Source organism: Panthera tigris, chromosome B1 (genome assembly GCF_018350195.1).
Source record: "Panthera tigris isolate Pti1 chromosome B1, P.tigris_Pti1_mat1.1, whole genome shotgun sequence".
NCBI classification, from domain to species: Eukaryota; Metazoa; Chordata; class Mammalia; order Carnivora; family Felidae; genus Panthera; species Panthera tigris.
Window position 1 is genome coordinate 23,707,677 of NC_056663.1, and position 144,179 is coordinate 23,851,855.

Here is a 144,179-nt window from a genome sequence, read left to right on the forward strand (position 1 = left end):
TTAAAGTAAAACTCAAGCCATTTAACAGTTCTTTCTGATACAATATAGATTCCTCCCTAGTTCAAGAGTATTGCAAACAGTATAGAAGAAATAATTGAGAGAACCGTCTTATGCTGGAATAATAAAGCATAAGTAAAGCTGAAGTTACTAAATAAAGTTGGCACTTTAGACTTTTGACATCGTTGAAAAATATCAAAATGTTGTGAAGAGATGATTATTAGTGAGTGGTGTTTTCTCCAAATCGTGAAACAGGGACATGATTATTTATATGTTTAAAATGCTGTGTGACATTGGTAATTTATAGTGATCATAGGTAAGGAAGGTCATGAGCACTTATGAACATAGTTTATAATCTCTCTTTCCTGAGACTCAGTATTGGATCCCTGATAAACTATAGCAATATTTATCAAGATTTATGAAAAATTCCCAAAATTATGGAGGTCACATAGAAGCTAGTAGCTAATTATTCACAACCTAGCATAAATACTGTTGCAATAGAATTCCATTTCTTCTGAAAAGAGAAACATATTTGTTACTTTTGGGGGGCTATATTAATTTCTATGGCTGCTTTAACAAATTGCCACTCTTTTGTGGTTTAAAACAATATAAAGTTACTGTTCAGAGGTTTGATGGGGCTCTCCCTGGGTTAAATCCAAGCTGGTGGCAGGGTTGTTTAATTTCTGGAGGCTTCAGGAAAGAATCCATTTTCTTGCCTTTTCCCACTTCTGTAAGCCATCCACGTTCCTTGGCTTTTAGCCCCCTCCCTCCACACACCTCTCTGACCTTATTTCTGTAGTCCGTATCTTTCTCTGACCACACACGGGATAGGTTTCCCATGTTTATGGACCCCTGTGATTAGGTTAGGCCCATCTGGAAAATCCAGAAAAACCTATCTCAGGGTCCTTAACTCAGTCACATGTACATAGTCGGCTTTACCTTGCCATTATTCTGCCAATCATGTGGACTGTATGGAAGAATTACTTCGTTGTCTTTGGTCATTGGTTTAGCAGCTTTTGTTTGTGGTGTAGGTACTGTCTCTAATCACTGCCTAATCATATCCTCATTTTAAAACCACAGAATGATAGATTTGGAAGGGAGGCAAAGAGATCAACTAGTTCAAACTTCCCATTTTAAGGGTGAGATGAATAAAATTCACTAAAGAAAGAAAGTGATTCACAGGCATTAATTATGTTTCATTCAGGATTTTATTTTTTAGAGCAGTTTTTCTGCAAAATTGACCAGAAGATACACAGATTTCTCATATAGTACCTGCCCCCAACACACACATAGCTGCCCCCATTATCAATGTTACCTGCCAGAGTGGTTCACTTTTAGAGTTTAATGTTCTGTAGGTTTTCACAAAATATATAATTACATATATCCAAAATTAAAATATCATACAGATAGATTCATGACCCTAAGAATCCTCTGTCCTCCACCTGTTCATCTGTCTTCATCCCCAAACCCCAGGAACCACACACCTTTTTATTATCTTCATAGTTCTACCTTTACCAGAATGTCATATAACTGGAATCACACAGCAGGTAGCCTTTTGAAATTGGCTTCTTTCACTTAGTGGTATACATTTGTTTCCTCCATGTCTTTTCATGGCTTGGTAACCCATTTATTTTTAGCACTGAATAATATTCCATTATCTGGATGTATCACAGTTTATTTATTCACCTACTGTTTTAGTCTGTTCTGGCTGCTAGACTGTTCTCTATGTTCCAGAGACTAGGAAGCCTATAAACAACAAATTTATTTCTCACAGTCAGAAGGCTGGAAAGTCCAAGGTCAAGGCACAGGTGAAATCAGTGTCTGATGAGGATCTGTTTCTTGGTAAATAAATGGCTGGGATTTTTTTGTTTTTGTTTTTTATTTGTTTTTTTTTTTGCTGTTTGTTTTGTTTTGCTGTGTCTTCACATGGCAGAAGGGGCAAGAGACCTCACTGGGGCCTCTTCTATGAAAGCACTAATCCTATTCCTGAGGGTTCTGCCTTCATGACCTAATCATCTCCCAAACACCCCACCTCCTAGTACCATCACACTGGGGGTTAGATGTCAACATCGGAATGGTGAGAGGACACAACTTGCAGTCTTTAGGACCTATTGAAGAATATCTTGGCTGCTTCTAAGTTTTGGCAGTTAGGAATAAAGCTGCTATAAACATCTGCGTGCAGGCTTTTGTGTGGACATAAGTTTTCAGCTCCTTTGGGCAAACACCAAGGAGTGTGATTGCTGGATTGCACCCTAAGAGTATGTTTAGTTTTATATATAAAACAAAACAAAACAAAAAAAACAACCCTCCAAGTTGTCTTCTAAAGTGGCTGTGACATTTTACATTTCCATGAGCAGTGAATGAGAGTTCCTACTGCTCTATATTCTCAGCATTTGGTGGTGTTAGGGCATTACTTCTTTGATGGTGATGACTGGGTTTCCTAATTTGCTATAAAACTTAAAACTTTATCATAATTTTTGTTTTAGTGAGTTTCAAGGCAGTTTTATGTGGAAACAAGCCTTTCCGCCCCATGATTATTTTTCCTCAAGTGTCTAAAACCTAATAATATGTGTATATCAATAATAATTTGAATGATAGGGATGCCTGGATGGCTCAGTCAGTTAAATGTCTGACTTCAGCTCAGGTCATGATCTTGGGGTCTATGAGTTCAGGCCCCACATCGGGCTCTGTGCTGACAGCTCAGAGCCTGGAGCCTGCTTTGGATTCTGTCTCCCTCTTTCTCTGCCCTTTTCCTGCTCTTGCTATGTCTCTTTCTCTCTCAAAAAGAAATAAACATTTAAAAAGTTAAAAAAAAAAAAACTAAAAAATATTTTGAATGATAACCTGTTAAGAAAAAAACATTTAACTTTGTTTTTACAAAAATAAAAAAAAAAAGAGAACTTTGGCTTTTTCTAAAGAGTGGTATACATTTTTCATGGTTGCCAGGATTTCCAGGCTGCTGTTGTTAATGTTACAGAGTCCTTTTTTACACTTTGATCTCAAAGAAATCGGCTACCCAGAAGAAAGGCAATTTCCATGTCAATGCAGTGAGCTCACTTTTATTTACTTTGGTGCATCATGCTTTTGACTGAGAGAAACATCAAAGGGGAATATGAGGCATGTTATACCTTGTGCTCAGGAAATGCATCTCGAGGACGCATGTTACATTAATTGAAGTCCCAAGGTATGTTTGGGAATGCCGCCTAATAAAGGACAGGGCCTTGGGAAGGCATTGATACAATCTTTAAAGAATTCTGAAATTGCCTGGGAACTGTAAGATAAAACTTTTACCTAAATTCAGATGGCAATTAATTTGATATAGTTTCTGATGGAAAATATTACACTTATTTGGAATGTATATATTAATATTATTTGTTAATCTTTATCTTGAGAGCATTTTCACAAATTTTGCTTAGTTGGTGCACATTTCAAGAATATGTAATTCATAGAGCAAACGTTATTCTCATCATTTGATAGATGAGAAACCTGGGTGAAGTAGCTTGCCCAATCTCCCACTCCTTAACCACACTCCCACTTTCCTTCGTGGCTTAGTGTATGCATCTGAAGTAATATTAGCATAATAAATTAATATGAAGGAAATTATATGCACTCTGCATCCTCAGAATTGCCCTATTAGTTTCTTCTCTATACAAAATTAAGAATGAGAACATTATTTAAACAGAATTTTTTATAAAAGGCAAAATATTTTTTACAGGATTTTCGTGTGTGTGTGTGTGTGTGTGTGTGTGTGTGTGTGTTTTCATTACTTCCTAGATAAAGAGGAGATGAGCTTGGGAAAGAAAGCTGAGGGGGTGGAATTCAAAAATAGTTTCTTGTCTCAATACCACACATTCATACTATGATGATATATTGTACTGTTGGCATTTTTTTCTTTGAGTCAGAGAGAGTATGAAATGAATTGGTTTAAATAGAAGCCAAAGAGTCTGCAATAGATTCTAGGAGTATCATACTTATTATAAACATTTTGAGGGAAATTGTTGGAAGTAGGGGAAAGGGATTGGGGAGATCCAGAAAGCCATGCTAATTTGAGTACTCCTTGATCATAGGCCTTTAGGCACATTGACTAGATAATATTTTGAATCCTATTAGATGATTATTTGAAATGTGCACCATGTTTTATTAAAGAGGAACGGTCATGTAGCAGTATACTGTATCATGTAAGGTGATAATTTAAGGCATATGCATCACAACATGTTAAAACGACCTGAGGGAAAACCATCCTTATTTCTCTATTACATGAAGTGTTGCATTAAAGTTGCATGATTTTAAGAAGTAGAAATGTTAAGAATATAGACCCTGGTTTTCAGTAGCAGGACAAAAACATGCTTTATAAAATGGAATAGAATTGGTAGTTTAATAGTCTTTTTCTTCATCACAAACAATGAGGTAACTTAATATGCACTAATTTGGAAGGAATCAGTTCTTTAGCTCAGTGATTTATATAGATTTATCTCAAGAACTCTATTAGGATCACAGTAAGGAATTTTATTGTTAGCTTCTGTGTATTTTTGCTCATAAATGATATGTATACTTTCTATATTTATTCTTCCACTATGTTCCTTCATCCTTTTAATCCAATCAGACAACTGTTTAAAATAGTCACTGAAATAGTGACGGAAATAGTGAAAATAGTCACTGACTAAGTGCAGGAAAGGTTAGCAAAAGATGGTGAGGTTCATGTATGGACCCAAAAGTGAGAGCTAGATATTATGATGAAATCATGTTTGGCCAAAGAGTACCTTTCATTCTGGTATGCACGTCTACTAGTCAGTCATTTACCCCACTCGCAAGACTATGTCCTCTAATCTTACCAATTAATATCTTTTCTCACTTAAGGAAAAGGTCACTGTTGTAGGTGTTGCACACTCTTTAAGAAATTATGATGCCCTCTTTATATTTTGTAAAATTTCTGTTAAGGGTCTGCACGCTTTTCTAGGGAATTGATAAGAGCTTTAATTATTGAGATTATTAACTGTTTACTGTCTTGTCACAACTGTTTTCTCATCTGTTTGTTGGCCAGTTAATATTGTGTACCTATATACAAAGTTTTTAAAAAAATCTTGTAGTTTCCTCCACTTAAGTTTATAAACTTATATTCTTGATTAAAATTAGGACATTCTCAAACTTTTAGTTTTTAAAAATGGTAGATTTTTACATAATTATTTCAGTGATGTATGTATTTTCTGTTGTATTCAGCAGGAAACAAGGAGAAAAACTATTTTTTTCTTCAAATAGAATAGTAATACAGTATATATTGACTGTCTCTTGTTTTCTTCTAGTTTGTGATCCCTCTTTTGTCATGTACTAATTTAAATAAGTACAATGGCATGTCTGTAAAATTGTCTGTTTGTTTTTGGGGCCAGTATTATACTAATTTATTTATTTTTGTTTCTACATAGGACTAGATATTTAATAGGGTTAATGTTCTATACTAGTCAATTTTTTGCCTATTCTTCCAAATTCTAATATTTTACATATTACAAAATGATGTTGTGTGGCTGTGTACAAACATGCATACTTTTGTAGATTTTGCTGTTTTTTGATGGAATCTTGCTTCCATTTTAGTTTCTAAGTCAAGAATATCTTCACCAATAATCAAAGTAATGCAAAATAAAGGTGTACAAAATACATATATTTTGTTCTTTAAATTAGCATATCGAAAGATGCAAAATGACAGTGCCTGCAGAAAGCTTAAATTGTCACAGTGTCTTGGGGACAATAATTTATATAATTCCTGATGTACGATTATCTATGGAAAGAAAATGATGAGTCTAAATAAAGATTTATGCATGAGAATGTTCTATTTTAAATATAATCTCTATGCTGAGGACACCCAAATTTACATCTCTGGTCAGGACTTCTTTGAATTCCAGATTTGTACATTCAGCTGTCTAATTGACATCTTCACTTAGATACCTAACCTAAGGATATGGAAAGTGGACATGGCCTTGATCCTCAACCTGTCCTTCTAGCATTCTGTTCCATTTCTCGAAATGGCATCTTATTTCTTCCAGCTGCTCAAGCCAAAAATTGTGACATCATCCTTGACCCATTTTATTCTCTTATACCGCACATCTGATCTAATAAGTTCGGCAATTGATTCTCTTTTCCTTCATTGCAACACTGGCCCAAGTCCTTGTGCCCGTACTGCTTGTGTTACAGTCGCTTCCCAGTTGGCATTTCAGTATCTGACTTGTCCCTTTCAGTCTGTTTCAACCCAGAGGCCAGAGTTAACCTGTTAAACTAGTTGTATCTTGCTGTTGCTCTACTCAAAACATCCGGAGACTTCGAAACTCATTTAGAGTAGAAGGCAAGCAGTTTCATTGGTCTGAAAGGCCTAAAATTGATGACCTTTGGATTCTTTATCTATTTCCCTCCTCAGTCAGTGTGACTTAAACCCTGTTTCTGAGTGTTTTTTTGCTTACACTTTGTTCTGGAACAATCTTCCCCCTTCTCCAACCCCACCCCATTTCAGGATGATTTTATTCCCTCACTTCCTTGAGCTCTTTACTCAAATTTTTTCTCATGAGGCCTTTTCCGGCCACCTCAGCCTTAATGTGTGACCCCCCTGTACTTTTCTTTTCCACAGCTCTGTTGTATTTTTCTCCCTCGGTATTCATTATTACGTAATATAGCATATTATTGTATCGTATTTCTTTTTTGTCTCTTCTGCTAGTATGTAAGTTCTATGAGGGCAGGGAGTTTTGTCAGTTCTTCTCTGCTGTATTCCAGCATGTAAAACAGTACCTGGTACATGATAAGCCCTCAATAATTAGTTACAGAAATAGTGCAAAATTGTTGTGAAAAATTATAAATGGTTTTCAACAGACAGTGTTAAGCTGTGGGCATTCACGGGGTAGAATACTATGTGGTCAAAAAATTTGTAATGACAAAAGTAATACGCTGTACATGAAGTAAAAAGGCTAAGTACAAAATAATTTCTACGACACAAAGACCTCTATGGTTGAGGAAGACAGACTGGATGGAAGTGTGCTGCAATTCTAACATATTTTGACCTCAATTGTATGGGTGACGTTTGTTTTGTTTCTTTATATTTTTCTGTGCTTTCCAAATCTTCTACAGTGAGTTTACATTACTTCTTTCATCAGAAAAAAACAGCAACAACAAATCCCCCCCAAAATTCTGTAACTCTTTAAAAAAGATGATTATAACAAATACCGGGAATTGAGTTGGACTTGGGCGAAGTGTGTACCAATTCCTTCTTAGGATTGCTGCGCGTCTTCTGTGTGCCCAGCACCACGGAGAAGGTAAAGATGAAAAAGACCCTCTCCCGCTTTGAAGGCCTAATGTAAGGGAGCAAGGGCACATTGTGCCAACTACAAGGCATTGTAATGCAGGCTGTGAGAGAGGTTCAAGCAAGTGGCAGAGAGGGAGGGGACATGGTGATCCCATCTAGCTGAACTACTGAGAATGAGATCACTCATATTTTGAAAATTTTTCAATCAAAGAGGGGTCCAACCCAAGTAATTACACACTTTGCATGACAGCATATATTTGATGTGTCATACCCAATAATTATACTAAAGAGCCCTGACATTACAAGTAAAAGTGGTATTAGCACATAGGCATAACAAATAGATGGAGAATGTAATACACCATCCACAACTATACAAGCATTCGTTAACCCCACAACACCAAGTACCCATGACAAATCTAGCACTGTGCTGCGTGCTGAGGACATGATGCTGGGTTAAGACTACATATGTCCCTTTCTTCAAGGGGATAACTGAACCAATTTGGAAACATAGAAGCACATGAACATATTAAATAGAGAATGATAAATGGTACAAAGTGGACCTATGTAAGGAGATTTCAGTTATGAAAATCTATTGGAGCCACACTTAACTCTGCCTGGGATGGGATTTTCAGTGAAGGAGTCAGTGGAGCCTTCTCCAGAAAGGTCTGATGTTTGAGTGGCAAAGTACAATTACGAATTCACTAAGGTAGAGAAAAGTCCTGGCAGTGGGTGGAGAATGATGTAGACTTTGAGAAGAAAGTTTGTGCACAAGCAAGGTACAACTGAGAGAGAGTGAATGAACAAAGGAACCTGTGTATGTGTGGAACAATAGTGGCTTCAATGTGATTGAAACCAAGAGGACTAGAGGGCTTAAAGGAGGGGAGATAGGTAGGGAGAGCTAACTCTGGTGCTTTCTGTTAATATTAGATGTATTGCGATTTGGGGACCCTGTAACATAAAATACAATGTAAAGTGTGTACTAAAAATGAGGGGTGCCTGGGTAGCTCATTTGGTTAAGTGTCCAACTTTGGCTCAGGTCATGATCTTACAGCTCCTGAGTTCAAGCACTGCGTGGGGCTCTGTGCTGACAGCTCAGAGCCTGGAGCCTGCTTTGGCTTCTGCCCCTCCATCTGTCTGCCTGCTCCCTCTCTCTTGCTCAGGCTCGCTCCCTCTCAAAAATAAACATGTTAAAAAATTAAAAAAATATATGTACTAAAATGAATTCTTATGCTGTATGCTAAATGCCTAATTATTTTTTTATTATTTTTTTTATAAGTAAGTGAATTCTAAGTCTTTACATCTTTGGTATTAGGTACATTTAGGAGTTACCCATCATTTTTTTCTGCAAGCAGAGGAATCTTTAAAAATCATGAATATAATACTGTTTCTAATTTTGATTTAGGTTTACTTTGTAGGAAACTTTAATATATGCAAAATGTCTAGTCTAAAATAGACATCCAGTATATGTTAGTTATCATCCACCCACTAAGAAGGAAAATGTCTTAAATAAGAATAAAAATCCTATTTATTTATAGTTTATTACATAAAGAAAAAAAATCAGTTCATGTGCTTTATACTAACATAGAAATAATTATTGTGAATGCATTAATACAGATTGTGTAACATTGGTTCTTAACTCAACATCTATATAAACCTTACAATAGACTCAGGCCAATAAGGTACCTCAAAAACATGACAGGTTTGGAAAAAATTTTTGGCATTAAGGGAAGGATGTGCTTTGCATATATCCAGTGCAATGCATTCTAAATAAGACATTTATATTTAGAATTAATCAGAGTCTTAGAGAAACATAGTGATTGTTTATTCAGTCTGATGCTTCAAATTATCTCTTTCCATAGTCTTTGAGACTAATCTGTCAAATAATCATCAAGAGTAATTAGTTTATGCTAAACTCCCCATACGAAATTGAGGGATGACAAAACAAATGATTGGCTCCATTACAATTCAATATCCTATTACTTGATTGCTATTCTAAATATATAGTAAGTAAGGTATCAGTGTTTCCATCATTATACTTCTCCTAACCTTTCTTAAGATACATGCTTTGTCAATGCCTGTGACATTTGAAGATAGGGCAGAAACAGCAAAGACTACTATTAGTAAAAACTGAAACTAAAACCAGGATTCAAACAGGGGTAGCTATGAGGAATATGGCTGGACTTGAGGCCACGTCAAAACTGCAGTATAGACTGGTGGGAGCTGAAGTCTATAAACGGAGCCTGGGTAAGATTTCAGAAGACACAAGGCTACTAAAACTCGTAATCAAACAACCATTAATAACTAGCTTTGAAAGAGTACAGAGAGAAGAATGTGAAGTAGGAGAACATTATTGGATGTTGGACAAGGGAATTCCATTCTGGGCCTGTGTATCTCAATCAATCAGAGAAGAATTAGATGAGTAATTCTCATCTCCCTTTCTCTCACTTTCTCTGCCTCTCTTTCTCTCTCTTTGTCTCTCTCTAGCAGGGAAGCCCATTTAAAAATATTCTAGATATTTCACGAATGATACTTAATATGATCAAAGCACAAATTGGGGTGAGTTCGGAGTTTTACCTTCTCTGCAGCCTCTCACCCTGCCATGGCCACTCAAGAACCCCTTAACAGCCCAGGATTCCCAGGTGAGAAACATAGGAGGAGCTTCCTTCTGGTTCATACCTTGTGCTCTGTGATTTACACATAGGCCAACAATGAGACGAGGGAGGCTCATAGACTTCGTACTCCATGTCAGAACATGAAATACAGTTGACCCTTGAGCACCTTTGGTTTGAACTGTGCAGTTCCATTTACACATGATTTTTTTTTAAATAAAAGAGTACAATACTATAAATATATTTTATTATTTTCTTAACATTTTTTTCTACCTTTGCTGTAAGGATGCAGTATATAATACATATAATAATCAAAATATGTACTACTTGACTTTGTATCAGTAAGGCTGCCAGACAGCAGTAGGTATTCAAAGTTAAGTTTTTGGGGAATCAAAAGCTATACATGGATTTTTGATTGGGGTTGTGGGGGGCTCAAAGGTCAACTGTAGTTTGAAAGATAGTATCTAAAATGGGAAGGAGTTTACCTCTGAATTGGGAAATCAGAAATAAGGCCAAGAAGCTAGGTAAGCATTAATCTTTTTGTAATTTCTTTCCAAAAATGGTAAAAAAATAATTTTTTAAAAAAATTGAGTCGTGATCCCATTTATTTAAAATTATGTATAATTTACACAGATACAAAAGGAGATACAATCAATACAATTAGAACTACTGAAAAATTAAGAATCCATAATTATGATACACTTGCTGTCTGTCATCTATTCGGTTACATTCTGGGGGAAGAGATTTTATAAAGGTGGCCCTGACTCCAGGTGATGCTGACGCTGCAGTTGTGAAGGCAGGTAAGAAAGCAGAAAAAAACCAAACTAAGGGACTGGAGATACGTAACCTGAGAGTACAACTGAAGAAAGCCTTGGAAGGAGTGGTGCCATGTCTGGAACGAAATCGGTCTCATCCCAACAAGAGGGCTTAGGGAAAGAAGTACAGCTATTGGGCAATACTCAGAATAAACTGGAGTGGCAGAATTGCCCCTCTGAGCACTGGTTAATTGAGTCAAGGACTTAATCAGTATGTGTACAACAGACTGATGTGTTTTAATAGTATCTCCTCTCCACAGCAACGAAAAATGTGTTGGGGTGGTGTCTGATGTTACACCAGCAACGTTCATTTGATTATACAGAAGGGAGTGTGGAAAATAATTTTATAATAACCAGGTCTACAGCTGTCAGCATGGATAAATCCAATAGACACTTTGAAGGCAAAATAGACAAAAAACAAAATGGCCAACGCAATACTTTTTATATTTGCAATGTATAAAATTTGGAGACTATGGTGGATACTCACATGCTACCCAAATGTCCCCTCAAGGAACGACTTAGCTCTCCAGTTTCTGGGAATGTTGTGAGCAGATGGACCTCCAACTGTCGGTCCCTTTAGGGACTGTGTCAGCAGAAAGCCACTTGCCCAAGATGTCACTCCTAGTGACACACTGAGACTGGCCACTTGACCAATGCAGGACAACTCAGGGGCCATTACAAACTCCAGAGCTCCCGCTGAGGTTGGCTGAGGCTGACGTGGTGACGTGGCCTGTTTCACAGTTGTAGTCCTCCCTCTGCTTAAACTTGCTTCCTTCCACTCTTCCATGGGATTCCCCCACCTCGTCCATAAACATCCCACCTTTTAAATTCTGTCTTAGTCTGTTTCCTGGAGAATTCAACAAGTGACAGGGTGTATGGAGGAGAGAATGAAATTAGGAATAGAACAAAAGGAAATATAATGTCTATTTAAGGTAAATACAAATAAAAGACTGCATGCTAATTGATGATGATGCTATGCCACTAAATGATTATGATTAACCCATTTATAAAATAATCCATCTGTGAATGAAACAATATGTGCATAATATCATGAAGACTGTATTTTCATTCATTTTTTTAAAGTTGAAGGCACTATTCCATTAAATATAGTGAAACTGGGGTTCAAAGAGGGTAAATGATAATGTCAAGGTCACACACACTTAATAAATAATAGAACTTGAACTAAGACTCTGACTCCATATTTTGCGCTCTTACCTAAATTGGGAGATAATCCCACATTGATAGGTGGGGCAGGGATGTTATATAAGTGCAATTTAATGAAGTATTTGGAATCTAAGTACATCCACACATCTGAATCAGAATTTAGTGGTCAGCAGGGAGGGACATCGAATGTACACAGTACACTGGGCCCTTTGGGAACAGCTAAGGAAACTAGAAAGGTCATCAATGCAACAAGTAACTGTTAAAGCAGTAATGTGTGTGTGTATATAGATATATTGTATATATACTGACATAGCCTCTACCAGTATGTGATTTTTAAGAAACCTTTAGATCAGAGCAAACTGTTGTAATCAGGAAAGGTCTCCCCGAAGTGTGTTTCACGTTTTGGAATATGAAAGAGCGTATTAGCCAGTTATGCATATTTTGACATTGATCTTAACAGTTTTTTGTTTTCTAATTCTATGGTTAGTTTTTAAGTAATATATTCACTTTTAGCCATGAAATGCTTTAAAACTTTCATACAGGTGTAATTAAAAATATGTAATTAAAAATTATGTATTTGTGGAAATACATAAATGAATTGTAAGAATTCAGTCACCCTTCCATAGTACTGCTTGCACTAATGGATTCATATTAGCTGTCCAAACTATTTCTCCAAACTGTTTTCCCTTGCTCTGAGGTAGAAATCACATTCCTTTTCTCGTTACCGCTATTTTCTCCTTAAGCTCGGGTGATTTGTGTTTCATTGCCTTTGCCATTCTTTATTTAGTGCTTGCCTCTTGGACACCACGGGAATCATTCTCATTATAGACTCCGTTGCTCTGTTCCTCTTATAGATCTTGACATAAGCTGTTCTGAAAGTTATTCCATATGCATACATTTCTTAAGTCAACAGTATCCTTAACACTGCTGCATCATTTTGGAAGATATTAACATTCAACTTAAATACTGTATATAGGCCACTTCATTTCCTCCCCAGCCAGTCACACATCAGAGAATACAGGCCAAGGGCAAACTGTATCACAACCACTTTGTCTTTTATTCAAATAACTCCTATTTTCTTGTCATAGTTGTTAATTTTATTTTAACTTGAATAATCTATCTGCACAACGTGGAAAAATTAGAGGCATTTGTATAAAACATGGCAGGTTCTTAAAATAGAAAACTATTAGAAAGATTTTGAATAGTCAGTACCAATTTGTATCTTCGATGTTAGTACTAAAAACAGGGTGGGGGGTGGGGGGAGAAAGAAAAAGAGAATAGACTGTCTTACTTTGGCTTTCAAGTGAAAACCTGTGTCTGCCTCCAAAGGAAGGGCTTTAAAGTTTCTACTTCTCCAGGACTCTCACGGGAAGAGGGAAACGTATTCCACAACAGCTCATCTGCCTCACATGTGGAACCTCCAGGTTGTTCACTTAGAAAAGATTCTTAGCCCTGTCTGCCTTGTTTGATCGAATACAAACTCTGTCTCAGTACAGCCCATTCAGAATAGCACTAGTTTACCGAAGGTCCCTATTTCCGCATTTGCACTGGAAAATCAAAAAGTGTTTAAGTGTTAATAATAACTGAAAGAGGCCTAGAGATTCATCAGAACCATTCAAATGACCAGAATATCAATTTCTCATTATCATTTGTCCTATAAGAAATATATCAGTTGATTTTATAAGAAAAGAAATGCTTTGGAAGCTTGAATTGTGAAACTAATTTGGCCCTAAGAACTCAGATGGATTGGATCGCCTGGGTGGCTCAGTCGGTTAACCTTCTGATTTCAGCTCAGGTCATGATCTTGTGGTTTGTGAGTTCAAGCCCCGCATCCACCTCTGTGCTGACAGCTCAGAGCCTGGATCCTGCTTCTGATTCTGTGTCTCCCTCTCTCTCTCTCTGCCCTTCCCCTGCTCCCACTCTCTCTCCCAAAAATAAAAATTAAAAAAAAAAAAAAACTCAGCTGGATTAATTAAAATAGAATCTACACCTCTGTGTTTGACATTTGATGGCAAAAGAGAACATTCTCACAGATCAACATGATAGAAAACTAATATTTTTGTATCTTTAGAGTCTTAATTCTTTTATTTTAAAATGTTTTTGTAGATAATAAAGGCCAGAAATTTATTTTAAAAAATGGAATCTATGAAGGAATACAGATCAGATGCCTACTTGGAAATAAAGTCTAAGCAATTCTTAGGACTCAGAAGCAATTTGAATTTTCATAAGTGCTTAGATCATGTTAGCACATTAGATAATGGGTTTAGACACTAAAATGTAACTATAATATTATCTACTCAAATAGACCTAAATAAAGGCTCTCCAGTAGAACGGTAGGTCCACTGTCCATCTCTGGCCCCAGAGAAACATCAGTAGAACTTGTCGAGTGCTCTCTGCTTGGTCACAATTCTATTGTAGGGGAGAGAGTGTCTGTCTGGGGAGGTGCCTGAGGACAGTACATGTTAACAAACGTCATCTACTACCTCTTGTCTTTTCTTTGTTGAAAACATTCTCTTGCCTAACTCTTGATATTTCTTTTTCTCTTTCTCTTAATTCTTTTTCAGTTGGTTAGTTCAGAGCAAATAAGTTATTCAATATTTGTGTCAGTAACTTTACTGCTACGTTGTATAACTTTAAATTTTTTTTAAATGACCAGAAGGAATACTTTTTTTTTCTGACAGCTTTGCTAAGATGTATCTCTTTTCCTTCCTTCCTTTCTTTCTTTTTTTTTTTTTTGATATGTATTTCCTATACCATAAAATTCACTCATTTAAAGTATTCATTCAGTGGGTTTTGGTATATTTTACAAGTTGTGCCATTGTCACAAAAATCTAATTTATTTTCTCTTTCGATGGATTTGCTTGTTCTGGACATTTCCTATAAATGGATTAATACAATATTAATTGCATTTAATACAATTTTGCATTAAATTTTGTAACTGCCGTCTGTCACTCAACATAGTATTTTCAAAATTCATCTATGTTATAGCATGTATCAGTACTACATTTATTATTTTTTTTAAGTTTGTTTATTTATTTAGAGGCAGAGAAAGAGAGAGAGAGGGAGGGGGAGAGAGAAGCCCAAGCAGGCTCTGCAGTGTCAGCACAGAGCTCAAGCTCATGAACTGTGAGGTCATGACCTGAGTTGAAATCAAGAGTCAGACACTTAACCGACTGAGCCACCCAGGTGCCCCTTTTTGTGGCTCAATAATATTCCATTCTTTGGCCATATCACATTATGTATCTACTTATAAACTGATTAACATTTAAGTGGTTTCCACTTTTTCCTATTATCTGTAGCTGTACTATGAAATTCACGCACAGGTTTCTGTGTTGCCTCTGTTTTCTATTCCTTTAGAAATATATGTGTTGGATCATATGGTAACTCTATATTTAGTATTTTGAGGAACTGCTCTCCAAAGTGGCAGCATTTTACATTCCCACAAGCAGTTTATGAGGGTCCCGTTTTCTCTATATTCTCACCAACACTTCTTCCTCTTCTATCTTAGCCATTCTTGTAGGCATGATGTACTATCTTACTGTGCTTTTGACTTGCATTTCCCTAATGATTAATGATGTTAAGCATCACTGTATGTATTTGTTGAGTGTATATTTTCTTTGAAAAGTGTCTATTCAGTTCCTTTGTTCATTTTTTATTTTTTTAATTTTTTTTTTTAACGTTTATTTATTTTTGAGACAGAGACAGAGCATGAACAGGGGAGGGAAGAGAGAGAGGGAGACACAGAATCTGAAACAGGCTCCAGGCTCCGAGCTGTCAGCACAAAGCCCGACGCGGGGCTCGAACTCACGGACCGTGAGATCATGACCTGAGCCGAAGTCTGACGCTTAACCGATCAAGCCACCCAGGCGCCCCCCTTTGTTCATTTTTTAATGGGGTTATGTCCTTTTATTGTTGAGTGATAGAGTTCTTTATGTGTTTTGTATAATAATTCCTGGTCATATATATGATTAGCAAATAGTCTTATTCTACGGATTGCCTTTTCACTTTATTGGTGGTGTCCTTGACACGTAAACTTTTTTGTTTGATTTTATGAAGTTAATTTATCTGTTTTTATTTTATTACTTCTACCTTGTGTATCACAACTAAGAAATCATTGCCTAACCAAGATCACAAAAATTAATTGATATTTGTTCTTCTAGGAGTTATAATACAGTTTTAGCTCTTACAGTCTAGGATGCATTTGAATTAATTTTTTGTGTGTAGTGTGAGGTAGGACTTCAAATTCTTTTACATGTGGTTATCCAGCAAATACTGTTCTAGCAGCATTTCTTGAATGACTGCTTTTCCTTTTAAACTTTCCTGGCAGCCTCATCCAAATCAAGTGACTGTATATGTCAACTGACTATGCATGGATGGGTTTATTTCTCTGAAATATCATAATGTATTTATTACTGTAACTTTGCACTGAGTTTCAGAATTGAGAAATAGGAGTCGTCCAACTTTGTTCTTTTTCAGGAAGGTTTTGGCTATTTTGGTGTCATGTATTTTCATATGCATCTTAGATCAGCATGTAAATATCTGCTAAAAAAAGAAAAAAAAAACACTGGTATTCTGAAAGTGATCATGTTGACTTGGTAGGTCAATCTGGGGAGTATTGTCATCTTACCAATGTGAAGTCTTCTTTTGCGTTATCATGTTGTACATTTCTAGTTATTTGGTAACCTTTAATTTCTTTCAATTTTTGTAGTTTTCAGAGTATTGAAAGACTTGTACTTTCAGAAGTCTTATACTTCTTTCATAAACTTATTATGTATTTTATTCTTCCTATTATTATCAGTTAAGAATCTGTTTTTATATTTTACTTTCAGGTTGCTCATTGATGGTGTATAGGGAGTTTTTGATTTCTTCAAAGAACTAACTTCTGGTCTTACTGATTTTATCTGTTACTCTGCTCATTATTTCATTTATTTCTAATCTTAGGTATTTCCTTCCTTCTGTTTGCGTGGGTTAAGTTGGCATTATTTTCCTAGTTTCTCAAAATGGAAGATTAGGTCCCCACGTTTAAGATGTTGGTTGGAGCTTTCTCTTTCTCTTTCTTTTTTTTTTTTAAATTTTTTATGTTTTATTTATTTTTGAGAGAGAGACAGAGTGAGAGTGGGGGAGGGGCAGAGAAAGAGAAGATGACACAGAATCTGAAGCAGACTCCAGGCTCTGAGATGTCAGCACAGAGCCCAATGCGGGGCTTGAACTCGTGAACTGTGAGATCATGACTTGAGCCGAAGTCGGATGCTTCACTTACTGAGTCACCCAGACGCCCCTCTTCTTTTTAATGCAGGCATTTACAGTTATAAATTTCCCTCCATGCACAATTTTACCTGAACCCTGTAAGTTTTAGAATGTTGTGTTGTTGCCTTCATTTATCTCAAAGCATTTTTTTTTTCCCCTCTGTGATTTCTTCTTGGACTTAATGGTTATTGAGGAGTGTGCTGTTTTACTTCTGCATATTTGTGCATTCCACAGAGATCCAAGGGTTTGGACAAAGTATTAAGTGTGCCCTGGGGATGGGGCTTTTACCAGAGTTTCTAAGGTGGTTAGATGTCTCCACTGTCTGTAAATGCTGCCAGCTTTTGACTACCACACCACTGAGCTGAGAGGAGGAGATGAGAATAATCCCAAGTTAAAACAACAGAGATCTGCTGTCTTACTCAGGTTCAGTAGTTTCTTTTGAATAGATGATTTGGTTTATTTGTTCTGTGGCTTTTGTTAATTACTGGAGTTTGGAAATGGTTCATAGTAGTTGTTTTGCCCATATTTTTATTGTTTCAGAGAGGGAGATCATCAGGTTCCTCACTGCCATGTTGGAAGTCAGTTCCTCAGAATAACTCTTTTCATCTTCATGAAGAGTTTTGAGTCACAGTGGTGTTTCTTCCCATTTCAACCAAGTGAACCATGTTCCAGGGATGAAACAGTCTATTCAAGATCATGTGGCTTGATTATAACATAGAATTTAACCCAAGTCTTTTTCTCCTTTTTCCTAGTACTATATTCTTTCTACCATATCACAGTTGATTCACTTTATTACCAGTTACTTAAATCTTAGATGCCATGACCTGAAAGGGATCTCAGAGGAGACCAGCTTCTTTTATAGGGGAAGAAACTGCACTCAAAAGTGGTTAAGTGTCTTGCTCAAGATTTCATTGCTAGCCACCCTAACACACTGGCTTTGTACATTATGCCCCAATTGAATGGTTGGTTAATTAAGGTGCTTTTTAGGAGTCTAAGGGTCAATTATTACCTTCAAATCAGTTCTTTATTCTGATTTGAGCCTCAGAACAGCCCCACACATTTCATTTATCTAAAATGGTGATGCTCTATTTAGCCACATGGTATATTATTAGCTTTCTCTTGCTCTGTAACAAATTATCACGAATTGAGTAGCATAAAGCATTACCCTTTTATTAACTCATAATTCTGTAGTTGGATTACGGGCATGGCATTATTAGGTTGTTTCTTCAACTCCACACGGCCAAAATCAAAGTGATGAAAGGGTGCATTCTCATCTGCAGCATGGGGTACTCTTCCAAGTTCATTCAGGTTGTTGGTTGATTTTAGTTCCTTGCCATTGTAGCAATCAAGACCCTGTTCTCTTATTGGCTTTCAGATGTGGGCTGCTTTCTGCTCCTTGAAGCTGCTCTCAGTTCTTACCCCAAAGCCATCAGTGAAGGCTCTCCCTGTCACTGAATCCCTCCTATACTTTTAGTCTCTGTGGGAAGAGCTGAATCCTTTCTAAGGATAGATTCACCTGATTAGCTCAGGCTTACCCAGGGTAATAGCCTTTCTAAAATCAATTCAGTTGGAGTCTCAGTTACATCTGCAGATCTCTTCATAGCAGCATGTGAATTACTGTTTGACTGAATAACTGGGAGAAAAAAATGCATGTACCCAAGGAGTGGAAATCTTGGGAACTGTCTTGGATTTTTAACATAGTAGATATACCTTCTTTTCTTTTAGAACAGTCTGGTTCTGCTTTCAAAGAATAATACTTAGGCCCATATGCGTTCACCTGATGCACACCTTGGAATTTTTGTTTCCTGTTAAATTTTTTTATTTTAATTCCAGTTAGTTAACGTATAGTGTAATACTAGTCTCAGGTGTATAATATAGTGATGAAACACTTCCAAAGAACACCCAGTGCTCATCCCTACAAGTGCCCTCCTTAACTCCTTGATCCCCATCACCTATTTCACCCATCCCCCCACCCACTGCTCCTCTGGTAACCATCAGTATGTTCCCTATAGTTAAGAGTCTGTTTCTCGGTTTGCTTATCACTTTTTTCCCCCTTTGCTCATTTGTTTCTTCAGTTCTGGGTATAACTGAAGTCATATTTGCCTTTCTCTGACTTATTTTGCTTAGCGTAATACTCACTAGCTCCATTCACATGATTGCAAATAGCAAGATTTCATTATTTTTTATGACTGAGTAATATTCCATGATTGTGTGTGTGTATAATTTTATATATTATATTTTATATATTATATATTTTTATATTATATATTAATATATATAATATATAGTAACTTCTTAATCCATTAATTAGTCAATGGAAATTTGGGCTGTTTCCATAATTTGGCTATTGTGGAGCTGCTGTAAACATCAGGGTGCATGTATCCCTTTGAGTTACTATTATTGGATTCTTTGGGTGAATACTTAGTATACCTAGTAGTGAATTACTGGATCTGAGGATGGTTCTATTTTTAACTTTGTGAGGAGCCTCCATACAATTTGCCAGCGTGGCTGCACCAGTTTGCATTCCCACCAGCAGTGTAAGAAGATTGCCCTTTCTCCACATCCTCACCAACATCTGTTGTTTCTTGTGTTGATTTTAGCCATTCTGATAGCACATTCCTTGAAACTTACTATGCTTAGATATCATTGAGTTTAAGAAAGGAAGCTTAAAGTTCAATCTGGGTTTGATATTAGTAGACCAGAGAATCTGTGTATCAATAAGGACACATAGGTAAAGTATAAAATAAAGCATATATATTATTTTTATTATATACCATAAATATTTTAATATATATTTTCCCCACTTTAAATACAGTCAAATTTAAGCCATTGCTTTATAGTGGTTTGTTAAATACTAGTTGATGAATAAACAAAAAAAAATCATCCCCACCACACAAATTTATGTTTTCTAATGAATTTCCCTCATGAAACTATAGTTGAAAATAATACACAAAGATGTTCAAAAAAATAATATACTATTCCAGGTAACCGTTATGACCTGAGTCACATTTAACACAAAAGCCCTGGACAGTTGACTTTCTAGCAGTCCAAGGTAAATTATTATGTTTAATTAAACAATACAGTATGACAGGTTGACTATAATGAGACCATTTTCTCTTCAAAGATATTGAAATGCATGAATTATTTCCAGGGAGAACTAAAAAATCACATTACAGAGGACATTTTTCTTTGTCACTGGAAGATAATGAAGTTTGAAGTTCTCAAATCGCTGAACAGTAGGTTTGGTTGACGAGTATGTTTCTGACACTTCACTTTAATCTTTTTCTTCAGAAGTTCCAAAAGCCAATGACTATTTTCTTTTCATTTCAGCATTTGTTATACTTATTTTTGCCGTGTAATGTTGCAAAGTTTATGAGGATAGCACAACTAAGGATGGATATCTGCATCTCATACCTTTGTTTCCACTAGTTATAAATTTCTCCCGCTTTCAATAAGGAAACCAAAAGAATGGTAGTAGCCAAATAATATTACAGAAAGCCCCCTTCTGAAATTTAATTTTGCTTTTATAAAGGTTGTTTTTCATAATTACATATACATCTAGCCAAGGGATTTTAAATGTGAAATGGTGTTCTTCAATCAGTATCTGAATACTGGTTGACCAAGATTAGCTGGGGGAACAGGAACTCTTCATGAAATGCCATTGAAAGTTAACTTCTCATCTTTATTCTTTTAGAGACTGAATTTAAACTTAAGTTGACTGCAGAAAGTCTGTTCTATTATTGAGATAGGTTCATGAACTCAACTAAGTGTTCTACCTCTGAAAATGCATAATCCTGTAATGACTCCTTTTATCTTAAGTAATGAACATCTGTATATGAATTCCTGAGGAATTTGCACCTTTCTGGGAAAGTGATGGTCACTTCCAGAGTAGTTTATGACCAGTCCTGAAGTCTCTAGGACTCTGGAGTCTTGAAAGTTGTCCAGAAGCAATTTAAAACTCAATAACATTGAGGACATGTATTTATAGACTATAAAATACATACGGTATCACTCTTTTGAGATAATTGGATAAACCAACACATGCATTGAATATACTCGGCTATGCTTATTTCTCTTTTAGAGGGCTTAAAGAACAGTTTTAGTCTCACAGGATTCTGTCAGATCTTCTTTGTCAACCTCCCAGCCAAAGGTAGTCGTCTGCTACTTTCCAGGCATTCTGTTTGAGACTATCTACCAGTAGGACACATCATACCTTATATTAAGCCCACTCTATTACTAGTCAACTGCTGTTATTAAAATAGTTTCTATTAAATTTAACCAATATGTGACTCCTAGTTTAGGGCATGATCTATTAGGCTATCTGGAATCACATGTAGTTAATTAAATCTGTCAAATATTTGCAAAATGATAACATATTAAATATTCGTCCTCTTTTATTTCTAACTATCAAAGCAGTGAATCTTATTCAAGTTTCTTTTATTATTTGTAGGACACCCAAATAAAAATGAGCAGTATTTATTGAGAATCTACTCTGGTAAAATTGGTGTAATGGAAAGTGGAGTAATTAAAAGGATGGATAAAATAGTATGGCCATATTCAAGGAACTTAAAATACATTCAGTAATGTATCTTATCCCTACTCTGTTATTTAAAATAATATATTTTTAAGCGGGACAAGAAAGTTTAGGTGATGACTCAAGCCCAGTAGGGTCTCTGGTACCCTTAGGTTACACTGAAATCTAATGCATATATACAGATATTGTGTGGTTTAAAGAGCTGCTTACTACACTGGGATTAATATTTAAAAAAAAAAAAAACTGCCTACAAATTTCTAAGCTACTTTCTGTTCGTGAAGAATCAGGCATCTTCTTTCCCCAAGGCCAACTTTTCAGCTTTCATAGAAGATGCTATTACCATTGTGAGTTTTGAATTAAATAGTGTATTTCTTCTGAAGAGTTTAACCACTCTAGATAGTAATTCTAGCCACCTTTGTAATAAAAGTACCACATATGTAGGCAGAATCATGTAACAGTTATGATTACTTGGGAGAACACCAGAAGAAGAACATCATAATGCTTACATTTCAAGTAGCAAAATTGAGGAATTTTGATGTTTATTATAAGAAGATACATTCATGTAGGAGATTATATTCATTGTGGTTTCGTCAACTTCACATTTTAAAGTTTTGTGCGAATTGTCTTTTTTATAAATGTGTCCTTTGCCAAGGCTTGAATTAGTACGTGTAAAACAATATTCAGATTGAAATTCAGTGTACTCTCTCCAGAAAAATCAGTACCTCAATTTAGTCACTAAATTAATTAATTCATGCAGTGCTGAGCAGTATACTAATGATACAAAAATGAGAGAGAGAGAGAAAGTTCACTGTTTCGTAAGAGACTCAGGGAGGTAAAATAACCACACGAAAAACATTTCAGTTAGCACTGTAAGATACATGAAAGCTGTACCAGTGTCTCCACTCTTGTCAGGGAACACATCTCAGAGAAAGAAACAGAAGGTGTAGGATGACCGTGGATTTGCCAGGGAGGATGGACACCAAGTCATGTGTGCGCAGCAAGCGTGAGTATCTTTTTTAAACATTCTTCACACACAGTAGATTTCAGTAGAAATGTTCAGTGAATACATGGTTTCCAGGCAATGAAAATGGCAAATGGCAAGGCATGGACGTGTGAAACAGTTTGACAGAATCTTGAAACTGAAATTAGCCAAGTATATAGAGATAATGCTGAGGAGGTAGGCAGGGACTTCAATATGGAGAGTTTTACATGTTCTATAGGATTTTTCTTTTAAAGGTTTTCACCATATGTTACCTCCTCAGGCAATTCAACTTTATTTTTTAACATGTAATTCATATACAAATTTTAGAAGCCTATCTTTCTGCTCTTCTAAGAACGAAATAGAGGAAGGCAGGAGTGGGGGAGGGAGGGAGGGAAGCAAAATATAAAATAGTGTTTGTGATAGAGATTGGCCCAGAAATTGCATACCAGGGTTGAAACCAAGAAATAGTTTGTGGAAATTTTCATTTTTACAGAATTTCAAATACTGTCCCCTAACCATGTCCCCTCCCCCCCCCCCCCCCAGTACACATACATATGTATCCTAGGTAAACAAACAAAAGAACAACAACAAAAAAACTGTACTTACCACGAAACTCCATCTTTGGGGTGGTATCCTAATGCTGCTTTGGTTTCATCTTGCCCCAGGAAAATTGCCACCCCCAAAATCAGTTCTATGTGGAAAATCTGGAGCTGCCCTATTGAAATATAGGGCCAGTAAACTAGTACAGATGTGTGTGTGTGTGTGTGTGTGTGTGTGTGTGTGCGCTTTTCTTTCTTATGTACATAGTACCAAAATAATAGACATGCTAGTTTTCAAAATCTTAGGAATGTTGGTGACAAAATACTCAAAAGTAAAACTTTAAATCTTAATTCATAGTAAAAATTCAGTTCATCTGCCCCTGGTTGGAGAATCATTTAAAAAAAGCAACAACAAATTTCACAGTAGAGTTTTTTCAAAAAAAAATTATCACTACTTAGATTGAGAAAGAAGTGTCAAAATTTTGCTCCCAAATTAAAGATCTATAAATAACACAATAGACCCTTTATTTTAATCATAGACAACTTTTTATTGCCTTTTGCCTGAAATAAAATAAATGTAATAATACAGTGTTACTTGTGGAGATTCTTTGATGTACTCTATGTTTTAAAGCTTAAATAGGAAAGCAAATAAAGCCTTATTATACTCTTTTGTAGAAGATCAAAATTAAGAGCTTAAATCACTTACTCCCCAATTTTCTTGAGAATCTTAAAGATTCCTTTACAGTTACTTGCTTACATAGACAATGATAAGGGGTCCCTCAAATGCCATTTGATGATACTGTAGGCACCTAACTCCATAAGTACTTTATAAATTAAGGGTTGATTATTTGCTTTGTGAAAGAATTCTTCCCTTCACAAGGAATTCTCCAGAGGATTTCTTTAATTAGCTAGCTCCCTAAGTGCGTGTAAAATAGGGAGAGAGAGTAAGGTTTTAAATCCCAGAGCTCCTTGTAGATTATCCTGTTTCTGTCTTTAACTCTTTTGGATTAAGCATTGTCTTTATGCAGATCTCTTGGCCTGATCCATTACCGAATTCAAGTGCATAAAGACCCCCAGAACGTTATGCTAGGCTCTGGGTTGCATCGTGGAGTGCACAAGGAGGAGTGAGGCCTGTATGTGCAGTCAGAGAACAAACAGGGACACCACTACCACCATCCCCCTTTCAGGAGGCCTCGGCCAGCTCTTTGGCAACAGAATAATGCAGAGATTGAGGAATTCATAGGTGTTTATTGTGCACCATTTCTGTTGGCAGAGGAAGAGGCAGTTAACTCAGAGGAGAAATCTTTAGTTTTAATGGTAGACATCATAAAGAGATGGGGTATGCAGTTTTCTAAAAAGAAATGCATGGGGGAAAATGTCAGGATCATTATGAATCGTGGGGTGTTCTCTGACAGAACAGAGTTTAACTGGACTAAGGGGCAGAAGAGCCTTACGAGTGACACTATGTGATTAGATGAGGAAGGTAAAGGAATGATGATGTGGCTTGGGGTCCAATGAGAAAGGACCTTGAATGTACTGCTAAGGAGACTGCATTTTGCTTTATAGGGAGTGAAAACCATTAAACTTTTTCAATAACTGAATATTGTGACTATATTGTTTTTCTGACCAAAACTTGCAACAGAGTGTAGGAGGGATTTGAGGACAGAGAGAAGCAAAGCCAGGGAGACCAGACAGAAAGTTTCATAAAAGTCCATCTGAAAGACCATAAAGACTTGAACTGTGCTAGCAGCTTTGGAAAGGGAAGAGAAGGAACAGACTGAAATGTTGTATGGGGAGGACAATTCCAGAATTTGCAAAACAACTAGATAGAGATTGTGAATGAGAGGGAAGAGACGCTTGTGTCTTCTAGTCCTCACCACAGGGTGACTGGCAATACCATAAGCCAGAAAACGGACTAGAGCAGGAGGAGAATTTAATTTTTTCTGTGTTTAGCAAAAAGTTTTGTGTTTCTGGCCATTTGTTGATCTATTCCTTCTATTTTACATTGTGATAATTCTAAGGAAAATGGTAGAGATATTTTGTTAAAAATTGTGAATTTTAAAAAATTTAAGTATGAATTCAAGTATAAATACACTATTTCGCGTAATTATAGTGTTTTTGCAGTAGTCATTTTGTATTGAGACCAAACAGAAAAGTATGTTTGAGAAATGTTTTTAAAGCTGTACCCAATACCATTTCTACAAAAATGCAATACAGATGCATTTTTATGCACTTTTTGTTTCACAAAATGAATTTTGTTTTTGACGTACTAAAAAAATCTAAAACAAATCATGATCTACAAGTAATTTCACTTACTCCTCTCTGGTCTTGACTACGTACTCAAGGTTTCTCTTCCCCCTGGGAGATAAATAAATACTGTATTACAAAAGTCAGTCATCTGGTTCTATTAATTTAATTGAATTTTGGAGTTGGAAAAGTCATTGTAAAATTTCTCTTTTTTGCCTGTCACCTGCTCTCATCACTTCACTGACTTTAACAAAGAAAATGCAAACCTAAGTCTTAATACATGTTAATGTTATCAGCAGAAGTCATCTAGACCCTGGACCCTAGATTCTAGTGGAACAGGCCATTGATCTGTTATTTTTAGATGAAAGATTGTATGCTATATACTAAAAGGTATGTGAGTAAACTTATAATTACATCTGACTAAACTTATGAAAGATTTTCAAAGACATAAACATCTACATCTTAAAAAGTTGATGCTCACATTTAGTCATTCTATCTTATAGTTTAAAGTTTTTGAAGAAGTGACAAAATGTGAGGCTGAATGGCATATTTTTTTTATGAAAATGGGCATAGGGCAAAATAGGAAAAAATACAGTAAAGATAAATGCTAGGAAGTAATAATGGACATTCAGGTATTACTACATTAGAATGTATGGTGGACATTGTTGAAGATTCAGTGTTTTTGTCCTTACTTTCTAGATGTTCTTTTAGTTGAAGAATATATTGAAATGATAATTTAGTACCTTTGTGCCATAGGGAAATATATTGATGTGGGAATTGGTGAGGTCAAAGAGAAGGTCGAGTTCTCCCTCAAACCTGTCAAAGCCTTTCTATAAATAGTTTGCAATTTCTCGAATATATTTGGAAGTATTTTATACTGAACAAACTGTCACCCTTTTCTTTCACCCTATAAAGCGGTAAATGTTCACACAGAAAAAAAAGAAATCCTGTCCCCCTCCCAGTATAAGGCACTATTTGCCCCTGAGTACATTGTTGTATTTCCAGTATTTATAACTAAGTCTTCACAGCATATGGTTAATTTAATCTATCTAGCCACATTAGAAAGGTGGGCAGCATCTCTATTCTTGAATAGTTCATCATTTTATCAGGAGAAGCCCTTTATAATCCTAGAAAATAATAACATATGGGCTTAGACTTCACTTAATAGAGAAAAACCTCTTCTTAAAGAGTATTGATTGCCCTGGTCTGATATATTTGCTTTTTTTCTCTCTCTCTCCTCTCTGTTTAAATGACATGGAATTGACACATAACATTGTGTGTAAGTTTAAAGTGTGCAAGGTGTTCATTTGATGCATTTGTATATTGCGTTATATATTGCAATATGATTACCACCATTCTGTCAGCTAACACCTCTAGAATACCACATAATTATTTGTTTCTGTGGTGAGAACACTTAAAATCTAGTCTCTTAGCAACTATGAAGTGTTTAATACTGTATTGGTGACTAAAGCAGTAAAAATGTTAACAATTGAAAGGAATAATCAGTATTAATTTTATTTCATTCTGTATAACTCAATCACTTGTTTGGAATTAAGCAAATAGAAACCTTACTATTTAGATTACAGAGGCTTACATAAATGTTTACCCATGAGAATCATAGTGCCCTTGCAGGGCAACAAGTTGATCTATAGGAGCAGCTGCATAGAGGAACGAAATGGGTAAAGACTGGAGTAAGGCCAGGCTGGAAGATCTGATTCTGCCCGTTCCTAGCTGTGTAACATTGGGCCAGTCAGTGTTTCTGATCTTTTAAATTTGTGAGTAAGGAACCCTGGGATGAATTCATCCTGTAACTTTTCAGTAATGTCAGTGATCAGTGTAATTTTCAAAAATCAGTTACTTTTATTTCCCTTTAACTTCCCTTTGACTTGGGGAGACACAAGTTGAAAGTCAACTTTGATGCATATCTGCTCTATAGCAGACAGAGTGAGCTGCTTCTGAAAGCAGAAGCTGTACTTACTTTGAAGGTGAAAGTATTATTTCCTTAGGGTGGCTTCATGGGTTGATGGACTGTTGTCCTCAGTGGCTCCACTCCGGAGGAGAGAATAATACTTAGAGAGTAAAGCAAGTTTCTCTGTGTTCATACATTTCCTGCTGTCATCAGTATACAAAGGGAAAAAAAGGTGACTTTGTTCTTGAGTATAATCATTACACTATTTCACCTAATTACACTGTTTCTGCAGTAGTCATTTTGTATTGAGACCAAACAAAAGTATGTTTGAGAAGTGTTTTTAAAGTTGTACTCATACCACTTATTTAAAAAGGCAATATGATTGCTTTTTTTGTGTGTGTGGTTTTTGTTTCACAGAATGAATGGACTCTGAGATTTGGCCTTATTTCTTGACATACTTTTAAATTTATTTCATCTTGCCAACATCCTCAAACAATCGGTGCATTAAGACTATGCATATTCAGGGGCACCCGGGTGACTCAATTGGTTGAGTGTCTGACTCTTGATTTGAGCTTAGGTCATGATGTCACAGTGGTGAGCCTGAGCCCTGCATCAGGCTCTGCACAGAGTGTGGAGGAAATGGTGGGGAGATGTCCTCAGAGGAGGTGAGCACCAAGGAAGTCACATATTCTCAGCTTTGGTTTCCAATGTGAATAAAGGGAAAGCATTTAAATGGTCTTGGTGGTCTCAAACTATGAATGTCTCTTCAAATATCTTAACAGAGAATACACTGGATATGATAGAATATTTTGCTACATGAAAAATGTGTCTTTATTGTTGTTTTACTCTAGTAAAGACTAAATTTCTATTTCCAAAATTAGAAACAAAGAAGTCTCTTGTTTTTTCTCTAAATGTGTCTTTACAGGAAGAACACAGATTTTCTGAATATGAATAAATAAAAGTAAACATTTTAATTTTTATGTAATACATCTTTTATCCTATTTGGAGAGGAAGGGCATGCTCTCAGAGGACAAAGGATTATAGCCTTCACCAAAAAGAAATGATATTTTGACAGCTGACTTTTCCCCAAGGAATATCATAACTGGTCTGAGAGAGTTAACACTACTAAGTGTGAAGAACATAATTTGTGGGGCCCAGTGCAAAGTGCAAATGAAAGGGGCTTTGTTCAAAAGGCAAGGAAAATGTGAAAGGTTCCAAAATACACATGGTTTTCTTCCATGGGCTTTCAACTTATCAAGGTGATTTTATTTGTTAAAGTCATTATATATAAAGAAAAAATAAATTATTAGAATGATTTTTACTGTTTATATTGTGCAGTGCCTGTTTTAAATATAAAAATAAGAACATTTGCCAACTATGCACATCACTAAAATGTATAATTTGCATTTTGTAGCTTATATGGGCATGTGTATTTCATTCTTACCAGAAAAATGAAAATGCCACATAAAACAATGTCTACTGTTTTTATTTCACATAGTGAATATAGCTTATATATCTACAGACTACCAACACTGTTTTACCTTCAACTTATTGATGAGTAAGGAAAAACCCAAAGAAAAAGGGACTGTGGTTTTTCCTCTTCCCACATCCTTCTTAAAAAAAAAAAAAAAAAAAAAAAAAAAAAAAAAAAAAACAAAAACACGACTTTTTTTTAATGTTTATTTTTGAGAGAGAGAGTGAAAGTGAGGGAGGGACAGAGAGAGAGACAGACAGACAGACAGACAGAAATAGAATCTGAAACAGGCTCCAGTCTGTGAGCTGTCAGCACAGAGCCTGATGTGGGGTTTGAACTCTAAACAGCAAGATCATGACCTGAGCCAAAGTCGGATGCTTAACTGACTGAGCCACCCAGGCGCCCCCTTCCCACATTGTCCTTTGTCATCACTTTCAACATTAGTGGATGGCTAATATAAGGGAAAAGTGTAAGAGTGGACATGATAGGGTTTCTTGGCCATTCAAGTTTCTTACAAACGAGTTTTCTTCATTGGAATTAAGTTTTAGTTGTAATGGAAAGGTAGTCCATCGTAGATGTAATATCTATATTTTGGATTCACTTTGAGTGTTTCTGAACTCCCAGGCATCATGGGCCTGCTGGAATTCTGTGCTCAAGGGGCATTGGATACACTATTTTTGAATGGGAAGTCAAGAGCTGGCAGACATGTGTAGTGTGAGTAGCTCATCTGCATAAGTGCATGTCTATTATACCATTGGATTTCACTTAAAAAAATTCAGGCTCAGAAGAATTTTAGTGTGGAAACAGCTGAGCATTAAACCAAGGGCTGTACCCTTCCAAGCATGAGGCCCTGTACGATTACATTGCTCATATGCCCATGAAGCTATCCCTGGTACAGAAAGAGTGATGACTCCTAATGTTTGTCCTCTTCCCTCAGGCTTCCCCTGGGATAGGGCCACAGGTCTGAGACAATTGCAGGACTAACTGAGTAAACATGCCCTTAACAAATGCAGCGAGACACTGAGGGGATGTGCTGCCCATGTGAATCTTTAATCACACCCTTGCATTTCACATTAGCATTTGAGCCTAGATTCAAACTGCTGCTTAATAATCAGTTTAAAAATTGTCCTACTTTTAACGTAAAGCCTATAGAGCTAATCAACTTAGGGATAGTGTGGTTTTCAAAAGGATTTGATGTTGCCATATAGAATCTTCTTGGAAGGATCCAGGCTGCAAAATCAGATATTCTCAGGAGTGCTGAGAAAACACATGCTCCTACATTGTGCCCTCCTTTCCCCAGTCTTCCCTTGGATCTCCTTGCTGCTTTCCATCTGCCTGCTGACCTCCAGCTTTCCAGACCTGTGGCCTGCTTCCCTGTTACAGTGTGAGTGGCTTAGACTAACTTTCAGCTAACTAACTGTATCAAGAAGTTGTTAAGGGCTTAAAATATCTGACAAGGTTCTTCCTTAGGAATATACATTCTAGCAGAAATTGCCATTATAAATGTAAAATTGCTTCTTTTTTTTTTAAGTTTTTATCTCAATTCCAGTTAGTTAACATACAGTGTAATATCAGTCCTAGGTGTGCAATATAGTGATTCAACATTTCCATACATAAAATTACTTCTAATGGTAGAATTTCACAATTCTGAGAGAGACTTCTAGGGAAGGTCCTTTCAGTAAGAAAAGTATTGTTGTGGTTCCTTTAAATTTCATGAAATGAGAAGAAAAGTGGCAATTTGCATTTCCCATCTTGGTGGCACCAGGCTCAGCAGGTATCATTTGGTATCTTTGCATTCTCTTTGCTGTAATAGATCAACTGTGTATAACCTCTGATATGTATGTCACTTATTACTCCACAGTACTGAAGTTATCATACTTCCTATTGTATACTTTATGCTTTTATACTCAACAGTGTTAGCTAAAATGTACAAGTTAGGTCAACCTTGTCATTCACCCCTTTTTCTTATTACTCAAGAGCAAATACATAGAGAATGGTCACAAAGTGAAGCTTCACTCCGAAAAGATAAATAGTAGAAGGAGATGGGACAAAACTTTTTTTTTTATTATTTTTTATTTTTTTTATTTTAGAGTGTGTGAGTTGGGGAGAGGGTGGGGGTGGGGAGAGAGAATGAATGAATGAATGAATGAATGAATCTGAAGCAGGCTCCATGTTCAACATGGAGCCTGACATGGGTTTCGATCTCATGAACCATGAGATCATGACCTGAGTTGAAATCAAGAGTCTGATGTTTAGCCGACTGAGCCACCCAGGTGTCCCAGAATAAAAACTTTTAGAATGATAACGTGGATACCCTTAACACAGTATTAAGTCTCAAAATATAATTTGTATATGAAATTTGAAACTCCCATCAAGGTGATTCAAAACTTGTAGAAGGGAGTTCAAGAAACATTGATTTTGCATCTCAGTACATCTTCTTTTCTCTTTCTTTTCTTTTCTTTTCTTTTCTTTTCTTTTCTTTTCTTTTCTTTTCTTTTCTTTCCTTCTTTTCTTTTCTTTTCCTTCCTTCCTTCCTTCCTTCCTTCCTTCCTTCCTTCCTTCCTTCCTTCCTTCCTTCCTTCCTTCCTTCCTTGAAACATTTTAAATGAAGCCAAGGTCAAAGGTCTGTGGACTAAAACTTGCAGTTACCAGTTATTGACACTAGATGGTGGTGGTGCATCAGCAAGGTGAAATGTCGCTGGCATCAATTTGCCCTTGGTTTTTACAAATTTAAGGGCTCCTGGAAATACTGGCAGAATTTGATGAATACTTGATGATGAAGGGGATCCTCAGAATGTAAATGAGAAATAAATAAAAAGAATTTTGATAGAATTTTTTTTCTTTTAATCAATGGGAGTAATTTCTCAACTTTTATGGATAAATCATGTTTAGGGTATCTTTGATTTCTAATTTCCATATCCTTAGAGCAAGACCATAAAACAGTGAGATTACAGACTCTTAGATTTTTCTCACTTCTTTCTTTTACTCTTGTTTTTCCAGCACATTATTTGCCTTTAAAAAAAGGCATTCAAGAGATTCCCCTTATTTTCAAAGAAACAACAAATCAGTTATTCCTTAAAAATTTAGTACATGTCTCCTATGTGTCAGGCATTGCTCGAGGGGCTGGGGATACAGTAGTAAATTCAATGATAAAAATCTCTCCATTTGTGGAATTTAGATTGCGATTTCAATTCTTTTTCTTTCGCATTTGTATTTCACTGGCTTACACAATATGTCATTAATTTGTAGAATAATGACAATAGGTAGACCACATGCAACATATATGAGGGAGTGTACCCAGGGGACACTGCTGGGTATAGAATTGAACTATTGGGAGCAGAAGTGTTAAGAGGGTATTAGTCATGAAAGTTCATCATGTGGAGCCTATGGGCATTGTTTTCATGGGTGGAAGGAGAGCTTCTGCCTATTCATCTTGTTAGTGGATCAGAGCTGGGAAATGTAGTCCGCAGACCCCAGTGTGTCCCTGAGACTCCTTCATGGGTCTTCAGGCTTAAAATTATTTTTATAATATTAATAAGGTATTATTTGCCATTTTCACTTTGCTACCACATTCACTGATGATGCAAAAGTAAGGTAAAGCTGTTAGCTTGTTGACATGAATCAAGGGAACAGCACCGACATGTACTAGTGGTCCTTATATTGTTTACTGCTATACACTCTCACTTAACAATATCTTTGATTAAGTAGTTCCAATGGTTAATTTTTACTAAAAGTGCTTAATGCTCTGTGTGATGAAATGAAAAATCCACATACAGCCCTTGCGCTACGTACCAGAGTAGAGCGGCCGTCATTAGGGAAAGAGCTTAGGGACTGTATGGCCTGTGAGCTGAGCTTTCTGGTTTTTTCATGGAATACCGTTTTACTTAAAAGAATATTGACAGAAAAGTTACTCAGACATGGCTATTAGGCCATTTTCTCAAAAGTGAATGAAGGAAGTCTGTCACTTCAAGGACAACTCATAGTATTTGTTATCAGAGATAAACTGTGAGCTTTCATATGAAAATTGTAATTTTTCAGAAACCTACATTAACTATCATGAGCTTCTTAGCTGCCTCATATTGATGCTTTAATACTGTGTAATGAAGTGTGTAACCATACAAAATTGGCATAAGTCAGAGTCATAGTATTTTCCAGATGACGAAGGTATCATGTTACAAATTCAGGCATGGGTAAAAATTCACTGAAAATGCAATGTAAACCGAGGGTTTTCATGGAACAGAGTAGGAAAGCTTATCAGTAGGTTTCAGATTCCATGTTGCAACTAACCTTTAGGAAACTACCACTTGTTGAGTTTTGTCATAATATCAAAGAAGCATATCCAAAATAGGCTGAAAAGTTCCAAATAGTCTTCCCTCATCCATTTGCATCCAACTTACCTCTGTGTGAGTCCAGATTGTTTTCAGATTTTAACAAAAACAACACATTTCAACAGATTGAAAACAGAAGTAGATACAATACTATAGCTGTCTTCTAGTAAGTAGTAATTTGCAAAAATGTAAAACAATGCCATTTGTCTTACTAATTGTTTTGTTTTGAAAAATATTTTTTTATGAAACGTTATTTGTGCTAACATTCATGAGTTATTGGGTTTAAGCAAATTACTAAGTTAATATTTAAATAATTTCTAATTTAGTCGATGGTCAGTATAAATGACATGCATAAGCAAGAACTTTTGGGGTCTTCAGTAATTTTAAGAATGTAGAGTGTTCCTCAGATCAAAAAGTTTGAGAACCACTGAGATATGCTACAAAAGTCAGTTAATAATTTTATCACATATGTAACAGGGATTATGATAAATACAAAATTTCTGTTGCAGGCTACAGTATTCTCAAACTATTTTCTGCATCTGAAAATATATAATTTGGGGGCTCACCCCTCCTGAGGCATTCAGGACTCTTAATCTTGAGTAGAGAAAATGAATCTACCATTAAAAAAGCTTTTTTTAATGTTTATTATTGAGAGAGACACAGAGACAGAGTGTGAGTGGGGGGGTGGGCGGAGAGCGAGGGAGACACAGAATCTGAAGCAGGTTCCAGGCTCTGAGCTGTCAGCGCAGAGCTGGACATGGGGCTTGAACTCATGAACCGTGACATCATGACCTGAGCCAAAGTCGGACGCTTAACCGACTAAGCCACCAAGGCGCCCTAAGGATCTACCATTTGTAAAACACACTTGAGGTAATTCTAGATTATGAAATAATAGATATTTAAATATTAATCTTGTAAAATAACTTATTAATTCAGAAACAATGCGTATCTAACATTTTGAAAATCCAAATTAACTAAAATAATAATAATCACATATAAATCCCTTTTCCAGGATCTCATTATTTAGAAGTTAAGTATCTATTATTAACATCCGACTATAGTTTCAGCTTTGGATTTGTGTGTTTCTGTGTTTTTTAAAAATAAAACAATAAGGTGTACTTTGCTTTTGATCACTTAACAACATTTAATGAACATTTTTCTTGACATTAACAGTCTTCGTAAACATGTGATTCCTAAACCGGGCTATTTCAGAATTACCTTTGTGGGGCCGGGGGAGGGCAGGAATTAAAAATACTGCATGTGCCTCCTGTCTAGAAATTCTGATTTCATGTTTTTTTGTTTTTTTTCCCCATGTTTGTTTATTTTGAGAGCGAGAGCCTGGGAGGAGCAGAAAGAGAGGGAGAGAGAATCCCAAGCAGGTTCCTTGCCATCAGCACAGAGCCTGATGTACGGCTCCATCTCATGAAACCGTGAGATCATGACCTGGACTGTAATCAAGAGTTGGGGGCTTAACCTACTGAGCCACCCAGGTGCCCTCTGATTTCATTTTTGAATTTTTTTCTATTGGAACAATCAACCAAAACTGTGGAGTCAAAGGCTCTAAAGCCTTTGTTTATTTTGGAGAGGTCTTTAATATTATCAAATTGCTCTACAGAATAGCTCTATTCTTTTACATTTTCATTAGTGGAGCATGAGAGTGCCAAGAATCTCATCAGTGTCAGTGGATATTTCTTCTTTTCAAAAACTTTACCAAGTTGATAGTAGAAAAATGTTGCCTATGTAAGTTTATAATTGTTTGAGTACTAGAAAGGGTTTAATGTGTTTTGTACTTGTTATCCATTTGAATTTTTTTTTTTTTTTTGAATGGCCTCTTCACCTCAAACCTGAACTTTTAAAGGTTGATGTTAAACAGTATGAGTATTACCTTATCAAAATCTTCCCCTGGAGCTCCTGCCAGATAGAGGTTTCAAGGCAGTATGCATTACTGATGTGCCAGTATGGCAATTCTTCCCTTTGTTTTCATTGGCCCTGAACCTAGCAGCGTAACATCATTTCTTTGCTAAATTTTAGACACTGAAAGAGGCGTGTTAAGAATTGAGTTTATATCTTCACCCCAGGCACCATCCTTAGCCCTGCCTTCTACTTAAATATTTAGCAATATGTTTTATTTTGATTAACTCAAAGCACTAGTCATAGATTTAAACATTTCAAGTAAAAATATTGGAGAAATTACGTGCTTCAAATAGGAACTGAATTGTCAATAACTATATTATAGCATTGTTTATTATCACTGGAAAATGTCTTGCAAAATTCAGGCAAACCCTTAGTGAAAGTTGGGTCTGTTCCTTTTGTGGCCTAATCTCAAATCACCAAAGTGTGAGTCATGAGAATTGAAAGCCTTAGAATTCTATCAAGTGAATTATATGCTGGCAAAGCCATCACGGGGCTGCCTTTGGAATTTGACATTACTATTATGTTACTGGGCATGTTCTGTCTTCAAGCTCATGAAAATCAAAAGGGGAATATTTCTGGGAAAATTTCCTAAAGCTCTTGCCTCTGTGGGCCTTTGCAATAATACAGCCACTATTTGACCATATGTTTCCTTTCAGTATTTTTGATAACTTTTCCGAGTTGGCTTCAGTTAGTTAGTGTTGATAAAACCCGCTTGGTAGCTGGTAGGGGTGCCTTGAAGTGAGAGCCAAGAATTGACCTTCCTGATGAAGGCTGATTTTAAGTTGAACCCTGTGACTCTAATCTGCCATCAGCCTAGACACTATTGAGAGTAAAATGAGAATAAAATGGGTATTGTTTTTACATGGGAATGTCCAGTCTAAACTAGGATGGGGCTAGGTAAAATGAGAACACAAAGTATGGTCATTTGATACCCCAATTGGGCAAAGTAAGAGTGGAGACCCCTAGGAAGTTACATCAAAGCTGGATCCTGGAGGAAGAGGGGGTTAGCCAAATAAAGTTTACTTTATTTCCCCAGAAAGGCCCACAGTCGGATGGCTCAGATTTTTTTGAACTTGCTATGTCTCTGTGTGGAAGAATGGTGGTGGGCCTTTGATGGCTTGAGTAGGGGAGGGAGACTGAACAGGGCCACATTTGGAAGGGCTTATGTGTCCAGCCAAGGAATCAGATGTCAGCTGACTTACTCTCTTTCTACTTTCTTATTTAAAAAGAAAAAGTTATAAAGGCTAACCAAATTCTTGCTTATGTTCTTGAGATGATTCATAGGCCCAGTGCATCCTTCCCTTTTCACCTAGGTAACATACAACCCCGTATATATATGTTAAAGATATTTTACATTTGTCATAATAATGAAATTTAGAAAGACCATTGACAACCCATGAAACAGCTGTTTTCCTCTGATGAGGACAAAATTAAAGAGTGTTGAATTTAATATATTGGTTTTAGAAGCATCTTAGTTTTAATTGCTAATATATTATTAGTATATATTGGTAAGATAAATGTATACATGCTTAATGTTTTTTTTTTTCATTGCTTTAAATTCTTTATGGAACAATATGTGGTCTAACAAACTATAAGTAACTTTTTTGAAAATCCCCATGTATTATGTAATGCAAGTTAACATTGTGAATTTTGAGCAGAGTGGTGCGGTGAATCATTTTCCCTATAATTTTTTTAAACACAAAATATTTGCTAAAAGGCCAATGGATGGGAAAAGTTCTTGTACTTGAGAATTACTAAACAGTTAAGGTGATGAGGTAAACACAAAAAGCAAAATAACAATTATGTATTTCAATTATATTTTGAGACTGTAGCAGAAAAGATATTCTAAGTGCAGATAGCATATGTATAATTGTCAGAGGAATCACATGGTGATTGGATGGTTACAAAATGGGACTATGGAACAGGTATCATTTTGGCCTTTTATGTGGGTCTTAAAAGATGATTGAAAGATGGGTATAATTTGTATTGGCAAGGAGGAAGGAAGGCTTAGGATAAGATGTAGTGTTGGAAAGGCATTGAATATTGTGAATAAATTGGTCTTGTGCTTCTAGAAGAAAGAATGGAAAAAGAAAAATTTCAAAGACTATTAAAATGACCTTTTTTATATTTCTCCCTTCCTCTCTCCTTTCCCAAATACTTCACTGCGAAAGCAAACAGCTCTTCTGTGGTACTCATGTCATACTAATTTTTCAGCATTGTCATGCTGGGAGTTGTCAGTAATTGACGATGAGCTATCTAGATTCAGTTCTTAAAAGGACAAAGCAAACCACTTTAGTGAACTAAATTTTTTTAATCTGTTATGTGTATTGTTTGATATGCCTGCATAATTTATCAAGACACTTCAGAATCTCTACGTCACCTGCTCCTCAGATCAGAAGGTGATTGTGGCTTTGGGTGGATATTAATCAGCCACAGCACTGCCTGGTCAGAAAGAGCAAGTGTCCTAGCCTTTTACCTCATGAGACCTTGAGTGTCCATTCAGCGTAGGTCCCAAGGGAACTGCATTTGGTGGACCGGAGTGGCCAGCATGCCTCAGGTGAGATGCGAAGTACAATGGGTGACCTGTGTTCAGAAGTAAAATACCTAATCCTTATGCACATAAGAACTTTTACTGTTACTCCCTTTTACCCATCCTTTATACATTTTATACTATAACGAGAACATAACTGGAGATTACATGCAAGAGTTAGAAATTCGTGGGCAAAATGTTTTTAACTGAAAATAGCACAAATTTAATATGCATGCTTTCATTTTACTTTCTTTAAACATGAATGCTGGTTTAATTCATGAATGATCAAGTTATTGTTGGAAGACACTTTCTATGTACCCTCAAAAACAGAGTTGACTTTTTGATAATGAATGTGGCTGCCATCATGAGCACTGCATATCTGTCTTTTTCACAGTGGAACCTATTATCAAGAAAGCAAAAACCCCATAGAAATATTCACATGTGTTTTTAGGAGTTAACACCTCAGTAGAGTTTAGTCAAAGAGAATGTGGGAACAATACTCCAGGAATCCAGGAAAGACATTGATGGAGAGAAATGCTGTTTGTTATTCCATGAAACACTACAGGTGGGAGGTAAGCCAAAGAAAAATTTTTGTAATCTACAGTTTTTCCTAAATTTGGTTTTGCTCCAACATAATTAAACAAGCTGCAGTTGCCAAAAACTAAATATGAACAAAAATGGAAAAGACAAGATGTTTGTAGGGAAGATTATAGGCATCTGGTGATAAGAAAGAAAGTCAATAAATATTCAATTGATATGGAAAATAGCTAATTCTACAAATGTTTTCAGGTAATTATTGGCAAGGTGTTTCCTGTGGACTATGTGTGCCCAATAGTAACTCTTCTTGAATTAACTTTTAATTTTGACTGAGTTTTACTCAATCATCTATAAAAAATCAGAGCTTCGTTTCTTAATATTTTTCTAATATTTAGAAAAAACAGGATCTTCTATAGGCATATATTGACTGGAAATATCTTTGAATATTTTATATTCTATCAATTATTTGCAAAGTATCAAGACTTTTTATATATGCAGTGTTGATCCAATGTTTCCTTGTTCTTAGAACTTGAAGCTATGTCTATGCTGTGCATGCTCCAAATATTTGATGATATTAATGTGTACCACCTTAAGGAATATTGCACTTGAGTTTTTGTGCTTCTGTTTTTTGAAATGACTTGACCAGAGACGTTTTAAGGTTTGATCTCTTTCAAGAATTTGATCGTGGAAGTTTAGGGATCAACAATACTCTTAACTAAAACAAGTAAGAGGAAGGAACCTTTAACCCAAGGGAACAAGTAAATGGCTGAAGTTTATTTCTTTGGGAGAATAAATGTCAAAGATGAGTCTAATAAACTTTGCTATATCAAATGCTTTTCTTCTGTGTATTTTCAAGGATCTCAGGTTTCATCCTTTTCCTTTAATAAAACTGGTTATCCTGTGCATAATTCTGCTTTTATTCTTGTGAGAAAAGTCATGAAATTAGAGATGATGGGCACAATTTTTTTTCTCAATCAACTTAGGTTTCCAGGAAAGTGTTTCCTCTAAAGCCCAGAACTGTCCAGGCAATAGACTAAGATTATGATGACATAGAGGACAGATAGGAGTGGAAAACAGTATTCTACGTATGGATTACTTCAAAGATGCAAAAAGTATTAAAAAGAGAATTCCTATGTAAAATGTTATGGCCATCTCTTTATTTGATAATGGGTATTGACAGGACAATAATATGAAAACATTTAGGTTTTCAAGCCATCAGTAAATCAATACTTTAAAAGATTTGGGTAAACCACTGATACTCTTTTTTGGTAACAGTTCTGTTATGTTTTAAGAACCCAAGGTTAAATATCAATGTGTAAATTCCTTCTCTGCATTGGTGTGATGTCAGTATCTTACATAAATTCTTTAAAAGCTTTCCTCTACTTTCAGGATAAAGGTCAGACTGTAGCAATGGCACATTACACGTTAAACATTCTCATCAAATTCTTACTGATGATACTTAGTTTTGGTTCCAGTTCTCTGAGACATCCATATGCCTTGTATATAATATCTTTTCCTCATCTGTCAGCCTCACCAACTCTTCGTCTTTAAAACAGCCTATTTGGTACTTAGTCCACAAAACATATTTTTGCATTGCCCACACACGGATAGCTCCTGATCAAACCTTTGGTTTGAACCAGGCTGAACATTTCTTTGGTTTCTCACAGTTCTGTCTTTATAATTCTTCAGCATATGCATAGTACAGGGCACTAGGTATTTATTTACATGAATTCATCCTTTAAAAGACTCTAATTCCCTGAAAACAAGGACCATATCATTTTCTTTGTTATTACCAAGGTAGGACCCAAAACAGTGCCTGCCTATTTTGGCTGCTCAGGAAATGGTTATTGAATGAATATTTGAAATAAAAACTTACATGCATATTATATAATGGAATTTAGCAGTGAGGTAATATGAAAGTATTTGAAGTAAAGCAAACATCAGATACCTAGTTTATTAAGGGTGGTGCAAACAGATTCTGTGTCTGAACACAAAGGGAGATGTATTTTAGGGTATATGCCCCAGAGAGCAAATGGGTGTATCACTTTGCAAAATCTAAAATGGACTGTTGAGGGGCGCCTGAATGGCTTAGTCGGTTGCGACCAGCTTTGGCTCAGGTCATGATCTTTTGGCTCATGAGTTCAAGCCCCACATGGGGCTCTGTGTTGACAACGTGGAGTCTAGAGCCTGCTTCAGATTTTGTGTCTCTGTCTCTGTCTCTCTCCTGCTCACGCTTGCTCTCTCTGAATCTCTTTAAACGTTAAACATTAAAAAATTTAAAAATAAAATGGACTCTTGAGAATATACCCTTCTTGATGCCTGTATGAAAAGAAGTCAAAACACCTTTAACCTTTTGTGTTAAGGTGATTTGAAAATGATAAAAGAGACACTTTGTGGTTTTTAATATGCTTAATGTAAGTGTTTCTATTCTAAATAGTGCGGGAAGCTGTGTAATTTCTAATTCTAATCTTGCTTTGTTTTCCCATTTAACAACTTTATAGGAACATAATTGCACATATTTAAAATGTAAAAATTAATAAGTTTGACCCAAGTGTATATCCATTAAATAATCACCACTTTCAAAACAGTGAACCTATTTAGGGGCACCTGGGTGGCTCAGTCAGTTAAGCATCTAACTTCAGCTCAGGTCTCGATCTTGTGATTCGTGTTTTCGAGCTCCATGTTGGGCTCTGTGTTGACAGCTTAGAGCCTGGAGCCTGCTTCACATTGTGTGTTTACCTCTCTCTCTGCCCCTCCCCCACTTCTGCTCTCTCTCTGTCTCTCAAAAAATGAATAAACGTTGAAAAACTAAAAAAAATAGTGAACCTATTTATCACCCACAAAGATTCCTTGTGCCCTGCCTCTCCCCGACCTGTATCTTAGGCAGTGACTAAGACTCTCATGATAGATTAGTTTACCTTTTTAAAAAATTCATACAATAGGAATCATACGGTGTATACTACTTGTCTGGCTTCTCTCACTTAGGATAATTATTTTGAGATCAATCCATGTTTTAATGTGTGTCAGTAGTTTCTATTCATTGATGAGTGGTATTTCATTGTGTATATATACCACAGCTGTTGATTCATTCATCTGCTGTTTCTAGGTTTTGACTGTTACAAATCTATTGTAAAAATTAGTGTAAAGATATTTTTATTGACATATATTTTTTCTCTTGGATAAATATCCTGGGGCAGAATGGCTAGATCATTTGGTAGATATTTACTTTTTAAGAACCTAACAAACCGTTTCAAATTGGATTTATTATTTTACATTCCTTCCAGGAATGTATGAGAGGTCTAGTTTTTCTACATATTCACTACTGATTTCTAGGATCAATCTTTTTAGTTGAGGTATTCTAGTATGTATGTAGTGGTATCTAATTGTGGTTTTAAATTGCATTTCTTTAATAACCAATGATTTTAAGCATATTTCTTTTTGCCTATTTACCATCCATCTCTCTTCCTTGGTGAACCATCTCTTCCAAAATTTTATGAAAGTTTTAAGTGGATTGCTGGTTTTCTATTATTAATTTTTCAGAGTACTTATATATTCTGATATAGATCTTTTATGTGATATAATAATTTTTCCCCACTCTCTGGCTTGTCTGCATTTTCTTAAGTGTCTTTCTAATATGATAAGTTTATAATTTTGCCAGTGTCCATTTTTACCAATATTATTATTTGAAGATCATTTTGGAATTGTACCTAAGAAGTCTTTGCCTCATCCAAAATTTTAGCTTATGCTTTCTTTTAGAATTTTTATAGTTTTAGTGTTTACATTTTAGGTCTGAAAGCCATAGTAAGTTGTATATAATGGGAAAAGATAGATCATAGTTCATTTTCTTGCATACAGCTTCCTACTTGTTCCAAAACCATTTGTTTAAAAGATAATCCTGCTTCCACAAAGATACAATGCTTTTGTATCTTTTCAAATAATGTCCATATATAGGTGGTTTTATTTCTGGTCTCTCTATTCTGTTCCATTGACCAATGTGCTCTAAAACCTATCATCTTGGTTATCATAACTTTATGATATGCTTTGGTTATCATAACTTTATGATATGCTTTGAAATCAGATAGCATTAGTCCTCCAGTTTGGTTCTCCTTATTAATGTTGTTACGGTTATTTTAGGCTTTTTGTACTTAAACATGAGTTTTAAGTGATTTTGTTAATTTCTGTAGAAAAGCCTGCTGGGATATTAATTGACATTGTACTGAAACTATAGACCCATTTGGGGAAAGTGATATCTTAACAGTATTGGCAATTCCTACCCATGAGTACAGGCTCTGTCTCCATTTATTTTTATCTTCTTCAATTTTTCTGAAAAATGTTTTACAGTTTATAGTGTTTTTAACATTTTCCACCATATTTATTCCTAATAGTTTTATAAGTTTTAGGGTATATTACATGGGATTCTTAGAATTTTATTTTTCAAGTGTTTGTTGCCAGTTTATGGAAACTTATGATTTTATATCCATTTTTTATCCTACAATCTTGCTAAACTCACTTAGTTCTAGTAACTTCTTTGTTGATACCATCTAATATTCTAGGTGGATGATCATGTTGTCTATAAACAAAGACATTTTTACTTTTTTCCCCAATCTGGATGACTCTTATGTTTGTGTTGCCTAAAATCACTGCCTAGTGACTTGAGTACAAAGTTGAATAGAAATGGTGCAAGCATAAAATCCAAATTCATAGAAACAGAGAAGTGATTGGTAGTTGCCTGAGGCAGGGGCTAGAGGTTGGGCAAAATAAGGTGGTCAAAGGTACAAACTTCCAGTTATGAAATAAGTGTCACGGGTATGTAATTACAGTCTGGTGACCATAGTTAATAATACTTTATTGCATATTTGAAAGTTGCTAAGAAAATCTTAAAAGTTCTTATCACAAGAAAAAATGTATATGCTTGGAGATGGATGTTAACTAGACTTATTGTGGCTATCACTTAGCAATATATACAGATATTGAGTCATTATGTTGTATACTTGAAATTAAAATAGTGTTATATGTCAGTTATATCTCAAAAAATGTTAAGAGTAGGCATCCTGGACTTACTCTGATTTTAGGGAGAAAGTATTCAGTTGTTTTTACCATTGAGTGTGATATTAGCTCCAGGGTTTTTTGTTTTGTTTGTTTTATAAACTCCTTTTATCAGATCAAGGAATTTATTTTCTATTTCTAGTTGAGAATTTTTATCAGGAATTAATGCTGGATTTTATTAAATGCTTCTTTTGTATCTACTGAGATGATCACATGTTTTTCCTATCCTTAGCATTGTTAATCTAGTAGATTACATAGATTCACTTCAGAATTTTAAATCAAACTTGCATTCTTGTGATGAACCCAACTTCGTCATATTGTATTATCCTTTTTATGTATCAATGGATAGATTTGATATGCTAAAATAATTTAGAGTTTTTGTATCTGTGTTCATGAAGATACTGGTCTGCAATCTTATTTGAATGCCTTTACCAAGTTTGGGAATTGGAGGACTTAGGTCTTGTACTATGTTGTTTTGTTTGTCTTTTTCCTTAATGTTTGGTAGATTTGACCAGTGAAGCCACAGGGGCCTGAAGGTTTTTTTTTTTTTTTTTTTTTTTTTAATTTATTTTATTTTTATTTTTTCGTGTGGAAGGATTTTTACTTACAGATTTGATTTTTGAAATAGATACAGGACTATTCAGGTTTTTTATTTCTTCTTGGGTGAATTTTAGCAATTTGTGTTTTTTAGGAAACTTACCCATTTCTTCTAGGTTGTCAGATTTATTGGTTTAACATTGTTAATAATATTCTTTATTTTCCTTTTAAGATCTGTAGACTTGGTAGTGATGTGATCTATCATATTCCTAACATTAATAGCTTACGTCTTCATTTTTTCTTGATCAGTCTGGCTGGAGTATATTAATTTATTAATCTCCTGAGAGATGTAGCTTTTTAAAAAAAATTCTATATTATTTTCTATTTCATTGACTTTCATTTTGATCTTTTTTTTTAAATTTTTTTTTTAACGTTTATTTATTTTTGAGACGGAGAGAGACAGAGCATGAACGGGGGTGGGTCAGAGAGAGGGAGACATAGAATCTGAAACAGGCTCCAGCCTCTGAGCTGTCAGCACAGAGCCCGACGTGGGGCTTGAACTCACGGACTGTGAGATCATGATCTGAGCCGAAGTCAGCCGCTCAACCGACTGAGCCACCCAGGCACCCCGTTTTGATCTTTATTATATGTCTTTTTCTGTGTATTTTAGATTTAATTAATTCTTTATTGTTTGCTTTTTGTATCTTGAGGTGAAGGCTAGGATAACTGATTTAAAATTTTTCGTCTTTTCCAACTTAGGTATTTAGTGGAAAAAGAATTCCTTAAATATAAATTAAGCAGGTGGGTTGATAATATTGTTCTAGTCTGCTACATAGCGGCTTTCTGCCTTGTTTAGTCACTTATTGAGAATGCAGTATTGGAATCTTTGACTATACTTGTGGATTTTTCTATTTCTTTTTGCAGTACCATCAATTTTTGCTGCATGCATTTTGAATATCTGTGACTAGGTACATAGTCTTTTTTTTTTTCCTTTGGTAATATACTTTGTTCTTAAGTTTACATTGTTTGATATTGATATAGCCATTCCTGCTTTCTTCTTTTTTTTTAAAAATTTTTTTTAACGTTTATTCATTTTTTTTGATAGAGACAGAGTGTGAGTGGGGGAGAGGGGCAGAGAGAGAGGGAGACACAGAATCTGAATTAGGCTCCAGGCTCTGGACTGACAGCACAGAGCCCGACGTGGGGCTCGAACTCACGAACCGTGAGATCATGACCTGAGCCGAAGTCGGATGCTTAACCGACTGAGCCACCCAGGCGCCCCTCCTGCTTTCTTCTTTATGTTAACTTGTGGTGTCTTTTTCCCGTCCTTTACCACTACACTTTTCTATTTAAAGTGAATTATTTGTAGGAAGCACATAGTTAGTTATACCTAACTTTTTTTTTTTTAATTTTTATCTAACATGACAAATTCTTTTGTGTTTTATTTTGGATAGCTTCTATTGTTCCGTATTTAAGTTTGTTAATCTTTTTTTCCCCTCAGTATCTAATCTATCATTAATTTTATGTTGTAACTTTTTCATCTCAAATGCTATAGTTTTTATTCTTAAGAATCTATATGAGTATTTTTTTATACCTTCCATGTTTCCATATAGATTTTAGAACATATGGAATACAGTTAAAATGACTGTTTTTAATGTCCTTTTTTGTTAATTCTTTTTCAGTTATAGACGAGTTTCTGCTGATTGATTTTTCTCCTTATCATAAGCTGTACATTCCTGACTTTTTGCAAGCCGAGTAATTTTTTATTACTTTTCAGACACTGTGGGTTTGTACTCTGGCTGGTGAGAATAGGCGGTATTCCCTGTCCAGTGTGAGTCCTGGGCACTGACATCTACTCTTCTGGGTGTTCCTTCCCTGGTCTTGGGTAGTTTCTTGCAGTGACTAGTTGACACACTGAGATAGGAACTCTGCAGTTTTTCAGAACTCTCTCTGAAGCTCTCTCTCCTCTTTCGAACTCAAAGTCTAGCTACTGTTTTCACCCCAGACTCTCAGCTCCATGTCTTCAACTTAGGAAGGCTACTGGGCTTTGGGTTTTCTCTCCCTTCATCATGGCACAGGCACCAAATCTTCCTATCTTAGAAGAATTTATTTCTCAGTCATGTTCCACATGAGCTGAGGGTCTCTGCTGTAGGTGTATTTTTCATTCCAATATCTGCATGAAAGGAGTCAATAGGACAAACAATTTTTATGGTAGAAGGAAAATCTAAGCCAACTAGATCAATGAAACTATGGCATTTGAAGCTAGTTATTTTTGGAGTCATATGTATTATATCCCATTGGAAAAACGAATCCCAGTAGAGAGAAGAGTACTTCAACAGGGGCATTAAACATCACATGGAATAAGAAAGGATACATCATTTTTGTATAGGGAAAGGAAAAGCGAATAGTTAAGGGCAGTAGTAGAATCTATGCTGCTCGTGTATTCACCCTCTAAAATATGGAAGTGTTAGAAACAATAACAGGATTTTTTCTGTATAGCATTTTAAACAATGGAAACAGCATCAAATAGTTTTTATTTCACACTTACTTGTCTCTTCAGTAGAAACGTGTTTAAAATTATCTGAACAAAGAAATTATATATATGTTAAATTAAAAACTCATCAAACATTCCAAGAACATGTAGATTAAAATCAGAATTGTTGGTTAAATCTACACTGCGGTCTTGACCTAGAGCAGCAGTCTAGCAAGACTGACTCGGGAGCCAGATTAGAGTTTAAGTCTTTATTTTTCTCCTTTATTCTTTATTTAGCAACTGGGAAAACTGAAGCATGTAATTTAACTTCCCTGAGACTGTTTCCTTATCTACGTAAAGGGATAATAATAATAATGTGTCAGGGAGTTGATGTGGATAGTATGGGGGTTAATATATTCAAACTACTTAGTGTCTAGCACAGAATAAGTACTGGACACATATTTAGTCATATTACTACAAAAAATAATTTTATTATTTATGATTATTTCATTTATATATTATTTACGTATTTTATTATTTATTATTGATGATATTTTTGTCCCAAAGTATTTTTAGATTATATATATTATGCATAATATATAAAAATAACTTACAAAATATAAATTACATGAATAACATATACTTGTAAATAATATATATTTGTAAAATTGTAAACAATACATATTCCCCTGAGATACAAACAAAACAAAGCCCTCCAGTTATATGAAACTTTTTCTTTAACTTTATTTATTCATTCATTCATTCATTCATTCATTCATTCTGAGAGAGAGAGAGAGAGCGCCTGAGCTAGGGAGGGGCAGAGAGAGGGAGAGAGAGAATTCCAAGCAGACTCCCCACTGTCAGCGCAGAGTCCAGTGTGGAGCTTGAACCCATGAATCGTGAGATGACCTGAGCCACAATCAAGAGTCTGACAGTCAACTGACTGAGCCACCCCGGTGCCCCTATAAAATTTTCTTTTGTCTTATTTTGGGCATAATACAAATGTTAATGGGGAAACGTGGTATTTGGGCAGCCTTCTCTTGACTAGAATTAAGGTTAGAATAGGAATACAGGTAATGTTGATTTTGATTAGTCTTAAAGCAATGTGAGAATAATAAACTAAGTGTACTATTTATGAATATTTCTGAAATTCTTAGAAGAGTTTAACCTATCGCTCATCTCTTTGTAATACTTGATTTTCAGTGTTTCTTTTTCAAATTCATGCCTTGCATTTTGGATGTTTGTGTGAGAGAGAAGGAGATCAAGTGACTTTATCTCTATGCAAAAACATATGTATTACATATATATATATATATATATATATATATATATGACATATATAACATATATATTTTTCTATTCTAACTGAAATAATTTTTTAATCTACTCTAGAAGAAACAGAATATTTAATTTAGTGTGTTTACCATGAATAAAAGGATAGACAATGGTGAAAGTGCTTTTAGTAAGCACTAAACTATGTGGCTGACACTCTAGAGAATACATTTGTAGATATTAAGTCATTTTCACATAAGAGATACATAGAATTCTAATCAGTCTGTCTTGTTTCACCATTTATAAGACAGTAAGTTAGAAACAATCAAACAGTAGTTTGAGGATGTACTTGTGGTTCATGTTTTAAACCCTCTGAATAAGTAAAAAGGCCTACTGTGTTTCTTGTTGCAAATACCTATACAAATAGGATATCAGTATTCTGATAACTTGCAAGAAATGAATGAACTGTCACTGTTGGATGACAAAAATGCATGGCCTCAGATGGATCTCAGTGTCTCCCTGGGAACCTTTCTCTTCAAACTGCCGTTACCACTAACATGAATGCCTAAAGGGTCATCATTTATCCTGCCTGGGCATTTTCAGACTGGCTGTATGAATTGCAAGCATAACAATCTTTTCAAAATGCAGATTTGAGTATGTTACTTCTAATGCTTAAACATTTCAAAAATTTCTTATCTCCTCTTTCTTTCCATAAAGATAAAAACAAAAAAATTCTTAAATAGGTGGATTAGGGTTCTCCAGAGTGTGTGCGCCCACACACATGCATGAATAAAGAAATTTATTATAAGACATTGTGTCCTGGGGTTATAGAAGTTGAGAAGTCCAGAACCAGGGAATCTGACAATGCACATTCCCATCAGAGTCTGAGTCCAAGAAACAGGAGAGCTGATAGTGGAAATTCATTTCTAGTCGAGTCTGAAGGCGGGACAAGATTGCTGTCCTAACTCATGAACAGTCAGGTAGAATGAGCAAATTTTTTCTTCAGTTTCTTCAGTTGATTGGATGAGACTAACCCATATGAGGGCAATCTGCTTTACTCAGTCTACCATTAAGATGTTAATCTCATTCGGAAACACCCTCACAGACATACCCCTAATAATATTAAAGCACATATTAGGACACCAAATATCCTGGCACTCCATGGCCCAGTCAACTTGACATATAAAATTAGTCACCACAATAGGCTTCTAAATGCTGTGGTTTGCACCTTATGCCTGACTTTCCATCTCCTCTTAAATAACTCTACCCTCTGTCTTGTGTGTCCCTGCTAAGTAGACTCTGTTTTTTCCTTCCTTTTCTTTCTTTCTTTTTTTTTTTTTTTAAGTTTATTTATTTTGAGAGAGAGAGAGAGAGAGGCAGAGAAAGAGGGAGAGGGAATCCCAAGCAGGCCTCAATTTGCTCACTTATAGGTGAGAACATTGGATAAAATGATTTCTGAAATCCTTTAATAGTCTATAATTTTATGACAATTTAAAATTGATTATTTGTGTTTTCTGACAGTAATTCCATTTTATATGAGTTTGTCTCTTTATAGCATGTACAAAGGAAGTCTTAGCCATTAGTGATTTGAAATTCCAATAATTTCTTAGCCTAAAGCTAAATTACTTATTATTATCTATAATAGATTTTTCTTAATTTATTTTGAGAGAGTTTGTGTGCAAGGGGGGAAGGGCAGAGGAGGGGGGAGAGGGAAAATCTTAAGCAGCCCTATGCCATCAGTACAGAGCCCGACATGGGGCTCAATCTCATAAACCTTGAGATTGTGACCTCAGCTGAAATCAAGAGTTGAATACTTAAATGACTGAGCCACCCAGGTGCCCCCAAATTACTTATTATCTAATATAAAACTTATTTTTTTGAAAACTTGCTGTTTGCAATTCACCTAAGCTATTAAGTTTCCTGTTCCACCAGCTGAAACTGGTCTTCCTACTGACCAATCATGTACTTATGTGGAGAGTAGGATTTTCAGAAAGATTACAATTTTAGTTCTGTGAATTCCATGATTACAGACTCTCTCTTCATGACATCTCCCTGAATGGAAGATAAAATCTAATTAGGAAAATTCTAGAGCTGTCTCCCTCATCTATAAGATGGAAATATTAAGAGTAACTTCATAGAGATGTTGGAAAGATTAAGATATCATTGTCAATATAATACCTAAAATACAGTAGATGCCCCACAATTATTATTTCAGGAATTGATGTCTTGCAAGCAAAAGTAAACACACAGAAGCAACACGTCAACAAATTTTGCATTTTAAAAGTCTCTTAAGACTAAATTTAAAATGCTTTATAATCAAATCCTTTCCTTTTATAAATCAAGCCCGGTTCTGTGAAGATTAAATGGCTTATAGAAGATAGATCCTGACAAGACAATACGATTTAGGTCTCCTCAATTTACGTGTCATGCTCTACTTGTAAGTGGCCTGAAGATAGTTCCCAGAGCAGGAGACAAGCTCATTTTAGAGGAATGAGACTGGGTTCCTTTGACATTGATTCTGATTATCTTCTCCATTAGCCCCAATTACTTGCATACAGACTTTTAATGGGCAAATCAGAAATAATATTTTCTAGAATGTGATGAAGTACTGTGTATCATGGTTTTTACTGGCTGTAACAACATTGATGTTATTTTCCTTCAAACTGTTTTATTCTTACCACTGAAACATTAATTCAAATGCAATAAGGTCTTTAACCTTTCATGTGAATAAATGTTTCCTTTTTGAATTGTAATATTGCTCAAATACCTTTTCCTTAAAACATATACTTGGCAAGAAGACTTTCCTTATCTTCTGATCAATACTCAGTTCTCTTGTGTTCAAAACTCTTTAAGCACAAATAATCTTTCCTTCACTTTCAAGCTGGTAATTATGTTCAGATTATATCAACATTCTTTTATGGGACATTGGCTTTGCCTAAGGCTCACCTGTTTGTGATGATGTATTTCATGAATTCCTATCTTTACAACTGCAAGCCTATGTATATTACTTGGTTCCTCTGCACTACTCGTGCGGTGCAAAGAACATGAGTTTTTAGATATGAAAAATCCAAGGAATCCTATCACACCCTTTGCTTTGGGAGCTCTCTCTGGCCTATGGAAGATTGCTTGGCAGTGATTCAGTGAGAATCAGTGGAATAAAGGAAGAAGCTCCTTCCCTTGAGCACTAACTGGGGCTTTATCTTATTCCTCACTGAGGTAATCAGGGCTCCTTTGTGGGTTAGCAGCCTTGAGCTCTGGGATAAGAATAAGACAAATAGGTATTTAGAGTATTCATGACACAAGCCATAGATGGAAAAGGGATTTTTAAACATATTCTGATGTTTGAGGTCATTCTACGATTGGTTGGAAGAGACAGCAGATATGTAGGACAGCATATCAGTGACATGGTGACAAGCAAATATAAGATGGACAAGTCAGAAAAGGTGGAAAGTGGTTAATTTGAAAACTTGGCTGGGAAGTCTTTGAGGTTGTCAGACAACATTGTGAGAAGCAGAGAAATAGGGATAGTAGGATTCATGTGGTTTTTTTAATGCAAGTTGTGAATTATGAAATGGGCATTGATGTAACAGATGAAACTGTAATAAATAGATGAGAATATTACCAACTTGACTGAAGGGGGTGGCTTCAGTGAAGAAGGACAGTATGTAAGAGTGCTGAATCCTTCATGATGCAGGTTTAATATTGGCATGATTACAAGAGCCATTGTGAAACAGCAGGAATGATGTTTATTTTCTATGTTTATATTGTAAGGTATATTCTAATTTGTTCTGTATAATCTTAACATGCATCAGCGTTTTTCAGTTATGTATTTTATGCTTTATTAGGAATAATGACAAAGATGGATTAGTTTCTTCAGCTCAAGTGGTTAGCAATGGCTGTTCCTTTTCCATACTCTCAGCTTTGAGGAGAGATGGTAAGATTGATCACTCCAGCATTGGAGAATGGAATGAGAGGAGACTGACATAGCAAAATAAAGCATTGCTAGTACCTTGTTATTCATTTAAGTGAATACATTTGTGCCACCCCAAGTCAAAGCTTTTATTAATATCACCTTATTCTAGGACTATGTCTGTAGCTAACCTTTTATGGCCTATAGGGAACTACTTACATTGGAGCTATAAATGGTCATTAGAAACTGTACTCTAAGAATCCCATCCTCTTGACCTATCTAGCCACTAATGATTCACACATGTTCATCTTTTTCAACCCTTACCAAGTGGCTGGATGTAAGTAAATAAGATAGATGAATTGATAGATGTAAGAATAAATAAATGCTGTTGTCTTCATCAAGATTATTTTGGTTCGCTGTATCCTCATTTCTATAAACAGTGTCTGGTAAATTCTAGGAGCTAAACATAATTAATTTAAGGCTTTGGAAATTTAGAAAGTAAAGATTATTTCTGAACAAGAAAGGAAGTGTCAATTTTTTGAGTAAATATGTAAGGGTTGATATAGCCAGAAGTGGGAAAGGATATTCTATTCTCAGGAAGTGGGTTCAGAGAAGATGCCTTTCTGGACTGTAGATAATATTTTCCATGAAACTAGTAAAATAACTAGTAATAAGTAAAATAAGTAGTAATAAAATATTTTTGAGCAGGAAATGACAGTTTCATTTATTATTAAGAAAGATAACAGGGTGCCTGGGTGGCTCAGTCAGTTGAGCCCAACTCTTGATTTTGGTTCAGGTTGTGATCCCAGGGTCCTGAGATCGAGCACCGAATGGGGCTCCGTGCTGAGTGTGGAGGCTGCTTATGATTTTCTCTCTCCCTCTGTTCTCCCCAACTTGCATGCTTGCTCTCGCTCGCTCGCTCTCTCTCTCTCTCTCTCTCTAAGAGTACAAATTAAAATAAAATAAAAAGAAAGACAATTGTGAGTGAGAGGGAGAGAGGGGAGACTAGAAGGAGGAAGACCTGGGATTTGTATGGAAAAGGAAAGCAAAATGTAATGTAACACCTAAATGTTTCAGAGTACTGAGGATTTAATAATGATCCCTATCTTAAAATGGTCTCACAATAGTCTCTGTCATAGGTGTTATTTCCCATTATTTTACAGATGAGAATAACACATTTCAGAAGATAAGTAACTTGCAACTTCCATGAGATTATAGAGTTAATAATTGGCTCAAATAATTTGTACGCCTACAATTGAATTTTTGTTTTTAGGTTATCATAGTAAACGGGGCGATAGACCCTTCCTAGGTTAAGAGGACTTCCTTACCAGTGTTAATTGATGGTGGGGTTAAAGGAGAAGAGTGAGGGGGGAGGTAGTGAAAAGGATAGGATGATGAGTGAATGGCACTTGACATTCATCAAGATAGAAGGCATATGGAGAATCGATTTACCAAGGGAGGTGGGGTGGTTTTAGTTGCTTTGCTTGGTGTCTTAAGTGTTAGGTAATTTACTTGGTGTCGATAGATAGCAAATCATTGAAAATTTGGTTTTAACTCTTAATTTACAGATGAGGATTGGTTAGCAGCTTTTATTCTGCAATACTTACTTTTACAAATTCTCATTTTTAAGATTTTGAGATGAATATTTTTATTAAAAAAACATTTTCCAGCAATGTACAGATAAAAATTATCCACCACTGGACCATGAATCCATGGCCTCTGGCCTTAGCAATGTGAATACATGCACACAGTCAGCTTTACCAAGAATCATAGAGATTCTGTTGTGAGGCCAAGCACAGATTGGCTGAAGCACAGCAAACATAAGTAATGATAAATGGTAGGATATCAAATTAGAGCAGTTGTCCAGCAGGAGGCCTCTAGGATTGGTACTGAGCCCAGCCTTATTTAACAATCACATTAATGATCTGGAAAAGCAGGTAAGCAGTATGTCAAGCTTGGAGAGATGCTGTAAAAAGCAGAGGGGAATGCAGTAACCTACAAACATCTTGAATTCCAAAACACAGTCTTATTTCAAGTGAATGGGGGAGAAAACAGTTACGTATTTTGGAGCTATATTTAATTAGATTTTTATAACGAGAAAGTAACAAAATATATGAAGTGTCATCATTTGGATTAATACCTTCCACCATTTTTACATAAACCACAAAGAAATAATAGAATTTATTTGTAACCCTAGTGTAAAAGGGGTCAGTTTAGTCAGGAAATGACAGACTTTAGTTACCATAGGCTATATCTAGTTGCTGGATCATCAGGAGTCGAAATCAAGAGTCAGAGACACTCAACTGACTGAGCCACCTGGGTGCCCTGTGGTGTCCTCAGTCTGGCAACCCATTCAAAGAAATATTGGAGTGCTCTAAGAAAAGTCAATTTTTGGCAAATCTCTTAGCAACCTTATTTATTTGATCTGACATGGCAACACAACTATTTAGGAGGAAAGGGCAACATTTTGAATCTTGTAACTTTATATTTTCAAACACTTGCTTCAGAGTCATCTGCAGAGTTGCCTCTGAAGTCTCCAAGGGCAGTTGGAAGGGGTGGGGGATGAGTTAAGGAAGATAATTATTTTTATCTGTTACATTATTGTAGTTCCTCTGATGGTGCTGTTATGAAAACAGGGAGGGGAGAACCTTCTTTTGCAGGTGATCCAGTTGTGGGCCCCGGGGGGGACAAAATGGCTTGTCCAAGCTTCTGTGTGTTGTAACTGGGGGCGATAAGTCAGAATCCAGGTCTTTCGACCACCTAGTTCTGTGTACTTTCCACTTTATCAAGGAAGATATGATATGCAAATACTCTTTTTTGCTTCCTTATATTTTTCAGCTCTTTACAATATTGGGGGACCACGTGAAAAGGTGTTGTCAGTAATAAAAGTAATAAAAGTGTGTGTGTGTATGTATATATATATGTATATATGTATATAATATAATGAGAGAGATGACTGTTTAATAAAACTTTATAATAATAGGAATGGGCTAGGTTTTGCTCAATAGCCATAGCTTGCCAATTGATACATTAAAGAAACTTATTATCTAGAATAGTTAAGGAAATAGATAATTTTGGTAAAATGTGGTAAGGATAAACAGGGTAAGGTCATGAAACTAATATTTTTAGTAAATATAGTAAATGATGAAACCTGATACTGGGGCTTAGCCTGGAGGTTTGGATAAGACTATGAGGAAGAAACATATTCTTAAAAGATTGATAAACATTAATAAGGCAAAGAAGGGGTGCAATATAGGCCTTCAGGGGAGAGGAAATAGCTTGAACAAAGAAACACACATGTACAGCAGCCTGTTTTGTAAAAAAGAAATACGTGCATTTTTTTCCATTGCCAACTCAGCATTTCCCAATGAGACTTCATAAAGTTGTTCAAGTTGGTAGTGGTTTTATCTTAATAGGTACTTACAAAAATAGAAGTATTTATTTTTCCTTTAAGATGAACATTTTGAGGGTTTTCTGGTATTTATCAGACGACTCTGCACAGTGGTCAGTAGGAACTCATCCAGTTCCAGAGTATATTAGTAAGCTCAAAATTACTAACCCTGGAAATTTTAAGCATTGCATAGTCTTAAATTGTTCTTATAGGATATGTATTTTATTTGTGTGTATATTTTTATCTTAATAGCAGGTTATAAATTGAGGACAAAATTTAAGTGGTAAAGCACTGTAGTAAAGAAATTAGGTATGGTTTTTTTGCAGGGACAGATGGCCTGCTAAATCCTGTTTCCTCTAATTATGAACATAGACAAGTTATATGGCATCTTATGTCTCAGTTTCCTGTCATACAAAACTGAGTTTATATTCTGAAGGATTGTTGTAAAAATTAAATAATACATGTAAAGTGCATAGAACACGTAAAACTGAGTTGATATTCTGAAGGATTGTTATAAAAAATAGTGCTAGTTGGAGCATGAAAGATAGATTATATTAAGAATAAGAGGGGCGCCTGGGTGGCTCAGTCGGTTGAGCGTCCAACTTCGGCTCAGGTCATGATCTTGCGGTCCGTGAATTCGAGCCCCACGTTGGGCTCTGTGCTGACAGCTCAGAGCCTGGAACCTGTTTCAGATTCTGTGTCTCCCTCTCTCTGACCCTCCCCCATTCATGCTCTGTCTCTCTCTGTCTCAAAAATAAATAAATATTAAAATTAAAAAAAAAAGAATAAGATATTGGATTTTAAGATTTATGATATAGAAGTTTCAAGTAATGACCACCTGTATTGTTTGGATTTTGGAATAGGTGAGTAGACATGATGTTCCTTGCATTTAAGAAAATTAGAATCTTAGGATTTGATAGGTGTTAAATAGATCATCTACAGTAATTTTGAAGTCACCTAAGAAGATTACAGAACCTAAGAAAGCAAAGCACTGTAACCCAGGAACCACACATTTCAATGATTGTTAGGAAATACAAATAACTCAGGAGATGAAAATAATGAATAGATGAACAGATGAGCAAGGACAGGGGAGCGATGTATGCAGCATCAGGCAGTCTCCTTTAGGCAAGAGGGTGCAGGAGAATTCCGTGATGAGACAGTGTGTGATGCTTGATGACATGTTGGTGCGATCACTGGGAAGAGGAGAGGAAATTCGGGGCCCTATCAAGTGTGGGAGGGGCAAGCACTTCCAGCCCGGAAATGAACAGAGTTTTTAATGTAGATTTGAGGAATGATGGTGCCATCTGACCTTCAGATTCTAGGTGAATTCCTGGTGTCAAATAAGAGTTTAGCCATGGTCATATCAGAAAACAATTGGGGTATATGTATCTTGGTGTTAGGGCCGAAATTAATAAATGTTGATGTGAGGAAATAAAAACTTTCCTCTTTGTCCTGTGGGTAGATGAATTTACTTTTTAAGTAATACATTTTGCTAATTAAATGAGTTGATAAAAAATATGTAAGGGAGGCTATATGGAGTCTACAATTCTTTGATCAGTAGTCTCTCTCCTTTGGTGGGTTAAGTATTGTTAAACTTTCCTCTGATTTCCATGTGGTTTACTTATTATGGTACTTTTTTTTTTACTATTGAGATATAATTAACATATAACATTATATTTGTTTCAGGTATACAACATGATGATTCAGTATTTGTATGTATTGTGAAATCACTGCAGTAAGTCTAGTTAACATCCATCATTACAATTTTTTTTCTTGTGATGAGAACTTTTAAGATCTACTCTCTTAGCAACTTACAAATACAGTACAGTGTTGTTAACTGTAGTCACCATGCTGTGCATTACATCCCCATGACTCACTTATTTTATAACTAGAAGTTTGAACCTTTTGATCCCCTCCACCCATCCCAACCTCTGGCAAACACTAATCTGTTTTCTGTATCTTTGAGTTTGATTTTTGTTTTTGTTTTTTTCTTAGACTTCATGTATAGGTGAGATCTTAGGGTATTTGTCTCTCTCTGACTTTTTTCACTTAGCATAATGCCCTCAAAGTCCATCCATATTGTTACAAATGAAAAGATTGCCTTCATTTTTATGGCTGAATATAAAATGCTATTGTATATACATACCACATCTTTATCCATCCATCCATCGATCCATGCATCCATCCATCCATCCATACATGGACACTTAGGTTGCTTCCATGTCTTGAGTATTGTAAATAATGGTACAATGTATTTCTTGTCCCTCTTTCGTCCTTTCTTCCTCCCTCCCTCCCTCCCTCCCTCTCTCCCTCTCTCTTTCCTTTCCTCTCCCCTTTCACCCCCTTCCCTCCCCCGCTCTTATTTTCCTTTCCTTCCCTTTCCTTCCCTTTCCTTCCCTTTCCTTCCCTTTCCTTCCTTTTCCTTCCCTTTCCCCCCTTTCCCCTTACCCGTGTGTATTTCTTATGTTCACAACATGGTCTAACAGCCATGAACTGGAGTAAAGTAATTTGGTTTGACTAAGAAATTAGTAAGTCTTGAAAAGTTTGTTCATTCAAATTCATTCCATTGTATGCTTTTCATTATATATTATTCACGAATGTAATTATGTCAATAGACAAAAAATTAGGTTTCACATATGGGTGAACCTATATATTCACAAAAGATAGGCTACACATGTGAGAAAATTGACAAACTGAAGGCAGTGATTATAACATTAAACTGTTTGACTTATCAGTAGCCTGAAGTGCTCATAACACACATTTTTAACTAATTTTCAGAGTATTTAAAAAATTTCTGATAATGTGTTACCCAACCTCATGGGAACACAGGAACAAGTGGAAAGATGTTGAAAGAGGTATTATAGAATTGTACTGTCCTATCCAATAGCCATGAGTCATGTATAGATACTGAGAATTTGAAATGTGGCTAGACTGAATGGAGGTAGTTAAAAATATAAAATTAACACTAGCTTTTGAAGACTTAATATGGAGAGAAAAGGATGTAAAGTATCTCAATAATTTTAAAAATACTGATTACATATTGAAATTATTGAGATATGTTGGACATATTTCATTAAATGAAATATATTATTAAAATTCATTTTTACCAGCTTTGTATCATGTTTTAAATACGACCACTAGCAAATTTAAAATTACATATGTGGCTTATATTACATATTTCTTTGACAGTGCTACTAGAGAGGGTGAACAAAAGCCAAATAGGTAAGATGGGATAGTGTTCTTTCTTTTGATAGGAATATCTTATGCATGTGACTACTCCAAGTGAAGTCTCAAGAATCTCTTCCATACTGTCACTCACAGTACCAATTTCCTCCCATAATATCACATCTAAGTTTCCATAGTATCCTACAGAATCCTAGATCACTCTCAATTGTAAGGGCTTATTCACTCTTTCTTTTCCCCCTCTCTAATGCTGAAATGGAATTGTTTGCACTATTACTGATACAACAGCTTGAAGGCTTGGAGAGGAAGAGGTATCTCAAACCTCCAGACTTAACCTGCTGGGGTGCTAACAGTAATTGTTGCCCAGGTAGTAGAGGTAGTAAAGGAAATGCCTTACTGGATTCTAATGTTACTATGACATTTAAACATGAATGCTGGCACAGATGCAATCATATCTGAAGAATCCAGAGCCATTCATTCCTGTGAGATAAACTGCCAGAAGGATATATACTTCATAAAGGCCTTGTGCTCCATTTCTGAATAAAAAAAGTCCTATCTTTCTTGGGGCGTCTGGGTGGTGGCTTAGTTGGTTAAGTGTCCAATTTTGGCTCAGGTCGTGATCTCATGGTTTGTGAATTCAAACCCCGCATTGGGCTTTGTGCTGACAGCTGGTAGCCTGGAGCCTGCTTTGGATTCTGTGTCTCCCTCTCTCTCTGCCCCGCCCCTGTTAATGCTCTGTGTCTCTCTCCAAAATGAATAAACATTAAAAATAAAAAAGTCCTATCTTTCAAATTTAAGGTGGGTAGTTGTGAACCATATACAAAAAATGTACAAGTTGCTTGGATTGGCAACTTTTATTTTTATGATTTTTCATTAAAGACAAGGGTTATTAAATGGATTTTTGATTTCCAATTTTTCTTTTATTGGCTTGTATAATTTAAAAAAGTCTAAAAAAATGAAAACTTGGATATAACTACAAGTGAATGATTCTACAGAAGAATCTGGGTAATCTTCTAGATATTGAGCACTTTCTTCCCAAAGTACATTGAATAATTGAAGCATAAACAGAACTGACTTTTGACAGGAAGTCATGTTGGGGCAAATTGCCCCAATAAATAAAGTATCACACTTCAGATGTCCTGTATCTTTACATATCAGAGAATCTCAGCCTTAGAATCAAACATATCAGAAACAAGAAAAGGGGAGGAGGAGGAAGTGACCAAGTTAAGAACAATAGTGTTTTTGTTTTGTTTTGTTTTTTTTGCAGTAACCTATTGCAAAAACAATAAACATTAGAATAAAATAGTTTATGTATTAAGGTTATAAATATTTCTAGTGTATTAAACTTAGAAATTACTATCTGTATACAGTTACTAGGTTTTAGTAAGAGAAGACTGTTTTTGAAGTAGTAATACTTTGCTCAAATAAAAAGCAAATAAAATCCTAACTGACCTATGTAAGGATGTGGCTACTTTGATAGACACAGGTTGACAGGTTTAGATTCTGCAAAGTGGTGAGATCAGGTGTTGTTCGATAAGAGCCACCAGACCTCCTTTTCAGTATTTCTCCTATTTTTTTTTCCTTGGGAGCCTCTATTCTTCATTCTTAGGAAGTAGTGTCTTTGTCTTGCCTCCTGAATATCCCCTACGTTATGCTACCATTGTGCAGTGACCGTGAATATTAGTGGACAAAAGGGGAAATCAAAAATATATAAAATTACCCAATTGCTGAGATGGCAAGAAATGCAATGCTAACTTGTGCCCTCTGTTCTCTGGACTTTCACAAGAATCTTGTATTTGGTAGGGCCAGATAATGGGATACATATCAGGTCAATTACTTCTTTGGTTACAAGATGTCCCTCTCCAGATCTAGTCGTTGCCTTCAATTCTGTGGCACTTCTAGAGACCTCTAAGAGGGCCTATGGAGTGGTCTCTTTCACTTACTACAGACCATATAGTCTCATTTGTTCTTACCCCCTCCAGCTCTCTGCAAGTGGGAGTGTAGCCCTTGGAATCTCTGCCTTTCCCTCTTCTGCCTGCTCCCCAGGCTCAGGATAAACTCAAACATGGCCCCTTGTTCTACAGCTTGAATCTCTCCTACTCTCTTCCCTTTAGGTTTATCATTTGTGGAGATGGAGGGCAGTCTGGTCCACTAAGCCTTAAAACAGAAAAACAAATGGTAGCTTCTTTTTTCTGAGATAGGAGATGTTCGCACCAGTAATTTCTTTCTTAGTTCTCTCTGTATGTTCTTAACTATTCCAGTCTCAAATGAAATTCTCTCCTGTATTTTGTCTATAATAGTGTGTCAGGTTACTTAATGTATTCCTCATAGAAGACATTTCTAGTAAGTACTGAAAACTGTGGTAGGGGCCTTGCAGGGAGTACCTACTCATCCTTTTTAATACCTGTGGGTATTCAATATTATTATCCTAAGCTCATGGAGGAGGTCATGGTGACCCCAAAATTTAAAGGACTTGACTAACCTCACTGTGTTGTGGAACTGGGGTTTTAGAGCAGGACTTTATCAATCCAAAGCCATTTATTATGATGGTAGATTTCCCTTTTACTCAGTGTTACTTAACTGCATTATTATTAAACAAAATACACATTTTTCTCAAATGAGCAAAGAAACATTGTGCAACTGAAAATTTCAGGATATGTGCCTTTGAGTATTAAGGTTAACCTGCTCACTCTGCCTTCCATGTGACTCTTTCCCTGAATTTTCTGAGTTCTCTCTCATCTGAGAATGGGTGAATGAAGATTCTGAATTCTTTTCCTCATTCTTAAAATAGAGATTATATAAGACACCAGTGAAATTTCACTGAAGTGAATGCAGTGTATATTAGTACAGAAAACTTCCAGATGACTGAGAAGCCCTCGGTATGTCAGGGGCTTTATGCATTAAAAATAAATCCTTGTTACATTTGAATTCTTGGAGATGTCAGATAGCTGGTTATGGCCCTCTCCCAATATTTGCAATGCACCACTTTCCCACAGCCAGCAAAATACCTCACTCCTTTTGTATTTTGTGAGTTTAAGAACCCTGAGCATCTCAGTTACCCAGGACATTTCATGTTCTCTTCAGATTTACTGAGACGTAGCATTCAGGGCCTTAGGAAGACTTTGCTTGAGTTACACAACTGTGTAAGTCTGACATATTACTTAAGGATATTAGGGAATATTCTCAAAGAGGTTTTCCGAGTGCTAGTGTCGAAGGGTTTGCAAAATGCAGTGCTCTTTTCAAAGTTCAGTAAGCATGCCTGATAATTGTGGAAGCTCATACATTAAATAAATGAGACTCTCAGCCATAGCTATACAAATACTGCAAAGTTAAATCTCTTAGAAGATAGGTAGAAGAGGAGAGTGCATGTGGAATAGTCATTTAAATTATCTTATTGTCTCCACAATCATCTTAGTTTTTCATTAATTGCAATATGCATGAATCATGTCGTGTTTCAGCTTGCTTACACAGTTTTGTGGAGTATATATTACATGGTATTTGGAAGCCGTTTAGGTTCTGACATTATCCACGTAAGTTACTCAGTTTTGGATTCTGGGAAGAATTCAAATGAAGTTAGCACCTTTCAGCACCTTAAACATTCAAATGAGATGCTCTCTTGAGTCATTTCACTGGGTCATAGCCAGGTTGTCCTTTTACATTGCTGACAAACAAGTACACAATAGTAAATATATTCAAAGGTCTGAAGGAAGTGCAGGATTTATGTAACAATGCACAGACATTTGAATTTTAAATGTATCACCAATTGTTTATATTACTGTTGCTCTTATCAGCACAGAGCCTGTCATTTTCAGACACGAGTTAAAAGTTAAATTTTAATCAGTGTGGCAAACAAATAGTTTTTTAAAAGTAGATTTCACCAAAAATGTTGTGAATTTCCTTTGAAATTTGTACTGTTTCAGTTGAGTTTAACAGAAGTTAACATTTACTGACTTTGTGTATAGACCTGGCTCATTTTTATTCCCGTAACCACTTTCTTAACCCCATAACTGCTCCTGTAGTGCATGTTAATTGCCATCATGGGACAGATGAGGACTACAGCTCACAGAAATTCAACCATTAACCCAGGTATGTACAGCCTGGAAAAAAAAACAAAAAACAAAAAACAAAACGGCTGTCCACCTCAAGTCCTCTTGCAGTGAAGTAGAATAAAAACAAATAAGGGGAAGCCACCCTAGTATTTGAATATGGATCTGACTATGGCTTCTGCTACTGCTTTCCACTAGGATCACTTTGACGAATGGCAGGAGAAAAGAGTTATAATTACTTTAAAACCCAAAACTTACATAGAATGCATTTAAAAGCTGAGCTACCTTTGTGGTTCTACTAAAACATCCATTGTTTTCCCCAAGGTTCTATTTCATCTGTAAGAAAATTAACACAGCAGCTTTGAAAATGACTCAGGTGAATAGTTTCATATGTAATTTCTCAAATCTACAATGATCTCTTTCGATCATGGGCAGTGCTTTTAGGAAAAGATTCTGGGAAGAGAAGAAGAACCAGTATGTGTCAGAAGCTGCTTGCTGCAACCCAGTCTCCATTTCTGCTTCATCTCTAGTAAAAGAAGCATGAGCTCAACTAAAAGATGGTATTTGCCAGCTTGGGTCTGGCTGTGGTCATGCGGCTAACTCGACACTCATGGGATGTAAGCAGAAGAGTATGACATTTGAGAGAATGTTATTTCCAAGGAACTGATTTAGATGGAAGAGCTGTACGTTTTTATTTGTCAATTTTTTCGCTCTTGTCCTTTCCTACTTACTCAATTTGCCTACAATGTGGAGTTTATGGCTGGTCTTTTTATTAATTTCTTAGGGAAAAGGTGATCTTGAGTATTAAACCAAATGCTAAGGAAAATGGAGTGTAAGGACAGCAGTGCTGAATCCCTAATTTCTTGAAATTTCCATGTTAGTGTTGTACTGTTTAGTATGGATCTTTCTTTCATGAGAGGTAGTTCTAGTTTTGCTACACAAGTAGCAAATAGATTCCTATCAGAGAAAGGAAAATAAGAGACCTCTTCAAAAGCAACTTCTTACGCCTTGTCTGTTTCTTTTAAATTTTTTTTTTAAGTTTGTTTATTTGTTTTGAGAGAAAGAGAGAGGGAGGAAGGGACAGAGAGAAAGTGAGAGAGAATCCCAAGCAGGTTCCACACTGACAGCACAGAACCCTATGCAGGGCTCAGTCTCACCAACCGTGAGATCATGATCTGAGCCGAAATCAAGAGTCATCTGCTTATTGGACTGAGCCACCCATGTGATCCTGCCCTGTGTTTTTCTTAAGCCAATCCTGATTTGTGGGGTTTATTTTAACAAAATCTAATATTTTGCTGAAGAGTATGTAACTCAAAAAATCAGAAGTTTGGAACTATCATTAAACTGTCATATCGTCAACATTAAGCCCCAAATAACTATTTTAAATTACCTTGATACAAGTAAATTTGATTTACATTCTTACCTACATCAAACGATGTGTGATCCCCAAGCATATCAAAGTATTGCTATAGGACATAGCATGCAGGAAGTACTTAATAAATATCTGTTAAACTATAAGTACATTGTTTTGTTTGCATTTTGTTTTAAATACGTTATATTCTATGTAGCAAAATAAGTTGACTTACTTCTAAATATCTTTATAAAATCAATGCCTTAATTGCTGAATTTTCTTCTTCCATTATTGGCAGAGTTATTCCCTAAAAAAAATGTTTTTAAAAATATTCAGTGATGGGGCACCTGGGTGGCTCAGTCAGTTGAGCATCCTACTCTTTATTTCGGCTCAGGTCATGATCCCTGTGTCAGGCTTTGCATTTAGCATGGAGCCTGCTTAATATTCTGTCTTTCTGTCTGCCTCTCTCTCTCTCTTTCTCTGTCTCTGTCTCCCTCTCTCTCTCAAAATAAAATTTGAAAAAATAAAAAAATATTCAGTGATAATTTTGTGTAATGGTACCTTTGAGAGCAAAAGATGGCGTAATTGTTTTGATTTCTCAGAAGCCACTATTCTGCTATGATAGTTGTCTCATACATAACACAAGATTTAAAGTATGTGGATAGATGTTAGTTATGTGTAGGAAAAAGTGCTTTTTTTTTTTTTTTTTTAGTAATTATGTAATGCATTTAAAAGCATTTTTACTTCCCTTCAGGTGATTTTAATAATAAAGTTATTTGAAAATTAACATCATTTTTTACTTTATACTGGAAAGGATTTTCTGACAGATATTTATACACATTTTCTTATAATGAAGTTGCATAATCTAATAAATATGAGATAATAGAATCGTAGGGTAGATTTTATCTTATACTCTTCTTTTCCACTTAAAATATTTAAGTACTTTTTAATGTTGTCACATAGACTTAATAATGGTTTTTGTAGTAGGGAGTATTTTACCACCTATATGGTACTCATGTTAATACAACATAAGATGCTAAACCATTTCCAACGTGTTAAAATTATTTCTAAACTCTTGCCCTTTTGTTTCAGATATAACATTGTTAGTAAGCATCTTCATACATTGATTATTTGTTTTACTTCTGTAAATTATATTTCAGGTAATGGGAACACTGTCAAATTAGTGTACCTCCAGGTGAAAACATGTATAAAATCAAAGCGTATGGGAAGCACATTTTATAACTAGTTTTAGAACAGAAGGACATGAAAGAATAAGAGAAGTGATAATTTAGGGGCGAGGATTATTGCTTTACAATCCATAAAGAGATCTGTAAGAAAAGGATTTGTATCATTTCTTCATTGTTTCAGTTCTTAAATGAACTTAATGGGCAGTTTTAAAATGATTTTTGTTACATAATAAAGGAAGTTTTCTAAAAGTAAAATGACTAAGCAACCATGTTATGGGGCATCTTGAAAGCAGAGATAACATTTATTTGTTGTTTAAAAGGTACTGGACACTGAGCTTAAAAATTTAGGTACAGAATTTCATTAACACTCCACAGATACACTGCAGAATGAGTTTTTTTAACCAGTCTCCAATTATCGCATGGCCTGTATGGTCTCTACTTTCTAATAAAAATTTTTGACCAATGTCCTTGGAACAACAAATATTCATGGCTTCTTTTATTTTTCTTACCCCTGTCCAGTTGAATTGTGTGTTTACTAAGGGTTTCTATTATTCACAAAATGATTTACCCGTTCATATGCCATTTCTATTAAGTCATAAGACAATACAATATTTGTACATATGCATGGAGAAGATTTTTATGAACATTAAGTTCTCTAAAGACAAATATCTAAAATTGTGAGACAACTATAAAATATTGGGAAAGAAAACCTAAAAGTATTCAAGTGGTTGGTTCTCTCAGAAGGCATTAGCTCTCAGATGAAGTTGGTAAAAGAAATTATTCTTCTTAGAAGAAAATGAAACCAAAAGTTATAAGTGGTGATGTAGTTTATGTAAGAAGTACTACCTGGCCTTGCAATCAGTTTTCCCCTGTTAAAAGTATATTCTTAGTTATTCATCAAAATAATTTTGGTGGGAATAAATATAAATGTATATGTGTTAAGTCAAGAAAATGTTTAAGGAATAGATATATCATTTTCATGTTTCCCATTCTAAACAGCCTTTCAATCATGAATTCTGATTTTGGGGGCTTCTGTTTACCTTTATTCTGTGCTGAATCTCCTATTTGTCATCTCTGTCAAGTTCTTCTTTCTCGGTTTATTTCCTCATTTTTATAAACCAAATTCTTCAGTAGATTCTTGACCAGAAATATCTGAAAGAGTGTTTTTCTGAAAATGATAATATCTTGCCCCTTATTTTGGCTGATAGTTGATCTGGTTACAGAATTCTTCATACATAAGTAAATATAAATAAATACACTTAGCATTTTTAAGACATTAGTATTATCCAGTTTCCATTGTTATTGTTCAGAAAAATGATTCCATTTCATTAGCAGATCTTTTGGATGTGATCAGTTTTTTTTTTTATACTATACTTGTATGATGTTCTTATCCTCATCATGCTAAATACTCACAATGTGAATTTCTGCTACTCTATTTTCATCACATGTGATGGGAAGTTTTGGAACCTTTCAATCTGGATCTCATATCTTTCAGTACTGGGGAACTTAATGAAATGTTTTAATAATGACATTATTCTCTATACTTTCTTTTACTTTTCCTCTTTAGTTTCTAAATTTCTCTTTATGGAACTACTTTTATCTGAAATCTGCATCTCCTGGACTGGTTCCTTTAATTTTGTATATTTTTGTGGTATTTCATGTTTCATATTGCAAATTCTGGGAAATTTTCTCAATTTTTTTTCAATTCTATTGAGTTTTCAGTTTGGTAATGTATTTTTAACTTCCAATAGCTCCTTTTGTTTTTCATACCTTTCTGCAATTCTCTTTTCTTTTCTCTCTCTGTCTCAGTATTTATGACAGAATTTTTTTTATGTTTAGTTTTTCCTGCATGTTCTTTGTTGCCTCTGGAGTTTTTTTCTTCTTCTTTTTTTTTTTTTTGGTTCTGCTTGATATTTCCATATCAGCTTCCCTTTGGTATTAAATAATTTTATGTTGCTGTTATCTAGTTATGATTGAATAGAAGACTCAAAAATGATGCAAAACTAAAAAAATTGGGGGGGCTCTGTGTGGCTCAGTAGATAAAACATGTGACTCTTGATCTCTGGGTATGAATTTGTGCCCCACATTGGGCATAGTGATTACTTAAAAAGTAATATAAAACTGAAATTGCATGAGTTGGATATGTTGATTTTGAGCTTTTATGAATATAATCTTGGTGAGCTTTTTATTAGGGAAATGTAGTCTCTCTTATTTTTGCATTCTTCTTTCCTGGAATGGTAGATTTTCCAAAGAAGAGTGTTAATGTCTTTTTTCTAAAGGATAACATATGGCCAGCACTGTTCTATACACAAAACAGGAGAGCCACACTGAAGATTTTAGGATTTTGCATTCCTTAAGCATACGTCCTTTATTTTTCATGTTTCAATAGGATATCTCAGGTCCTTCAGTCCAGAGACCCTCTATTGTACCTTCTCCGAACAGAAATCTCCAAACTACTGCAAAGGTGAATAGAGTTTAGCCAGTAGGTTGGAGGGGTGCAGGTGTTTAGTAATCTAAGTGCCTCTCCAGTAACTTTCACCCATGTCAGTCATCCAGCATCCACTTTAAAACCAAGTTCCCAAGGTTCCTGGAGCTGCCAATTCCCAGATGTTTTGAGGTATCCTCCATGTAAATCGAGTTATTCCTCAGCTGTCCTCACTGCCAGTTAAGGAAGCAACTTTCTCAGATATACTGTCTAACTGCTTTCAGGTATCCAAAAATTTAATGCTCTATCTCCTCCCCTGCTATCCCATGTTTGTGTTTTGTGTATTTTTGAAATAGTGTATTTGATGTAGTTTGTGTAGTTTTAAAAAAGAGAGCAAAAGTAGAAGTATCTGGTCAACCATCTTAATCCAGAAATTCCTGGATTACATTTTAATAAATTAGCATTGGTAACTGTGAAAATTGGATCATAAGGAGATAAGAATGGAAGCAGGATATTAGTTGCAGTGTTATTTTAGCAGTCAGTACTAGAGAGGATAATGCCTTGGACAAGGTGGTAGCAGTGAAGGTAGAGGAAAGTGAATAATTTCAAGCACATTTTGGAGGTATCATCCAGACTTCTTGGCAAATGTTGGGAGTGAGATAAAGAGATTCTGAGAGTTTTTAATTTTAATGAACTGTGTGAGTATTATTTTTCTAAATGGTGGAGAACACAGTAAGAACATGGTGAGGGTACAGGTCAAAAGTCCTGTTTTGGATATAATTTCTATTATGATGTTTGTTGGAGATTCAGTAGTGATGCAAAATGAATATTACAGTCAAGAGTTGAAGACCAAGAGGTCAGAACTGGAAATTCACATTTGATTGTTATGAACATGACAAAGGTTTTATTGAAAGCTGTGAAGCTTCTTGAAATCACCTATGGAACGTATAAAAGATCTAGGAGCAACATCTTAGACCTCCGAACCTTATAGGTAAGGAAGGAGATGAAAAGCAAGCGAAGGGAATGAAAACATGATCAGTGAGAGGAAAAAACAAAACAAACCAAAAAAACAAACCAAACCAAAACAGGAAGCCAAAGGTGTAAGTGTTTGAAGGAGGGGATGTCAATTCTGTTGAAAGATGCTGACAGGCTAAGTAAAGTGAAGCCACTAAGTGATTACTAGATTTTGCAGCTTGGAAGTTATTGTCACCCTTGATCAGCTTAATAGGATAGAAGCTTACTGGAAAGAGTTGAGTATGGAATTGGTGATTATAAGAAGAGACGATGCAGACATGTCTTTTTTATAAAAGGGAACTGGAAAAAGAGTTGACAGCAAGAGCAACGTGTGAAATTAAATGGTGGATTTTTTTGAAGATGTTGATTAGTATGTGTATAGAGATACAAAAATCAACTGATAATATTTAAGAAAATATATCCATATACATCAAAAATGTAACATTAAATACTAGATGAAATATGTTGGTTATATTTTTCTCTGCATAGTTGGCTTTTTAATGACAATAGATGAAGAGGTAGAATCTATGAACTCCTGGATTAATATAAAGTTTCCTTTCTATTATTGGCAACGTGTTTTATTACACTCCTGAGCACCTGCTCGACTGCCTTATTATTTTTTTTTCAAATGGATTACATCATTATTTGCATCCTATCATTTCACTTCTATTTTGCAAAATAATGAGCTTGAAGCTGCACTTTGCATTTTAACAGTGTGGCTAGAATTGATTTTGGTAACCCTTCTACATCATTGTAATGCATAGCAGATCACGGGTTTATTATTGCCTAATTTTTAAAATAGAAAGTCCTGAAGACATCTAATTTGCTCGTGGTTCAGGACTGTTCATTGGAACCTATTGCTTTTGCTTCACTGGGGATTATTGAAGGTTGGATCGAAACTACAAAGTAGTATGCACATAATAGTCTTCCAGCTTGCTCTGAGCTGCAAAGGTTGCTGCTTACATGCAGGATTATTTAAACGTAGAATATTCGCCTTGAGCCATAAGATTGGTTATATTATAAAGTCAAAGCATGGGATGGGATGGCAGGGTGGGTGATGGTTTGGCAAACTGCACAAATGTTAGGTAACAATGGTTTCCAACAGGGGCACCTGGTTGGCTCAGTCGGTTGAGCGTACGACTTCGGCTCAGGTCACGATCTCACGGCTCGTGGGTTCGAGTCCCGTGTCGGGCTCTGTTCTGACAGCTAGAGCCTGGATCCTGCTTCATATTCTCTGTCTCCTTCTCTCTCTGCCCATCCTGTACTCATGCTCTGACCCCCCCAAAAAATAAATAAGTGATAAATTTTTTTTAAATGGTTTCAAACCGTTAACTACGGGGAGATAGGAATTTCAGGTTGTCAAAAGTAGGGTGACATCTTACCTATGGACCAGTTTTGTTACAGAAAATGGCTCATAGCTGGTCACCTGCCTCCCAGAGCAATTCCAGGGCAGTGCTTACATCATTGTGAGGTGAGTGGGGTGTCCCCGTGTAGGCATTACACACCTGACACATGTGATGGTCATTGTGTGAAGTGTTTGATCACAGATTCCTTAACTCAGAAGAGAAGTAGTCTCTGACAAACTCAAAGAAATAAGAATTTAAAGAACGTGGTGTTAGAATTAAAAGATGTGACAAGAATAGAGATTTGTTCCAATTAAAGAATTGACATGTGTGCTTTATTATTTTTTTAAGTTTATTTTTATTTATTTTGAGAGAGAGAGAGAGCAGGAGAGGGGCAGAGAGAGACAGATACAGAATCCCAGGCAGGCTGCGTGCTGTCAGCAGAGAGCTCAACGTAGGGATCGTGGATCACGAACCAGGACCTGAGCCCAAATCGAGCTGATGCTTAACCGATTGAGCTACCCATGCGCCCCTTATATGCCCTTTATGGAAAGTGCAGAGTATTAGAAAGAAACACATATCCATGATCCTACCACTCAGAAAATGGTTTTTGTTATAGCAATAATGAGGATCATACTGTAGTTGACACTATATACTTCTTTTCAGCTACAATAAAGTCATTTTCCAGTGTTACTATACTTACTACTTTATCAAATGGAATATATTTTGATTTTAGCCATTTTCATATTAGTGGACATTGTCTTAGTTTTCTCGCTTTGAATTCTAAATAACTCTGTAAATACTCTTTGAAGACAAGGATATTTCCCCTAGAAATTAGAATACTGGATCAATACTATGAACATTTTTAATATTTCTGAAACATATTGCTGAATTATATACCAACAGTGATATACACTGTACATTTTTGTCAGTCTGATGTGGAATGCTATTTCATCCAAACTTCACTAGCAGTCAGGAATATTGCTTCTATTATTGTTAATTATATAGTGAAGAATGGTTTATTTGTATTTATGAATTTGCATGTATTTGATTGGAAGTAGGTTGAATACTTCTTAGTAAAATTACTTATTGCTCTTGGGTATATATACCATATAAAAGCCTTAAGGACAGAGTCTGTGAAATCACGTTGAAAGGATTGGCCTTCAGAAAGTATATATTACATATTGCCTATTTTTAATGGACAAACATTTGCATTCAAGGCTCAGAAAATTGCTTTGATTATGTAAGTAAATTAGTACTCTTCTTTTCCAAGGTTTTTCATTATGGGTGCAGAATAAGTATTTATTCGATTCCCTTTTATTATAGTTTACATGTAATTTACATTGATTTACATTTACTTGATGTATGTTTATTGAATATGAAGCATTTGATAAAATGTGAGATAAACCAGAAATGTTATTTTTCTTCATGGATGTACATTTTATTGAGGAAGAGAAACATTAATGGTGTCTGTATATGTAGAAATGTACTTTACCTGTGATAAGTTGTAAGAAGAGGTTTATGAGCAGACCCGTTTGAGAGGTTTACTCTAAAAATAATTGGGTGCGGGGTACCTGGGTGGCTCGGTTGGTTAAGTGGCCAGTTTCAGCTCAGGTCGTGATCTCGCTGTTTGTGAGTTCGAGCCCCACGTCAGGCTCTGTGCTGACAGCTCAGAACCTGGAGCCTGCTTCCAATTCTGTGTCTCCCTTTCTCTGCCCCTCCCCCACTTGTGCTCTGTCTCTATCAAAAATAAATAAACATTAACAAAATAATAATTGGATGAACTAACCTAGTGAGGGAGATAAAAGGAGAGATGTGTAAGATGAGAGCTGGAGACAGAAGTTAACTGGTGAAGAGAGAGGATATGAGTGTTTGAGGAAGTACTCCTCTCTGATCCTGTCAGAGAGGAGCGTGGGACACCCAGGGAACAGAGAGACGAGCAGAGGAACAGGGAGGAGAAAGAACGAAGAAGCTAGATTAGGAAGGGTCTTGTAAGTTACAGGTGATAGAATTTTGAAATAGACACATTTGGAAATCATATAAAAATAATACAATTGATTTTCGTCATTCATGAATCCTGTGTTTGTGAATTAGCCTGCTCGCTAAAACTTGTGACTTCAGAATCAATAAATACTTGGTGCACTTTTCCTGTCCTTTGCAGACAAGTGCACATGCAGAGCAGGGAAATTGCTGAACTGCCCACAGACACATTTCCAGCTGAGGTGAACCATGTGATCCTGTATCTTGTCATTTCAGCTCTCATATTCTCAAGTGTGGTTTTCATGATTTATTAAGTGCCACATCATTTGCATTTCTTGGGCTTTTTTTGGTTGATTTCTCCGTTTCCAATGACCCCCAAGTGTAGTACTAAGTACTGCCTGTATTTTAAAGCACGGAGGTTGCAATGTGTCTTTCAGAGAACATGTTTGTTAGATAAGCTTTGTTCAGGCATGAGTTATAGTATTGTTAGCTATGAGTTCAGTGTTGATCAACAATAGGTATTAAATAAGGTATCCTTAAACAGAAAGACACATAAAACAAAATTAAGTATTGGGGTGCCTGGGTAGCCCAGTCCGTTAAGCATCTGGCTCTTGGTTTCGGCTCAGATCATGATCTCAAGGTTCATGAGTTTGAGCCCCGTGTCAGGCTTTGTGCTGACAGTGTGGGGTCTGCTTGGGATTCTCTCTGTGCCCTTCCCTGGCTCACAGTCATGCTCTCTTTCTGTCAAAATAAACAAACATTAAAAAAAAAGCCAACAAAGTTAAGTGTTGATTGCTTGGTGAAAATGTGATGGGAGGATCACAAGAACCTAACTCTTTATTTCTTCCTTGGAGCAGTGATTCAGTATTTACTAATTCAGGATTTATGGCACCTTTATAGAATATAACTATTGCTTTTAATGGAATATTAGCCATCAAAAAGAATGAAATCTTGCCATTTGCAACAATATGGATGGAGCTAGAGAGTATAATGCTTAGTGAAATAAATCAGAGAAAGACAAATACCATATAATTTTACTTGTGGAATTTAAAAACAAAAAAAATGAGCAAAGGGAAAAAAAAATAGAGAGGCAAACCAAGATACAGACTCTAAACTATAGAGAAGAAACTGATGGTTACCAGAGAGGAGATGAGTGGGGGGACGGGTGAAATGGGGGATGGGTTATTAAGGAAGGCACTTGTGATGGGCACTTGGTGTGGGATGGACGTGTTGAATCACTATACTGTAAACCTGAAATAATATTACACTGTATGCTAACTGGAATTTAAATAAAAACTTTAGAGGCTATATTTATTAAAAATAATAAAAATAGTTAACATTTATTGTCCTTATACATGTATTAATGCTTTAACCCTCCCACCAACATATCAGGTTGGTATCATTATTATACCCCATGTGTTTTTTTTTAATTATTTAATTTTTTTTTGAGAGAGAGAGACAGTGCCAATGAGGGAGGGGCTGAGAAAGAGGGAGACACAATCTGAAGCAGGCTCTAGGCTCTGAGCTGTCAGCTCAGAGCCCAATGTGGGTCTCAAACTCCTGAACTGGGAGATCGTGACCTGAGCCCAAGTAAGATGCTTAACCGACTGAACTACCCAGGCACCCCTATTTCCCATGTTTTAAGTGAAGAAACTTAGGAATTAAGATGTTAGGACAGATACTGTCCGAGATCAACAACAGTAACAGCAGCAGAAGCAGAAATTGCAACAACAAAATTCCACGCTTAACACAGTACCTTCTCTCTCTCTTTTTTTTAATGTCTTTTGATTTGTACACACTGCTGTGAGGTTGAATAAGGGACATATTCTTCCACCCAGTTGAGTAGAGAGGAAACCAAAGCACCGGGAGTGTAATTGCCCAAGGTCCTACTGCCAGCATATCCCCTGCGGTGCTCCTTTCATTCAGTCACCCCTTCCTGGAGCAGAGATAGGACTTGTATGGAGCACAGCCCCATGTTACTGCTCTGTGTGTTTTACCCTGCAGACCAGAGAGTGACCTTAACAGGGGGAATACTTTCTCTGTCCCCAGGGAGAAGAAAAAGCATGAGGAAGTTTTGACTAAAATATCCAATATGTAGGCAAGAGCTATTAAGAAAGTGCTTTCTGTCACTGAAAATGATTTCCCTTTTGGTAAACATGATGCCTTTGTGTCCAGAATCTATCAATATTTCTTGAATAAAAAGTGAAGAGCTTGACTGGAACAACAACTTGTTGTGTAAAAGTAGGTTCCTCCGACATAGTGAATATCTTTTTAATAAATGGTTATTAAGAATTTCCCAAATAGGCCTCGACTGTAGTTATCTTTAATGTTGAGATTGTTGACTACATTTTCCCATTATATGGAATATATTCTTATTTAAAAGGACCTTAAATTAAAACTCAACTACTACTCTTTCTGTACAAGACTGATTCTAATTAAATAATTATCTTGCGGATTATAAAATTAGCATTTTTGAGTTGATGCAAAAATGATAGTAAATAATCCCAGGATACAAATTCAGTTGTTTTCTAAATACAATCTCTTATTTTCTCAATTTAATATCTACTGAGAGTTTCTTTTCTGTGAAGTGACAAAATGACGATCTTAGTTTATTTATGGTTCATCATTTTCTCCAGGATCATGTATAAATTCTGGACGTTTATAAAGCTCCAAGTTATTATATTTTTAGAATGCACCTGAATCTCCATGTCCTATACTCATGCTGATATCCCCCAGAAGTTCTTGGTTTCTTCAGGTTTGTTATATTACCCTTGCAGATGACAGACTTGTGAGCCGTAGCTTTCTTTCAGCTCTTGGGCACAAGATGATCTTTCTGCTGTTTCCGTGTCACATTGCTCCAAGAAAAATTATGTGGACTGTCATAATCTATTTACATATATATCCATGCATTCTATTTACATGCCGTTCTCAGTCACAGAAATTCATGCTACTGCTCCCCAGTCACACGGGGCTACAGGGAACTTGGTTAGGAAGGTTGGAATATGTAGATACACCATCCAGACATACTCCCTAGGGAACTTCCAATCTCCCATCTGCTCTAATTCCCCAAATCTACCAGAGATTCAGGCATTTCTATTTTCTACCCCCATCCCTTTCTCCCTTCACCTCCCCCTCCATCCATGGTGTGAGGGAGATTCCTTTGTTTGTTTGATTAAAATCCTTTTGAATCTATGCATCTCTTACACCCTTTTGAACTCTCACTCTCCTGAAACATGGAATCATTAGTTCCTTTTCTGGATTGGAATGTCTTGTTCTAATTTAAGATGTGTTAATATTCCCTGAGTTCCTTTAGATAATTGTAATTCAAAAAACACCGTGCTAAAATTCCACAGCATATTCTCTGTGTATGCTTGCTTACTTATTTATTTATCTATTTATTGTGCCACAGTTCTTTCCTGAGGCAGAGAATGGTCTAAGAAAGCTTAAGATAGATAACATGATGGTTTGTATGGAAACAGAAAATAGCACCCGAATCATTGGTTAATATTTGAAAACTGCTGGGCCTCATAGTATCATTTTCACGTAGATTGCATCATGGAACATAAAATTAAACCTGATGAAATATGGTCATTTTCTGAAGTTACGTGAACATTTACATACAAAATGATTATGTCACTTTCCAAGAAAGTTATTGTTAATCAACTAGAATGCTGTACATGTGTACAGTTGTTTTGGTCAAACAGTTCTTTTTTTTTTTTTTTTAATCTTTATTAATTTTAGAGAGAGAGAAGGAGAGACAGACAGTGCAAGCGGGGGAGGAACAGGAGAGAGGAAGACACAGAATCCAAAATAGGCTCCAGGCTCTGAGCTGTCAGCACAGAGCCTGATACAGGTCTGGAACTCACGAACAAGGAATTCATGACCTGAGCCGAAGTCAGATGCTCAACTGGCTGAACCACCCAGGCGGCCAGTGGTCAAACAGTTCTGTTTTGAATGATATATTTTCAAATCTGAAACATCTTTTATGGATATTTCTTTACTCAAATATTTTTGGACTTCTTTCACAAAATGTACTAATTATTTAGAGGAAAATTTAAGATAAATATGTCTGCCAATATGATAACTATGGTTTGAAAATGCCCCTTTGTATTCAAAATGTTTAACATATTACAAACAATTCTAACTAAAGAGCATTGTCTGATAAAAGCTATCAAAGGTAAAGTTGAGAGAAACATTTAACTGATATTTCTATGGACCCAGGGTTAGGTACTCTTAAATAAAGAAGATTTGAGAACTTAAAGTAGCAATCCCATTTATTTTTTATACTACTAAATTATTTGATAATTTCAGAAATTAGAAAAATAAACTCTTAGAAGTGTAGAAGTGTATCTATAAACAGAAATTTCATTTCCACATGAAGTATCTGCAAATTATGTCACTTTTTTTGGAGATGATTTTTTTAAATGGGAACTGGATTCTGGGAATAGAAAAAGGACATAAAACAAGTAACACAGCAGGAATAGAAATTTTTGCAATCAGCCTTGGGAGAAAGGAAGACACTCCAAGAAAGTCAAAATGAATACAAGTACCACAGTCTCATGCCTTTTTGGGAAGTGAACTGAAATGTACCAAAAAAGTAGCAACTCAGAATCTCTGCAAATCTGTTCATTTGGGATGGGATAAGTAAGTGGAAGTCTAAAGAAATATCAAATAGGTTTGTGAATAGATTAAATAAAAACCTCACCAATGAGGATACCACATAGTGAAGAAACCTGTATTAGCCTCTTTTTTTTTTCAAGTTTTTATTTAAATTCCAGTTAGTTGGAGCACCTGGGTTGCTCAGCTGGTTAAGTGTGAGACTCTTCATTTTGTCTCTGGTCATGGTCTCATGTTTCATGAGTTTGAGCCCCCCGTCGGGTCCATGCTGATAGTATGGAGACTGCTTGGGATTCTTTCTCTCCCTCTCTCTTGGCCCTCCCTTGCTTACTGTCTGTCTGTCTCAAAATGAATAAATAAACTTAAAAAAATTTAAAAATAAATTCCTGTTAACATACAGTGTAATATTAGTATCACATGTAGAATTTACATACATCACTTACATACATCACATTCATCACTTACATACAACACCCAGTGCTTATCACAAGTGCCCTCCTTAATACCTGTCATATATTTAACCCATCCCTATAAAACCATCCACTCCATCAACCCTCAGTTTGCTGTCTATAGGTAAGAGTCTCTTTTATGGTTTACCTCCCTCTCTTTGCTTTTTCTTCCATTCCCTATGTTCATCTGTTTTGTTTCTTAAATTCCACATGAGTGAAATCATGGTATTTGTCTTTCTCTGACTGACTTATTTCACTTAGCATAATACCTAGCATAATACACTCTAGCTCCACCTACATCATTGCAAACACACACACACACACACACACACACACACACACACACGTATATACATACATACCACATCTCCTTTATCCATTCATCAGTCGTTGGACATTTGGGCTCTTTCTGTAATTTGGCTATTGTTGTATTATAAGTGCTCTTATAAACATTGGGGTGCATGTGCCCCTTTGAATCAGTATTTTTGTATCCTTTGGGTAAATACCTAGTAGTGCAATTGATGGTTCACAGGGTAGTTCTATTTTTAATGTTTTGAGTAACCTCATACTGTTTTCCAGAGTGGCTGCACGAGTTTGCATTCCCACCAACAGTGGAAGAGATTTCCCTTTTTCCGCATCCTCACCAACACCTGTTGTTTCCTGTGTTGTTAATTTTAGCCATTCTGATAAGTGAGAGGTGATATTGCATTGTAGTTGTGTTCTTTATTTCCCTGATAATGAGTGGTGTTGAGTGCTTAGCCATCTGATGTCTTCTTTGGAAAAATGTCTATTTATGTGTTGGTCCAAATTATTAACTGGATTATTTGTTTTCTGGGTGTTGAGTTTGATAAGTTCTTGTAGATTTTGGATACTAACCTTTTATCAGATATGTCATTTGTAAATGTCTTCTTCCATTCTGTCACTTGCCTTTTACTATTTGTCATAGTTTCTTTTGCTGTGCAGAAGCTTTTTATCTTGATGAAGTCCCAATAGTTTATTTTTGCCTCAGGAGATGTATCTAGTAAGAAGTTGCTGATGTCAAAAAGGTTACTGCCTGTGTTCTCCTCTAGGATTTTGGTGGTTTCCTGTCTTACATTTAGTTTTTTGGCCTTTTTATTAAAGGTCCAGATGCTGGGGGTCAGGAGATAGGAACCTGCAGCAAAGCAGTATCTATTGATAAGTATCTCGTTGAAATATTATGGAAGTTTCAAGAGCAACCATTGACACCTGGGCATTTTCAAAAATGACTGATTTAACTTCCGTACCATGTAATTTAAATTTTGTTATCTATTTTTTGAGAGAGAGAGGGTGTGTGTGCGTGTGTAATTAAAAAATACTTAAAGCTAGAGATTTTAGACTTTCCTTGCAACCTGGGGCTCCCATCTGTGCTTTACATTTAAATTTCAAATTCTTCAGCTAGGCCTTCAAAACAAGCTCTCATACTCTCATAATTGAAAATAGAGAACTGTGTGGTATTATCTAATCAGTTGATCTTTGCACTGCATGATAAATTTGTGCTTTCTATGCATCCTTATATATATTTAATATTGACTATATTATTAAAATTAATTAAAAATATATATACTACCTAGCTTAGCTAAAAAGTTCATGGGAAAATACTAAATAGGAACCTGTAACAATGCTAATCATTATATTCAAATATTTAATTCAAACTGTAATAAAGATACATGATAATAAAGTTAAGTATATTATTTTAAATAATATAATTGAATTTAGTAAGTTTGTGGAAATGAGAGATCAGATATCTTAGAAGAGATTGCTCATCATTAATTTTAGGAGTGAAAAAAAAGCATTCCACTGATATATAAATGTGTTGTGTTACCTTTATATGTTATAGCCACAACTCTTACCTCCCATCCATGTCCTGACTCTTCTTGTTTAAGCTATTGTCTATCAAGGATGGAAAAACAGTAAACACACAATTCCAAACTATTTCTATTTTTAATGTTAAATTAAAATATAAAATAAATGAAAATAACTTTGTGAACTCACAGATGATTTCTAATCAATACAATTGTGTATACATTGTGCCCACATTTATATTTATATATGCTTTATCCTGCTAAGGAAACCTATATATATGTCTAAAGGTAACCTAAGGCACATTAACACTTTCAGGAGTTTACTTGAGTAAAATACTGATTCGAATTGGTAAGTAACCAAACTGGAAGAAGTTATGGACACTCCACCAACAGGAACTAGGGGAAGAGTTTTTAGAGAAGAGAACAGAAGCAAAGCAATGAAGTTATTTGGCTATACCCTGAACACTTGTCTTATTTGAGAAAACTCAGTTGGCTGATTGTAATGAGTCATTCTTAAGTGTCATTTTCTTGGATTCTAGCATATGAACTCTGACTTAGGCTTTGGTTTCTGTATGTAGGCTATCAAGGCATTAGGGCAACTTCAGTCTAATGGCTCAGTCTTATTTGATTTACTTTAACATATCCCATTATTTGTGTAAAACATAATCTAGCATTCCTAGTTCAGGAATGTTCAACATGATAATAAGTTTTCATATGTGAGAAGCATTGCAGTGAACAGCCTGATGCCTGTATCTTAACTTTTTTCCAATACTTGTCCAAAAATGTTTTTTAGGTAAATTTCCAGTTGTAGAAATATTGTACCAATGAATGTATACTTGTGGACTTTACAAATGTTTCCAGAAAGCAGTCAAGTCAAAATAAAGCACTGGCATTATCATTTTATTCACTTGCTGCCAAAATTATATGCAACAATTCCAATTTTCTGTTGTTGTAAGCTGGCGGTTTTTATTTTTGTAGCTGAGTATTGTTTCACGTCTTTACTGACCATATATATTTCCTTTTGTAAATTGCCTACTTACGTCTTTGCCTATTTTTTAAAGTATTTCTCTTTTTCTCATTTATATGTAATAGATATTTAAAAAATAACAGTATTAACCCATTTTATAATAAGTATTATATCCACTGCTTCTCAATTTGCCATTTATATCTCTGTTTCCTTTGTTCATGTGTTTTGTGGTGTGCGAGGCACTGGCATATGTTTCTTTGCTCTGTATAAGTTTTTGATGTTCATGTAGATACATCTTTCCTTGCCTTTTTTCAATTTTTGATGTCCTGATAAAATAGTATTCCACATTTAAGGTTTGTAAAAGTTATATTTCATGTTTCTATAATACTGGCGTTTTATTATTTCATATGTTGACATAATCCATCATAAAATTACTATTAAATATTATGAAACACTTATAGATTTTTTTTCAAATGGAGAACTGTTTTTTTCCTGATTTAAAAACAGCCTTATAATTAATCCAAAAATAACTAAAGGCTTTACCTAGTATAATCACAATGCAACATTACATTCAAGGAAATGTGGAAGTAAATCCATTCTTCTCTTGATTTGAATGTTCCACTTGAAACCCTGAGTACCACTTCTTGAGCACCCCTCGTCGCTTTCTCCTCTCACTGTACATATTTCGTCCATCCTCCCAGCTGTGCCATCTTCACATGCTTGGCACGAGTTAAATAGTGATTTGCTAAGAATTAGCTATTTGTATACATAATCTATGTTATTGCCTATAAAAACTGTATTGCCTTTGCAGTAATAGAATACATTTTAAAATAATGACATAAAACAACCACATAATCCATTAATTTCCCCCTAATTACTAGTAGACTAGATTAGTTCCTTTTTTATTGTATCGTTGACACACAATGTTCCTCGTTGACTCGGCAAGTTCTATACATGATGCTGTGTTCACCACAAGTACAGCTATCATCTGTCACCACACAACGCTTTTACAGTACCATGAACTGTATCCCCTATGCTCTACCTTTCCTCTCCTTGACTTACTTGTTCCATTACCAGATGCCTATACTTCCCACAACCCTTAGTCCATCTTTCCCATTCCTCCACCTCCTCCTCTTTGGCACTGTGAGTTCTCTATATTTATGGGTCTGTTTCTGCTTTTTGTTGTTTGCATATTCATTTTTTTTAGATTCCACATATAACTGAAATCATATAGTATTTGACTTTGTCTGTCTGATTCATTTCACTTGGCATAATACCTTCTAGGTACATCCATGTTTTTACAAATGCCAAGATTTCTTTTTTAATGACTGGATAATATTCCAGTGTGTGTGTGTGTGTGTGTGTGTGTGTGTGTGTGTGTGTGTGTGTGTACACTTGGGCTGCTTCCATATCTTGGGTATTGTAAACAGTGCTGCAATAAACATGTGGTACATAGTATTTATAGTATTTTAGATTACTAGAATGTAACTTCATAAAGCATATTCTTAATCTTGATTTTTTTCTAGGCACAGGAAAAGTCTCCTACCTAATTCAGTTAATATTCTGATAAAATGATATATACTTTTTCAGGGATAAATGAATGGTAAAATAGGTTTTACCTAAAATCATAATTTATTCTATTAATGTTTTTGAGAAGAGAGGGTGTGTGTTTTTTTCTTGTTAAATTTATCATATATATTTAGACTGTGTTTGCAATATATTTATAATAATATATTTAAAAGCTTTTAACAAAAAAATTATGTTTTTATTTATTTTTGAGACAGAGAGAGACAGAGCATGAGCAAGGGAGGGGCAGAGAGAGAGGGAGACAGAATCTGAAGCAAGCTCCAGGCTCTGAGCTGTCAGCACAGAACCCGACACGGGGCTCGAACTCACAGAGCATGAGACCATGACCTGAGCTGAAGTCGGATGCTTAGCTTACTGAGCCACCCAGGCGCCCCTTTATTTAAAAACTTTTAAAGGGAGATGCCACTCTGAGTCAAACAATAAAAGTAATGTCTTAGAAGTGTTTATTATATATTTCCTTTTTATTAGTTGGTTTTGTATACTTTTAAAAACTTCTATATCTTGATAATCCTTTATATTTGTGAAAGTTTTCTAGATTAAATCCCTCTGTCTTTCTAAAGAAATGATTTTAAGTCAGGTTTTATGCTTCTAAAGGAATATTAAATGCGTTTTATTATTCTCACTTACCTAAAACTTTTGTTGGATTAAATCTCAAAATAGCTTTTCTAGTTATCTATTCAGGGACTGGCATGAGTTATATATGACTCCAGATCTGTTTCACTCAAATCTAAAACTACTTTTTAGGTGTGACAAAAATCCTGACGAAGATGACAGATTTTTTTTTTTTTACATACTTGAGATCAAATTAATTCATTAAATGCATACATACAGAATTTATAAGCGATCATTATTTTAGGATCCCCACCTGTAAAAACTAATAAGAATGATCCTTCAAATACTCCAATTTATTACAACCTAAATTTGAAAATAAGCTCCAATGTTTCCTTTATGATCTGTGTTCTGCATTTTTGTCACTATATAGCAAATGACTTCTGAATAAAATTTGAGAAACTGAATAAAATAGAAATTAAAAAAAGAAAAACCTCTAAGATTGCCAGTTACTTCCAAGTGGCTGAGAACTTTATTATCCTAGAAAGCAAAAAAGTCTAAACCCAGAACTGAAATTTAGTCATTTACCCGAGAAAATGTATTAGCATATATCATATAGCTTTTAACCCCCAAAGGAAATTAGCAGGGACTTAACTGTTGTCAGTATCAAAGGAAAATACTAACATAGCACTCTATTATAGACATATTTGAATTTTACATTTCATTGTTTTTATTTTCAAAAATACTTGAAGGCCAAGTCTTTTTGGTTTTGATTTTGATTTTCTTGTACTACTACTTTCTGTCATTTCTAAATTTACTGTTATCTGTGACTACATGTAATTAGAATGAATATTTAAGATATTAATCTGTTGCCTGCATTATAAACATTTAAATAGCAAATTTAAAAAAAAACACTAAGATTTCTACTCCTCTTATTTCTGGACTGTTAGTTTGATGTGTCACCTTGAGTGGGCTAAGGGGTGCCCAGAGTGCCAGTACACCATAATTTCTAGATGTGTTCATAAATGTTTCTGGAAGAGGTTAACATTTGCAGAAGTACACTGGGTAAAGAAGATATTCTGTCACCAGTGTAGGTGGGGGGTCATCCATTCTGTTGAGAACCTGCATCAGAAAGGCAGAGGGAGGGCTACTTTATTCTCTCATCTTAAGCTAGGACTTTAATTCCCTCCTGCCCTTGGACATCAGAGCTACTGGTTCTCTGCTTTTTGGACTCCAGCATTTACACTAGCAGTATCCCGCTCTGCCCCTCAAGTTTTCAGGCCTTCATCCTCAGGCTGAATTATCCCAGCGGTTTTCCTGGTTCTCTAGCTTATAGAAGGCATATCATGGCATATCTGAGACCCCATATTTGTTTGAGCCAATTTTCACAATAAACCTTTTCTTATATATTTACCTTATGGAGGACCTATTGGTTCTCTTCTGGAGAATCCTGAAAAGATACCATTTGGCTATTGAATCATAGGAACAATTTGATCACTAGCATAGACTATGGGAATACCTGCAATGCGCTTGTCCGAGAAATGCATCTATTAAGTCCATAATAAACACTAACAAATACAGGGTAAGATTTATAGGTAGTCTCTTGGTAGTGAAAGATTTCTTACTGTTTGTTTCTGTTCATTGTTAGCGCATCTGGTAATAATTTCTTTCTATAACTATCTCAGTAATTCATTCAAAAACCCTTATCTTTTCTCAGCCTGGGTCACAATGGAATTCTTTATTCATGTTTATAGCAGATTGTCAGTGTTGGAATGAGTCTTGTTTAGGTGGTTCCAGATGGTTAATTCCTTTACTTCTGCAAAATGTTGTGACAATTCTGTGAGATGTATTTTTTCAGAGTTTGAGTTCTGAAGTGTGAAGGAAAGAGAAGGTAGACCTTAGAGAGATACTAGATCAAAAGCAAACATACAAACACACAAACAAAAACACCAAGTAAAGAAGTTTCCAGAGACTCACATTATGATTCAGCACATTCACAGTGAGGAGTGGAGGCAGGAATTTGCATTTTCCACACATATATAGAATCCATCTTCCTGAAATCTGGCTTTCTTCATTAAAATGGCAATTTTTTTTATTCCAGTAATTCCAGAATATTACTTTGAACTAAGGACATGCTCAGTAAGTATTAGTGTAGATTATAGATCATAGAGTTTTGATTTGATAGGATCCTCAGCAAACATCGAAGCCAATTTCTTTACTTTATTAGTAAGGCAATTGGACCCAGATGGGTAAAATTGCCTCCTGAAGAAATCAGTGTCAGAGCCACCATGTTAAGGTATGTTATTTAAGTCAGCTGCTTGTCAGATATATATCACTAGTCACTATATGTGTTAATACTACTAAAAAGGAATGAATAAGAATAATCCAAACAATTATTAATAATGCATAGTTCTCAGAAAAGAAATTTAAGAGAATGAAAAATAAAATGATATTTTAAAGGAAAAGGGACTCCTGTTTGTGTTTCAGGCTTTTTTGGAGTATAACTTCCTAAAATGATGGGCAATGACTCCAATGAGTTGTCTTCCTAATTACATAGTCGCATAATGGTAACACTGTCAAAGGGGCTGGTTTCATCCTTTAGACATATGTACTAATTTTGTTCCATAATAAATATCTATGGAATGATTAAGAAATTTTTCTGGTTTGAACCCCTGGCTTCAGGGGTCCCTGGGTGGCTCAGATGGTTGAGAATCTGACTCTTGATTTCAGTTCAGGTCACAATCCTGGGGTTGAAGGATCGAGTCCCATGTTGGGCTCCATGAGTGTGGAACCTGCTTGAGATTCTCTCTCTCTGCCCCCCCTTACTCTTTCTCTCTCTCCCCTCTCTGTCCCTCTGCCCATCACTCATGCTTGCTCACTCTCAAATAATTTTTAAAAAAAATCACTCATTACTTGTGTAGTTTTAGTTTCAAGATAATCTGTTTCCGTCTCTGCCCCTTTGACAACAGAACATCTGCTTACTCATTCTCTAACTTTGAGAAACTGCTCTCTTTTCTGGGTGGTTTTCCTTCCAATTATGTTTTAGAATTCTTTAGTAGAAAAGAAAAATTCAGTGAATATAAATTTCTAACAAAAATGCTGCTAATTTCAATAATAAAGCAGAAAGAAATATTTAAGACCGTGAAGTTCAAGTTACACATATTAAAACAAAATTAATCCTGTTCTATATGCAGTATGTTTTTTTAAAAAAAGGATAAATTGCCTTTACTTGAGTTTCTATGACGAACAGCTTTCTCCTGGGAAGCCTTACCTTTTACTCTGCCTATTTCTAGAGGCCGTTAAAAAATGTTTAAAGAAGACAGCTTAGATAATACAAAAGAAGTCTATTTAACACTTCCTGGAGTGGAAAGTTTCACTGCAGAGAACTGCAAAATGGGTCTGAAGATAAGCATTTTTAGGATAAAGCATAAAGAATAAGGAAGAGAACAATATAAGATATTTGATTAATTAGGGCTACACAGTCCACCTCATTTGGGGTAAGAAGGTCAGAGTTGGCTTGGTGTTTGGGCATTGACCGACTGGATATATTGTTTCTGGTCACACAGATCATTTACAAGGACACAAAGTTTAGCTTCGTGTAGCTGAGGCAGGTGTGCTTTATCTTGGGACTTGAACTTTATTTCAACAGTCCACCTATTTGATCATCCTTTTGACATTCAAACAATATGATCAAAATATAGGTCTTGGTGTGCCTATCAGTTATCATTGCCTCTTTGGGACTCAGTGTATTGTTCATAAGAGATGATGTCAGACTCCTTTTCTTGGAGCTGGAACTCCTATTCTTAGAGTTCGTCTGTTCCCTTTTGTTATTATAGTCAGAGATGATCTGTTCAGCTGGTCAGTGGTTGCCTACATGCATTTGAAATTTTTGAGATGATGCAGCATATTAGGGAAATAATAATAATTATTAGCAGCAAAACAATGCCCATGGTTTGGAGCATGCTTTTGAGTCAGGGTTCCCAAGACCCAAACGTACTAGAATCAAACAGATCAAGAAATGATCCCAAAGAGGGGCAGACAGGCTTACCTTGATTTGTTGTGCTTTGCTTCATTGCACTTTGCTTTACCACACTTTGCAGATGTTACATTTTTTACAAATTGAAGGTTGTGGCAAACCTGTGTCAGGCAAATCTGTTGGTGCCATTTTTTTCAATAGCATTTTCTTACTTTTTTGTCTCTTTGTCACTTTTTGGTTATTCTCACAATATTTCAAACTTTGTCATTATTAAATTTGTTATGGTGACCTTTGATGGGTGATCTTTGCTGTTACTATTGTAATTACTCTGGGGAGCCACAGACTGTGCCCATGTAAGATGGCAAACTTAATTGATGAAAGTGTGGGTTCTGAGTGCTCCACCAAGTGGTGGTTCCTGTCTCTCTCATCAGGCCTCCCTATTCCCTGAAATATAGCAGTATTGAAATTAGGCCAATTAATAACCCTACAGCGGCCTCGAAGTATTCAAATGAAAGGAAGAGTCATATATCTATCTCACTTAAAATGGAAAGTTAAAAAAGATGAGGCTTATTAAGAAGACATGGGAAAGCTGAGATATGCCAAAAGCTGGGCCTCTTGTGTCAAATAGCTAAGTTTTGAAAGCAAAGGAAAAGTTGTCTTTTCCTTCATCAATTTTTTTTAAGTTTTTACTTAAATTTCAGTTAACATACAGCGTAATAGTAGTTTCAGATGTACAACATGGTGACTCAGTGCTTCTATACGACACCTGGTCCTCATCATCTACTTCTGTCATCCCTCTACCCCCTTCCTTCTGGTCACCATCTGTTTTCTATATAGTTAAAGTCTTGGTTTCTTGGTTTGCCTCTCTCTCTTTTTTCCCCTTTGCTCATTTGTTTTGATTCCTAAATCATACATATCAGTGAAATCATACAGTATTTGTTTTTCTCTGACTGACTTATTTCACTTAGCATGATAGTCTCTAGTTCCATCCATGTCCTTGCAAATGGCAAAATTTCATTCCTCTTTATGGTAGGGTGATATTCCATTGTGTGTGTGTGTTTGCATATATCACATTTTCTTTATCCATTTGTCAATTTATGACCACTTGTGTGGATTCCATAATTTGGCTATTGTAAATAATGTTGCTGTAAACATTGAGGTGCATATATTCCTTTGAGCCCCTGTGCTACTTTATTCTTGAGCCCCAACCTGACAGTTGAGCTGCCTGCATCTGCAACACCTGCCAACCTGTGTGCCCCAGGCAGGCAGGAAGTTCTCAGGACACCAAAACAAGACAAGAAAGCAATAGTTGTCCCCGAGAGAGAGAAGGTTGACAACCAATAGGCACCCCAAAACCAAATTAACAAGAATCCGAATTTTGAAAGGAAGGGACACTGAGAAATTTTACCTTCCTTTCTTGACCAAATACTCCAGAGAGCTGGGAGAGCTGACAGTGATAATTCTCAGTGTTTGCTGGCTCCTGCCAATTTTCCTAGGATCCCATCAGCAGGGGCCTGAGTGAGTAGAGTTTAAATAGTGAATATAGCTCCGATATCCACCAGAGGTTGGCCATTGATTTTAATTTTGGTTTCCCTTTGGCTCTTTAAGGAAATATCTGGTAGTAGTTTACCAGAGAATCCCTTAAAATCCCATCAACTCTGATAGGGGCCTGTATGGCGGCCCTCCTTTAAGGGTTGACATGGGGGTGTTTGAGTTGGTGTACAAGGATTTGACTTAGGTTTACATTCTTGTCTCTTCAGGGTGGAAAGACAGTTCAGATAGAGGATTGATAGACTGAGTACTAAGGTAAAGGAGGTTAGAAGGGAATAGAAGGAGCCATGTCAATCTTACAGTCTTGTTTTAGGTCCCTTTTGTGTCTTCCATTTTTCATTAGCCTTTTCCAATGAATCTTTCAATGAAGCTGTTTTGAAATCTTGAAGCCTTCTTTAGGCTTCTGCATTCCAAATAAAATGGGTATACCATTCTATATGTTTGATTTGGGAAACCTTGCTTTTAAGTGCACTTCTTTAATGATCAATCTTGTCTAATTGGAATAGTCTCCATAATGGCCATTGTAATTCTAGGTTGTCTTAGTAATATTTTGCTGTTTTTGTTGATATCTACAGCTTCTGGGGACCACAATTGTTAGACGTAAAATAAGAAGATATGCTGAAAGGTCCACACTCAGTTCTTTGAAACTTCTAGGATTCTACTTCTTTAGCTAAGCCTGGGGTCTCTTGGAACCAAATTAATACCTGAAAGTAATGTGCCACTAAGTTGGGGATTTTGTGGTTTTTTACCGTGTACTTGGTTGCATGAAAATTTTCTTGAGATTGGCAGTGACCTAGTATTGATATTCCTCATTTTGTGACCAACTTATCCTTCCTAGAATGACCATCTTAGACTTAGGTAGTAAGCCGTCAAACTACTTTTAAGTATTTTACTGGTGCCCACCAATTTTGTGACTTTGTCCTCTGAAATTCCCATTAGCAAGAGATGATTCCTTTCAGGAGATTTCTTTATAGTGATGGATGCCCTAATGGCATCCCCCAAATCTCCCAGCACTTTAGGCTATGGAGTTGCCTTGAGGCTTTGTGAGTTCCCTAATAGTTTCCACCTGTTGCATACTCTTTTCATTTTTTTGTGTTGATTTATTCATTTTTAGAAAGACAGAAGGAGGGGAGAGGGAGAGGGAATGCATGCAAGCAGGAAAGAGGCAGAGAGAGAATCCTAAGCAGGTCCTGTACTGTCAGTGTGGACACTGGCGTTGGGCCTGATACCACAAACCAGAAGATCATGACAGCCTAAGTCAAGAGATGAACACTTAACTGACTGGACACCCAGGTACCCCAACTCTTTCCTATTATAACTACCCTGGGGTCTTTCCAAGACCCAGAACCTTTATGGGAACTTTTTTTTTTTTTAAACAAACTTTGCTTGGACCAGATGGCTGAATGCCCTTAGGCAGAGCTCAAACCTGAGTCACTCACCCATGCCCTCTGTACAAATGAGAGACTCAGTGAGTCCATAGGGCGCAATGGGCACTTGTGTACATTTCATCCTGCCTGGCTTCCAATCCCATTCCTCATGATGAAAAAGTTAAAAAAAAAAAGGTGTTTTTATTTATTTTATTTTTTTTAATGTTGATTTATGTTTGATAGAGAGAGCATGAGAGGGGGAGGGGCAGAGAGAGAGGGAGACCCAGTATTGGAAGCAGGTTCCAGGCTCCGAGCTGTCAGCACAGAGCCCGATGCGGGGCTCAAACCCACAGACCACAAGATCATGACCTCAGCCAAAGTCAGATGCTCAACCGACTAAGCCACCCAGGCACCCCCCCCAAAAAAAAAAAAGGTGTTTAAAGAAGACACTTTAGGTGAGGCAGAAAAACTTGAATACTTCATGAAGTAGACAGTCTTCTAATGGAGCACTGAAAAATTGGGTGGGAGGCATCAAGCCTTTATAGGATAAGGAATAAAGAACAAACACAGCAAAAGGGAATATTCCTGACTGGCTTAGGCCACACAGTCAACCTTGTTTGAGGAGAGAAAGCCCAGAGTTGTCTCGGTGTTTGTGGATTGGCTGACAGGATATACTGTGTTTCTGGTCATGAAAGCATTTGTAAGGACATGAAAGTTACCTAAGTTTGCATTTGCTGATGTGGCACCCCGGCAGTTGTGGCACCATCTTGAGTCTAGAAGGTTCTGTCAACAAGGTAAATCTCATTATTCTGCCCATCCCTTCACTACCATCCTCTTCCCAGAGGAGGAGCAGGATCTTCTTTTTCTCATCAGGAAGAGTGTCTGTCTTTTTTGTTAAGAATCTAATAAACATTAGAAAAAGTTAAAAGTAGGTGCTTAAATGATGGGCCATATTAAATTCTCACAACTCCATATGTTTCTATCCTAGGGAAAACTAAGGTATTATATTTTTCCATGTTCATTTTTTATGTTTTTTAACAGCCAACCTCTAGTGGCTAATATTTTATGGAAGTTGGAAAGGAAGTCTGGCTCAGAGTAATGGTTTTTCTTCCTGCTGTGTCACTCAGAAACTCCCAGTGGGTCTTCAGTTCACTGAATTCAATTGATCATAATCCCTGGATGAGGAAACACTCTAACTTTTGTTCCATGCATGGATTTTTAAAATTAAATTCAATTATTAATTTAATGATCATTTATGAAAACACTAGCAATTAGACCATTGCTAATAATTTATATGTGCTTATTGACTCCTCTACTACTTAATCCCATTTCCTTTGTTCACACAAAGTAAATGATGTCATTGATTTTTCATTGCTTTTAAAACAGTTTTATAGAATGTACATTTAGCAATATTTGTTTAGTTTTAGTGGATTTGAATTTTTTAAAAATTACCATAATTTAATTTTCCTTAGGTATTTATTTATGCTATCAAGTACCTTTAAAGTGTATTTATTTATTCTGAGAGAGAGAGAGCAAGCGAGTGAGTGTGGGGGTGGGGCAGAGAGAGAGGGGGAGAGAGAGAATCCCAAGTATTCTCTCTGTTGTCAGTGCGGCACTTGACACAGGCTCAATCTCAGGAACTATGAGATAATGACCTGAGCTGAAATGAAGAGTTGGACACTTAGCCAACTGAGCCACCCAGGCACCCCTCAAGTAACTTTAACATTTTGTAGATTAAAACAAAATCTTTTTTTTTTAATTTTTTTTTAACGTTTTATTTATTTTTGAGACAGGGAGAGACAGAGCATGAACAGGGGAGGGTCAGAGAGAGGGAGACACAGAATCTGAAACAGGCTCCAGGTTCTGAGCTGTCAGCACAGAGCCTGACGCGGGGCTGGAACCCATGGACCGAGAGATCGTGACCTGAGCCGAAGTCGGAAGCCCAACCGACTGAGCCACCCAGGCGCCCCGAAATCTTTTATCTCCTGATTTCTGGTAGAAATCCAGGGTCAGGAATTTGAAACCAGCTCAGTTGGAAGGCTGGGGTCAAGGTCTCATGAATTTAGAGTTGGATTTCAGCTGGATTGTAATCTTCTGAAGTCTTGATTTAGGATTGGATGATCCACTTCCAGAGTGACTTAGTCACATGTTTAATAAGTTGGTGCTGGCTAACTGAGTCCTGTCCATGTAGGCCTCTAAATGGAGAGGCTTAAGTGCTCTCACAACATGGCAGATGATTTCTTATAGAGCAAGCTATCAAAGAGACCCAAGCAAAAGTTGTAATGTCTTTAATGTCCTCACCATGAAGTCATGTATCATCACTTCGCCCATAGTCTGTTGGTCATATAGGTGACTGATTCAGTATGTGAGGGGATTACTCAAAGGCAGGGAGTACCAGGAAGCAAGGATCATGGGGACCATCCCAGAAACTGGATATTATAATTTCTCTTGAATATTGTCATTTATTGGTGGGGGGGGGGGGAAACTAGACTCATCCTGTATGTTTCCTTTACTCTAACACTACTATATCTACACTACTGTGTGTGTTCTCCACACATCAAGCAGTTCTGCAACACCAGCTGAATGTCTTACAATTTAACTCAGTTCTCATACTGTCTACCTGGAGATGGTGCCACATGTCACACGTTAACGGCTCAGTCCCCACTCCCACCCTCCCCTCCAAACCCCTGCTTCAGATGCCGATTCCAAGTCTAGGTTATCTGTGCTTCTGACCAATTGACTGTAAATAAAAAATTCTACAACCTCACCCTCAAGTTTGATTAATTTGCTAGAATAGCTCACAGAAGTCAGGAAAATAAATTTACTGGGTTGTCAGATCATTATAAAATGATATAACTCAGGAACAACTAGACGGCAGAGATGCATGGGTCAGAACATGTTGGGAGGAGTGTAGAGAATCCATTTCCTGTCTGAGTCTGCCACTCTCCTAACACTTCCATCTCTTCACCAACCTAGACTGTCTCAGAATCCCGTACTTGTGGGATGTTGATGGGGACCTCATCACGTGGGCATGATCAGTAATTAACTCAATCTCCAGGCTTTTTCCCACTTGGTGTAGAGAGGGGTGGAGTTGAAAGTCCCAAGCTTTAAACATGGCTTGGTGTCTGTGGTGGCCAGCCCCCATTCCGAAGCTCTCCAGAAGCCTAAGAAGAGCTGCCTCATTAGAATAAGGGGTAGTCCTGTCACTCAGCAAATTCCAAGAGATTTAGGAGCTCTGAGGTAAGAACCAGAGTCAAAGACCAAAAGACGCTCTTAGTGCTCTTATCATTTAGGAGATTGCAAATTTTAGGAGCTCTGTGCCAGGAACTGGGAGCAGAGACGAGTACATATATTTTCTGGTATTTGACATGGCATTTGAGTTGTATTAGTTTTGTTGTTGTTGACAGTATTGGTATGGACAATCTTCTACATGTTTCCGTATATATGCGTATAAAGATTTCTCTTGGATCTATGCCTAGAAATGTGATTACTGGATCATGGAGTGTTTGATTCTTTAACTTTATAAGATAATGTGTTTTCAAACATAGTTATACAACTTTATACTCCCAACTTTCTACGGAATACTGCAAATCCATATATCCTCTTTAGTACTTGGTATTGTTGGTGTATTTTTTTTTTCCTTTCCGCCCGTCTAATTTGTGTAGATGACACCTCATAGTGGTCTTGATCTGCACTTCTCTGATTGCTAATGAGAAGATGAAACTGATCTTCCAATGTGTATTTGCCATGTTTCCTCTTTTTTGAAATACAGGTTAATGTCCTATACCCATTTTTTGACTTAGATTCTTGATTTAGTATTGATTGGCAGCTGTGTTCTATATATTCTTTTGTTTGCATATTCTTTTAGTCTTTTGTTATTTACATATGTTAATGACAATTATAATTTCTTCTCCTGGTTTGTATTCCAGCTTTTCTGCTTATTTAAGGTATCTTTTGATGAACAGAAATTAATGCAGTAATTTCCAAGCTTTTGAGGACCACACATTTCTTTGAACGTCCAAGGAAAATAGTGGCTTGTCCTTCCAGGAAAAAAAAAAAAACAACTCATTCACAAATTTATGCATACAATTTTAAGGAGTTCCTGGACTCAGATTTATTCAGGCCCTGAACAAATAGCATCCTTCCTTGAGAAATCTTGCTTGAGAATCTAGACATCTTCTCAACTTCCACTCTATATTCCTGACTTTCATAAGAGCCCATACCATCTAATATGATTTATCAAGATTTATAAGTAATGTTCTTGTTCTTTTTTAAAATTTTTATTTTGAAATAATTTCCAACATGAAAAGTTACAAGTAAAAAATTTCTTTAGGTCCTTTATCTCTCCCGCTCTCTCTCCTCTCTCTCTCTCTGTCATATACACATACACTTTTTTTTCCCTGAACCACTTGAGAGTAATTTTCAGTTATCATGCCTTCAAAATAACTCAGTATATATTTTCTGTGAATATGGATATGCATATCTGAAGTACCACTTTGCAATTATTAAAAGGCTAAGGAAGCATTTCAGAATATATGATTAAAGATACATAAAGACTAAATTCAGTACACTAACTTTGATTAGGTCTTCAGCTAGAAGGGAAAACATTAAAAATATTAAGGAAAAGAATTTTAATATTCTTAAATTAAGCTGTGGTAATTTGTTAAATTGTTTGCATTAATCATTTAAAATCAGAGTACTTTTTTTTTCTCCCTGAACTATGTAGAAAATGACACATTCTTTGTTATCCCTGGTTATCTTATAAAAATTAAATCTACATCCTTGATATTATCAGCTTATCGTATCTCTAATTATAAGGTTACTATATATTGCGGCTTCTAAAATAATTTAGGTCCTATTTCTTAGAATACTGTTTTAACTCATGTTTTAAGTAATGAAAGTTTTAGTGAAATGCTCTACATTTTCTTTTAAGATGGATTAATTCTAGATAAACTTCCATATATTTCAAATGCTAAACCCTTAAGCATTTGCTTAAATAGTCACAGTGACATAATCTGATATAGTGTGTGTTCACTACAGAGAGTCGTCACACTTGGGACTCCTGGCTCCCTCCTCAGGGAGCTACTACATGTTGGACTGCATCTGGCTGTCTCCCAAAGCACTTGGGTACCATTTAGTAAGGTGAAAAATGGTATTTCACTCCTCTTTCTTTTCTCCAGGGTACACATCAGTGATTGTTATCAACTCTTCTGAGGTTAATCTTGTGGTTACTCTACAACTTGATAATTTATTTCTGTGTTTTAGCAAGATGAAGATTTACTAATTTTTACTTTTTAGATATTTTCTTTTAAAAATAAAGTAAAAAGCATAAAATAGGCTTTAGTCTATCACATTAAAAATTCTGTACAATAAGAATTCCCAGTTCACTTTCTTTTTCCTCCACTGCCGCCATTTATCAACTTTTAAATGCTCCCATTTTTCTTCTACATGCATTCTTTAATGGTATCATTGTATACACGTGATAATGTTTCTATTTTTCCACGATGGATTTATTTAACTGGGGATAGCCCATATCAAAGAGAGTCCATGTTCCTCTTTCTCTCAGTGTCTTATCCTATCTTTTTCACATGTGTAAATTATACTTGCTCTTATTTTCTTCTACATCACAATGAAGGTAATCTGTGCTCACCTGCATTCTTTGATCTTTACATCTGCTAATTTTTACTTCCATTAGTACTTAGTAACAACTTCTGATTGTCTATTTGAAAATCTGTCTTCTCCCATGTCTTTCAAAAATGACTTAAAATTTTGTTCACCCTAACTTTTGCATATAATTTAACCCACTCCACACATACTTCTCTACTTCATGCATCTCTAGGTACTCAGGTTTTCTGTCTGCTTCATTATATGGTTAAGTTGTTTGGTAACGCTTTAGATTGATTGTACCCGATATGAAAGCAGAGCCAGGATCTATTGTAAACCTTCCCTCATGATCTTTATTCTTCCTTCTGCTACGCACACACACACACACACACACACACACGCGCGCGCGCGCGCACACACACACACACACACACACACACACACACAGACACACTCACGTACACATTCGGACCTACTACCTAGCCAACGGTCATACACAGAGTAGAGACATAGGAAAATAATTGGATAAGTGAATAACCTGTGTGATAAGTAGTAGGAAATTTTTTCTATTAATAAAAATGTGGGGAACCATAAATCTCCAATTGCTTGACATTACTACTTAGAAGCAAAAGCTGAAATACTGAATGATTTTTTTTTTTCTGGATTCTACAGTCTCAACTCTTGATACTCAAAAATGTGGTCTGGGAACAGCTCAAGGCACCACCAGGGAGCTTGTTAGAGAGTTCAAACCTCAGTCAACTCAGTCAGAATCTGCATTTTAACAAGATCTCCAGGGGATTCATATACAGAGTCATGTTTCAGGAGCAATGTACCCTACTAAAGTTGTAACAAGCTGAGGTTCATTACCATTTTTGCACATCTGTGTGGGCATTTGTGTTCACAATTTAATATATTACAATTGTCAATGTTGACATATTTGAATATTTTCCCTATAAGCATATTTTTTTCTTCATGTGGTGTTTGAGTCAAAGTCACTACAATGATAATTTTCTTAGACTGTGAGAGTAAAACCTTCAAAAGCCCTTAGTGTAACCAGTACCTACATGTAAGGTAATTAAATGAGTGCTTAACAGATAATCAGTTGATTAGAGAACTAATTAATGAACAAAACAGTGAGGATAATACAAGATTAGGGAACCTTTTGAAAGGATAGTAATATTGTTCTGTTGCTTTATACATAGATTGCCTTTGTGCTAACGAGGATCATTGGCTCAATTAATGACATTTCAAGCTAGTGATTTTTTAGTACTTTGTGCAAAGGCAGACCCAGAGTGACCCAAGCAAATGGAGTCTCTGAGGACTTCTAAGACAAAGGGAAATAATCATATAATATTCATTTTAATATAGGTACCTTTTTAAAGTTGTATTCAATGTCCATATGGATTGATTCAGTTAATTAAATACTTACTGAGTTCCTAGGATGTGTCAGACAGTTTTGTAGGGGTACCCATAAAGACAGTAAAATGTGGTTTCTTTGCCACTTGATTTGTCATCAAGTGGGCCAGGAAGGCCTAGACACTCTTAACTAAAGGAAGTATAAGCTAACTTGTAGATGGCAGTAGCACTTTGTGGGGTATCTTTTGGTTCTCCAGAGGGGAGGAACAAAACAGTAAGACGTGTGTATATTTCTGTATATAAATATATTTATTTTTAAGAAGTTGGCTCATGTAATTACTCAGGCTGGGGAATCAAAAATCTGTAGATTGACCTGACAGGCTGGAAGCCCAGAGAAAAGCCAGTGATGGAGCTCAAGTTTGCTGGCTGTCAGGCTGTAGCCTTCACTGTTGCTCAGGGGAGGTCAATATTTTGTTTTGTTCAGGCCTTCAACTGATTAACCCACATTATGGAAGGCAACCTGTTTGCATATTGTTCACTGATTTATGTTAATCTTATCCAAAAATACCCTCATAGACACATCCAGAATGTTTGAACACATATCTAGGCACCATGGTCCAGCCAAGTTGACGCAAAATATTAAGCATCACATGGGGGTAGAGATGAAGGTGTTCTGTCTTTGGACAAGATTACAGATAGCTTTGTGAAGGTTGTAGTGTCCCAGGTGACCTTTTGACGACGAAAGGGTTAGCAAGAAGGACAGAGTAATTTTATGTTGAGAGATAGCACCTGATTAACAAAAGTACAGAGTCAAGGAATTATTTGTGGGATGATAGGTTGTGAGCTGACCAGAGCAGGAAGTTTGGAAAGAAATGCATTAGCAAATAGACCTAAAGCCACCTTTGCAGCCTAATTACAAGGGTCTGTGAAAGTAATGCTAAAGAAAGTGAACTACAGTGAGGTTTCTGGAAGGGGAATGATCCTGCCTGACTCAGAATGTCTGTCTGCCTTAGCGGTAGAGGTTGAAGTGCATGATAAAAGGGAGGCAGACAGACAAGTTAGGATACAATGTCTATATTTGAAGTAAATCGAAGTGCAGATCTGAACGAGAACAATAGCAAAGGAGGGATGGAAGAGAAAAAAGATATGTGAAGGAGATAGCAGTAGACGGATCTTGGACTTTGATGGAATGTGGAACTATTTTGTTGAAGTAGAAGAAAATTTTAGGCCAGGATCCTATATCCCTGACTGAAAACAAAAAATGATTGCCAATCATTTCTTCCTTACAATTTGTGCAACATATATTGAAGTTAAAACTAAATAAAAACAACTACCAAAAGACTATTTCAGTTGAGTAAAAATGTTGAGCTGCCTTTTTATGTTAACCTATAAAATATAATTCTTTCTGCAGACTAATTGGTGGAAATATTCTTACCACTGCTGTGAAGATTATAGGCTCACTAGGGCCATGCAGTTTTAACCTTGGCTCCAATCAGGCAGTCATCTAAGACAGCATGAAATCAGCCTTCAGTTGCCTGTTGTAATGCATATTGTCAGTTATTTAAAATTAAGGTTAAAACTCACCTTCCTCCATTCCCTTCCTGCCTTTTTCCTATATTTAGAGAAATTGAGGCATTCGAGGGTGTTTCTTGTTTAAGGGAATCTGCTGATGGAGACTTACCGCCATGCACCATGTCGATCAGACAGCTTTGTGTAGTGCGTGTAGCCATTTCCCCTTTGCTCAGGGGCTGAAGGGATGGATTATAGTGTTGGCAATATAAAGGAAGATTAGAAGTAATTTGATTTTTATCATTTTGTCTACTCTGAGAAGTGCTTGTGTTTGTAGTGGAAGGGCATGGTCCTTTCTAAGAATAACGTGCACTCTGTCCCTCGAGTGAAAGGAAGGAGGCAGCCAGAGAGTTTGAAATGTTGATCATATGGCTTAGCTTCTCCCATCGGGATATATGGTAGTATCATTAATCTTGATAGGAAACTCAAGAGCAGGAACAAAGGGATTTTATTGTTTTCCTTTATTTGTTTTTGTTCTCATACTGGACATAGAGGGCAAATATGAGTCAGTATTAAATTTGAAAACTTGCAAGAGAAAATGTGCAAGTTAGGGTCCAGAAAAAAAATTAGGGCATGTTGATAAGTCCATCATGTTCTTTGAAATATTAGGAGTCATGTGTGTTATTATATTAATTTTAGTAAGAATGGGTGAAAACACACAAATATTTACATTTCATAAAACTTTTAGAAAATGTATAGTTAATCATATGAAATCAAACTGATATATCCAAGATATTAAAATATTCCCATTATGTGAATAATAATATGTTGATTAAGTTGAAACCACAATCATTAAGATTTCCCTAGGAAAAATAATGTTAATAAAAGGAAGGTGCTTGTTGTGATGAGCACTGGGCTATGTAAGTGATGAATCACTAAATTCTACTCCTGAAACTAATATTACACTATATGTTAACTAACTAGAATGTAAATAAAAAAGTGATACAAAATTAGTGTTCTAATACAAATTATTCATCATTAGTGTATTTTTGCTTTAAAATAGTGAGAGTCTACATCTGTCTTAGGTACTGGAATATGAAGCTTGTGTTTTTCAGGCGACTGTCACTCTGAAAAGATGTCACTGCTTTGTATTTAGACAACTTAATGAAAATTTGAATAATATACTATTAATTATATTGTACAGCATATCATTTAAATCATATATACCAGTAACTAGACAATAGTCTATTATATTCTATAGAAGGAAATAAAAATTAGATTTAACTCAGATACTAGATTGAGTTAAACACATTCAATGTGACGTGAAAATTGAAACACAGAGATGGCAATTCTAGAAACTGAGTCGTTTTCCTTGGGTACTTAAATCTGTTCCCCTTCTGAAAACCCTTATGATTTCAATTTGCCATCAGAATAAAGCTCAAAGTCCTTATTATGCCATATCATACATTCCATGATGGGATACTAACTTTATCTTGATCTCTTTATCTCGATCCCATGATGGGTTACTAACCTTAACTTGATCTCTTCCCCCTACTCTGCTTGTTGTTTCTGTTGTTGTCTGAAAAAGCCATGCTACCGAATGCATTTGTGTGTTCCTGTGAAAGCTGCTCCTCTTCTTGGAAAACTCACCTGTCAGTGTGACAGATCCTCTTTATCTGCAATACTTCATTCAATTATCAACTCATTTATTAAAAAAACATCTTTTTGCTGTGTTCCCTGATTTCCTGGGTACATCACTCACATGCTCACTTCCTTCTGCATTTAATAGTCACCTTTGCATTTTATTGATACCATTAGTTTATGAGTCTGTCTCAACCACAAAACAACACACTTTTTGGTGACTGATACCACGTCATATTCTTCATTCTAACAATACATCCTGGCATAGAATACAGGTTCAATGGAAGTTTCCCAAAAGAGTAAATAAATAATGACCTCTGTGCTCTAGACGGACATCTCTGCTCATGCAAATAAATCGTGAGAGTATAAAAATACCATCTACATATTGAAAAAAACTTTATAATATTCAACTTTTACTATGTAAATTATATGTGTGTTTACCTCTTTTACTCCCCCTTCCCAACACACACACAAATAGGCTAACCTCTGTGAGAAGTAAGAGAAAATAGTTAAATTAAAAAAAAAATCATTCAACACAAAAAGTACTTATTCAACACCTATTGTGTATTACTTTCTATAGTAGATAAACTGATGATAGAAGTTTGCATACTATAATTTTTCAAAAGGTTCTCACTTCCCAGTACAAATTTGCTAGAACTCTTAAACAAATTTAGGTTGGCATCATGTTTTAAGCATACTTCAAAACAACTTTGTGTTATATGGACAATTATTACTCTCATTTTATTTTTAACAAATGAATAACAGAGGCACAGAGAGCTTAAAAATGCTTTTGAAGCTCATACTACAGTATTGGAACTTGAAGTCCAACCTAGTAAGTCTGGCTCCACACTCTATGTTCTTAACCACTATATGCTTGCAGTAGTTGATGATTTTAAGGAGTTCATGGTTTGTAAGAAGTGGTGGATTTAGAGATGAGTAATACAAACAATGGCATAATATAAAAAAAGTACTCTGAAAGAAAACAAAGGAGTGCTTGGCCATGAAATTGTTTAGATCAGAGATCAGCAAACTACAGTCTACCGGCCAAATATGGCCTACAGTCTGTTTTTGTATTGCCTACTGTCTCAGAATGTGTTTTTACATTTTCCAAATGATTATTAGGAAAACAAAAAGAAAAATATTTTCTTGACATACAGAATTTTGTGAAATTTAAACTTTGGTGTTCACACATAATGTTTTATTGGAACATAGACATACTAATTAGCTTATTTGTTTCTGAAAGCTGCCTCCCTGGTACAACAGATTTGAATAGTTGTTGGAGATCGCATGGCCTATAAGGCCTAAAATATTTACTATCTGGCCCTTTACAGAAAAGTTGTATGAATCCTAGTCCAGAGAGAGCTTTTTCCACCAACTGCAGTTTGGGAGGAAGAGCATGCATGAATATAAAGCCATGGAGACGTGAAGGATCTTGGTGTGTTTAAGAAGACACAGATAGTTGAGTATGGCTAATGTCTATCTGCCAATTGAGTTGCAGTTTATGGAAAGAAATTCCATTTTTTTTTCAGCAGGAAGTAGAAACTATTGAACTGTTTTAATGGACCATTCCTCCTTTTTCTAAGCACTGATAAATAAATGTTGATTTTGCTTCAAACTTAATAACCCATGTTGGTTTCGTACCTTTTAAAAATGAGTTCTTTCTTTCTTCTCATCTTCCTGTCCAACAGGCCATGCTGCTTCTTACCATTATTGACAAGGTTTCCCGCATGAGGAATTGTTTATCTGCAACCCATTTTTCATAGGATAAGCCTCTTGTGAGTTCCTTAGATGAGATGTATCTTACAAAGAAATGTTCATTATTATTTTCATTGTTTTTTTATTCACATCATTGTCATTTTCATTACTGTTGTCATTCATCTTTCACCATCTGTTTTCCCCTTGCTCCCTAAGGTTTTTCTGCTACACTTCATTTCTTATTAGGAATTTGTCTTATTTGGTAGATGTATCTTCATTATTTTCTTACTGCCTTCTTTCCACCTACCAGGTGACTGGTGTGTGTGTGTATACGTGTGCATGTACATGTATGTAACAGAGGGTCCAACCATGTTAAAAAATTTAACTGGTATCCACTTCTGTGCATAAAATAATGGTCAGGACTTAAGATCCATCATCCTGCCAATGAAGTTTCTAGATATTAATCTGATTTATGAGGAGTATTTGGGTTTCGTTTTATCTGTTAAGTGAATTCTGTCAGTGATCAACTCACTGACACCATGAACAATGGCCAGGACGGGACCACTGGAATCTCATTTGAAGTGAGAGTTCTGTGAATGATCAGCACAGTTCTCTTCCCTTCCCCTTCCTTCTCCTACCAAGTGTTCTGTGATGCCACATTACAGAAACAGTAAATCATACTCAGGAATTTCTTGATGTCAGGAGGATGAGTGTTTGGTGGGAAATGGTGACCATCAGCAGCTTGGTTTTGGATCCTGATGGGGAAGGAATGCTAGGTAATAAGGGGTCACAGCCAAGAAACTACACAATGTTAACTCTAAATTATGATTACCATTCTTGCACAAAAGTTTCTTAAATAATAAAAATACAATTTTAGATTTGGAGAAATCTTCTTAAACAGATAAGATATTATTTCTTTTCTATTTCCCATAATGCTTAAGTCATTCCTGGTGTTCCGGTAAGCAACTGAAACGGAAGAACTGTTTCAGTTCATTATCACTATAGGACATTACATGGAAACTCAATCCATTAAAAGAAAAGAAAAGAAAAAAAAAACCCACTGCATTTCATAAAGTCTCTAAATAAATTATTTTGGCTGGCGCGGTCACTGGAAGAACACAGCCTCTTATTCATTCAGTGTTTTCCTTTACAGAACATTAAATCACATGTCAAATGGTTTTATAAAATTAGAAATGTCACACACATGGTACAAATCCTTAAAATGCACAGCTAGACATAGTTAAAAATCATATATATATGCTCTCTGTTATTTTTTGTCATACAGATTTTAGTGCTTAATAAAGTATACGGTCTACTGGACTAAAATCTTATTTTATAGAATCATGTAAAAATGAGAACAGAAGTCTACTCTGCATGTAGTACGTAGAATTAGGATTCTACTATTTGGACTCTGTCACTATGTTGCTTACCTTTTTCCTGTTCACTGATTTCATTTATCAAAAGCAGCCAGGGGTCTCTGTCATATATAGCTTTGTTCTGATAGTGAGGGCAAGTCTCAATATGAATTCAGTAGAGTCTCTGTTCTTGAAGACTTCATAGTGATTATTATCGTGATTTGTACAGAGTTCAGGACTGCAGAGGTGTCTGTAACATAAGCAGAGACCACTTGTTGACGTCCGTTTTCCTGTACTGTGACTGTAGTCCCATCATCCCACTGGACACAGTTAAAGGCTCACTCAGATTCAAGGGCAGGAGAGAGGTTTCAACATATTGACAAGAGTAGCTTCAAAGTATTATGAAAGAAGATTAAAGGAAGTGTTTAGAAATAAAACACCATATGATAAAATTTATACAGTTCTGAACTTTTCTATTATTAAGCACAGGAGAGCTTCCAATTTAGCCTCTGCAAAAACTTAAATTCTCAAAATCTTCTATTGTGCTTCTCTACAAAACTTTTTATATTAAATCTGAGATGAATGAAATTCTGTTAACAATGGATTAATTATTATTTTCCTGATTAAACAACTGCTTATTGAGTTTGTATAAGCCAGGGATTTTGTTATATGTAGGACTAATATTTTGAAGATACAGTCCCAACCTCAAGTTTGTCATTCAGAAGACCTGAAACATGAATAAATAAATGTATTCTTTTGAATTGCAGTATTTCTCCAGAATTGCATATAACCCTCTTAAACTATACCACAAGTCGCATAATAATTTTTATTTTTCCTTGTATAACGGGACTTCGTTAAAAATAAGAGTATTACACACAAGAGTTGACTGATAATTAATTGGCAAATATGATAGTGATGATGATGTACCTGATAACCTGTCTCCACCAGGATTAAGTGGCTCCTTTAAATGTTGGTCTTTTATTTTTAATGTGATTTTACTTTTTGCAGGCAAAATTATGGGTGGAATTTTAACCATTTTTGAGCAAAGGAATTTGGTGACTGATCTTTACCATGGCTTTCTTCTCATACTTTCTCTTGTCATTGATGTTAGCTGTTGTTATGCCATAAAAGGTACTTGTTTACTGAGGCTTTTAGATAATTATAATTTTATGTGTCCTGCTTAATAGTTTTATCTGTAACTGGGACTTTATTATTGCACAACATTTTTCCCTGTAGGATATATGGAGGGGTAATATATTCATCCTGTCTACTTATCTGCCTTACCATTCTGTGGGAATCATTGCCAGAAGATGGTATGCACTTGTCTATGAATGGATAAAAGGAGGAATTTATTTAGTTTCATAGCAATAAAATTAAGTTATATTTCAGGCCTCCAGTTATGAGTTTGTATAGGGCTCATCTCTATAGCATATGAGAAAATGTTTCATATATATAACAGATACTTACTCTTTCAAAATATTTTAAAATCACTTTGATGTAAAAAATATTATATTTATTTTATATTCCTATCATAAAAAGAAAGTTATTACATATATTTCAACCTTTTTTTATGACTCTGTGAGGTATAGAGAAATCAACTCTGGGTTTCTGAAATAAATTAGGGGTGTCATTTACTGGGGTTTTAGGGAAAGCTGAATCATCAGAACTTGTCAGAAAATGTGAGATCCAGGGCATCATACCAGAGATGAACTCTTGGTAGTTGGTATTTAACTCGCACGTTGCTACGCATTTTACATATTGTTTTCATTTCCATGTATTTTGAAAATAATTTAAATCTCTAAAAGAGTTAAAAGAATAGTACAAAGGCCACCTGTTGCCAGTTGCTGACATTTTGCCACATTTTCAATTTTTGAGCTATTTGAAAATAAAACTGCATACATCATGATTCTTTATCCCTAGATATTTTAATATATATTTCTTTAAAACGAGGTTATTCTCCTGTATACCAGCAACATGATTATCATCAGCCAGTATGTATTATTGTTTCAATATTTTCTAGTTTTTAGTTCATCTTTACATTTTTTATGATTGTTCGCAATTTTTCTTGATTTGCTCCAGGAGCTGATCAAGGGACAAGCGTATGCCATTTGTTGTGTGTCTCCAGTCTCCTTCAGTCTAGAGCACTGACCCCCCACTTCCATCATCTTTGTCTTTCTTAAGACATTTGTGTTGAGGTCCAGTCAGTTGCTTTGTAAAATATCTCCTATTTGGATGAAGCTTATGATTTCTTCATGGATAGATTAACTTTGGATTCATTTTGGCAAGAATACTGCTTTGCTTCTGGTTGACACTTTTGTATCACATCAGGAGGCATTATGTCTGTTTATTCCATTATTTTTGGGAGACTGTGTTTGGTTAACATGTTAACCATTAGTTTTCTTTGTTTTAAGAATATGCATTTCCATCTGTAATTAAGTAATTTCTTGGGTGATCCTTTGAGGTTGTGTAGTAATCTTGTTTTCCAATATACTGTTTGTATTTCTTTTCTTTCTTTTTTTTTTTTTTTTTTTTTGAGTTCAGTTATTACATCTTTCTTCAGTATCTGACATGTTTCTTTGAAGAAGTGCTCTTTTCCCTTCCAGATCTCAAGTTTGACCAGGAGTTGCCCTTCACTGTGGCTCCAGTGTACTTTTTGATATATTCCCATTAGTGTTTAGCATTTATTCACTTTCTGGCAAAACTGTTGTTCTTCTACTTTCCCTCTACAGACCTGGAATTAACCATTTTCCAAGGCATCTGATAGGAAATAGTGTTTAGAAAGTAGCATCTGGGCACTAGATACACTCATTGCTACTTGGGGGTCATTTCTTCATGGCTCTTTAGTGAAAGACTCTAGGATGGATATGTTCAAAGGGGAAAAATAACTTGAAAGAACTCTTGAGCTGGACGTAAATGATTGTTCATCATGCTGATTACTGCAACTCAAACTCACCATCTCAGGGTTCTTCTTCATCTTTCCCATGGTGTGCGTGTGTGTCCCATAGTGAAACCCAGAGTTCCCATTTATCTGTATGCTTCCCCACTTATAATTCATAAAATAGTTGCAGTATAAAGACTTCTTTGCAGAGGCTGTATAGAACTAAGTTTATATAAACTAACAGGTAATTGTTTCCTTTTTGTGGTTTTAATTCTTAACCATTGCGGGTACATATTGAGTCACCACTGGGTTTTCTTTATACCTGCTGTGTGGTATTAGTACACCTGTAGGTGTACTCACCAATGTTGTGTGTGTGTGTGTGTGTGTGTATGTGTGTTTAATATATTTGGTGAACAAATATGAACTGGAGTTGGAATTTTTCTTAAGGATCTTTGGCCTGCCACACAGTGTTTCCTCTACAGATATCTAAAGAGCTAAGAACACCAAATGCTTACTATCTGGATGAAACAAAGAGTTTCTGAGATAAAAGAAGTACAGGCTGTAGAGCTGAAGTTTATGAAGAAGAAAGAGACAATAGATTAAATTATGCTTGTAACTGGACAGATGTGAGAAATCTGGGGGCTCTCTGGCTGGTTTTGGTAATCCTGGAAATGGTCTTTGTTGACACTTTTAGATTGCAAAGACAGCAGCTGTATTTTCGTTCAAAGTTTGGCTGCAGTGAACAGTATTGCACATGCAGTACAGCATCGGATGCTTCTAGAAGGCTGATATCCAAGGTTTTCGTAAGAACTTGACAGGCAGAGCAATCTCAGAGACTACTGTAACCATTATCTGACTATAGAGGGAAACCAAACCTGCAAATCACATTTTGAAGAACTTAGGAAATATCAGCAACTAACTTAAATAACTTTTTAAACTAATGACTGTGATTATTATTTTTAAATTATGATCTTATTTAATATATACTGAACTAAGTTAGATGTTATTAGTCCTACTTTACACACGAGGATACTGATAATCAGAGAGGTTTGCAAATTTTGTAAGGTCGAGCAGCTAATAATGGCAAAGATGAAATTTAAATTTAAAATTATCTACCTCCAAACCCCATAACTTTAATTCATAGAGTTTGTTATTCATAAAAGATCAAAGTAAACTGAATAACCATTTATCCAGCGAATAAGCATAATGAATTTTAGAAGACAGAACACAGAATTCAGTAAATTGTAGGGTTAAGATATCCCTGCACATTTTTTTTTTGTTTTTGATTTGCCTTTGAATTTATTGATAATTAGTTAATGGAGCCTGATTTTAGTTGTATTAGATGAAGATAGATCTCAGAGATTTTGTGTAACATACCTTTTACAAACCATTCAGCACTGTGCTAATTACTTTGCATAAATTAAGTCATTTACCTCACAGCAGACCTGTAAGTTGGGAATAATCGTTTTCGTTTTACATGTGAGCAAACTGAGGCTCAGTGAAGTTAAATGACTTGGTAAGCAAATTGCTATCAAGTAGCAATACAGTCATCTGATCCTATACTCTTTACATCTCAGAGATTTTGTTATTGTCTGGTTAATGTTATTCGTATATTCTTCTATTCTTTTTAAAATGTGAAAGTACATTTTATAATTAGGTAGTTAGTCCAAAGTACTTATTTTTGAAATGTACTCTTAGGTGTAATCCGAATCAAAATATTATTGTATCATTAAGTTTGAAAAATAAAAGAGACAAAATATTTTATTTTCTTTCGGGACAGTTTAAATCAGAGATCGGTTTGTGATATATTACTATACCGACTTACAGTACTGTATCGACAAATATTCTAAATGTTTCTAATTTGTTCCTAGCACTGCTCTAGCTAGGCATAGAGGAAGGAGGAGAGGAGATAAAACACCTTCCCTCATGGAGCGTACTCTCTAGTGTGTTGAATAACACTACTTACAAACAAGATACTTGGAGATTCAATAGATAGGATTTAGACCTTAGATGGGTAGGGAGTGGAGCTTTTTAGGTTTTGTGGTATTGATCCAAAGGAAAAAAAATACACAGAAAACTCTGAAGAAGACTGTATTTTAAATTATTTACCCTAATTAGGAAAAATACTATTTTTGTAAGGATCTAACCCCCCTTCAAATACATTGAAAAGCTCTGACAATGTTTCCTGTGACTATATTTGAGGTGCCATGATGAGTGCATGCCAAAAATTGTGAAAAGTCTGAGATTTTTACCTTCTCGCAAGCTAAAGTGTTAGCCTGCCCTAGTTTCATACATGTTGGCAGAAGATCAAGCCTCCTGGGTCAGAGGCAAGGTGCTTTATTACTCATACAGCAAGAAGTATGACCTTCATGTAACCGTCATGTTCACATCTGTTCCTTGAGTGTCCCAAGTCCACAGGAGAAATAGGGGAGGGGGTCCTGGAGGGCTCTGCATACACCATGGATTTGCATCACAGTTGAGGAGTCACAAGCTTGGGGTCTTTTATAGGAGATTGCAGTCTTTTATGAAAGATTTCCCGCAGAGAGAAATTATTATTATACTAGACAGCAAAAAATCCTGCCTGGAGGGTGACACTATCTCTGTCTTCCAAGGCTGTTAGCTATACCTATGTCCTTGAGTACTTAATACTGAACAGAGGACATCAGTGTATTTGTTCTCAAAATGAGCAGAAATGTGAGACATCCATAGAGAATTACTTTCAGTTTCCTTCACTCTATACTACTGTTTTCCATGGCTTGATAATGAACTATCACTAAAAACTGGTTACTTGTGTATATTGCATATAGGGAAGAATGACATATTTGGATCATATCTACGATGGGATGGGTCATAAAATATCTAACTTACATATGAGGAAAATGAGGTTCATGGAGAATATATTTATGACTCAGTATTCCATAGTTAATCAATTTCAGTGTCAGGATTTAATACCAGATGTTTTCAGTAATCAAAAGAATCCAACATTCGGTATGTAAATATATCTGCAATTTCTAGCATAAATAGATAGAACTCCTCCATGCTGAAAACGACTTTCAGAATTTCATGTTAGTATGACATCCACATCAATTTGGCATTCACCCATATTATCAGCTTTCACCTGAGAAACACTTTCCATTATGTAGTTCAGTCTACTGAAAAATGTGCTGGCACGAACCTCCTCTCACAGGTTAGAGAAGTTGGTGCAGTTCTGGCTCAATGCAGCCGGAAAGGTGGTTTCTTCAGGGCAACCTGCTGATGGATATTCTAGCCCTAGAATACACATTTAGATGTGTCTAGATTAGAAACATCTACAATGCATTCATGAATTACAGTTTATAGGAAGATCAAAGCAGGACATAACAGCATTCTATGGGGTTTTAAAAGAGCTGTTTTTTTTTTTTTTGTTTTGTTTTGTTTTTTTTCTTCTCCAAGATAATAAAGTTTGTTTCTAGAGTTTAGTAAATAGGTGTCTTTAGTCAGCAGGTCAGCATTATTTTCAATATCCCTATGATTTATCGGCTGGGGGCATTTTAATATAGAAGTCCCTTACATACATACTTTACAGAAATTTGCTTGATTTTTGTGTATGTGATGAATTCTTAAATCCCTCTTTTCTAGCTGACCAAAATTCATATAATTATATATTTGAATTAATGAAGACCATGAAAGCACTGTGACAGAATAATTATCTTTAATTATACTAATTACATAAATGGGTAAAAATTGATGATTAGGGCATTACTTTGTGAAAATAATAGCTTCATATTAATGATTGGATCGTCTTGTGACTTATCTTAACCATCCTCCCTACCTTTTCTGACCTACATTTGACATATAAAAGTTTAAGAAAAATTTTGAACTCAGATTCATTCCTTCATATATACCCTGAATTTCTATGCTTTTTTGAATTAACTAAGATGATTTGTGTTGCCAGATTTAGCAAATAAAAATACATTGCCTTCAGTTAAATTTGAGTTCCAAATGCACAGCGAATATGGCCTTTTTAGAGTAAATCCAAATATTGCAACATTGGAGATGAATTCCGTAAGGCAGTACGCTCAGTAACGGTTAGTTGCATGTGTTTTTAAGAGGATATATACTCAGCCTTTTATCCAGTATTCCCACAAAATATAGGAAAAATTGCAAGGATTTTATTGAAATGTGAATTAGTCCCAGAAGTAAATTTTTAATGTTTCAGTTTAAGCTGTAAAAGTTGTCACCTGCACTTTACAAAGGTCACATGATGGTTATGTGCCACTCTTTGGTTGTAAAATACAGACGTAAATTATTTTGTGAAGTGATGTTTATATTCTAGCATATTTCTCATTAAGGCAGGCAAATGAATTTAAGGATACGTGTTTTCCCCAAACTAGTTTTTAAAAAAGGACAGATAGTTTCGTGATTTTTATTAACAACAATTTAAATTCCCACAAGTCTTCATCAGACCCCAGTTCTTTTCTATCATATTGTTAACTGACAATGTCCATGAATTACTTATCAAATAATTGTCTCTAATGTTTTCCTCCTGTATTTACTTACTGGGATTCCCGAATATGCAGGGATTGCCTTATTCCTCTTGTGCTTTGGTTATTTGGTGAACGTCAAAAGGCAACAAGTAGTGTCATTATTTTGGGATCTAAAAATAATTCATTTGCATAATGGGGTTTGAAATCCTGAAACACAAAACTCTGCAATGCTCCCCATTGAGAGCAGTTGTGCTTGTGATGGAGAGAGAGAAGTTAACTTAGATGCTCTATGCAATCAGAATATAAGACTCTTGATAACTTTATAACACCACTCCAGCACTAATGATTTTCTTAGAAAAATGTTTATAATTTCAAGTTCTTAAATAAACGAAGATTTGTCTCAGAGTCAAGTCTTAAAGAATGCTTTGCTCTTGATCCGGGGACCCGGGCCACTTTGTGGAGGGCTAACCTTTCCTAAAATAGCCCTGAAGCAGTTGTGTTAAGGCCCCTTTGCAGATGCTCCCTAATGTGAGTTTAAATACTGTGGTGTCCTTTATCAAGGAGAACCCACACGCTTCCAAAGCTGTCACAGCTGGCTAACTCTGGTCCGATTCATAAGGGATTAATTGGCCATGGGTGCTCGTGAGCTGAAATACTGTCACAGCGGCTGTAGATCTGTCACTTTGATACACAAGGTAATCAAGTCCAGTAATAGACTCTCCATGAATGTTAATAGCTTACCTTAGCAAGAAATCATTAGAGGCTGTTTACTTGATGTCACATGGAAGAACATAGTCTGGACTTTTAGTTCAAGATCATTTGATATTTTGTGGGATAAACTTCTTTTCCAAAACTGTACTAAATACCAAATACGTTGTGGTTGTTTTGAGACTAACTACAGAGGAAAAGAACCTGAGCTTGAGAAAACAACTTCATCTGAAAAATAAAAGTAAAATACATTTTTTTTCTAAATTTCTTTTTAATGATTTTCTGGTAATGGTTCAAACAATCAGAAAATCGAGTGAAAGGAAAAGTTTACTTTTCCCTTGTTTCCTTCTCCCCCGCCCCCTTTAGGGATAACTTGGTTTCTCTGGTATGAAATCTTTCCAGATCATTTACCCTTCATTTAAAAATAGAGTTTTATATACTCACACACGTAAATAGATTTATGTACTTTTATTTGAATGGGATTATAGTTTACTTTTCTTCAAAAGCATTTTGGTTGTCTGTATGTATAAATAAATTGCATTGTAATAGTTGAACAATATTCTGTAAATTAAAGGTGAGCTTTAATTTGTTTAAATATTAATTGCATTTCAGTTACAGAAATTTTCTAAGAAAATAAAGAAATGAGAAATAGATTATTTATTTTCAAGGTTATTTTATTTGAAATATATTTTGACTCTGCACCTATCACATATTTGAATGTGTAACCCAGAGCCTAACACTTGCAGCCTTGCACAATATTTAAGGCACTGAATTTTTAATAGGAAATTTCATACTTTGGTGTCCTAGATTTTTCAGGAATGATTAAACTTCTCATTGGATACCACTTGAGAATATTGGTCTGTGGCTCTGTCCTTAGGGGTAATTGTCTATGTTAGGAAATTATTGGAGGAGAGGGGAAAATGATGAAATTATAGATTGATCAGACAAAAAGGTAACTTTGTTGAAATAAGAATTTTAGCATTAACAGTTGAATTGAGAGAATCTGCAATCCCAAAGTGCAGGGAGAAGTTTGAAGACTGCTAAAGATTTCCTGAGATTAAGCACCCTGGGTATTGATGTTAAGCACCATCCAGGAAGAATTCATTATAAGACTTTGACATGTATCCTACACACAAATTTTTTAAGCCAGATGAATTGACTATGTTTCTGGACAGGTAGCATATTTGAATATGTGCATAGGGAGAGAAATACTTTATCATTGTAATTTATCGGTTATGTAAGTAAAAATGTAGCAACAATACACCAGCATACAGGAAGATATTGTAAAAGTTATTAGATCTAAGTTTTTTAACAATCTTCAAATGGAGCATATAATTAGCTCTTGAAATTCTGTTATCATTGTATTTAGACTCTAATTAGTAGCCAATCTTTGTAGTTTTCTCTTACCGAGAAAATCGTCTCGGTATTCAATATGTTTAAAATCAATTCAATTCAGAGTACCCGTATTATAATAGAATGAAGAAATTAAAACAGTATGTAAAAATATGGTGTGAAAACACCAAAAAGGGCATTGGAAATGGGCATAATATATTATATATATAGATTATATATGTATATCTGTCCTAGAGTTACTAGGAGAATTGACACATTTAAATCATTTTCAGAATATTTAAGCTATATAACACCTTTAAAGCAATTAGTATAGAGAGTTTAAATTGTAGTTGCTTACCAAATTGTGGATTTCATCTTATAGTTACCACTCAGTTGATAGATCATAAAAATATGGGCACATATTTTCATAAAATAATAATAAAATCAAACCTATTACCACTTGTTACAAAATTGAAGGTTTATTTAAAAATGACATTTATTTTTAGGTTCTGATTACATTTTAATGGACAATTCTTTGTGATCTGGCTGGTGAGTAGTATTGTTGCAGAATTGAAAGAGGTCTTCATTCCCTGTGTTGTATTACCCTGTACTCAAAACTGTGGTTCATCTGGCCAGTTCTGCCATCTTTTTATGTAACAGGCAACAATCGGTTTAAGATTTATAATGCAAGAGTACTGACTGCTCTGAGGTTTATATTCTATGAACCCTAAAGTGTAAGTGGAGAGGAAGAAGGGATGTCAGTCAGTACTGGTTCCATCCATATGCCTATCTCAGGAAGCCATGCAGCCCAGACGGTAGCCCAGAAAGATGGTGGCACTTGTCTAGAAAGAGCTACAGGTGAAAAGCCAGATGGTACAATGAATTGGGTGGTGAAATAAGCACAGGAGGAGAGAAAGACTTAGATGTGCTTGGGACATGTGAATGTGTCCAGAAGTAATTCTCATAATATCTCAATAAAATAATGTGAATATTCGGCAATTTTGACAGATTTTTAATAGTGACTTTTTGTTGGAGTTTAAACTTATCAGTGTGATACTTTTTATTCTTGGCTTTTCACAACTTGTGAGATTTCTTGAAATAGTGTTAACATCAGAACAATTCCATCTGTATCTCCTGAATGTTTGACAAAATGTATTTGCTATACCTTTACCCGTTTAAGTCAATAGTTCTTTTTTTTAGTAGAAAGCATATTTCTTTCCATTATTATTAATGATCACCTAGTATATGTAGACAAGAGAAATGTGCACTGAGAGTAAAGAAAATGAATTCGACGTAAGACTTTTACCTTGAGAAGCTTTTATCCTAGCACAGGAGATTGAAATGTAAGCATACAGTTATGACAGTTTGAAAAATACTGGAATACAGGCATAGGTAGAATACTGTGCAAAGAGAAAGGAGTAAGCAATGCACAAAGAGGCTCTAAAAGTGTGTTCTTCCACTGAAATAACTTCTAATAGAGTCCCACATGCCTGTCACAACATAGTACATCCTTCATGTCTCTCTTAATGGTCGCTGGCCTTCACTGATAACATTACTGAAATCTGACTATGAGAAACTCCCTCATGAGTAGTCAGGTGAAAGCTTAGCTGTTTTTGGTAAAATATCTTAGATTTTATGTGATAATATTCTTTCAACTATGCATATTTCTTGAGCCTGGTCTTAATGTACTATAGAGGAGTTATCCTGAACCTGCCCTAAATGTATTTTTCATTTCCTTATTTCTCTCTTCTCCATACTCTATGCATTGTAGAGTACCTGTTTAACATGTCTCGATGACAGGGGCTGCATCTATATTTTATTTGTTAATCATTCATCCCAATTATGAGCAATGAGGGCACCAGACAGAGCTTTATTAGGGGTGAATTTTACCAATACAGATCGTGGACCAGATACAGAAATTTATGTGAGTCTCATTCCATACCAGATTATCTTTTTATGTACGTTTTTCTGACTGGTCGTGTAAGTTATTCATAAATAAAGGCTTATCAAGAGCCTTGCTTACAGGAACTGAGGGCTTAAAAATTGTTACAAGCTTATGAAACGAAGACAATCATAGGCAATTATGAAATACTGTTTCTTTGCACTTCTGCTTGTGGAGACAAGTAAGCCTTCCCTAGTGTTTTATGAAAAAAGCAGCTGACACTTAAAAAAAAGCCAATTAGTAATAGAGCTACTTAATTGTTCATTTGGGTTTATGTCTCTCCAAGTCAGTTTGTTTGCTAACATTTCAATAACAACAAATAGGAAGTGTAGTTTAATGTGAAAATCAATACTCAGCAGAGATCAACAAAACCATAGCCACAAATGGTGAACTAGCGTTGTTGTTGTTGTTTTAAATCCGTTTGAACAACAGTTTGAATTCTTTTATACCGAATCCATCCCAAGAAAGATCAAAAAGAATGAGTCAATAGTTAGTACAAGTGAGATGAGACAAAAAAGTTTATAGGAAATAAATTCACAAATTTTTTGAGTAAACAAAGCATTGAAACATTAAAACTCATTGTGAAATCCAGCATAATATTAAGGTTTATAAATGCAGATTTTTTTAATGCAACCTTATTCTGCAACTGTAAAAATGTAGCTCAAAAAGTATTGTTCAGTGATTCTTTCTACAGATATTTACTGGACACTTATAATGTGCCAGGCATTATTCCAGACTCCTGGAATAGATCTGTAAATGATATAATGACATTTCGCCTCATGGAGTTTAGATTGAATGGAATGAGAAATGACTAGAAACTAAGCAAAAGATATACAGCATATAATAGATAATATATATGCACATATATGCACAATTAGCGTTTTAGAATATAGTGTCTGTTGTGGAAAAAATAAAAATGTAAAGTAGGTTAAAGGGATCAGGAATGACAGTGGTATGAAGGGAAACATTGCTGTTCTAAGTGGGATAATCCTGGAGGCCCACTGACACCTACTGTTTCACATATTAGATATACATGATGGTGATTTCAAAGTAATATATTTTTCAGCATAATTCAATTTAGCCAATGGCCTCAACTACCCCTTTTTCTTTCTGAAGTCCCCAAGATATAACTAAGGACAAAATGCCAGTCTTATTAGCTAGAACGTGGGCTCCAAATTTCAGTCCCGAATCTATTGACATGGGCTGATCTCAAGAAATACTTTACTTATGGGAGCACCTGGGTGTCTCAGTTGGTTAAGCGTCCAACTTTGGCTCAGGTCATGGTCTCATGGTTCATGAGTTCGAGCCCCACATCGGGCTCTCTGCTGTCAGTGCAGAGCCTGGAGCCTTCTTCGAATCCTTTGTCTCCCTCTTTCTGCCCCTCCCTCACTCTCTCTCAAAAATAAAAATTAAAAATTAATAAAAAATACTTATGCTAGGCCATCCTGAATGAAAACAGATAAGGTATGCCTCATCTATTTTTAGTTTGAAGACTAAACTAGAATCTTAGACCTGTCCCTTTGTTTGCAAGGGCAGTCCAGTTCTTAGACCTGCCTTCTGGTGCCTGAACGACACAAATATTGGGACAACTGATAGCCCCATTATAGCTGGTAAAAGTTGTTCACTTTGGACCTGTCCATCCAGAACAATAGGTACAGATTTATGTGTCACATAAGGGCATATAAGAGAAAAAGAGAGGATTCAGAGAATGAGTCCTCTTTACTTTGTCACCTTGGCTCATGAGAAGAAGGAAATCACAGAAATGGTGCACCCGTTCCAGGACTCCATTAAGTAGTGATGTGACTCAGTGATATTCTATAATATCCCAGACCAGGCAGTGAAAGAAGGGTGCAGAGCATCATATCTAGGAATCTGAGTTACATTAAAAGTGGATGGTAAGGAGGGAAGGCCTTGAGACTTGAGAAGTGAGGAAATGTCAACAGTGTATGTAGTGTATGCATAAAGGAAACATTTCTTGAATGCTATTGCAACAGGTCTCATGATATAGAATAAGTCTCCTTATTTTTTATTAGTCTGTTAATAAAAACTGAAGGTAAGACACATTCCTATAAAAATATGTGCATCTTAATGTAAATGTATTATTTGACATAGAAGTTTGGACATGTGGGGCAGGAATGATGATTGTGGATCCCTTGAATCCCGTTAGTAATGGAGAAACTCATAAGCTTAGAATTTTAAGAAAAGATGACCTAGTTTAGCCTCATTAAAATAAGATGATAGAGCAAAGAAGGGCAAGAAAGGAAGCAGTCCAAGTACAAGGTGAATGATGTAATCCATTACCAGATAAATACACATTAAAGTAGTCCACAAATTTGTCTCCAAGATTGATTGGAGCTTGTATGGAAAGGTTTCCATAAAATGGAACTGAGAGTTTCCATAAAATGAGGACAGGCCAATTGCTGACAGGTGCAACTATTATAAGAAATAACAATACCTGCCTTACAGTTTCAGATTTCTCTCTTACATAGGTCACCCCAGCCTATCATTTTCCTTAAGTGTAAAATACACTTCAGTTATTCTATGTTTTTTTATTATTTGGCATTAAATATATTTACACTAGACTTAAACCATCATTGCCCTGGTGAAATTTAACTTATTTGAGGCTCAGCTAAACTACCATCTCTTAATAATATTAATTTTCTCATCTCATCTCCTCTGGTCCCCTCCCCTCCCTGGCCTGCCCCTCCTTTCCTCTGCTTTCTTTCTAAAGTCCTGTACAATTTCTGTAATTCATTTTGCCTTCTGGCACAATTTCTCAACTTTTATTTTACTAATTAATTCATTCCACAGGTATTTATTGAGTGTCTCCTCTATACCAAGCAATATTTCACTTGCTGGCAATATAGTGATGTTCTATAGAGTCCCTGCTGTCATAGAGCTTAAAGTCTAATGGGACTAGACAATACATCGATTATTGCAATAAATTCAGATGATGATGATTTAAAGGAAAATAATGAGTAATGGGATGGAGTGAATTCAACTCAAACTGGCCTAAGCAAAAATAAAAGGTTATTTTTCAAATGTGTAAATTAAAAAAATTAGAAGCACAAGAGATTTGACTCATATTACCAATTGCATTTAGAACTTACTAGTTTAGTTGGTGGAATTACCACTCAATAAATGCATTTTAATGACCAGCACAGTATAGGAAACTTTTCAGTGCAAATAGACCAGAAACTCAGCTGAAACTAGTTTTAAATATAAATTCGACATAATGGAGCAAGTAACTGAAAAGTCCAGAGGAAATGTATTTTGGTTTTATGTTGTCATTCAAAATCGTGGTTCTGTCCTTTCATCTTGACCTCCTTTGTATTTGAATTTGTCCTCACTTTGGCTCCTCTCATTGTAGCAAAGTGTTGACGGATAGTTCCATTGTGTCCTAAAATCCCCTAAGATCTTACCCACCTCAGAACGAGTATGAGTATGCCATGTCAGGCAATCCCACACGCTGAATGCCTTAGATACTTCAGACCTCAAACTGTATGGCTATTAAATGGGAAAGGGGAGGGAGGAAATAGGGAACAACTAATTGTTAACCACATTGTCTATCTCTGTAATTAGGGAAACAGTATTCTAGATAAATAGAATATGTCCTAACATGTTATATGCAAATGTTGTGTAGGATCTTTATGTTTATTGGATTAGAATGTTTATTATTGTCTTTATGATATTATCACCATTATGTTCAATACATATTAAATAGTTGTCTCTACTTTTTTTACCAGAATATAGTGGCCACACAAGAAAAATATTCTAGATCCCATTAGTAATAGACTCATAAATACATATATTTTTTCTAATGATTCCTACACTGATTTCATTTCATTCTTTTAAGTGCATGGTAGCTACTTTAGAAAGTCAGACTCTTAACTTTTCTTCTGTAAAATATGTCATTTGTTAATCTACTAAATTGCCTAGAGAGAAAACCATATCCCTCTCTATCACTGATCTGTTCCAACTTTATGTTCATGATTTAAAACAAGATATAAAGAGATATTAAGAACAGGGGTGCATGGGTGGCTCAGTTGGTTAAGCCTCCAAAATTGGCTCAGGTCATGATCTCACAGTTCACGAGTTCGAGCCCTACCTGCATCGCTCTCCACACTAACAGTGCAGAGCCTGCTTAGGATTCTCTCTCTCCCTCTCCCTCTCTCTGTCTGCTGCACCCCCCACTTGTACCCTCTTCCTCCCTCCCTCCCTTCCCCACTCTCTCTCTCTGTCTCAAAATAAATAAACTTAAAAAAAGGTATTAATAGCAATAAGTTGAAAATATATTTAAAGATGGGCTTACAGTAAGAAAGATGTCTTAAAAACCTGTGAGTTTTCTTTTACATCTAGTTTAAAAAGAGTTGTACAATTAACAGCATATTTCATATTTAGCAAAGAAATTTAACATTTAGTTCTCAACAATGCTTCAATAGAAATACCTGTTATTAACTATGTCAGCCTGATTGTTTTCTGACTGCAGTTTTCAATTAGACACAATCTCATCTATTCATACAAAGGGGAGGGAAAGAGAAAAGGAGAATTCATTTACCAAATCAGGAACATGAATAGGCACTTACAGTAATACACATTTCGCAAAATTGTTTTGCTTTGTATAGAATTGATTTCTCAAGATTTAAGTAAATGTAGCTAACTTGATTAAAGGTGTGTGCCTGGAGACATCTTTCTTGGTGCCTTAAGTATTCTAGTTTATAATCAGAGGAGTTTTTACTCATGTTGCATCATAGCACCACTCAATTGCCTGTCTTCTTTCATGCTTAATGTGTTTTAAAGGCTTTAAAGAAACACGCATAAGATTCTTGGAAGTTACATGTGTGGAAGTATTCTATGACGATAAGAAAATGAATATCCGAGATCTTCTATGATAACAAGAGTGAGAAATAAAGACTGTTGTCTCACTAGTTACTTTGAAAACTCTTACTTTTCTTACTTATTGGGGCAACAATGAAAGGAATGCTGTCCCTTGGAATGATCCAGCAAAATAAAACTTACTCATTGCTTCTACCCAAGAGATTCTAAATGTTATTTCCTTGTACTCTCTGTATATTAAAGAAGATATTTCTGTGGACTTTTTTTTTAGCTTATTTATTTTGAGAGAGCACATGAGCAGAGGAGGCGCAGAGAGAGAGAGAATTCCAAGCAGGCTCCACACTGTCAAGCAGGGCTTGAATTCACAAACTGTGAGATGATGACCTGAGCTGAATTCAAGAGTTGGAGGGTTAACTGACTGAGCCACCCAGGTGCCCCTCTGTGGAATTTATATGCAAAAACTTTTAAGTGATAACATAATATTATAAATGACTATTTCACCTGGGCCTAGAAGCAGCATTGCTGGGGGTTTGAGTCTGAGGACAGTAAACAGGAAAGTAATCTTTTAAATTTATTTTATTTAATCATTTAATCTTATTTACTTCATTATTTTACCTCTGCTTACTCCTCTTTCTCCCAGATGTAAAATATCCTTCCTCATTCATACTTCAAAAGACATTATACACATCAATTTATTTTATTCAGTTAGTAAATTTACTCAATTTACTCAGATCAGTAATTTTGACTACTCAGATTAAGAAGCAATCTTAAAGTTCCCTGTTTTTATATGCATATTCTACTGATTTGTCACTTTTCACTCCTTTCTAACATACAGTTTGAATGATGAATTTAATACTATTTATCCTATTTAAATTTCACCAATCTATTGATTTAATAATGCAGTGTGTATCTTTGGGTTTTTGTACCTGATGATCTGCCTTCGGTTCACTATACTTATGTTAGGTTCCAACTATAAAAATGTGTATCATTAATATTTCAAGAATTCTTTATACCCCTGGAGGCAGAATCACGGAATTTAGGCAAGAAACTAAAAATCTTAATTTATCCATTCTACATCTTGGCTCTGACTTTAAAAAATATACTTGCTTTGTTTGAGTTATTCTTTTTGTGTATTTCTTTGCTATGGTAACAGGTCCTCTAAACGTGGGTGAGTTATTTACCCAGTAAGTTATTTGAACATAGACAAATTGCTTTTAAAATTTGTCTTATAATAGACCATCATCATGTACAAAAAAAAAAAAAAACATTGGTGCTGTGGTACCACAGACCTGAATCCCATATGAAACATTTCTACTATGATAGTTCCGATAGGAGTCCTAAATTTGTTAGGTTACATGGTGTACTTTGACCAAAAGCACCCCCCATCCATGTATATCATCGGTGGAATGCACATCCTAGGATCCAGTGGTAATGAACTTGGGAATATCTGCATTTATAATTTGAAAAGTGACTTATCTTGCTGTTAAACCATACACTGGAAGTTACAGTGGCACAAGTAACATTAGAGTATTATGGTTTTATTTAAATTCACATCCGAATAAAGCATTTATTTTCTTTACTTGGTGAAACTTTCCACTCTCAATGAGACCTAAATTAGGGTGAGGAATGTTTGGAGCAGTGGAAGATTTTTGTCATACTAAACGTTAGCTGCCAAGGAAACTGGGCAGAAAACATTGTGACTATTGTAACCTGACTGCAGCATGGCTTATTTTGGTTTTAACATCTTCAGTTGGGTGATAAAGTAAATGACATAATAGTAAGAAATCAGGCAAGCTTAGCTTGCTAATTTTGTAATTATAAATATAATCTAGGTTTTATAGAGTGTAAGCTTATTGGCAAATTGAGTATAATTTGATATTATAAATATAAGATTAATTCATGTAGTGAGGTAAAATATTATATATTGAATGGAAATTAGATGACAGTAAGTCAACCTAATTCTTGTGTATTAAATTCTGCTAGATTTTTTCACTTTTATATATGAAATGTGATAGGTATATATGATTAATTTGCTAGAACTCAAGGATAATTATTTCACTAACCCCTAGCTTCTATGAAATCATTGGAGAAAAAAAACACTACTTACTTCATGTGTAAACTGCTATGAAGATTGCATAAAATAAAGTATTTCAGGATCATAACAGTACTGTATGCATCATAAATGCTCCATAGCTAATAGAATAAATAATATATATTATAACCTATTTTATTTCTGGGGTTAAACATGCACCATTTTAAAGCATAGTCATTTAATTTTGTTTAGATATCTTATTCGTAAGTGATTCCTTCCCTGAAATAAGTATCCCTTGCCCACTTTTAGCTTTTGCCAAAAATCTGTTTTAAAAAATTTAAATGTATTCATTTATTTTGAGAGAGAGAGAAAGAGTAAGAGTGCAAATGGCAGAGGGGCAGAGACAAAGAGAGGGAGAGACGACAATCCCAAAGAGGCTCTGCACTGACAGTGGCATGCTAGAACGCATGAACCCCCAGGTCATGATGTGAGCTTAGGTCAGACGCTTAACTGACTGAGCCTCCCCCCCCCCCCCAGATGCCCTGCTAAAAATCTCTTTCAGGAGTCTCTTTTATATATTTCCTTACTGAGGAACATGAATAAATCATTCTAATGAATTTCTTGGGGGGTGTATTGGAAAAGCTGAGTCATAACTTTCTAAAGAGTCCTTATAGTATCACAAGGAATAAGCCTGGGACACATGTGAAGTGAAATTGTTGCTCTGACATTTATAGTTTTTTATCATAACCTGAAGCATGGGAGTCAGGGTAAAACTCCTCATCTGTTTGCTTGCCAATCCAAACCAGCATATTGCCTTACTGGATAAAGAATTTTGAGATTATATAATATTTAAGGTGGGCATGACTTCAGTCAAATCTGGGTTTGAATTTGCCTCTGGCTCTTCCTTTTAAAATTCAAATTCCTCAACTATAAGATGATGATAATTACTGTTTCAAAAGTTACTGTGAGAAATAAATGAAATAATATATGTAAGGACATAAGCACATTGATATATTAGAAGAGCTTTATATATATGATTCACTATTCATAAAGCTTGGATGTATGAGAAACACTTGGGAAATACATTTAACTCTTGTATACCAAGTGTTGTTTGGAGACCAGAGTCCTCGGATAAGTGTTTGTCATAGGTTTCTGTTTTCCCAACATAGAATATATGAACATCAGAAAGTGCCATGTCCCTTCCCCTCTACTATGAGAAACACTGCAGAGGATGCAAGTTTAATGCCTTCTAATTGAGAAAACTTACAACACATATATTCAAAAATACTTGAACATTAGAGTTTTCTTATTAAAATCTTCTGTATACGTTAGAAAAATAATGTGTGAAGGGATATGGATATATTGTTAGAATGTGTGTGTGTGTGTGTGTGTGTGTGTGTGTGTGTGTGTGTGTGTGTTTCTTAGATGTAGTTTTGTCACCTGTGGTGGTTTTGTTACCTGTATTATTGCAGGCTGCCATGGAAGAAAATATGACCAAAGCTACCAATAGCTCCAGAGTTTTAAATCTTAAATTTTCAGCTTTTGTACTGAGGCTGACTAGATACGCTCCCTGGGTCGCTGATCAGACATCCTGGGGGCAGACAGGAGACAGGTGTTCACCATGGGACTGAGCAACTCTAGGTATAGTCAGAGGTACAAGTTCTAACAGGGTGTCTCAGTTACCATGTTGGTGGAAAGGTAGTTCCCAGATGGAATGTCTTCAGTTGAATAGAGAGTACTCCAAACTATAAAAAATAAACCAAATATATTATCTTACCCTTACTGAAACAGCAATCATAAAAGAAACATATAAAAAATACAAATGAGTATCAGTCAAATTCTGTGCATAACTTGTTTTGCACTCTGTAGAGAGTATACTATATCAGTTATGAATTGCTCAATTTTTAAAACTCATTCCACGAGGATCCCTGTCATGAAATCAGAGATGAACATTTGATTCAATAGTATAGGATGTCCAGTTGAAGGATACTTACACAGGGAAAATTATCTCTGGATACATCTATCTTGATTTCAAAAAAGGCTTCCTATCTGTTTGTTTTTTTTTTTTAAGTACTGTTTGATATGTACAAAAATACTAAATACTATTTTGAGTTTAGATAGTTTATGTTCAGAGAGTTAGAATTCAGCATAAATGGTGATTTCATGATAATTGACACTGGGTTTATTTGCTAATTGTCCTTTATAGTAAAACTGTTTATATACTTCGTACTCTCACTTTGAAATGTATGCTTATTAATCCTATTTATATTTACATAAGAAGAATATGTATAAGAGAGTGGGAAGAGGGGAGAATGAACAAGAGAATATGAATATATGACTTTACCTCATATATGATTTATCTCAATATATCTCAACCCTTATCTCAATATTTAACATAAGTACTAAGTAACTTTAATTTAGCACTGAACACTATTTTGTTATTTACAACTAATACAATACTGGGCTTGTCTGTTGTTACTGGTTAAACTTATTCAGCTCTTTTTTATTTTGTTTATGTTATGAAAGGTAGGTATAAGTAAAGGGCATTTTTAAGGAAATGTGAGAAATCTAGTTTCCTTTGTGAAACTTGAAACTTGTTGTATACCTATAAATACAGATGAAATATAGGTTTGGGGATATGCGGAGGGTGGGTGTTAAAGGACTTCCAACACCCGCGTTAATGAGAAGCTCATTCTGGTCATCTGCCTACTGCCATTAAGTAATGCTTCAGTATTCACTTCATAAAAATTAAATCATTGGTTTAGATAGACCTTTCTGAATGCCTATCAGAATATACAATTTCATTTGTATATATTCTATTAAAATAAATTATTATAGAAAAATGTGCATAAAAATATCTGAAGAATCAAAGATGAGAATAAAAAGTTTAAAATTCCACTGAAACTGAATTTCCATTACTTTAAAAATCTTTAATTTTTTTTTATTTTAATTTCAGTATTATTAACATGCAGTATCCTATTTCAGGTATACAATATAGTGATTCAATAGTTCTATATATTATTCAATGCTCATCATGATGATTGTATTCTTGATCCCTTTCATTTATTTTACCAACCCCTCCCCCAACTCCGGTAACCATCAGTTTGTTCTCCATATTTGAGAGTCAGTGTTTTGTTGGTTTGTCTCTTTTTTTCTTTGTCCTTTTTTTTGTTTCTTAAATTGTACATATGAATGAAATCATATGGTATATGCCTTTTTCTTACTAATTTATTTCACTTAGCATTATATTTGCTATCTAGATCCATCCATGTTTTTGCAAATGGCAAGACTGCTTTCTTTTTTTGTGGCGGAGTAATATTCCATTGTATATATACCTCCTGTTCTTTATCCAAGTGTCGACGGACACTTGGACTGCTTCTGTAATTTGGCTATTATAAATAATGCTGCAAGAAACATAGGGGTGCATATATATTTTCAAATTAATGTTCTTATTTTCTGGGCCAATACCCAATAGTAGAATACTGGATTGTATGGTATTTCTATTTTGACTTTTTTGAGGAACTTCCATATTATTTTCCACAGTGGCTGTGCCAGTTTGCATTCCCACCAACAGTGCATATACTCATCAATACTTACTATTTCTTGTGTTTTTGATTTTAGCCATTCTAACAGGTGCATCTTTGCATGCATCTCATGACCATCCGAATGTTCTCTTTGGAGAAATATCTGTTCGTGTCTTCTTATTTTTTAAATTTATTTATTTATTTATTTATTTATTTATTTTTATTTATTTAGTTTTTGGTGTTGTATTTTATCAGTTCTTTATATATTTTGGATACTAACCCTTTATCAATATATCATTTGAAAATTTCTTCTCCCATCTAGTAGGTTGTCTTTTTGTTCTGTTGATTGTTTTCCTTGCTGTGCAGAAGCTTTTTATTTTGATGTGGTCCCAATAGTTTATTTTTGTTCTTGTTTCCCTTGCCTTGAGTGACATATCTAGAAATATGTTGCTGCAGCCAGTGTCAGAGAGATTACTGACTGTGTTCTCTTCTAGGAGTTTTTATGGTTTTAGGTCTGACGTTTAAGTCTTTAATCCATTTTGAGTGTGTTCTTTTGTATGGTATAAGAAAGTGGTCCAGTTTATTCTTTTGCATGTAGCTCTCCAGTTTTCTCATCACCATCTGTTACAGACTGTCTTTTCCCCATTACATATTCTTTTTTTTTAAGTTTACTTATTCATTTTGAGAGAGAAAGAGTATGGGTAGGGTAAGGGCCAAGAGAGAGGGGAGAATCCCAAATAGTCTCTACACTATCAGTGCAGAGCCCAATGTGGGGCTTGAACTCATGAACCAGGAGATCATGACCTGAGCTGGAATCAAGAGTAGGACAATTAACCAACTGAGTCACCCAGCACCCCCCACCATTTCATATTCTTGCCTCATTTATCAAAACTTAATTGACCATTTTATAGGTTTATTTCTGGACTCTCTATTGTGTTCCATTGATCTTTATGCCTGTTTTTATGCCAATACCATACTGCCTTAATTAGTACAGCTTTGTAGTATATCTTTATATCTGAGATTATTATACTTCCAGTTTTGTTCTTGTTTCTCAGGATTGCTTTGAGTATTCTGGGTCTTTTGTGGTTCCATAGAAATTTTAAGATTATGTGTTCTAGTTCTGTGAAAAATGCTGTTGGTACTTTGATAAGGATTGCATTAAATGTATAGATCGCTTTGGGTAGTATGGACATTTTATTTTATTTATTTTTTTTAATATGAAATTTATTGTCAAATTGGTTTCCATACAACACCCAGTGCTCATCCCAACAGGTGCCCTCCTCAATGTGGACATTTTAAAAATATTTGTTCCTCTAATCCTTGAGCATTGAATATCTCTGCATCTGTTTGTGTCATCTTCCATTTCTTACCTCAGTGTTTTACATTTTCAAAGTAGTGGTCTTTTACCTCCTTGGTTATATTTATTCCTCGGTATGTTACTCTTTTTGGTGCAATTGTAAATAGGATTGTTTTCTTAATATCGCTTTCTGCTACTTTATTATTAGTGAATAGTAAGGCAAAGGATTTATGTGTATTGATTTTGTATCCTGCTACTTTACTGAATTTATTTATCAGTTCTAGTAGTTTATTTTGTGAAGTCTTAGAGTTTTCTCCATGTAGTGTCATATCTTCTGCAAAGAGTGAACACTTTACTTCTTCTTTTCTAATTTGGATGTCTGTTATTTCATTTTCTTGTCTGATTGCTGTGACTAGGACTTTTAGTACTACAGCAAATAAAAGTGATGAGCATGGACATCCTTGTCTTGTTCCTGATCTTGAACAACTTTCAGATTTTCATCACTGAAAATTTTTAAGGTATTTTAAATGTATTATTTTTTAAATGTATTGTTTTTAAATGTATTGTGTGTATTATATGTATTATATGACTTTTTAAATGTATTATTGGTTAGTTAATATTTTGTTGAGGATTTTTGCATCTGTGTTCTTCAGAGATACTGGCCTGTAGTTTTCTTTTACTGTAGTGACTTTATATGGTTTTCTTATCAGGGCATGCTGGCCTCATAAAATGAATCTTTAAGCTTTGCTTCCTCTTCTATTTTTTGGTAATAGTTTGAGAAGGATAGGTATTATCTTTTCTTTAAGTGCTTGGTAGAATTAACCTGCAAAGCTGTCTAGTCCTGGGCTTTTGGTTTTGGGGAGCTTTTTGATAACTCATTCAATGTCACTGCTGGTAATTGGTATGTTGAAATTTTCAGTTTTTTCCTGATTCAGTTTTGAGAGGTTATATGTTTCTAGTGATTTATCCATTTCTTCTAGGTTGTTCAATTTGTCGGCACATAGTTTTTCATCATATTCTCTTACAATTGTATTTCTGTAGTGTTGGTTGTTACTTTTCCTCTTTCATTTCTCTTTTTGTTTATTTGAGCTCCGCCCCCCTCCAATTCCATTTTTTATGAGTCTGGCTAGAGTTATCACTTTTTTTGATCTTTACAAAGAATATGCTCCTGTTTTCACTGACCTGTTTTGTTATTGTTTATTTTTATTTTCTATTTCATTTATTTCTGCTCTAATGTTATTTCCTTCCTTCTACTTGTTTTGGGTTCAGTTTGTTTTTCTTTTTCTAGCTCCTTTAGTTGCAGTTGGGTTGCTTATTTGAGATTTTTCTTGCTTCTTGATTTAATCCTGTATTGCTATAAACTTCCCTCTTAGAACAGCTTGTACTGTGTCCCAAAGATTTTGGACCATTGTGTTTTCATTTTCATTATCTCCATGTATTTTTTAAAATTTCCTGTTTGATTTATTGATTCATCCATTCATTTTGTAGCAACATGTTATTTACTTTCTATGTATTTATGTTTTTCCAGATGTTTTTTCTTGTGTTTGATTCCTAACTTCATTGTATTGTGGTCAGAAGAGATGCATGGTATGATTTCAGTCTTTTTGAAATTGTTGAGACTCATTTTGTGGCCTCAGATGTGATCTCGTCTGGCAAATGTTTCATGTACACTTGAAAAGAATGTGTATTCTGCTGTTTTAGGATGGAATATTGTGAATATATCTGGAAGATCCATCTTGTCCAGTGTGCTGTTCATTGCTACTGCTTCCTTACTGATTTTCTGTTTGGATGATCTATCCATTGATGTTAGTGGTCTGTTAAAGTCCTGTACTATTATTTTATTAGTATCAATTATTTCTTTTATGTTTGTTTTTAGCTGCTTATGTATTTGGGTGCTTCCCTTTTGGGGGCCCAAATATTTGTAATTGTTATATCTTCTTGTTGGATTGTCCCCTTCATGATTATATATTTGCCTACTTTGTCTCCTGTTACAGTCTTTGTTTGAAAGCCTATTTTGTCTGATACAGGTTTTGCTACCCCAGCTTTCTTTTCTCTCCCTTCAGTTTCAATCTACATGTGTCTTTACACCTGAAATGAATCCCTGATAGGCAGCATATAGATGAGTCATTTGTTTTGTTTGTTTTTTTTTTTTAAATATTCCATACTCTGTGTCTTTTAATTGGAGCATTACTCCATTTACATTGAACAAAAGCATTGATAGGTATGTCCTTATTGCTGTTTTGTAACTGGTTTTATTGTTGTTTTTATAGTTCTTCTCTGCTCCTTTCTTCTCTTGCTCTTTTATAGTTTGCTGGCTTTCTTCAGGGAGAAACTTTAATTCCTTTCTCTATTTATTTATATATTTTTCACATGTCTGTTACGGATTTTTGATTTGTGGTTTTCATTAGTTTCTACGTAACATCTTCTGTGTATAGCAGTCTCTATTAAGTTAATTGTCACTTATGTTTGAACCCATTCTTTACTTCTCACCCTCCCACGTTTTAGGTATATGGTGTCATGGTTTTATGTCTTTTTATTTTGTGAACGACTTAGCTGATTTTTACAGATATACTTAATTGCACTGATTTTGTGCTTCTTACCTTTCTTATTATTGTATTCTTTTCCTTCCACTAAAAGAGCTCCCTTTAACATTCTCGTATGTATGGTTTAGTGTAATGAAGACCTTTAACTTTTGTTTGGGAAATTCTTTATTTTTCCTTCTATTCTGAGTTATAGACTTACTGGATAGCGTATTCTTGGTTGCAGGTTTTTTATTTCAGCACTTTGAAAATATAATGCCACTCCCTTCTGGCCTGCAAAGTTTCTGCCGAAAAATCAGTTGACAGCCTCACGAGGTTTCCCTTGTTTGTAACTATTTTCTTTTCTCTATCACTACTTTTTGCCATTTTGATTATTATATATTTTGGTGTGGACCACCTTGGGTTGATTTGTTGTGGATTCTCTATCTATCCCTCCTGGATCTGGATTTCTGTTTCCTTCCCCAGATTAAGGAAGTTTTCAGTTATTATTTCTTCAAGTATTTTCTTTTTTCCCTTTTCTCTCTCTTCTTTTTCTTCAGATCCTTATAATGCAAATGCTATTGCACATGATGGTGTCTCTGAGTTCTCTTAATCTTTCTCTAATTTATTTTTTTTTCTTTTTCTTTATTCTGTTCAGCTGATTGTTTTCCATTTTACTGTCCTCCCAGTTGCGGTTCCATTCTTCTGTTTCATCTGGTCTACTATTTATTCCATCGTGTGTATTTTTAATTTCCATTATTAAGTTCTTATTTCTGGTTGGTTCTTTTCCATGTTTTCTTTTTGGTAAGGATCTCACTGATGTCCTCCACTCTTTACTCAAATCCAGTGAATATCTTAATGATCATTACTTTAAACTCTCTATCAGGAATATTACTTAGCTCCATTTTGTTTAGGTCTCTTGCTATGATTTTGTCCTGTTCTTTCATTTGGGGCATACTGTTTGGTCTTCTAGTTTTGTCTAATTCCTCTGTGTCTTTCTCTGTGGTAGGAAAGTCAGCTAAGTCTCCTGCTCTTAATAATAGTGCCCTTATGAAAAGAGGTTCTATCATGTCCTGTAGTACAATGTCCCCTGTTAACCAGGACCTGGTATTTCAGGGATGTCTCCTATATTTGCTGTGTGTGTGCTCTCCTGTTGTGACTGAGGTGCTTTTGCATTCAGGCCAGTCGTCTACAGTTGTTCTTTTTGCCTATTGTGGGCAGGGTTGGTCCCTGTGTTGTTAGTGGGCCAGTCTGGGGCCACTTTGGACTTGAATTAGGCCAAACCACGAATTTTCCAGAGATGCAATAGTACTGAACTTTAGGGGGCTTTCCTTGTGTTGCCCCCTGAGCAGCTTTTGTTGGTGGGTGGGGCTTGCAGTCATACCAGATGTCTGCCCCTGTGGTGCTGCACTCATAATGGTCTGTGTGATTATTTCCCCCTCTTCCCAGGGCAGGAATCACTTTGAAGTGGTGCTGTCTCCTGTTGGCTCTGCTTGCACACTTTCAGGCTTCTGGCCCCACTTTGGATGGGCTCTGGCCAAGGGTATATTGGATGAGGCAGTCATACCAGATGTCTGCCCCTGTGGTGCTGCACTCATAATGGTCTGTGTGATTATTTCCCCCTCTTCCCAGGGCAGGAATCACTTTGAAGTGGTGCTGTCTCCTGTTGGCTCTGCTTGCACACTTTCAGGCTTCTGGCCCCACTTTGGATGGGCTCTGGCCAAGGGTATATTGGATGAGGCAGGGTCACAGGAGAGTGCAGGCATTGGGGGGGACAGTGCCAGCAATGTCCTCAGTAGTTGCTACAGGAGAGGACCTGAAGCTGCCTGAGAAAACCCGTGAAGATGCCTGCCACGTTGGAGGAGGGGATCTGCAGAAGGGCAGGGTAGGTGGTGTACGTGCAGGACAGGTGCAGAGGTTTACGGTGCACTGATTTCTGCAGGTGTCCATGTATGCAGTCTGGGAGATGAGGGATATGATGTCTGACAGCTCTTTTGTTCTTGGAGAAGTGTCCCAAAGATCCCGGCACCTCTAGCACACACTCTGAGGTTTGTAAACAAATCTCTTTGCGGTATACCTTCCCTTTTTTAAAAATTTTTTAAATGTTTATTTATTTTTGAGAGAGAGAGAGAGTGCGAGTGCGCACACAGCAGGGAAGGGGCCGAGTGAAAGGGAGACACAGAATCTGAAGGCTCTGAGCTGTCAGCACAGATTCTGACATGGAGCTCAATGCTCATGAACTGTGAGATCATGACCTGAGCTGAAGTCAGACACTTAACCAACTGAGCAACCCAGTTGCAGCCCCCCCCCCTTTTTAAAAAATTTTTGTTTTTAATGTTTATTTATTTTTGAGGGGGAGAGAGAGAGAGAGAGAGAGAGCGAGCTAGCTGTATACCTTTTCTTTACTGTATCTCCGCATAGTTGTTTGTTGTGCTGTCTCTTTAAAGGTGGGGACTCCCATTTCCTATAGCCCTGACATAATCCTGTAGGTCCCTTTGGCTTCCACCAGGATCTTCAACCTTCCTACCCTTTTTGATGTGGCCTCTTATGTACTTTGAGTTATGGACAGTGTATTATGCCAGTTTTGGTGTAATTTTCTGTGTTGTTTATGCTACTGGGGATATTATCTAGTTGTATTTATGAGACAAGTTGAGCCCAGGATCCTTCTACTCCACTACCATGGAATTCCACACCCTTAAGTTTCAGTGCCTCATTACATTTAATTTCTGTGATGTTGATGACATTTTGGGATTTACTATCATACAAATAAACTTGGAAAAGTATTTATAGGAAACTTAGAAATTCAAATCTAAGCATTATAATCTATATAAATATATAATATATAATGTTTTACCAAATAAGTTCTTGTATTGTTTTTTTATCAGAAAATAAGAAAATTATTGCTACTAGGTTTATATATGATTTAATACTGGAGAAAGTATCTGAAAATCATCAAATAAAAATTTGAAGCATAGAGTCATTTAAAAATAAAAAAACTCTGGTTATATTATTTCCTGAAGAAGTTTACAGATTTTTGAATGTTTGAAAAACTAATACTTGTTATTAAAAAAAAAAAAAGACACTCAAGTCCCTATTCGAGATGATCAGTTTCCAGGAAAACTGTTAAAGAGCAGATTTTTCTTCTCTCAGGCCTCTCTTACTGAATCACTTCTTTTTTTCCAGCTTTGATCTATGATTGCCATAGAACATTATGTAGGTTTAAGGTGTGCAGTGTGTTGATTTGATACACTTACTGCAAAATGATTACCGCCATAGCTAGGTAACACTGGCATTGTGTCACATAATTACCATTTAATTTTGTGTTGAGAATATTTAAAATCTACTTTATTAGCAACTTTCAAGCATAAAAGACAGTATTATTAATTATAATCACTATGCTGTACATTAGATCCCCTGAATTATAGCTAGAAATTTGTACCCTTGGACAAGTATCTTCCTATTTACTCCCAACACCTTAGCTCCTGGTAAACCCCGTTCAGCTTTCTCTTTCTACAGCCTCAGTATTTTTAGATTCCATTTATGAGATCATAAAGCATTTGTCTTTCCTTGTCTGACTTACTTCACTTAGCATAATGCCCTCAAGATCCATCCATGCTGTCACAAATGACAGGATTTCCTTCTTTCTTATGGGTGAAAATATTCCATTATAAATGATGTCACGTCTGTATTAATTCATCCATTGCCAGAGTTTTAGGTTGTTTCCATATCTGGGCTGTTGTAAGTAACACTGTAATAACATAGGAGTGCAGATATCTCTTCGAAATCCTGTTTTCACTTCCTTTGGGTATAGACCCAAAGGTAGGATTGCCAGAGCATATGATTTCACTATTTTGTTATTTTTTGAGAAAACCCCATACTGTTTTTCATAGTGCCTGTATTAATTTACATTTCTACCAACAGTGTACAAAGGTTCCTTTTTCTCTGTATGCTCGCCAACACTTGTCTGTCTTGCCTTTTTGATGGTAGCCATTTTACAACAGGCATGAGGTCATATCTCATTGTGGTTTTCATTCTGCACAGCATAATAACATTCAACAAAACGAAAAGGTAACCTATAGAATGGGAAAAAATATTTACAGACCATATATCTGACATGGGGTTATTATTACAAAATATATAAACTCAAACAACAACAAACAATCCAATTAAAAATGGATAGAGGAACTGAATAGACATTTTTTTCCCCAAAGAATACATACAGATTGCCAACAGGTACATGAAAAGATGATCAATATCACTGATCATCTGGGTCATTACTTCTGGTCAAATTTTGATACTACTTGGGGATTGATCTTTGTTTTCTTTATCTACTGTTATGTCACACAAAGGAAAATATTTTGATGTTACAACATCTCTGGGAAACCCACAGAAGGCTCCTGGAACCAGGTTCAATATCTATTCTGTAGATCTAACTTTGTAAAACATCCAAATCAAGCCACTGAGTCCTTATTGGTAACTTCCATATATTTTGCATCTGAGACACATCTCACAGTGTGGGTACCAATGAGGGGACTAATCTGTGTGTTTCCTGATTAAATGCAGGCATAGTATCAAAATCATCAAAACGAAACAGAATAATATTGCAAAGTGAACGAGAATTGAAAACCAAGCAGTGAAATTGAAGCCCGTAGGATGGTCAGAGAAACCTGGAAAAACAGGATGATAAAATCATCTATTGATTAAAATAATCTATTCACACAGTAAACATCCAGTACTGAAAATCATAGTTTTAGAATCAAGTGTATGACAACAAAGAAAAACACTGCCTTCAAGGAGATTTTAGTCCAGTGGAAATGACAGATATTAACATAATTTCTTAATATAGTATAAATAATGCTCTAATAAAAGGGTATGCCAGACACTTTTTACTGGGGAAGGAAAATCCATTTGCCTTCTATACAGATTCACAGTTCTCCTTTTCTCTGTCTAGTGGGGCTTACACAGAGAATACTAGTTTTATTCCTAAATAAATCTAGTTACTATTCCAGAGCAGGGAGTTGGAGAGGGGTCCAGGGTAAAATTTAGTATGAATGAATTTCCCAGCATGATAGTCATGATGGCACTCAAAGTCCTACCAAGAGAGGATGTCATCTGTGTCTGAGCTGACAGCCTTAGTGGAAAAGCTTTGCAATATGGTTGGGTCTATAGACCTTTTGGCCCAAACAGACCAACTATACTCTTGAGGGTGGGCACATTTGGCATTTTCAACATAAAGCAGTACAGAAAGGAGTTTGTAGTGCACACAGCCCCGCATGCTTATTCTGCAGGAGAACAGTGCCTCTCTGTCTTTATCTGTGCTCCTTTCCATTTTCTTCTTATCCCTATGGTGTTTTTTGTGAATTGTTTTTATTTTCTTTTTGAGGAAACTAAAAAGGATGAAACCCTTGCCAATATCTAAGCCTGTGGCTATTCAACAGCCTGTGACTGTGGGCTCAGACTCTTTTCTAGGCATGCAAAACCTGTAGGAGAGACTTCAAGAGGCAAAATTTGCTGGAGGAAAGGTTATGAAACAACAGGCTAAGGAAAGCTGTCCTTCCTGATCCCCCATACACAGTACATAGGGGATTCTCTGCTGGATTTAATCCATCCCTGAATTTCATTGTATAATTATTTCTTATCCTCATAGTTCTCCCTTTTAAATCAGAGCAAGATAACTTTGGATTCTCTTTTTCCCTTCTCAAGGACCCTTGTTCTTTAGCTTTCTTTTTGCAAGAAAGAAAAAGAAAAATAAGACATGCCCAAGGTATGGCTGAATAAAATTGGTGGGCATGTGGGGAAAATGAGATAAATTAAATGGAACGTTTTTTTCTTCTTCTAAAACATTAATATTATTGCATCAGACTGTGCATACCTTTATTTATAGATTCTGAAGCTAAGTTTTAAATTGTATTCTTCATCATACCTGACAATTTCACAAAATGAACAGCAAATGCTTGCTACATATTATCTAGTCATGAACAGAGAAAATAAATCTGAGTCTTTTTACAATTTTTTTTGTAGGGGGCACAAAATATGAAAAGTTGTTTCATGTCAAAATAATTTCCAGTAAAGATTTAAGATTTTTTAAAAGTGATGAAAATATAAGTTTATGAGAACCCTTAAGGAATGTAAATAAAACTTTGAAGTAGTTGTATCTTTTATGTTTATTTTAGTGAATTAATGGGAAATTATGTTTACTGGGACTATTTCAAATGATAATTTGATCATATCTATAAAATAAGTCTTCTTTAGCGCACAGAAGAATGAGATTTTGGAGTTTGCATTAAAATGAACATAGCAATAATCACTAATGTATTTTATTTAGAAAAAAATATAGTCTTAAAGAAAATGCTGATACTCTGTACTTTTCCTAACTTTAAGAAAATCCAGATAGTTTTTAAATTATGTTTGAGTTAATTAAGCAGATCAGTGAGGTCACAGTGGATTAGTGAACAAATTCAAGCTTTCATGGCACAAACCATTCTAGCAAATGCAGTTTCCTATTAAAAACATACTTAAGATTTTAGGTAATTGGACCTTGGACAATCACCTTCAAATATTTATCCTAATTAATAAGCAGACATTGACAGAAACTCAATCTTGTGATGCTAAAGAGTAAATATACATATATCATACATTATTTGGTAACTGAAATGTAAATGCTTTCTAACCTTCTTCCTTACCTTCTAAACTAAAGATAATTAATGGCTTACTAGTGCTTTGAATTCTCAGGAGTATTTGTGTCAGAAAGCATCTCTCCTCTCATTACTAACTTGAATTTTATGGACTGTAATTCTACCTAAGGATGAATAAAAGTATCCAGGGTATGTATGCATATGGCAAAGTATTATTAAAATTGAGATTCAAATAAACTAAACAGAAAATTTAGCTTGCTCGCCCTTCATTCCCTGCATTTTGTGTACTGTAAACAGGGGGTATGACTTGATTTTTCCAGATTGTTCTTGTTCACTAAATGGATGTCATAGATGCTTAAATTTTATTCTTAATTCATGTAGGTGAGTCTAAGAAAAGGCAGCATGCACGATTACAGGAAATCATTGTTGAGTTTTAAAGTTGGATAATTTTGCAAAACTAATGTCAGTAACTGGTATGGGTGTGTGTGTGCGCGTGTGTGTGCGCGTGTGAGTGCACGTGCTTGTATATTTTAATTCAAGAGATTTATTGTGACTGTTCACCTGTGCTGTTAGTGTTTAAATATCCCCACAGATGGATCATCAGGAAGACTACAGATGGTTTATTTGAATTGCATGTTTAGATTGTTAGTGTGCAGTATAAACTTTAGGCCCATGTTTCTTCTCTAGAATATATGAATATTTATAAAGTTAAATCTAGTTCTTCCCTCTAAATACAGTACTCCAGTTATTACTTTAATACTGTTGCAATCAGAGATCAATAAATAGTTATGCTTTATGTATATATGTAAGACTAAGAAGATGGGGATATTTAACTAGTTTAAAATTTGAAACAAGTGTATGTAGGAATTGGAACAGCTTAGAAAAACATTTTTTAAAAAAAATTGAGTTGTTAAAAGAGAAGTTGATATTATTCTACTTCTATGAGATCATCTAATTAAGCTTTACCAATGTAATTAAATGTTTCTATATCTTTTGTAATGCTTTTTATTTAATAATTCATGTTGTTCAAAGACCACATTAATTTTTTCTTTCACATATGCTTTTGGAAAAGCAATTTAGGAAAATATATTTTATATCTTCACACAAATGGTTTTAGCATGGTTTATTGCCAACCAATTCTGGCAGTATTCTAAAAAGCATTTATTTGATGTAGTTATCTCAGATGATACATTTAGCAGATCTGTGAAATGATAACAAGTTAATGTTTTTAATGTAAAGGTTTATTAGTTGCAACCTATAAAATGTTATACTATGGAGAATGTAAAATGCTTAAAAATATTTGGAAAATGTAAAATGCTTATCCATTACAAAATATGAGATTATAATGGTATCATATATTCAGAAGAGAGATAGAATAGAATGTATGCAAGAGGAGTTTAAAAAATTCCTTGTAAGGATCTATAAATGCAGAAACTTGGTTAAGTCAGTTGCTTATTTCTTGGTTAATAGTGTCCATAGGATGGGCATAATTGTGGTAGATGTCAGTTATGTAACACTAGTTATTTCTCAAAATACAATGTTATTCAAAGGAAGGGTAGGACAGAGAATAAGTATATCCTTACTTCTCCCAGGAATGCAAGAAAACAATTATGAGCCAGTGCTGTTTAATAGTTACACACACACAAGTTTTAGACTCACATAAATCTGGGTTTTAATTTCCATTTTTCTGATTACTAAAAGTTACCAAGAAAACTGTTGTTACCTCACCTGCTTTTGAGGCCAAATATTAAAAGGCAAAACAATAAGTACACGATTATAGGTTCTAATTATTTTTTATGACAGATTTTACTGATGGATGGATGGTATTTGCTGTAGTATTAATAGTTTTCATGCTTCGTCCTGAGTTATCCATGTCGTCTGAAGATACTGTTGAAAGAAACTATATATTAAGGAATTGAATGGATCCCTGACTCATTGCATGTCCTTATATCTACCTGTTACTTTTGCAAAAAAAAAAAAAAAAGATTTAAGAAAAGTAATCAACTCAGGGAAAAGGAAAGCTAGTAATGCTCAAATGAAATGTATAATTTTATATATGAATGTAATCCAAAGTATGATGTAAGCGCTCCAGTAACCCCAGAATGACAGAAAGCGCAGAGTTGACTGATATTAACTGTGTAGCACCTCAGGAACCGGAGTTGTGCCTATGTCAGCCCTCAATTAGTGCAGCTCCACACTGAGAAGGAGATTTAAAAACAATGGGACATCATTAGTGGACATTCATAGTACAATATTTTGCCAGCCTACCAAATGTCTGTTTATGAGTCATCCACAGGGTCCCACTAAAAAAGAAAGCAATTTCTTAGCTCCTTTGGTAGTCTGTGAAGTAAAACTTGGGGCACAGCGATGAGGTTATAAAGGGAAGGGGAGGGAGAAACCACACCCACTGATGGATCTGTGTGTGTTACTAAACCTGTTATAGGGTAGTGCAGTCAAAGTCAGTGTTAAGTCACTTAGAGTCTTTCTCTGGAATTAGCAGTTTGAAGAATTCCAACTATCTTGGTTAAAAGGTAAGCATATTAATATACCCAAATCTTTGATTTGGAATGATTTTACAGTGTCTTCCAGGAGTTATTTTAAAGTCAGTGACTCAAGAATCAAGGACGAGGAGGATGAAAGTAACCTCTAGGAGTTGTGTAATGCCTGATAGCTGCAATCACTTAATCTTATGTGCTCTTCAGAAATTCTTTAACTGTCAATTTTAACCCCACCAACAAAGTATATAGAAAAGATTTACTTTGCAGTGGGGCCTGAAATGTGCTTGTAAAGGAGCCAGGAAGACCACCTCCATATGCAAATGCTGCTTATTATATGTGGATTTAGGTGTGCCTCTTCTTGTCCATGGTACAGAGATGTTATGCTCTAGCAAAATGAAATGTGAAATTGTGGTAGCACTCTCACTGGATAAAAAAGGGAATCTTTAATGACGTAGGATGGTAAGCATTCCCTGTAGAATGTGCACAGAGATCACATCAGAGAGTGTCCTTTCCTCTTCTTTTTTTATATTGGGACCCTTTGTTAGTAAGAATATTAATTTTAAGTAATAGCATCACTATCATTATTGATAATTTTGTTACTCATTATATGCATGGTTGTACAGAAGTGGAACAGTTTTCTAAAAGGAAACTCATACAAGAAAAAGGAGGATTTATGTTAAGAATGAATATGGCTGCTCAGTTTTAGGAAATAAATGCTTTAGTATTAAAGTTCCGTGGTATACAGTATCTAGCTATTGGATGATTTTTGAATTCACTAACAAAGAGAACAGAAATATATAATCTCTGTATTTCTAAGTGATATTCTGGAAAATGAATCCTCCAACCTGTTTGTGTTAATGTGTGTATGTGTATAATAAAAAGGTGCTTTTAAATCATATAAAATTTCTGGATAATTGATGAACTCCAGGTTTATTTTCCTGTGTAGACAAACTTACTAAATGTGAATGAGTGTAATTAATAATTTAATTGATAATCATTGGCCATTATACTAAAAATCACTTGTTTTTATGTGTTCATTTTTCTTTTTCACTCTATAACTTTCTATGAAAATGCTACACTGTTTAGATATTAGATGACTGCTTATTGTCATGGTTCTTAAGTCCCATTTCTTATCTTCGAAATTAGAACCTCTGAATATTCCTAAAGAATCTACTCACAAAAAACAAAAGTGAACAACATATAGCTATTGAAAAATTTTCAGGGAAAATTAAAGGTGAGATGCATTCTTTCATGCACAGTTAACAAATTAAAAAAAACCCTCACAATGCGTGTGTATTCCCCAAGGTCCCTTGTTAACCCTTTAGCATCAATGCTTGTGTTTGCATTAGTTGTTGATATTTACATCTCTAGGTCCTTCCTCCCAGAGGAAGCCTACCGGTAGAGTATATATACATTAATCAAAGCAATTCAGCCTAACCTAACTCTTACTAATCCCCACTTTCAATTTCAGGCTCACTTTGACAAAAACAGGTTTTTGTTTTGTTTTGTTTTTAGTTTATAGAGCCATCTTCTTTAGAAAGTAGTTTAATAACTTTTGGTTGTATGTCCTCTGGACAGCTTCAGTCCTCTCATTTTGGTTCTCCACTAATGGAAGGAATCCTAATGAATGAAATCATCTCTTGTAAACCTGAATGGGCTTTAGAAATGATGTATAACTCTCTGCAAACCATCAGAGGTGTCAGAGGAAAATAAAGAGTGGAGTATCAGAGTGGTAAGTGCAGAAGAAATTTTATGAGTAAGGTACGCTGCTCCTAATGAGAATTGACTAAGCAAAGGATTATTAATTAAATGATCTCAGTTTCACTGGTAAAGGAAAAGAAAAAGTTCAGGTGTAGATGAGTAGCTAACATCATTTATTTAATTTTAAAGGAATTTGATAGTAAATGGAAATGGGAAAGATATTATTTGGGAGTGGTTTAGATCGCACACTATGAGGGGAAAAGGAGACCATGCAAATCTGGTGAAGAGGGAAATATTGAAGCTTCCTAAAGGGGAAATTGTAGCACTAAGTTACAACCTTGTCAGTAAAGTAAGCTGCTTTCACCAAAGAAAGACAGCAGATGATTAAAAACAAGGCTGAAATATAGAGAAACTTTTGAGTTATAAAGGAGAGAGATTTTGAAGAAATTCATATAGGAGAGGTTTCATCTGGAAGGTGTGCTAATTTCAGGACGCCTGGGTGGCTTAGTCAGTTGAGCATGACTCTTGGTTTCTACTCAGGCCATGATCTCACAGTTCATGGGTTCGAGCTCTGTGTTGGGCTCTGTGCTGACAGTGGGGAACCTGCATGGGATTCTCTCCCTCTCTCGCTGCCCCTCCCCCGCTCGCACTCTCACATGCTCTCAAGATAAATATTTAGAAGGTGAGCTAATTTCAGTAGGAGGTAGGTTGTTAATAGCATGGATACTGGAGGGAGAATGCCAGGATTTATATGTGAGAGCTTCTTCACTTGCTACCTGTCTGAACTTGGGCTAGTGAACTAAACATTCTTTCACTTAATTTCTTCATCTGTAAAATGTGTGTAAAAAAACTGTCTTACAGGTTGGTTTTTAAGGCCAAATAAAATAATGCGTATAAAGCATTCAGAGCGGTATCTGTTATGGACTGAATAGTGTCTCCCCAAACTTCGTATGTTAGAGTTCTTCCAGTACCTCAGAAAGTGACCATATTGGCAGATAGGGTCTTTAAAGAGGTAATTAAGTTAAAATGAGGTCAGTAGGGTGGACCCTAATCCAGTATTACTGATGTCCTTATGAGAACAGGAAATTTAGATACGATTCAAAGGAACGGTTATGAAATGCACAGGGAAAAGAGAGTCATTTGTTAGCCAACGAGAGAGGCCTCTGAAGAAACTCTACTGATACTGGAATCACAGAGGACTTGCGGCCTTGATAATTGAGAAAAGAAATTTCCTTTAAGCCACCCAGCCTGGTGATTTTTTATGGCAGCCTGAGCAAACTAATACAGAACTTGAATCAGTAAGCGCAAAATGGAAATTTGCTGTTGGGAGGGGACTGTCTGGAGTGGAAACTTGGATTCTCATTGACAATGGAAATGGACAACTTTGCTAGGCTATTTTCACTAGGCTTCTATCAAAATGAGTCACATTAGCTTGCTTCCAATTGACTGTCTATAATTCTGAATGTTTGGGCTCTGTGAAGATCTCTTGGAAGGAACTTTTTACAAGTTAACATTACTCTGCACTTCTATTAGACAACAGTAGAGGATTCAGAAACCTACCATCATGGAAGAAAAATACCACCCATTCATTTTGCTTTTGTAGCTACTTTGCCTTTGGAATGTTTTGAGGCAAGTTACTTTTTTTTTAAGTTTAGTTATTATGAGAGACAGAGAGAGAGAGAGAGAGAGAGAGAGAGAGAGAGAGAGAGAGAGAGAGAATGTACAGGAGGGGCAAAGAGTGAGAGAGAAAATCCCAAGCAGGTTCCTCTCTGTCAGTGCAGAGTCTGACATGGGGCTCAAACTCGTGAACTGGGAGATCATGACCAGAGCTGAAACCAAGAATTGGACAAAGGCTTAACCAACTGAGCCACTCAGACACCCTGAGGCAAGTTACTTTGTTGAATTCAATGCAGAATACAGCAACTAAAGACTGAAGAAAGATGTAACACACTGTTTAAAGGGAATTTATGTCTTAGTAATAATGATCCAATTACACTGCATTGACTCTGAGACTTACGAAATCCTTGACGCCAAAAAAATCAGCAGTGTTTTACTAGAACTCCCACAAAACATGGCCCATATTGTCACATTTCTGGCCTGAGGTGGGTTCAGTCAGGGAGCATGGTTTGGAAACATTAGCTGGAGGCACTTACACTTAGAGTTTGGGATGTGGAGATGCTTAGATGAAGGCTTACATGCAGAGTAAAATTGGCATCCTGAGATGGGATGTTCATCAAATCTGTCTGCTTTCAATCTCTGTATCCATCTACATTTATCAAAAATTCCAGAATATAAAATGGGCTTTTCACACACACATTGGTGCCTTTGCTCTTGACGTTCTCTCCGTCCGGAATGGTTTTCTCCATTGTTGCTCCCTCCCTCCTCTGAGATTTTCCTACTCCCGTTGATTGTCCTCAACTCATCAGGCCACTTTAATAGCACAAAGTAAATTTGTCCATCTTTTGTGATTCCGTAACATGTTCTGATATATTTATATTAACATCATTTAGTAATTCAGAAAAAGTTTGGATCACCTACTTTGGGTTAGGTGCTGTGCTCAGCGCTAGTTGTACTTCTGGGAAAGCATCCGCGTCAGGGTTTCCCCTTCGTTTCATGTCATCATCTTTTCGTGAACTCCTCCAGGGTAGGAAATTTGTATCCACACTGTCAGTCTTTTTTTTTTTTTTTAATTTTTTTTTCAACGTTTTTTATTTATTTTTGGGACAGAGAGAGACAGAGCATGAACGGGGGAGGGGCAGAGAAAGAGGGAGACACAGAATCGGAAACAGGCTCCAGGCTCCGAGCCATCAGCCCAGAGCCTGACGCGGGGCTCGAACTCACGGACCGCGAGATCGTGACCTGGCTGAAGTCGGACGCTTAACCGACTGCGCCACCCAGGCGCCCCGTCACACTGTCAGTCTTTATATCTCCCACGCCTAATGGTTATAAGGGTAAACTGAGTTTATTTATTGTAGGCTCACTATTCCGAAATGTATACTCTATCATTTGCATAACAAGATCTTATCTGATGAATTAGAACTCCCATTCTCATCCCAAGTTAAACAAGATAAAGTAACTTTATTTTTATATTTATTTTATATATTTTATGTATTTAATGTTTAAAAATTTTTAATCATGGTAAAATATACATAATTTTTGATATGACAGTGAATGAGGAGAAAATACTGTACTTTGAGTGGAACCATTTATTACCATTAAATAGAATAATAGTATTTTCTTGTTAAATACTCTGTATTTCAGAACAAGTTGATGTTGTGCAGGAAGGTGTTTGGAGAAGGTGGTGATGTAAGCAGAACGCATTTGAATCATCTCTCTATTTCACATACCAGTGGAAGTGATTGTTGTTCTTTCAACATTCTTTCAATACTCTATTCATATATGAGGTATTTTAAAAAGATGCATTGGGCATGCGTGGGTGGCTCAGTTGGTTGAGTGTCTGACTCTTGATTTCGGTTCAGGTCATGATTCCAGGGTGGTAGGATTGAGCCCCAGCTTGGGCTCTGCACTGGGCATGGAACCTGCCTGGGATTCCCTCTCTCTCTGCCTGCCCCTCTCCCCCAGTCATGTTCGTTCATTCTCTCTCTCTCTCTCTCTAAAAAAAAATTAAATGATACATTGGGTAAATCCTTATGCAGTGTGGCAACAACACTGTTTCTTGGACTGTCAGGCCCTTATTATTCCTCTTTGAATATATGAAAGGATACACTTTGGTGTAAGATTTTTTTCAGAGCAAATGCATGTATATTCTCTTATTATAGCATTATTTGTGGTGTGTTTAAATTTAGAGATCCAAATATTCTGACTTCTTGTTACTGGAGTTTTCTTACAATTTGTTTTTCGGTGGTTGATTCCTATTATTTTATTATATTTTTACAGATGCCTTGTTTTCTGTTCATATCAATTTCTGCCTTAACTGCTGTTCTTAGGAATTCAGTCTTGATAACACAACATAACCTTGCCATACCCTTTTTTTAGCCAGCTACCACAGTCACAGTGCATTTCAACATTTGCTGTTTTACTCCATAAATTTATGTCAGGGCCCTGCGATACTCTCCTCTGACTTCTTGATCTATAACAGCTTCCATGATTGCTGCTTCTGTTGTTATGTCAAAACCCTTTCAAGGCACATAAATGCTAAATACAATGGTTTAGAAAACTGGTTCAACTTCCCCATGAACTGACTTATGGACTGAAAATAGAGGATAAAAAAAATATTTTCAAGGTAGGTTTATTCTCTGTTTTGTTTCACTATTCCCAGAAAAGTGTCTAGTGAAAGAGGAGAAAAATATGAAATTCATGGGTGTATGATTAACAGATTTGATTCCAAAGCCTTGGAATTGCTTTTAATTCATTCCGTTTTATAGCAAGTTTTTACACCTGAGTTAAAATTAACCCTGAGGTCTTTGACTTCTTACAGAAGTATTTTAAAGGTATGATTATTATTTAAATTCTCCATCTTTCCCTCACAGTGGCATATCTGCATTTATATAAATGTATTTAAAATATTTTTCTGAGCAAGTCGTGATTACAGAAGAAGTGATCAATATTGCCTATTTTAAGAATGAAAATCTTGTAAAATGATAAAATATTTGCCTGAAAATGTTCAGAGGATGATTATTCATAAAAAATTAATATTAACAGATTATGTTCATATTTTAAGAGTATCCACAATTTGTTTGAAAACAGGTATGGTAAAACATGCAGACATGGAAATAACTATCGTGAAAGAAGCAGCTTTTCTTTTCATGGATACATAGAAATGGGAGGCATAACTCGCAGTGCAGGGCCCTGCAGAGAAGCACACGGGTCAGTGAGGAGGCAGAGAGTGAGGGGAAAACATGGGTAAGAGCCTTTATTGTGGTTTCTGTGGGATGGAATGGGCAAGGGAAGCCCACTAAGCAGGTTTAGGATTGGATGGTTTGAATAATTTCAGCAGGCTCTGGAGGGTAAGGGCCATCCCCCGTTGTCTGGTATTTATTCCTCTGAGGACTAGGGCAGGTGGATCAGTGCAGAGTGCTAGCCCTGTGATAGCCAGACAGAGGATCTGCTGGGGATGTGGGCGGGGATGTGGGCTCTGGATGGAGTGGTTTATACAGCGAATGCATGCTTACAGGTGTGTTGTTTACTGTCTCTAGGAATTGGCTAATCTTGGAAGGGACAGTCTCTCTAGGGCCAGCAAGGCCTCAGGTGTCAAAGCATGACAAACACATGGCTAATACAGTTCTTCAATTGTAAACCTATGCATAATTGATGGAAATCTCATCTGTAGATAACATTTTTAAAATGTATTTTAGACCATGATATCCAAGACATTATTGCTAGACTATTAGTTATACTGGCAGTATAAAGGATAATATGGGACTCAGTTTCTTGTGCCTAAACTATAAAAAAATATAGAATTACAGTTTAGAGTGCCTTATAGTTTATAAGGACTGTTCCACAAAATACATTGTTCATCTTGCATGTGTATGTTTTTCCCCCCATTACAGAGAGGAAGATACACACTTAAACTGGTTGAGTAACTTGCCAGAATCACTCTGTCAGTAAATGATAATAGAAGCTCAATCATCTACTTCTAAATCTGTTGTTTTCCTCCTGCTCTGCTGATTGCTCCTCTGCTGAAGTGCAAGGGGCTCAGCAGGAAGGTTTTGACATCTACCAAGTGTGAATGAGCTTTACCAGCTTCCTGATTATGCAGAGGGTTAGAGAAGTTGAGACCATTTTGAACTATTGTTTTTTTCCCACTATTCTTTTATCTCTTTCATAGAGCATTAGCCATCCATTTATATTAATTTTTTTTTCGTATCTGCTGAGCTGAGATAGGAATGAATGAGGGTAATAAAATTGATGCTGAGAATGGAGTCTACACTCAGACAATGCTACTCAGCACGGCTGCCAGTACCCCATCTTTCCTTAATTAGGGTGAAGGCAATAGGCAGGAGTGGGCTTTATGGCTATAGGAGGGAGTTCTAAAGAGGGAGAGAAGAATAAAGAAAGGAGCTAGATTCATTTATCACTCAAATAATCAGAGTATATTGGGGTTCTGCTGGCATTAAGGCCAAGATTTGAAGCAACATTTCTTGTCACGAAAAGAGTTAACAAGTTCTACTTCAATCACAGTTATGCTTGAGATTGATTTTAATTTTTGGTTTCCTTACGCATGCTTACTCTATTTTAGTGTCGTAATTCACATTAATGAAATTAAGAGTAGAATAGTCATGAAATTTAATGCAATAGTTATGTAAAGTTACTAATCCTAACATGATAATGAGTCAGAGATTTTACAGATTATTGAAGAGAAAGATCCCAGAGATTATGTGGTGGAAGAGTACATTTTAGAAAAAAACAGTATTCAGGTAGGTTAAACATATGAGTTTTTCAATTTTTTTATTGATATAGGAGAGTTTATGGGAAGTAGAATATAGTAACACATTGACCAAGAAGTGAAAGAACATGGAAATATTTAATACTTATAAAATAT

General features: G+C 35.7%; 1 long non-coding RNA gene across 7 annotated transcripts; it reads right to left on the bottom strand.

Annotated features, from left to right (window-relative positions):
- Window positions 1-23,923: 23,923 nt before the first annotated feature.
- LOC122237849 lies at window positions 23,924-112,069 on the bottom strand. 7 transcript variants are annotated; one of them, XR_006216533.1, is made up of 9 exons: window positions 112,000-112,036; window positions 109,395-109,589; window positions 107,363-107,457; window positions 101,385-101,559; window positions 99,901-100,058; window positions 37,515-37,621; window positions 27,392-27,522; window positions 25,483-25,524; window positions 23,924-24,517 (listed from the first exon to the last, which is right to left on the bottom strand). It is a non-coding gene; the product is annotated as an uncharacterized LOC122237849 (long non-coding RNA). The 7 variants fall into 7 exon arrangements; XR_006216532.1 differs by having other exon boundaries at window positions 27,392-27,525; XR_006216535.1 differs by lacking the exon at window positions 107,363-107,457 and having other exon boundaries at window positions 27,392-27,525.
- Window positions 112,070-144,179: the final 32,110 nt, after the last annotated feature.